The sequence below is a fragment of the Lepisosteus oculatus genome, chromosome 14, assembly GCF_040954835.1.
Source record: "Lepisosteus oculatus isolate fLepOcu1 chromosome 14, fLepOcu1.hap2, whole genome shotgun sequence".
NCBI lineage: Eukaryota > Metazoa > Chordata > Actinopteri > Semionotiformes > Lepisosteidae > Lepisosteus > Lepisosteus oculatus.
In genome coordinates this window covers 22,097,991-22,241,331 of record NC_090709.1, presented here as the reverse complement: position 1 = coordinate 22,241,331, position 143,341 = coordinate 22,097,991, and the positions used below count along the sequence as shown (strand labels likewise).

General features: G+C 44.7%; 1 protein-coding gene, 21 non-coding genes and 2 pseudogenes across 22 annotated transcripts; 9 read left to right on the top strand and 15 right to left on the bottom strand.

Annotated features, from left to right (window-relative positions):
- Positions 1–2,372: 2,372 nt before the first annotated feature.
- LOC138219210 (5S ribosomal RNA) lies at positions 2,373–2,481 on the bottom strand (annotated as a pseudogene).
- A 37,826-nt stretch (positions 2,482–40,307) lies between these two features.
- Positions 40,308–40,379, top strand: trnaa-ugc (transfer RNA alanine (anticodon UGC)). Its single transcript has one exon. It is a non-coding gene; the product is annotated as a tRNA-Ala (tRNA).
- A 1,246-nt stretch (positions 40,380–41,625) lies between these two features.
- On the top strand, positions 41,626–41,698 carry trnak-uuu (transfer RNA lysine (anticodon UUU)). The gene has a single exon. It is a non-coding gene; the product is annotated as a tRNA-Lys (tRNA).
- Positions 41,699–49,807: 8,109 nt separating this feature from the next.
- On the top strand, positions 49,808–49,901 carry trnai-uau (transfer RNA isoleucine (anticodon UAU)). The gene is made up of 2 exons: positions 49,808–49,845; positions 49,866–49,901. It is a non-coding gene; the product is annotated as a tRNA-Ile (tRNA).
- A 9,129-nt stretch (positions 49,902–59,030) lies between these two features.
- trnar-ucu (transfer RNA arginine (anticodon UCU)) lies at positions 59,031–59,123 on the top strand. The gene is made up of 2 exons: positions 59,031–59,067; positions 59,088–59,123. It is a non-coding gene; the product is annotated as a tRNA-Arg (tRNA).
- A 5,567-nt stretch (positions 59,124–64,690) lies between these two features.
- Positions 64,691–64,778, top strand: trnay-gua (transfer RNA tyrosine (anticodon GUA)). The gene is given in 2 exon segments: positions 64,691–64,727; positions 64,743–64,778. It is a non-coding gene; the product is annotated as a tRNA-Tyr (tRNA).
- Positions 64,779–68,269: 3,491 nt separating this feature from the next.
- trnal-uag (transfer RNA leucine (anticodon UAG)) lies at positions 68,270–68,351 on the top strand. The gene has a single exon. It is a non-coding gene; the product is annotated as a tRNA-Leu (tRNA).
- Positions 68,352–71,801: 3,450 nt separating this feature from the next.
- trnaa-cgc (transfer RNA alanine (anticodon CGC)) lies at positions 71,802–71,874 on the top strand. The gene has a single exon. It is a non-coding gene; the product is annotated as a tRNA-Ala (tRNA).
- Positions 71,875–81,605: 9,731 nt separating this feature from the next.
- On the bottom strand, positions 81,606–81,724 carry LOC138217671 (5S ribosomal RNA). Its single transcript, XR_011181383.1, has one exon. It is a non-coding gene; the product is annotated as a 5S ribosomal RNA (ribosomal RNA).
- A 537-nt stretch (positions 81,725–82,261) lies between these two features.
- LOC138217407 (5S ribosomal RNA) lies at positions 82,262–82,380 on the bottom strand. Its single transcript, XR_011181119.1, has one exon. It is a non-coding gene; the product is annotated as a 5S ribosomal RNA (ribosomal RNA).
- Positions 82,381–82,916: 536 nt separating this feature from the next.
- Positions 82,917–83,035, bottom strand: LOC138217013 (5S ribosomal RNA). Its single transcript, XR_011180726.1, has one exon. It is a non-coding gene; the product is annotated as a 5S ribosomal RNA (ribosomal RNA).
- Positions 83,036–83,572: 537 nt separating this feature from the next.
- On the bottom strand, positions 83,573–83,691 carry LOC138244797 (5S ribosomal RNA). The gene has a single exon (XR_011193412.1). It is a non-coding gene; the product is annotated as a 5S ribosomal RNA (ribosomal RNA).
- Positions 83,692–84,228: 537 nt separating this feature from the next.
- On the bottom strand, positions 84,229–84,347 carry LOC138245195 (5S ribosomal RNA). Its single transcript, XR_011193808.1, has one exon. It is a non-coding gene; the product is annotated as a 5S ribosomal RNA (ribosomal RNA).
- Positions 84,348–84,884: 537 nt separating this feature from the next.
- Positions 84,885–85,003, bottom strand: LOC138245069 (5S ribosomal RNA). Its single transcript, XR_011193685.1, has one exon. It is a non-coding gene; the product is annotated as a 5S ribosomal RNA (ribosomal RNA).
- A 536-nt stretch (positions 85,004–85,539) lies between these two features.
- LOC138217453 (5S ribosomal RNA) lies at positions 85,540–85,658 on the bottom strand. Its single transcript, XR_011181165.1, has one exon. It is a non-coding gene; the product is annotated as a 5S ribosomal RNA (ribosomal RNA).
- A 537-nt stretch (positions 85,659–86,195) lies between these two features.
- Positions 86,196–86,314, bottom strand: LOC138217630 (5S ribosomal RNA). The gene has a single exon (XR_011181342.1). It is a non-coding gene; the product is annotated as a 5S ribosomal RNA (ribosomal RNA).
- Positions 86,315–86,850: 536 nt separating this feature from the next.
- Positions 86,851–86,969, bottom strand: LOC138217074 (5S ribosomal RNA). The gene has a single exon (XR_011180787.1). It is a non-coding gene; the product is annotated as a 5S ribosomal RNA (ribosomal RNA).
- Positions 86,970–87,505: 536 nt separating this feature from the next.
- On the bottom strand, positions 87,506–87,624 carry LOC138218511 (5S ribosomal RNA; annotated as a pseudogene).
- Positions 87,625–88,161: 537 nt separating this feature from the next.
- On the bottom strand, positions 88,162–88,280 carry LOC138216668 (5S ribosomal RNA). Its single transcript, XR_011180380.1, has one exon. It is a non-coding gene; the product is annotated as a 5S ribosomal RNA (ribosomal RNA).
- A 3,186-nt stretch (positions 88,281–91,466) lies between these two features.
- On the top strand, positions 91,467–91,631 carry LOC138243614 (U1 spliceosomal RNA). The gene has a single exon (XR_011192269.1). It is a non-coding gene; the product is annotated as a U1 spliceosomal RNA (small nuclear RNA).
- A 1,387-nt stretch (positions 91,632–93,018) lies between these two features.
- On the bottom strand, positions 93,019–93,091 carry trnav-aac (transfer RNA valine (anticodon AAC)). Its single transcript has one exon. It is a non-coding gene; the product is annotated as a tRNA-Val (tRNA).
- Positions 93,092–93,200: 109 nt separating this feature from the next.
- trnaf-gaa (transfer RNA phenylalanine (anticodon GAA)) lies at positions 93,201–93,273 on the bottom strand. The gene has a single exon. It is a non-coding gene; the product is annotated as a tRNA-Phe (tRNA).
- A 9,717-nt stretch (positions 93,274–102,990) lies between these two features.
- On the top strand, positions 102,991–103,062 carry trnav-uac (transfer RNA valine (anticodon UAC)). The gene has a single exon. It is a non-coding gene; the product is annotated as a tRNA-Val (tRNA).
- Positions 103,063–110,472: 7,410 nt separating this feature from the next.
- Positions 110,473–117,866, bottom strand: LOC138242527 (macrophage mannose receptor 1-like). Its single transcript, XM_069198061.1, has 6 exons — positions 117,818–117,866; positions 117,129–117,506; positions 116,317–116,667; positions 115,676–115,764; positions 114,263–114,365; positions 110,473–110,597 (listed from the first exon to the last, which is right to left on the bottom strand). The coding sequence occupies exons 1-6, from the start codon at positions 117,864–117,866 to the stop codon at positions 110,473–110,475; spliced, it is 1,095 nt and encodes a 364-aa protein (XP_069054162.1).
- Positions 117,867–143,341: the final 25,475 nt, after the last annotated feature.

Below are 143,341 nucleotides of genomic sequence, written 5' to 3'. Positions count from 1 at the left end.
TGACATAAAGAACTGGAGACCCCTCAGCCTGTTAGGCGTGGACACTAAGATCCTGTCCAAAGCCCTTTTCCTGCGCCTACAAAATGTAGTGGCCTCACTGGTAGGGAAAGAACAGACTTGTGGGATAGCAGGACGCCTGATGAGCGACAACCTGGTCTTGTTGAGGGATGTCTGTCTGTACTCAGAGGATCGCTCCCTCCCTCTGTGCATTTTAGGTGTAGACCTAGAAAAGGCCTTTGACCGCCTAAACCGGCAGTACTTAATATCGGTACTTGAGCACATGAAGTTTGGCCCCATCATGAGAAAGTGGATTAACCTGCTGTACACAGGTAGCAACAGCAGAGTAATGGTTAATGGCAATAGATCACGCCCCTTTGAAGTCTGTTCAGGGGTGAGGCAGGGCTGCCCATTATCCCCCTTGTTATTCGTTTTGGCTATGGAGCCCTTAGCCTGTGCCTTGCGCCAGGATCAGGCCATTAATGGGATACCAGTGCCTGGAAGTGGGGGAGGAGAGGTAAACACATCTCTATACATGGATGACGTCACCCTGATCCTCTCTGACAATGCCTCAATTAGCAGAGCTCTGCAGTGCTGTGATCGTTTCTCTTTGGCTTCCTCTGCAAAAATTAACAAATCTAAGAGTGAGATTTTTTATCAGAACTGGAGGGAGCCAAAAGAAGGACATGATCTCAGCCTGCAAGAGAACAGAATTAAGGTGTATTTTGGAGAAGAGATGGGAACAGTAAATTGGCAGAACAAATTGCCAATCTTAAACAAAAAACTGATGCAATGGAAGGACCGAGACCTCACCATGACAGGGAAGGTGCTGGTCATCAAAGCCGAGCTCTTGCCTGTCTTGAATTTTCTGGCTTCTACCTTCCCAATCCCACACCGTGTTGCGGCGGTGCTGAGGAGATTGATGTTTCAATTTCTATGGGGTGGGAAGCAGGAAAGACTCAGAAGAGAAATAATGTACAGGCCGCTACTCTCAGGGGGGAAGTCAGTCCCAGATATTGCTATGAAGCTGCTGTGCATTTTCCTGGCCTCTGTGCTGAGAGGCTTTGCAACAGCGCCTGGAGAGTACCTGGACTTATTTTGCCAGGCTCTGGGTAGGTAGGGAGGTGTTCAGAGTGTGGGGTGTCAGACCCAAGCTGGATGTCACACTCTCTGACACATGCCCTGCAATTTATGGGACAGTTAAAAGTTTTGTAAGATCTCACCCAATTGGCCATATTCCCCTCCGAGATGTCAGCGTCCAAAAACTGGAAGATTTCATTGCACCCCAGAAGAATAGGCAGACCCATGTGAGCATTTTAACATCAGCCCAAACAAGGAAGGTGTGGAAACACTTCTCTAAGTTTCTGTGCAACATTCACAGAGACGTAGCCTGAAATGTCATCCACCAGTGCTTACCGGTGCGAACTTTCTTGTACCGTAGGGCCTCACCCCCAGCCCTCGCTGCGTTTGGGTGGGCTGCGGTGAGGAGGAGACTGTGACCCATCTCCTGTGGTCCTGCTTTTTTGCTAAGACCTTCTGGGCCCAGTTTGAACACTGGTTGCAAGTTCTCTCGCCCCAATTTTCCCTGACCGCTGCTTTCGTTATATACGGCATCTCTCCTGACAAACTTCCTCCTGACGTGTTTGCACGAAAGCAGAAAATCTGTGGGAAATAGAGGGCATAGGACAGTATCTCAAGATGCTTGTGGTTGTGGGGGACTGCGTTCGCACTCTCCCCTGATGTGCTTGGTCCAACATCAGATACAGAAGATTTACGACACCACGAATCATGTGCTTGCTAAAGGGTCCCAGTTTGAAAGGAATCGATGACGCTACTAGTTCTCTGTTTCTTTTACTTATAGGTCCAGAGAAGCAATTCAAGCTGGTTACACTACTCCTTCCGGACATTCATTCCCTTTTCAAAGTGAGTCTTTTTGCTGTAGTTTGCATTATTTAGGATGATTATCGAGATTAGCCTTTATTTGGTCATGGGGGGCCTCGGTACTGTATGCTAATTCTAAAGACAGTTTCACCCGTTTTCTGATTGCTAGGTTCTGTACCAGTACAGACATGTCAAACAGTGAATGGCTGTACCTCTATTGCATCCGTGCTCAATTAATGAAATCAGTAATAAGTGAATATATGTATAGTTATACATAAACAAGTGGTTTATTGACTGATCTTCATTTGCAGATTTAGAGGCAGCTTCGATATTCGTTTTACAAACTTTTTTTTTATATGTATGAGTCACACACAAAACATCTCAAAAATGAGGCTATAGATCACTTTTCTTGTAAGTGTTAAATGTCCATACTTCAGGGTTTCCTCCCAAAGCCTACGGCACCAATGGCGACCTCTGCTGGCTGAGAGAGCAAGAGCTTACAGCACCTGGTATTCCCAGGTGGTCTCCCATCCAAGTACTAATCAGACCTGACCCTGCTTAGCTTCTAAGATCAGACATGTTCAGGGTGGTGTGGCCATAAGCTAAAGCAATGGCACCTGACACGCTACTTGAAGCTGTTTGGCGGGGGTTCCGTGTCCCCTGAGCGGGATCGTTCATTTGCAATTCTTTGGAAAGGAGCTTCTTTCGAAATCAATGCGTGGCTGGATGTTCACAAATGTGCTCCCTTGTGTTGGCTTGTCCTGCACTGGATAAGGACAAACAGGTATCAGCTTGTTCCCTTCTCCCGCCCCTCTCTGTTTACAGTAGAACCTCCTGTCCTGACTGGAGGACCTCATCCAGCTGTGTCTGAAGAGATGCCAAAGTACCAGCTTGATCCACACCCCGGTACTTCTCTGTGTACAGTAGAGCCTCCTGTCCTGAATAGAGGAGCCCATCCAGCTGCGTCTGGAAAGAAGCCAGGGTATCAGCTTGTTCCCTCCTACCACCCCCCTCTGTGTACAGCAGAGCCTCCTGTCCTGACTTGAGGAGCTCACCCAGCTGTGCCTGGAGAGAAGCCAGGGTATCGGCTTGTTTCCCCCTCCCACCCCTCTCTGTGTACAGAAGAGGTTCCTGTCCTTACTGGAGGAGCTCACACAGCTGTGTCTGGAGAGAAGCCAGGGTATCGGCTTAATCCACACCCCCAACCCTCTCTGTGTACAGTAGAGCCTACTGTCCTGACTGGAGGAACTTAAAAGGCATCCTCTCACGAGGCACCAATAAATGTAGGTGTCTTGTGCATTTACCAGGACAATTATTAATTGTAGCAGTAAGTCACAAAATGATTCTTTGATGGTTATTAGAAGACCGACCCAGCAGGATAACTCAGCAACGCACATACACATGGATACTAATACACGAGAGTACATTTATTATTACATAAAATGTGCATAGATCTTATAGTGAGGGTTAGCAGAATACAAAAGGTATGTATTCAATCACAAAGAGTTACAAACCAAGATGGACATACATTCCATATATCATTCATTTAGACCGTTTTGTAAATGAACTTTGTTACAACTTGTACATTAGATACTCAAAAGCAAGTACATGACTCATAGGAATTAAATTGATATCAACTCAGGTTGAGGTAACAATTGAATTCTCGAGCTGTAATGCAGAATGTTGAATACTCGTCTGCTCTGTGGGGGTTCAGATCTCCCGCAGACGCAAAGAAGCAGTAGCAGGCTGTTGCTGCGTCCAATCGGTGCTCTCTGGCCCTCTCTGGCTCGGCCGGTGCCAGGCAGTGCTGGTTCGACTTGAGAGAAGAAGAAGAAGAGAGATTTCTGCTGCTGTGCGCTGCTGATGCTCTCTGAAGACCGGCTAGTTAGTGTTGGCTGAAACAAAGGAGAGATTGCACACAGAAAAGTGACTACAGATCCGAGCAAGTCGCACTCTTTAGACAGGAAGAAGACCGGTTCGTTCCTGATGTAGCGCTAGTCCTGAATACTGATATTCAGCTGTCCACAGCTCCGACCGTAGTTCACTCGTTGATCAGGTGAGCGTTCGCGGTGGGTTCACGAGGCTTGCTGCTGGGCTAACCTCGGGTGGATCCTTTGGTTATGGGCGGGCAACCTCCGTTCTTGACTCTTAGAACAAGGAAAAGTCCTGACACTCGGACACATTGGCGTTTACGTGACTGTCTGAGCTGAGTCTGAGGATGTCCAGGAGGAGCTGGAGTTTTACCTGGAGGTACTATGGTCGCTCATTGGTTGAAAGCTCCATGGGCATTCGAGAATCATTTTGTGACTTACTGCAACAATTAACAATTGGCCCAGTAAATGCACAAACCCCTACATTTATTGGTGCCTCGTGAGAGGATGCCTACATTTATTGGTGCCCAGTGTGAGGATGAGTAACCATGCACTCATCCTTGGGTGTAAACCACTTGGGATGAGACTCTCCCTTGGAATCTCCCAGACAGTGAGGCACCAGAGATGACCATTAATTAGGGTGGTTGATGTGTCTCAGCTTTGGGAATTGTTCCTTATCAGAACACTCTATCAGCTAGAAAAACACCTTAAATGTGAACCAAATGGAATGGCCTCTCTGTGTCCAGCACCACTTGAGACGAGGGAGAGAGAGACTGGCAAAGGAGCAGCAAACTCAAGCTACAACGGTCTCTGTCCTGTGTGAATGCGCTGGTGGACTATTAAGCTACTTGAGTGACTAAAACTCTTCCCACATTGACTACAGCTGAAAGGTCTCTCTCCTGTGTGAATGCGCTGGTGTGACTGTAAGTGGCTTTTCAGACTAAAACTCTTCCCACACTGATTGCAGCTGAACGGTCTCTCTCCTGTGTGAATGCGCTGGTGGGTTTTTAAGTGACTTGACTTACTAAAACTCTTCCCACACTGATTGCAGCTGAACGGTCTCTCTCCTTTGTGAATGCGCTGGTGGGTTTTTAAGTGACTTGACTTACTAAAACTCTTCCCACACTGACTGCAGCTGAACGGTCTCTCTCCTGTGTGAATGCGCTGGTGGGTAATTAAGTTACTTGACTGACTAAAACTCTTCCCACACTCACTGCAGCTGAATGGTCTCTCTCCTGTGTGAATGTGCTGATGTCGTTTTAAGAGGTGCGAGTGACTAAAACTCTTCCCACACTGACTACAGCTGAAAGGTCTCTCTCCTGTGTGAATGCGCTGGTGGGTTTTTAAGTGGCTTGACTGACTAAAACTCTTCCCACACTGACTACAGCTGAACGGTCTCTCTCCTGTGTGAAGGTGCTGATAGGGTTTTGAAATGCTAGACTGACAGAAACGCTGCTTCTCCCTGTGCCATAATGGCAGTTTGTCCACTCCATCTGAGCAAGGCCTTGAGTGATTCTTCTTCATCCCCTGATCGTGCTGGGGTCTCTTATTCTGCAAATGCTCCATGGAATGGCCTTGCTCTGTGTGATGAAACTGAGATTTGTTTTCATCATTATGTCCCTCAGTGTGCTGCACAGCACTGTGAATCATCTGGGGCTCCTTCTACAGCTCTCTGAGGCTAAAACCGTCCAGTTCATTCAGTTGATCCTCTCTTTGCCCAAGAACAGACATACTCTCCAGTTCATTAAAACTTTCAACGATTTTCTCAGTAACCAGATTATTAAACCTGTGTGTAAAGTCATCAGATACTAAGGGATCATATGATTGTTTGAGACTCTGCAATGACAGTCTCTCCACTTGAACAGAACAAGGCCTAATTATTATCAAGCCCTGTAGGAGCTGCTGTTGCTCCTCCCTGTACTGACTCTTCTCAGTGTGCTGTGACTCAGTACTGTTCTCTTCACCAGGTACATCAGTCTGCTGCTCTGCAGGGTCAATCAACTTGGGCTCCATGTCCTGCTCTGTAAGATTTAAAACATCCAGTTTTTCACTGTGCTCTTGTATAGAGATGCAGCCCAGTTCATTACAGCCTTGTGTAATATTGATTGTGTCCAGATTATTAATATTCTCTGTAAAATCATCACATACTAAGAGCCCAGGTGTCTCACTCTCAGGCTCTGTCTTCATCATGGGCACAGAGTCCAGTGCCTCTTTCCCTTCTGCGGCAGTGACCTCTGTTTCCTGCATCAGCCTGTGCATCTCCACACTGTGCTGCAGTTCAAGAGGAGCCCTTTCCCCAGCTTCAATAAGAGCCTCTGAATCTGTAAACACAAGACAAGACCTTTATAAGAATAAACTTTATTTTATAGTTTTATACCTTTAGAGGTGGCTTCTCAAAGCATTTTACAGAATGCCAACAACAAAAAATACACAAACTTAGCATGACGAGAATACACAGTTAGAGGAGACAGTAGACAGTGGTACTAAGTAAAGTAGGAACAGAGGGGTACAGAACAGTTAAATAAAGGCTCTTCTGAAGAAAATGTTTTTGAGTCTGGATTTGGAGTTTAGAGAAGGTGACTCTCTGATATCCTTGGGGAGAGAGTTCCAGAGCTTGGGGCATAAAATTAGAAGGCCCTGTCACCCATACAATGTAGACAGCCTTGGGGGACAGATAGGAGAACAGAATTAGAAGAGCGAAGATTGCAAGGTAGGGAGTAGGGTGATAATATCAGACCAGCATGGAGGTGTCAAGCCAAGCCAAGACAAGACATGGAGAGTCTTATAGGTGAGCAGGAGGATTTTTAAGCCGATATGAAACTTGACAGGAAGCCAGTGCAAGGACTCCGGGATAGGAGTAATGTGATCATTTGTACTAGACCTGGTCAGGATTCTGGCTGCTGAATTTTAGACATACTGCAGTTTGTTCAATGTGGATTTAGAAACCCCAGAGAGTAGAGCGTTACAGTAGTCAATTTGGGAGAAGACAAAAATTTTCAGTCAAAGTTAGTGATAACACAGGGCATAGTCGAGCAATATTTATGAGGTGAATGAAAGATGTTCTGACAACATGCTGCACATGTGGGTCGAACGTCAAATATCATCCCCAAGTTTTTCAATTTAGACTGAAGCTCAAGTACAAGACCATCTACAGATAGGGTTACACATTGGTTGTACAAAGTTGATGGGTGGTGCCAATAAGCATGACTTCAGTCTTGTCACAGTTAAAGGAAGGAAATTTTGAGTCACCCAAGTTTTTATATCGGGGATGCAAATTAATAGAATAGAGACAGCCACATCAGCGTCAGGTTTGGTATGGATGTATGTTTGAGTATCATCAGCATAGTAGTGTTGTAACAGAAAGAATAAGGTTCTGGATCCCGAGATGAAGTAAAACAGATTAGTTTATTGCATGCAAGGAACAATAAAGCCGAAGTCTTGTTTCCCGCAAGAAACAACAAAACCGAAGTATTGTTCCATGTGCCGGTACAAACTTTTAGGTTATATAGTCCTTCCTTGCTGCTTCGGACGTCAATCGGTGTTATGGTAAGGGGGGGGGGGGGGGGGGGTCATGGTATTTGGCCAGTTAAGAGGTCCTGGCCAAATGGTCAGTTTAAGATTATGCCCCCAGGGGGTTCCTTGCTCGCATCTGGAATCCTTATCAGTTAACCCCCTTTCCTGCCATAAACCCCTGTTGCTTAGAAGTCTAATTTTCAGGCAGAACTGACTTAAGTTATTAACCCTTTTTACATCTTGTCTCTTTCTTCAGTAGTGAAAGCTGAGGCCATGTGATCTTTAAAGCCTTAAACTACACACACGTATACTAGTACACTCACAATCAATTTGGGTTGTTTTAACATAGTGGAATAAGTGGGTATAAGGGCGTGTTCTGATTTAGCTCTGTCAGAAACATAACTACCATGTAAAAAGTAAGTCTACTGTAATAATATCACAATTACATTACATTTACATTAACAGTGCACTGAGAGAGAGAGAGGGGTTAATACAGACACACTGACTGGACACTACAGCACATTAACACTGCACTGAGAGAGGGATTAATACAGACACACTGACTGGACATAACAGTACATTAACACTGCACTGAGAAAGAGGGGTTAATAGATACATACTGACTGGACACTACAGCACATTAACATTGCTCTTAGAGAGAGAGGGGTTAATAGATACATACTGCCTGGACACTACAGTACTTTAACACTGCACTGAGAGAGGGGGGTTAATACTGACACTGACTGGACACTACAGGACATTAACACTGTACTGAGAGAGAGAGGTGAATACAGACACATTGATTGACTGGACACTACAGTACATTAACACTAGACTGAGACAGGGGGCTTATACAGACATGGACAAACTGAAACTTAGATCATATTACCACTGCACGGAGAGAGGGGTTAATACAGACACTGACTGGACACTACAGGACATAAAGTCTGCACTGACAGAGAAGGGTGAATACAGACACATTAACACTGCATTGAGAGAGGGCTTAACACAGGCACTGCGACTGGATAATACAGCACATTAACACTGCAACCAGAGAGAAGGATTAATACAGACACTCTAAGTCTACACTCTAAGCTCTAAGTCCCACACCTGAAGAAGGCTCCACAGCCGAAATGTTGTGTTTTCTTTCTTCTTTTGTTCAGCATGAAATAAACCTATTACTTGTTCCTAAATTAAAAATGACTAGATGACTAGAAGGTGACTATGACAGACACTTGACTTGACTAAGACTATGACTAAATCAAAAACTGGAAACTAAATTAACACTGCAAACAAGTACACAGAAAAGTAACACTCAGAATTAACAACTTTTCTAAGCACACATTACATTTGTTGGTATCATACACCTCTATTGACAGCAACAATCAGCATCGACCAGCAAATTCTTAATAACCACGTCAAGGTTTAAATGTGAAAACAGCATGTTGATTGGTCAAAGCCCAAGCACAGTCCCCAGTGTGCTGTTTATGGTTGAACTCTAGAAGCAGTGAATGGTTTAGAAAGTGAATTCAGAGGGAGACAGTCTGATACAGAACTGTTTAATTACAGAGAGGCTCCCAGGTGGATCAGAAAGAGGTAAGATGGTGATTCAGAAAAAAAAAACCAAAGAGGGGAAAAAAGGCAAAAAGGCACAGAGATAACCAGTGGGAGAAAATGAGATCGGGGATGATTTTCCACTAATTCATTACTTGATATGATAAGAGGGGAAAAGGGTTGTTCTGAATACACTTTACTGAAGATAACGCTAACACGAGTGAGTGACACTTATTAACAACAGCGGATTGAATCATAATAATAAATAAAAAACTTTATTCTATATAGCACCTTTAAAAGGGGCTTTTCAAAGCTCTTTACAGAGGGAAAAAAAGCTACACAGTAGGAGGAGGCAGCAGAATTAGGTACAGTGTTCGGGTACAGTGAGGTTTCAGAAAGGGCAATAAGGAGTTTGATTAAACAGATTGAGATCTAGATTGAGATGCTCATTGAAAAACTGGCCATCTGATAGTCAGATCTGTTTGAGTGGCAGGGTGAGATGGTGAGATTGCTTATGTTGCTCCTTGCAACTGCAGGATACAGGTCGGACCCAGTCTGGACACGACAATAAAAAGGCAAGACCCCCAACAAAAGCAAAGACCCAAACACACAAATGATCTGAACCTGATTCTTTAGAAAGCAGAGAGCATAGATTCTAAAATAACCCACAAATATCAAATTTAGTAAAATAACATTGAGGTGAATTGGTTAGAAACACCTTCTCCTGATTAGTGGGTGGATTCTGAGAATAAGCAGATAAATTGCCATTAATCTGGTAACATCAGGGTTAAGCTTTGAAGAGAGATTTAACTGCAGGTAACATTTACAAACATTTACAGGCAGCAAGGCAGTTGATCTCTTCTTTAGGTCTTTGTAGGAGTTATTTAAGAGCTGAATACTTAGCAACACCTTCTTTATAGATTGGGTAACTTGCATGCTGTATGTTTATTGTGTGTGTAGATTAGTGTGTGTATTGTCACTGTTAATAAATATTTGTTAGCCCAGTGTCTTACTTCTGCCTCTTTCTGTGTCAGCACAAAGAACACAAGTGCTTCTCAATCTTATTATTGCTCAGTTATATAGGGGTTATAGTCATTTCGTTTAATTGTTGATTCACCCTCTGGGCCATTTCAGGTTGTTCCTCTAATTTCAAAACCCCCTATTCGTAACAGCTGGTGTCACCAATTTTCTGTGATAAACTGGTATCCCGTCCATGGTGTATCCCACACTGTGCCACTTGCATGCTGGGATAGGCTCCGGCTCTACTGTACCACTGTACTGGGTAGAGCAGTGAATTCAACTGAGAGGAAATGACTGTATCTCTAGAAGACTCATACACCTTCTGCTTTGTGCTTAATCCAAAGAGGTCAGGAAGAGAACAGTGGACCTTGCAGTGCTGGTACTCAACAGTAAGAGCAGACAACACTGGCCAGACATTCAGCACAAAAACACCATGAGAAAAACCCAGGGAACAGAGTTTGTACTTTTAATTCCTTCCAAATCCACAACACTCCTTCTCCTCCAAGATCAATCAACACAGAAGAATCCCCAAACTTCAAACACCCCAATACACTGCACCTCACCAGAGACAATCCAATATTCACTTGCTCCTGCACCTCAAACCCCTGACAGCTGGAAAACATAAGAATGCATACAGCCATCGACTGATCGACCATTTTTATCCTGTTTACAATTTCACGGTTATTTCCAGATTTTATTTGCGTATGTAAATCCTAAATCACTGGAAACACGTTTGGCCAAGAATGTTAAAAATAAGGAAGATGTTCCAAAAATTAAAAAAAAAACGAAACAAGTAAGATACGAACGTTTTTCCGTAATGATTATGTAAATACAGTAGCTCATCATTTTTTTTTATCTGAGTCATTGAATGATATGGAGTCAGTCTAAATTATGTGTTCTAAGCCCCGTTTCTGAAATAAAGATGTTTTCAGCACCATAATTAGAAAACAACAGTTCAGTACTGTACTGAGAGAGAGAGGGGTTTGTACAGACACACTGACTGGACACTCCAGTACATGAACACTGCACTGAGAGAGAGGGGGGTTCATACAGACACACTGACTGGACACTCCAGTACATGAACACTGCACAGAGAGAGAGAGAGAGAGAGAGAGAGAGAGAGAGAGAGGGGGGGGGGGGGGGGTTAATACAGACACACTGACTGGACATTGCAGTATATGAAAACTACACTGAGAGTGAGAAGGGTCAATACAGACAAAGTGACTGACATAATAGTCCAAAGGAGTTAGTACAGACAGACCCTGGTGGACTGGAATGTTTAAACCTATCTATATAAATATAAAATCTAAAGATATAACACAATAATTATAATACAAATACAACATTTGTATTTTCCCGAATGACGTCGGATTGTACACTGATTCGGTGAAAGAATTATATTATAATACAAATACAGTATTATATACCGTGATATATATATATATATCATAATAACGTCGGATTACACACTGATTTAGAGAAACAAATGCTGAATATGAACGAGTTATTTTTATAACCGGCCAACAGTTCAGTTTCCAGTAAAGAATCCCGTTGCTACATCACACAAGACTTTCCGACTTCACTCTGTATCTCTCCACTATATTCTCACCAGTGAGGAAGTTAAAGATACTGGTTTTAAACACAGACACTCTGACTACATACAAGTCACCACACTGACCAGACAGCTCCAGTTTCGTGTTCAATTCTTCTTTTATTTCTGCAGTGACTTCACAGGGAAGCGGGTGTCCAACACGATCTGTCCCTCCCTGATCTCCTCCTGCTCCCGACTCCTTCTCCCACAGCTGCAATCTCACCTTCAGGCTCTCGTTTTCCTTCTTCAGCTGCGCCATTTCACTCCCGACACTTTCTTCCATACACTGTGTGATTTTAAACACAGACCGTCTCGCCAGAGTCTGGGAGACGCTGCGGAGTTTGTTTTCAATCTCATCCTCAGAGTCAGACATCCTGTTTCGGAACACATGTGAAACTTCATACACGATCGATTTGAGCAAAACCTCCATGAAAGAGCGAAGTTCAGTTTCCAGATTGAACAGTAAAATTGCCATATTTAACCAAAGTTGATCACAAATACAGAGAGATTGCTGTGCTGATACTGAAATGACAAACACTAAAACTCCTACGCCCCTACGGGTCTATATTATTGCAAGGGTTTTAATTCACACCTGAAGCAGGAACTGGCGATCACTCCTACATCCTGCCACATGACGCACTTCATAGTGATTGTTGCTATGCACTTCACGTGAAGGACTTTCAGTATGTTGGATCTTGTTGAATATACAATGAAAAATAATGTAGCATTGTTTACAAATATATGTGCGTAAAATATACACATATATGTACACATACAAATATATATGTTGTATTTTCATATATTTCCAGATCCTTCGCCTGTATTGAAATAAATAACAGTACTTAAACGTGTATTGAAATAAAGAGATCAAACTTTGAATGTAATGGATTCATACAGTATCTAAACAATGTCTGCTAATAGACGGTAATGTGGACAATTCCTGTTGCCAATTGGTTGGATATCTCCAAGACATCCAAGAGATCAGGTATTGAAAATATTTTTTAAACAGAAAATGTGAAATGGAAAGTAGGTCAAAAGCCTTCTGATAACCTAAGTACACCATACTACATGTTCTGTGCATCCATTAGTTTTATGGGCTTTATGGGATTTAATTAATTAGACAAATTATATTTCTGATTACAATAGATAGTTTTATATCTCTATTCATAGTAAAGGTTGGTTTTATTATAATTTATAGTAATCCTTTGTTTCATTTTTTTTCAGAAAAAAAGACTGCAATGTTGATGGAATAAGAAAAAAAGGTCCCTAAAAGACTGATTTGAATGAAGCATTTTTTATCCAAATTTAACATTTTGCAGCTCTCTGACAAACCAGCAGCATTCTGACAGACAGAGGAGTTGTAAACTGTCATTGTCTCAGTTGTCCAGAGGAGCAGAGTGACTGAGAGGTCAGAGCTGTTAGCTGGTATTGTCAGTGTGAGAACAGCTCTCCAGCTGTCTCATTGACTTCACACCACCTGAGTGCTGATGCTCTTTCTCTCCTGCTCGTCTCCTCTCCACTACCGTCTTTTGTTCTTTTGTTTGATTTATCAGCTGCCCCTCATACATGAAGGAGGCACCAAAGCCAAAACATTGTGTCTCTTTTCTTTTCACTATGGAATAAACCTTTACCTGCTCCTGTCTCATTCACTCTCTTTCTCACCTTGTCTGCAGTCTCACCTCCTGCTGCTCCATTGTCTGCAGTTTCTGTCCAGAGTTTCACCTCCTGCTGCTCCATTGTCAGAATGAATGATGAGTCACAGGACTGTTCTCACCTGTTAACACCCAGTAACATTTCTGCCCAGGTGGCAATTTAAATACCTGATTCTGTATTTTAATGTGTCTGTTTTGTGTTTAATGTCTTCACCCTGCTCTTTTTTGTAATGAAATTTATGTGCTTGAAGTTGTAAAACTCAAACCTTGGTTTACTATGAGATTTTAACATGATTTCTTGCTGTAATGTTCATCTGCATTTGATATGTTTATATTTCACTATATTTAATCATAATCATATGTACTCATACATAATCCATGTAGATAATGTAAAATAAATCTCATGTCACAGTAAAGGCCCACACAGTGAGAATTCTTGAAGAATAAAATCACACTGCACAACTTTGGGACATCACGTCCAAGTTTAGTGACAGCAACATTAGAGATTTTAAGCTAAGACATTTCAGATCACCTTTTTATTAAAAGTTCAAGCAAAATTGAATAACTTTGCAAGGAACATTTCAAAATCTCAATCAAATCCAGTACAATCCCAATGGATTAATCTGAATTTACTCTCTGCGATCCCGACAAGTTGGGAAACAATTTTATGGTTCTTACGGTAAGAAAAATAGCACGAGACCACACAGATTCTTTAATGCTTACATCATAATGTTATTAGACTAGGACACCAATGTGAATATGTGTTTGGGTTTCGATGAGCTGATTCTTGTTGAAGAATTGGTGATTTAAGATTAAAGAATCAGTAGTGTCGGAAAGCAGGAGCTCTGTTTCTCAGCGATCTTGAAGGCATGTCTATGTAGAGCACAGTGTGAAGATCTGTACTAAAGAACACCAAGTGCTTAATATGACATCTTTTACCATTGCAACTTTTCATCTCAGGTATACTTTTAGAAGGCATAGAAAGAATAGTTGTGTTGACACTCTCATCACACAGCAGAGTGGCGCATCTGACGCGTGCTGGGCCCATAACCCAGAAGTTGATGCAGCAAAACCCTTCTCTTCTATGGACGTTTTATGGAAGACTTAAGCACACCATCGGGTCAATGTAGAATAAGAAAAAAAACATAAACAAAGTCTCTTCGTATAAGTCCTGTTCTAAGTTTCTTGCTTTTGTGAGCAAACTTACCCAGATCTGCAATATTTTAAAATATATGGAATAATTAATTGGAAATAACTAAATTATCGACAATATCCAGTTATATACTTGGACAGACAAAAAAATGATTATGATATTACATATAACCACATACTTCATATCCTACAGATTAACATACTGACCAGAATAATTGAAAAGCTTTGATTCTGAACCCCTGCAGTTAGTGTTAATTAGAAAAACAAGTGCTGAAACCTGAGCATAAATTCAGCTGCTCTCCAGGTTTGTTCCACATGGTTTTTCGTTGCAATTGAGCTCAGAGCTGGAGATGATCTCTAGATAGAACCGTGTTAACTAGTCTGCAGCTGTGTGCTCCTTTCGAAACTTTGTTGCAATTGACTCAATGTGTGGTTCAATAGTTCTCAGGTGCAGTGTTACAACCCACACAGAGGACATGTTTTGGGTTGTAAAACCCAAAACAGTAGCAGCAGTTAGAAGTTTGCTGTGCTTCCAGGATCATTTTCAGCCTTATAAACTGGTTATCACACTGCTGATCACTATATTAAGCAGTTAATAGCCTGGAGCTGTTTAGACTGCTCTTGTCATTTCTTTTAATAAGAAGCACCGAACAATTTTAGAAAGCTTTTCAAGTTCTGACATAAATTTGTTTATTTCTGGCTATCAAATGAGAGACTCCAGAATATTAAAAAGTGCTTCGACCTTTAAGTCGGGGTTTTACAAACTAGGGTACTGAGGGAGTGCCCATACATGCTCTGCAATGGGGAAGAAATCGAAATTCTCATCTGTGCTGTGAAGGAGATTCTCAAATGCTTCCATCATATTGCTTTCATGCTAGGATACAAGTGTGTATAAATGTTTGGTTTTCACTGATTCTTGTTGAAGAATTGGGGATTTACGGTGAAAGAATCAGTATCCTCGGAATGCAGAAGCTTTGTTTCTCAGCAATCGTAAGGATCCCGAAGACAGGTCTATGTAGAGCAGTGTGATGATTTGTATTAAAAAGACAATGTCAGCAATTCAAAGCATGTAGGCAGCATGAATAAAACAATGCAGAGCTCAGTAAAAACAATCTGAAGCCTTAATTCCCTTCATATCCCGAGCAGTGCATTCTGACACGGTGGCTGTGTAGAAGAAAATGAGAAATGCCAAACTTTACCCACCTCATTGCGGTTACTGCTACTCCTGCGTCAGTAGCTTTAAGATTCTCCTGACATCCGATTGTCTTGCATCTAACATTAAGAGGATTTCTCTGCTGGCCACGAGACACGAACTGGCAACTTTCCAGCCACAGGCACAGATCCCTACCCACCACACCACCCCATATACTATGGATGGTACTACTGCGCTGAGCTCACTCTGGTGCAGTTCAGCAATGTGAGAGGAAGGGCAGTAACGCAATGGATAACGCATATCAGAAGATTGTAGGTTCATCTCCTGCTTGACTCGTGTTGGCTCCTCAGTAATAAATGTCCTCTGTGTAAGTGAACTGCACCTGAGAGCTATAGAACCACACATTGGGTCAATTGCAACAAAGTTTCGAAAGGAGCACACAGCTGTGGACTAGTTAACACGGTTCTATCTAGAGATCATCTCCAGCTCTGAGCTCAATTTCAACGAAAAACCATGTGGAACAAACCTGGAGAGCAGCTGAATTTATGCTCAGGTTTCAGCACTGTTGTTTTTTCTAATTAACATTAACTGCAGGGATTCAGAATCAAAACTTTTCAATTATTCTGATCAATGTGTTAATATGTAGGTCATAATTGTTATTTTTTCTGTCTCGTTCAAGTATATAACTGGAAATCGATAATTTAATTTAGTTATTTCCAATTCAACAATGTTAAATATTTTAAAATATTGCAGATCTGGGTAAGTTTGCTCTCTAAAGCAGGAAAGATAGAACAGGACTTAACTTCCACATTCAATTTATTGGTGATTCTTTGTTACGCACTGAACCTTTTTATTTTTAGCTTAAACAGAGAAAGCTATAAAGGGTCCTGAATCAAGTGTTCAGAATCATGCGGATCAGAAAATTGTAGATCTGACTCCTGCCTGGCTTGTCAATCAGGCTCCTGTCACGATCGCTAACCCCTCCTCTTAAGGGAGCTCCAGCCCTTCCTCGTTCCTTCCCATTGTCTGCACCTGTTCCCTATTCCCGTTCCCCCTTAAAAGCCAGACGCTGACCTCACTCCTGGCTTCTCATTGATTTCCGTGTCGTGAGAGCCCGGGGTCCTGCTGCATCTGGCTCCGTTATGGTTTTAGTTTCCTGGTCCTGATTCCCTGCCCCGCCGGTCCCGACCCGGTTCTGGTTTTAACTACGGATGGATCCCCTGGTCTTGGACTAAACCTCTCGTCTTGGATTCCTCCTCTGGATTTACCCTTGGATTGTTCGCCCTGGATTCACTCCCCCCGGACACTAGCACTGCATGGACACGCCCCCCTGTCTCCCGACCGACTCCTGCATGATATTTTTCCCCTTGTGTCTTCACTATTCTGGATTGCGTCGTCCGCATAGGGCCCGGAAAGAACTGTTCGTGACAGAATGAGAAGCCAACACCCGGGCCCCGCGGACGGCGTATTGGTACCTGGACTCCATCCTTTTTATTTTTGTTTTGTTTAGGGCTTCGGAGCCGCCCTGGAAAGGAGGGGCGTACTGTCACGATCGCTAACCCCTCCTCTTAAGGGAGCTCCAGCCCTTCCTCGTTCCTTCCCATTGTCTGCACCTGTTCCCTATTCCCGTTCCCCCTTAAAAGCCAGACGCTGACCTCACTCCTGGCTTCTCATTGATTTCCGTGTCGTGAGAGCCCGGGGTCCTGCTGCGTCTGGCTCCGTTATGGTTTTAGTTTCCTGGTCCTGATTCCCTGCCCCGCCGGTCCCGACCCGGTTCTGGTTTTAACTACGGATGGATCCCCTGGTCTTGGACTAAACCTCTCGTCTTGGATTCCTCCTCTGGATTTACCCTTGGATTGTTCGCCCTGGATTCACTCCCCCCGGACACTAGCACTGCATGGACACGCCCCCCTGTCTCCTGACCGACTCCTGCATGATATTTTTCCCCTTGTGTCTTCACTATTCTGGATTGCGTCGTCCGCATAGGGCCCGGAAAGAACTGTTCGTGACATACGCATGCTGACGCAGCTACTCACCTGATATTTAACATTCCTATAATCACAACTATGAATGTCCACTGTGGGTATTTTTTCCATGATTATTTATTCTGTCATTGAAGCATATTTTACCTCATACCGAAGTGTCATAATCACTGAAAAAATAGAAAATGATAAATCACTATGAATTGCATTTAGCCTGTTCTGATCTAGATATTCTATATACTTTAACATGCCATGTTCACAATGTCAAAACTCAGAAATGCAACAGTGAAGTGTTGTAATTACAAATATACATAGTGTTGGAATATTGAGATGTTTTGGTAATGAGGAAGGAGAGACATGCCATGTTCACAGGGTCATATTTAAAAAAATGGTACAGTACAATTTCTTGTACTTCAGGATTAAGAGAGCCTGTTACATTGTGTCTCACACCTCAGTGTCAGAATTTTGAGATGTTTTTATAACCAGGGGGTAGGTTTATAGCAATAAACAGAAAGTGCCATCACCCTTTGCTCATCCTCGGTTAACTATATATTATCATATGCCATGTTCTAAATGTCCCATTTATATTAAAATTTCTTGTAAAATGCAAGATTTTAAGACTTTTTATGATCAGAAGGCAAGGTTGTGGTAAATATGCAGAAAGTGCCTGTGAACTTATGTTTTGCCTTTGTTTTTTTTACTTATTGTGTTTGTGTTATTGTGAGTTTTGAAAATTGGTTTACAATTTTCTGAAATGTGTTTCACACAAAAATGCTATTTGGATAGTCACAACTTACATATTCCCCTTTACTGAGAATAAGTATAGTAATCCATCCCGATTAGTACTTTTAAAAATTACTGTAGAGAGCCATCTACAGGCGAAAGGCGGCATAACATCACAGCAGCAGCATTTAAGGCAGAAGAAGAAGCTGGCGAATAAGAACCCATCTTCAGCCTCGTTAATGCAATACCATTGGGTGAAGTGGAAAAATATTTCTTGCTCTGAATCCTAACATTTTTATAGGAGGTGTTCTAGTACTTCTTGCCTCAGATAAAACTGCCAATACATCACTTATTTCTACTCCATCAATAGCAGCAGTGTTATCGGTACTGAGTCCTAAATGTATGTCCTGTCATCATATAAAATGTTGAAAGTTTCAACTGCATTCAACTGATCAAATTTCTCTTCGATGACTGTTATAATGTTATCCAAAATACATCCAAAACAAATTTGCACTGTTTTTTTTATCCAGAAGAGCATCATGAGACTCAAAACATACCTGTTTTTTCTTCTTTCCAGGAGGAAGGATTGTTCAGATGCAAGCATTGGTCCAAAATCAATGTGCTCTCCTATCGCTGTTGCTTCTTTAAATCCTTCATTTGAACGTCAATATTGAGGGATGATATCATACACATTTTGGTTTTCTTTTAAAGCAATTTTCTTAAAATATGAGCCTCTGTTATAGTTGTCTTGGAAGTTTCGCAAGGTATAATAGACCCCCTTGTGCCCTCAGCTAAAATATGATCAAATACAACAAAATTAATTTACACAGAACAGCATTTATGGTTGCATGTATATTAAAATTAAGATAAATATACAAAAGTATTAAAAAAAACAAATGTACAGTCCTAACATAATCATGCTGTCCAACTGTCTTTTTTGCTTGTCAAGTTCTCCAACAAATCTGTGTCGTAATTTTAAATATTCTAACTAAGGGTGCAACAAGAGCATACATGAATTCTTCTGCCAGCCGTTTGAAGATCAAAGTCCATGGCTGAATATGATGTCCTTGAATGTTGGTCATTATTGGCCATTCCCAGTGATATTGACTTATGTACTTCATTGTTTAACAAAAACATTCACATTTCCTGCAAATATCAAGTGGGTTAAGGTTTTGCTAAGAAATCCAAATAAGTAGAGATGAGGTTTACATTGCAATAATGAGAAGTGTATTTCTGGGAGGGCTCAAACCACTAACCTTTCAATTAACAGAGACTCATGTGTGTCCCTTTTCTCCATTTGCAAGCCTGCAATATACAAGGCAAGATTTGTATTTCATCATACACAAGCTGTATGAATTTCATGAAAAGAAAGTTGTTCCAGAAAGAAAATGAAAACTTGCATTAAACAAAATCAAGCTGCACGTAATCATCCATAGTGATACATTTTGTAAGACAAGACAGGAAGAAAGGCACTGCTGGGATTTGAACTCAGGATCTTTTGTTTAAAAGGAAAGCATGGTAACCAAATCAGCAAAAGTGCATCAACACCATGTCTGACTCAGTGATTGCAGCTGACTGTCGCTGGAGGACAGTTCATTGTGAACAAGTCAGCCTACATAACAAGGGGGAAGAGACTGACCTCTGTGATGCAGTATCGACAAATACTAACCTTCTGTCCAACTGTTCTCTGCTGCATTCTGGATTAGCAGGTAAATATTGGTTTCCATGAATGTGTAGGGTTTTGTGTATTTACTGGGACAATTATTAATTGTAGTAGTAAGTCACAAAATGATTCTTTGATGGCTATTAGAAAACTGACCTTGCGGGATAACTCAGCAACGCACACACACAGATACTAATACACTTATTAATACGTAAAATGTGCATATAAACATAACAGATCTTAAGAGTGTGGGTTAGCAGAATACAAAAGGTATATATTAAATCACGAAGAGTTCCAAACCAAGAGGGACATACATTCAGTATACCATTCTTTTAGACTGTTTCGTAAATGAACTGGGATTACAACTTCTACACTAGATACTCAAAAGCAAGTACATCACTCATAGGTATTAGATTGATATCAATGGTGGTTGAGGTAACAATTGAATTCTCGAGCTGTAATGCAGAATGTTTAATACTCATCCAATCTATGTGGATTCAGATCTCCCGCGGACACAAAGAAGCAGTGGCAGGCTGTTACTGTGTCCAATCGGCACTCTCTGGCTCGGTGCCAGGCAGTGGCCAGTGCGGCTGGCGAGAAGGAGAAGAGGGAGAAATTCCTGCTGAGATGCGCTGCTGATGCTCTTTGAAGACCGGCTAGTTAATGTTGGTTGAAACTAGCAGAGCTTGTGCATATGGAAAGTGACTGAGGGTCCAAGCAAGTCACACTCTTTAGATGGGAAGAAGACCAGTTCTGAATCCTGAGATTCAGCTGTCGACTGTTCCGACCATAGTTCACTCATTGATCAGCCGAGCTTTGGCGGTGGAGTACCGGCGGTTCATGAGGCTTGCTGCTGGGCTAACCTCGGGCCGATCCTTTTGTTATGTGCGGGCAACCTCCGTTCTCGACTCTTAGAACAAAGTAAAGTCCCGGCACTCGGACACACTGGCCATCACGTGATTGTCCGAGCTGAGTCTGAGAACGTCCTGGAGGGGCCTCTTCTGGGCGTTGTGTTTTATCTGGAGGAACTACGGTAGTTCATTGGTTTTAAGTTCCACGGGCATTCAAGACCCACGTTGGGTTACCCTGCCCTACCAGTTCCTGATTGCCTGATTGAGGTGGAGGATGAGTAACAATGCACTTTGACCTTAGGGTTGTAAACCTTGGGATGAGCCCCATAGAATCTCCCAGACAGTAAGGCGCCAGAGATGACCATTTATTAGGGTGCCTGGTGAATCTCAGCCTTGGGAGCTGTTCCTTATCAGGAAACTCTATCAGCTAGAAAAACACCTTAAATGTGAACTAGATGGAATGGCCTCTCTGTATCCAGCTCCACTGAGATGAGGGAGAGAGGGACTGGCAAGGGAGCAGCAAACTTAATTCCCGTATTTTAAATAAGCCTTGCCGCTACAGAAGTGTCCTTAGAAGAAAAACATCTTCTATGATAGTGGTACAGTCCATCCCGCCCCTCCTATAGCCTTTCAAAGAGAAAAAAAATTGAAAACAAAGTATGTCTATGTGTGGTAATCAACCAAGTCTTACAAACATTCTAAACCCTTCCACCTCCTTTCATTGCAAATGATTTGTACATGTTAGAAGGTTAATTTTGGCTTCTGATATTATGGTGGATTAAGAGTCCTGGAATCTTTGTAGAAGGACAAAGATGAAAGAAAGGGCAGTGTAATCATGGCCAAGAGAAGGCAAATGTTGGACTATCTGCTTGGATTGAATGGAGCAAAACGTAGGCAACTCCTTGAGCAGAACCTGCTTCATCCTTCAGACTGGGGTTTCTGAAGATCTGTACATTTGAACTTTCAAAGTGACTAAAGTAAAGGAGTCTTCCCTTTTTACCACATAATTCCCACAGATCAACACTAACAGAGAGTCTAATTCCAGCCAGGATTCAATCACTGTCTCTCAGGCATCCCAGCAGTGGATTTCATGACTTCAGAAAGCCATCTTCACCAGTGGAGAACTCAATGCTCTGAGGTTTACTGGCAGAGTCTCACACTGGGTAATGTTAGATGTTGATAAATAATGTCCTATGGAATTCTACTATTGATAAATCCTACCATGGAACTGTGATGTGTCCTGAAAAAAATATACTATGATAGTGGTACAGTCCAGCACAGCCTTTAAAATAGAAAAGAAAACCGGACAGCAACAAAGTAAGTCTGTGGTGTAATCAACTAGGTCTTGCAAACATACTTAACCTCTTCCAGCTACCAACATTACAAATGCTGTTTACACATTAGATGGTTATTTTTGGCTTCTGATATTATGGTGGAAAAAGAGCCCTGGAATCTTCGTAGAAGGACAAAAGACGGAAAGAAAGGGCAGTGTAACCATGGCCAAGAGAAGGGAAATGTTGGAGAGATCTCATTCACTTTTTATCATTGTTTTTCCAGCCCAACAAAGATCAACATATATGAGCAGGCGTCCTGTGTCAAATCCAATCTGCCTTCCTTACAAGCATACAGGAATGTCAGTGAATTAAATATTGACATATGAAAATACACAAAAATATGCAATCACAAATATCCAGTTTGAGCAAATATAAGACAATAACAAAGTACCACAAACTACCAGGCATCTAGTACATTACCAGTTCAGGTGGGGAGCTGCGTCAGCATGTGTAGGCTTCAAAGGAACAAGTAATAGCTCTATTCCATGCTTAAAAGAGAAGAAAGAAAACACAACATTTCAGCCGTGGAGCCCTCACACCTGAAGAAGGCTCAACAGCTGAAACGTTGTGTTTTCTTTCCTCTCTTTTCATATAGTGTCATTAGCCTTTTAACAGTTCCTGTCAAAATAAAATAGAAATGGATAACATTCTAGAGAGAGTTTGAAATACCAAGGTACAATTTAAACCATATTTCTTCCACTACAACCACAATATTTTGGAGAGATTGTTGAACCTCACTGTTCTGACATGTCCGTTAGCCTCCGTCCTGCTTCAGCAATGAATGTGGCGGGGCACATTCTGAGGGAGATGAGGTCAATCAGGTGGCAGGAAAACCACGCTATGCTTTTTTTTTGAAATCCTGAAAAGGACAGAGGGGCCATCTATATGTGTGCAGCTGGATATGTAATTGCAGTTGGCGTAGCAAATTCTGCTGAAGCCCCACTGCCTGGTGTGGACAGTAGCTGTGCATGTTGCAGCAGAATTGTGCATGCGAGATCAAGGGGGCATGTCATGTGTTAGAACACTTCACTCCCTTCAGTAGCGCATGATTCCCTGAGTTCTTTAGATAACCTGTGGACCGATCTTTCATGATGAAGAATTCCTTAAGAAGAATAGATCTCGGCCCACCATCCCAATGCCTCCATCTCACAACAACAACCTCCCACTGCCCTTAGTCTGCAAGGCAGTCCTTTCAAGTGTGATGACGATGCCCGGACCTTCGTTGCCTATTGTACGAGCTGAACTTTTGTGCTCATCAATTCAACGCTCTTTCCATCAACTCATCTTGTCTTTTGACGCTTCGTGTTTTGCGCTCCTTTGCCTATCGGCATATCGGGTGACTGCAAACACTGAAGTTTTTGCTTATGGAGTGTGGAACATTGTTTTGAAGTGATGGCTGTTCTGTCATGTTGACGCTGAGTGAATCTTTCTTTGGCAACATGGGCAGGCTGACAGCAGTGCGAGCGAAAGTAATGGCAAATTTCTTGACTTATTTCTGAATGTGAATGTTCTTTAGAAAAGGGATGTGGCGTTGCTTTTCCCCTTGGAAAGGTCACACATTCCAGACGTGGTTATGAGCGAACAGTTGCCGCAAGTGTTTGAAAAGAGCAAGAGAGGAAGCAGCCCTGCCCCGTGTGAGGATCAAACTCAGGACCTTCAGATGATGAGACTGACGCACTACCATTTACGCCAACAAGCCCAGCTGCAGTACATACACCGGAAAGTTTGCCTCACATGGATTTCAGTCGCCCGTTCCCTAATCTTTATAAGCCCTCTGCTGGATGTTGCATTTGCCTTTTGATCTCACCGATACTTTTTTGGTCTGTTTCTGTTGCGAGTCCGTCTTTCAGATCTCACCTAGCACAAGTCTCTCTGGCTGAAGTGGCCTCTCTGCTTCAGCATTGTGCCCTCACTCAGCCATTAAAAACGTCACTCGGACTTCTGACATGCTGACATGAAATGTCAAGAGAGAGTGGCGGAGACGCTTAAGGCAGAGAGAAGATGAAAAGGGGGCGTGGCTGCGAAACGCCTGACAGCTGCACGACGCTCTCCACGCAAGGCGTGACCACAGGCTAAAGGACACCTTTCGGCACATCAAGCTCTAAGCACACACCTGGAGGATGCGGGAATTGATCCCGCTACCTCTTGCATGCAAAGCAAGCACTGTACCATGCAAGCTAACCCCCCTCATGGGGGTTATGCCTCGGCGTCACCTAGTGCCACTTGTTCCCCTCTTACCGGGCACAGTTCACTGCCCTTCGTCTGCAAGGCAGTCGTGTAATTGCGGCTTTCTTGACTTATTGATGAAGGTCTGACTGGACAAGCGAATGACGCCTCTCCCCTGTCCTCAAGCTCGCTGACAGATTGAAATGGAAAGTGCTGCCATGGCTCATTGGTTTAGGGGTATGATTCTTGCTTAGGGTGTGGGAGGTCCCAGGTTCAACTCCCAGATGAGCCCTTGTGTGCTCTTTTTGTCCTCGTCCACAAGACTGGGAACTGATATCCACATCACCTTGCAGCGTCTGCTTATGGCAAACGATGGAATGTGACTAATGACTGAACGAGCCTGGTGAATACTCATCACGTGGCACAATGAGAGCGTGCAGTCAGCTGTCTGAGGCGGCAACCTCATTGCTCGTTCAAAAGAACACGTACTGAAAACTCATCACCACTATGTCGTAAATGAGCACTGCGATCGCTTGTTGTCATGCGTCCTAACTTGGGAAATGCAGAAGCAAAAGTTGCCCTCTCTCAGCCACCGAAACGTGTGCGGCTCGCCTTGCACGCTCTGCGCCTCGCATATTTATGGAGCTGTCTGCTCTTCTTTCTGTTGAAGTACGCAAGTTACGGGGCGTACTGCAGACTATGATGTGCTCACTGACCGCTTTCAAGATTTGAAAACTATGAGCTTGATGGCTCAAGTCGAACGGATGTGGTTGTTACGCAATCGATGATCAAACGCACGTATTCTAACGATTCGTGAGAGTATGTTCTAAAGGTCCCTGGATCGATCCCGGGTTTCGGCATTTTGTTTCATCGCTCCCTTTGTTCCTCTCTCCATCGCCCCCTGCCTAAAATGACACGTCCCTTTCTCAGCCCGAAACGCAATCGATACACCAGCAGCAACCCTTACAGGTTTCCGTAGTGTAGTGGTTATCACGTGCGCCTAACATCCGAAAGGTCCCAGGTTCGAGACCGGGTGAAAACAGCCTCTTCTTGCACGCTCCTGCACTTCACAGATGTCTTGAGCCACCGGTCATTTGTTCCCGATGTGTTTCCGGTGCCTTCATGCACCAAACGCACGTTCCTTCTGTACCTGGAGCCAATCATTTGCAATTGGGGCTGTGCTGACAGACCAAGACGAACTGTTGGCTCAAAAGCAGCGCAACACCTGCAAGAACAACAGAAAGATTAGCATCCAGCGGGGGCCTCTTAGTGAGCCCAAGATCTCATCAAGAATTGACTCCAGCAACAGGGCTGGGCGCATTGTTCCATACTATGACCACTCTCGGTGTAAACAGGTCCCTCCTGGTCTCTGCTTGAAATGCACTTTCCTGTTTGCTTTGGTGTAACTGGCTTCCCCTGCATGGGTGAATGTGAAGAAGATCCTTTGTAAGTCATTGAAGAAAATAGAGAAGAGGTCGGAGTGGCTTCTGTTGTTCATCAACGATCCAGTCAGGCAGTACTCCTCTGTAAAGCGCAGTTTGTTCACATCGATTGGCTTTTTTTGCCTTCATTCGTGCATGTAGTAAAAGCAGATGCCCCTATTCTGCAGTGACCCGGATTCAAAACGAGGTTGTTGCCACAACGCAAAATACTGACCACTATACGATCATGGCGAGTTACCGAGACACACACGGCTCCACCCTTTTCCACCCCTGAATAGCATTGGCGAGTTGAATAGCATTCAATTCACATCGAATAGCATTGGCCCCTGAATAGCATTCACTTTGTCGTTTTTATAACATTTTTTTTACCACGCTCGAATATTGTTTTGTCCATATCTTTGCAATGGAAGCACAGAACACCGTCAAATGCATTTTAAAGACCACGACTTGTGGATATTTCTACAGCCTTTACATCAAACTATCAGTGAGCTAATTATCTTTTTTTAAACCTCCGGTTTTTCATCGATGCGTAATTACGCACGAACTGGAACCCGGGGGACCGCTGTGTGCACACGTTCACAAAGCGAGAAATACTGTTCAATACGGCTTCATGCGAAAAACCCGTATATGACCATAGGAAGCAGAACAGCGCGGTCTCCAATTACCCAGACTGTAAGCACGGGAATAAAGCTTTGTTTGATTTCTGAAACCCTTCCTTTACGCCCTGTTTTCATTCAGGTAAGGGTCAACTATATTCACAATACTACTGACAGCAGGAAGATTAAAATATTCTTTACTCAGCAGCTTATTAAAAACAGCTCCCATGATGTTCAAACTGACTTTTTACACAGAACACTGACACAGCTTTGTGTTCTGAATCACTTTTTCTCGTGCTTTTATTTAATGTGGCACAATGCACTGGGATAGGGGTATTCTGTTCACAAACCAATAGCATTTAAACCACAGCACCCACAAAGCTGCAAGTAAGTGTTTTGCACACTAAGCAGGTCCTCTGACTTTTCCCAGCTTTGTTTTGGGCTGTGGAACCTTTCTTTATTTTTTAAATGATTTTCTGAAGATAACACTACAGGTAATACACTGGGATAGGTGGGTCTTCTTCGTGGCTCAATAGCATTTCAAGTACAACAGCCACACTGCTGAAACCAAGTGTTTTACACACCAGGCAGGGCCCCTAACCTTAGACAACCTTGCTGTGGCTGTGGCCCCTTTCTTTATTTTTTATGATTTTTTCAAAATGGCACCATTAGACAGGCGATAGGGCGGTGCTATTTACAAGTCAATAGATGTGGAGCACAGCGACAAGAACAACATTGAACTTTTTCTATAAGTGAAGGAAAATTCAAAAGAGCATGAAAAGAATGGATCGTATAAAATATCCATGGTAGAACTCGAGAAAAAAACTATACAAGGTATAATAGTCGCCGTGCATCCTCAGCTAAAATGTTTTAAAAAGTACGACAAAAGTACAATATGCTTAACAACATTTATGGTTATATCTATATCAAAATGAATGTAAATATACCAAGATATTAAAATACAATTTTAAAGTCCTAACCTAATAATGCTTGTGAAGTTTTCCAATAAATCCGAACTGTAATTTTGAAATATTATTGCTGAGAATGCAAAGAGAGTACAAATATCAAATTCAATGAGTGAAAATACAAAAGTAGTTCACTAAACTGAGTTTCTTCCCTGAAATGATTTGCTTGCGAAACACTAAGCAGCTTTGAATGGATCGCGGGAATCAAATATACAGATGGGTTCAGAGTGTGCTTTCCAACTTTTGAGTAACATTTTTCGTTGATAGGAGGGAGTTGTCTTCACAATCTGGGTTAAATAAAAAGGAGTGACGTCAGTACAAAACAGCTTTCCTTCTTGGGGAACAATGGTTGTGCTCCATATTTCTAAATATTTTGGTTTCAAGATCTCAATTTAGTGAGATAAAAAAAAGCCAGCTGGCTAAATGGTCTTTCAACTAATCGCCCGTGCAGGGATCAAACCCCAGTTGCTGGTACGAGTAGCATAAGGCTCTGCAACATGCAGATGAGGAACTAATCTCTGCTTCTTCATTATATACACAGTGAGCTATATTTGCGAGCCTACTGCCCCCTACGGGCTCTGTATTTCATTGCGGTACAAGACTGGTCGTGGAGACTTCTCGGTCTCTATGAAAGTGATACACTCCGTAAAATTTCCGGACATTTATTTAATCACCAACAGCGGCTGAGATCGAGTTTTTTTTTTTCATTCTGTACTGCGATTTCTGAAGGTTACCCTTTGAAAATACGAGTTTTGACGAGAAGGGATGGACATATGTGGTCAGCAGGCTTGGGGAATTGGACCTTATGGTGAAGGGTGAGGGCTCAGCAGCAGCAGAACCTGATCAGTATCGGTTGACTCCGATATTTACCTTAGTGTCGGTATATTAAGATGTATTGGTAACGAGGAAGGAGTGACAAAGCAAATTGGCAGAATCTCTGCTATTTTGTTGACTATAAATCCCCACATGCTGTGTTCAGAGGGTCATTATTAAAAAAAAACGTAACAGTAAAATCTCTTGTACTTCACAATTATGAGTGCCTGTTACATTGTGTCTCACACCTCAGTGTCAGAATTGTGAGACGATTTTGTAATCAGCAGAAATTGCATTCACCTTTTCCCAATGCATTCTCACATGCCATTTTCTCACATGCCATGTTCAGAGGGTCATATTTTTAAAATGGTACAGTAAAATGTCCTGAAGTTCAGGATTTTGATAGTCTTTTCCATTGTCTCTCACACATCTGTGTCAGAATTTTTAGACATTTTTATAACCAGGAGGTAGGTTCACAGCAATAAGCAGAAAGTGCGATCACGCCCTGCTCATCCTCAGTTAACCATATATTCTCATATGCCATGTTCTAAATGTCCCATTTAAAACTGCTATATTAAAATTTCTTGCAAAATGCAAGAGTTTGAGACTTTTTATGATCAGAAGCCAAGGTCGTGGAAAATATCCAGAAAGTGCCAGTGAACTTCTGTTTTGCCTTTGTCTTTTTTACTCGTTGTATAACATGCCAGATTGTTTTATTGTGAGTTGTGTTTCTGAAATGTGTTTCATACAAAAATGCAATTTGGACAGTCTCTACTTACATATTCCCCTTTACTGAGGATATGTTCAGTAATACATCCGGATAAGTATTTTTAAAAATGACTGTAGAGAGCCATCTACAGGCGAAAGGCGGCATAACATCACAACAGCAGCATTTAAGATGGAACGAAAAACGCGAAGAAGCCAACTTCAGCCTCGTTAATGCAATAACATTAGGTGAGGTGAGGTAAAAAATAAAAGCAAATTTTATGCTTCAAATTAAATTAATTTTATTTATTATGAATGTGCCTGAAATTTTTCAGTACTTTAGAGGGTTCTGCCATTTTAGATGTTATGCTGTTCCTGTCTGATTTGTCAAATGTGTCATTTAAATCTCTCGTCATTTCTATATCAGTCTGAAGGCCTTGAAGTAAAGATTGCAATTCATCCAAAAATACAATTCATCCAAAAAAAGTTTCCCACTGGTGATACATACAAGGAAATGAATGTACATTTTCCCCCAAAATCAACAAATTTAAAATCAAATAAATCCCTCATCTGCAGGTGGAGAGAATAATGTCAGAATAAATACAGGTTTAAAAGTCAGGAGCATTGATAGTCCTATTTTAAAATGACACTAAAATGCTCACAATATATTAAAAAGCTCTATTAAATAATGAAAAAATTAAAACAAGGTAAAAAGAAATAATACACAGTTATATAGCTCAGGAATTATCAATGGGAAGTTACAATGGGTTGATATGATTTAAAAAATAAAATGTTTGAAAAAAATCTGTAAAACTACAATATGCTAAAAATGGCATGAATACTTAAAACAGGTGTGTAAAATTAAAAAAAAATAAAACAAGTTAAAATAAATACTAAATGGGTTTAAAATTCAGGAAAGTGATTGGTCAGATGCTTACGATGAGTGTTGCTGGTGTTTCGTGTGATTTACTTAAATGAAAAAAATATTCAATTTAAAAACGGCAAGAGCTCGTATGAAAAAAAAGTTCTTAAGTATCTTTGTTGTAACAGCTGCGCCAGAACTAGTGTATTCATATACATCAGAAAAGTAGCTGAACGTGACTGGTTTATATTCAGTTATGTGCATTGGGGACGAAAAGGAGACTTACATGGATTTTATTAGGTTTTAGGAATCAGAAAATTTATTTGTATATGTTTATGCCTACGAGCAGAAATAACTTCCTGCTTTCAGCGCTTTTATTGTTTCTGCTTGTAACCTCGAACAGAGAAACCCAGTACTGACTCACAGAAACGCCCCAGAGTTTCTGTGTTTCTAGGATTTAAGAGGGATGTACTGTATGAAGACAGTAAAGGGAGTTTGATGAGTCTGGAGGGAGGAGATACGCATTCCGCACGGGGAGCGCAGAACAACGAGTTTCACCTGCAGCTCGCTGAGTCCTGTCCTATATAACTGCTGAGCCTGGGACACACTGAGTCTCTAACCAGTGTTGGAGATGTAAAGGGTTAAACCCAGAAGTTGGGAGTGGAGTTTTTGTATAAGTGTAAGATTAAGGGAATAGGGTTTCGGGGGCTTTGGTGCACAGAAGAGGTTTCGGTTTAGGTTTAGTTTGCTTTTGACACATTTGTAACGGCCATGGCGGCCTGTAGAGTCGGCATGCGCCGTTACTTTTGCGCACGTTTGGTGTATAAGGGTGGTGAGGTTTCGGCTCACTCGGGTGATATTTCACGGTTGGACTTCTCAAGGAAGGTGTTACAGAAAGGATTAAGGCATTAGATGTCAAATGCTTAATCACTTTGCTGAAGGGAATTGGTTTTGACATTAGTTTCAATCGGCAAAGTTACTGGAACAATTTTGGATGAAAATAGAGGAGAAAAAAAGATGTGGGCCTGATTAGAATGTTTGAATGGCAGAAGCTGATGGATCTTTCTAATGTGGTGTGAGCCTGGTCAGTACCTGGATGGGAGACCTCCTGGGAAAAACCAAGGTTGCTGCTGGAAGAGGTGTTAGTGGGGCCAGCAGGGGGCGCTCACCCTGTGGTCTGTGTGGGTCCTAATGCCCCAGTATAGTGACGGGGACACTATACTGTAAACAAGCGCCGTCCTTCGGATGAGATGTAAAACCGAGGTCCTGACTCTCTGTGGTCATTAAAAATCCCACGGCGTTTCTTGAAAAGAGTAGGGGTATAACCCCAGCATCCTGACCAAATTTCCCATTGGCCCTTACCAATCATGGCCTCCTAATAATCCCCCTCTATGAATTGGCTACATTACTCTGCTCTCCTCCCCACTGATAGCTGATGTGTGGTGAGCGTTCTGGTGCACTATGGCTGCCAACGCATCATCCAGGTGGATGCTGCACATTGGTGGTGGTGGAGGGGAGTCCCCATTACCTGTAAAGCGCTTTGAGTGGAGTGTCCAGAAAGCGCTATATAAGTGTAAGCAATTATTATTAATTAATAGGACTGTGATTGTTTGCATGTTTAATGAGATGGTGATGAAGGAAGATGTTGTGACATGGTTGTCTAAGTATTGTTTAGTGAAAGGTGAGCTTCAGAAAGTCTTGGATGATGATGGCATCTGGAACTGTGCATGGAGAGTACCTGTTTCATTGCATGAAGACAAAAAATGGTTATGGTGGATTTAAACACATTCCTTCTTTGATTGGATTAGGTGAAAATACAGGCCTTGTGTTCTACCAAGGGCAGCCAAAACCGTGCAGGAGATGTGGGGAGATGGGTCACTTTGTGGATGCCTGTACAAAGGTGGTGTGTGGTAAGTGCAAGGAAATTGGACATGCATATACTGAATGTACAAGCGTGAGGAAATGTAATCTCTGTGAGTGTGAAGGTCATGTGTTTAAAGACTGTCCAAATTCCTTTGCAAATAGAACAAAACTGGGAAGACCAATGCTCTTCCAATAGCCTGCCACCTGTGGAGACTGAAAGTGCTCAAATGAAATGTACAGAACAGAGGGTGCAGTCTAAAAGAGACATTGGATTTAGAAAATTATTGAACTCAGAGCAGAAGAGTGAGGGAAGATCATTTTCCAAGTCCTCAGGTAGGTTCTCCCATGGGTTTAGATGTCTCCAATATATGTGATCTTACTGACCAAGCTTTAGAACCAAAGACTCAAGGAGGGCAGGTGGTGAAATATCCTATGGATTGTGGGGGTGGTAGAGGAGGAGACAATTAAAGCAAAAGGGGGGGGGCTGTATAGTAGGTGTCACCTACTGAATGATTGTAGCCAGAGCTTTTAGTCTCCCCTGGTCCTACTTTAAGTATGGCTCTTAATATTGTGTCAATAAATGTGAGAAGCATTCGCTCTAAGTTAAGGGCAAGGACTATACTATCATTTGTGAGGAAGGTAAATGCTGATATTGTGTTGTTACAGGAGTGGGGGTTACCCTTTAAAAACTGCTATAAGGATACGGAAGAACTGTGGACATTGGGCCCATCAATCTGGAGTGGGTCCAAAGAAAATAAATCTGATGGTATAGCTGTTCTAATTAAAAATAAGATGATAGAGGTACGTCAACACCTTGTAATGAAACCAGGGAGAGCACTGGTGGTGTATCTGGGTTTCATGAATGTCTAATTTAAACTCTTAAATATATATTGTCTGAGTTGCTCACATGACAGATATGTCCTAATTCAGGAACTGAGTAAATTGATTGGGATGGGATTTGAATTCTCTTTTAGAAAGAGAAGGCAGAATGAGGGGCTAGAGACGGGTCCAATTTGATAAATCATCAATATTATTGCAAACATTATGTAAAGATTTTAAACTGAAAGATGGCTTCAAACTTCATAGTCAGGGGAGGGCAGGTTTCACATGGCACTAGTCTCATGGGACCCAAGCCTCACACATTTTGTTTTGATACGTGATTTTACTTGCAAGACCACAGGCCTAACTATCTATTCCAACAGCTGTTACTGTGGGGAAGGGTGTGTGGAAGCTCGATATTTTGCTTTTGGAAGGTGAGGAAGTGACGCAGAGGTTCAGGGAAAGATATAAGGAATGGCAGTCTTTGTATGACCTGTTTGGCACAAGAGCACAGTGGCTGACCCTGCGCTCTGACCCCCAGCTTCTCTCCCTGTCTGTGTGTCTCATGGAGTTAGAAAGGAGTTACAAGCTGGACAAACTTCCAAATCTGTAACATCATTTCAAGGGTGTATGATAGATCATTCACAAGATCAAATGGCTGTTTATTATTGTAAGATTGTAGTTCACTACTGTTCTTTTGACTCTTGAGCTTGCATTATACAGCCGTTGAGTGCATTTTGAATCTAAGAGATATCCAACTGATTCAACCTGTCTGATGAATGTCTGATGAATGTTAAATGGGTTGTGACTTTTGGCAAAGTTTTTTGCAATATTATTTGTTTCATGAATACCATTCATCTCTAAAACAATAAAACAACTTAAAACAACTTTCCTGTCCCCTGAACATATGTTTTACATTGCTTGATCCCATTGGGTGCAACCTTTCCATTGTACTCATAATGTGTTTGCATTAGGAGTGTGTTAAATAAGCAGAAAAGAGCCCTTTTCTTCAACTGCTTCTGATCTTATACAGTGGTCAGAATCTGTCATCCAAAAGCTGATGAGTGGGGGGGGGGGAATTAGTACAGATGCACAATCCATAAAAAAACATTAAAGAGCATAAGGGTTTTCATCACATGGACTTGTTTGACTGTTGAGGATTAATGTTTTGGTGGCAGATCAATTAAAGGACAATAACCAGAAACATTGGTTCTCACACTGAACGCATTCTCCTTCAATCTTTTTTAACAACAGGTGAGTGGAGTTGCCATGGGCACCAGAATGGGACCCAGCTATGCCAATCTCTTTGTTGGCTGGGTAGAAGAATGCTTATTCGCTTCCTACACTGGCTATGTCCCTGACCTCTACAAGCGATATATTGATGACTGCGTCGGTGCCGCCATATGCTCCGACGATCAGCTTAAGTGCTTCCTGCACCATTTCACCAACTTCCACCCGTCCCTCAAATATACGGTTAACATATATTCCACTACTCTTCCGATCTAGACATCAACTACCCCAGACTCTCCACTTCAGTTTATTGCAAACCCATGGATTCACACAGCTATCTCTTGTATAACTAATTTCACCCCAAACATACTAAAAACTCTCTCCCTTTTTCACAGTTCCTTCGGCTACAATGACTATGCAGGGACGACATTGACTTTGAGAACCAAGCCCTCAAAATGTACTCCCTTTTGATCAACAGAGGATACCCCAGCAATGTTATTGACGGGGCCCTTGTCCGAGCCAAAAACACCCCTCGGACCATCAACCGAATCAGGAACTCCTGCAGTAACAACCGCATTCCTTTGGTACCACCCTAACACACTTCCTATCCCCAGGACTGTAAATGACAACTTTTCCATCCTACACGATGATCCCTCCATTGGGGCCCTCTTTTCTGACCGCCCCATCATCTCATATCGCTGATCACCTAATCTGCGCAACCTTCTTGTTCACAGCTCCCTTGACCACCCTCAGCAACCATCCACACCAGCTACTTTCCCTTGCAACAGAGCTCACTGTATCACATGCAAGTACACATCCAACACCACACTCATTCAAGGCCCCTCAGGACAATTCTGGATCACCCAGATGGCATCTTGTACCTCCAGCAACCTTATTTACTGTATCTCTTGTAGTAAATACCCAGTTTCTCTCTACATTGGAGAAACATGAAGGAGACTTGGAGACCGCTTCAGAGAACATGTCAGGGCTGTGAAGATTAAAGATCTCTCCAAGCCCATTGTTTCTCATTTCACCTCTGATGGCCACGACCACTACAATCTCTCCATCTGTTTTCTCAAAAATGGTTTTCTAAACTCATACATTAGAAAGACTACCGAAACCAAACTTATCCTGCAGCTAGGATCACACCTCCCCCTTCTCTAAACGACAGACTGTTCTACTAAATTTTCTCCATTCATTGGTAGTTTCATTTCACACCTCTCAACACCTATTCTGACTTCACATCTCTTGATCGGCCTCTCTTTCTGTCCCCTGCTCCTCCCTCTCACCACTCCTCCCTCCCAGCCTTTGTTCTCCCACTATATTACCTTTGCCTACTGCCTTGTCTCTCTCACACCTGAAGAAGGCTCCACGGCTGAAACGTTTTCTCTCTTTTTTTCAGCATGGAATAAATCTATTACTTGATCCTTAACAACCGGAAACACTATCTTCGGTCTTTCCAGAGCTGTAAGTAGTCATTCCAAGTTTATTAACTTGTCTCTGTTTTGTATGTACTCTTCAATAGCCACTGATGTTATTTACAACAGCTATTTTTAAAAATAAATTTGCATTTTTTTGGACTTTTTAAAGAATTGGCACATTAGGTGGAGCGGTGGCTCTGTGGCTAAGGATCTGCAACTGTGCCTGGAAGGTTGCTGGTTTACATCCCACGGTCGGCAGAGGAGTCCTACTCCGTTGGGCTTCTGAACAAGGCCCTTAACCCCAACTGCTCCAGGGGTGCCGTATAAATGGCTGACCCTGCGCTCTGACCCCCAGCTTCACTCCCTGTCTGTGTGTTCATGGAGAGCAAGCTGAGGTATGCAAAATAGGAATTCCTAATGCAAGAAATTGTATATGGTCAATACAGTGATCATATCTTATTGGCAAATGGTAATCTCCAAGGAACACGTAATAGGTTTATTCCATGCTGAAAAAAGAAGAAAGAAAACACAATGTTTTGACCATGGAGCCTTCTTCAGTTATGATTTGATTTTTTACAATCATACCCACACAAACTTTGCAGTTTTTAAAAATCTTGCACACACAACCCAGATATGTTGACTTTTTTTAAATTTGGGGGTAAGTTTAAGAAACACATAGTTCTTTTCTAGTTTTGTTTACGTGGTGACTATCAGGAATCCTCAGTGAAAAGGTATGCAGATCCTGTGCAGATGCAGGAGCCAGTAGTTATTGAGACAGTCAAACAATCCAGAACGTCAGGTGAGGTCCAAGGTCGAGAGGCAAAAGGGAGTTCAGTAACCAGTAAGCGAGATTCAGAGTAAACGCAAGGTAGAGCTCTCAAAGAGAAGACTCAATACCGAGCAGCGGGAAGCGGGTTTGGATGGTTAAAAAAGTGCTGCAGAGCGTGTGCTGATGGATTAACACATGTTATTATTAACCCGCTGCTGGTACTGGTTAGTTCTTTTGTGAGTTGATCCCCGGTGGTTGTGACAGTGACAGAATGCTGTTTTGTGATTGATGCTATATCAAAATATAGGGCCCGTAAAATTAAGCACAGAAATAAAAACATTTAATGGACTTGTACATCTGTCGCACTCCTACACTATTAACATCCAGTGGGAGTTGAATTTCACTTATGTTTCCACTTCATTCAGCTGTGTTTCCTATTTTACAGATTGTTGCCAATGCCACATGTTAAAGAAGGACAGAGGTGTAGGAGGCCAGAAGTGTGGTCAAGGGTTGGAGGAGTAGGGAATGTGATCAAAGAATTTCTGAAGTTTTCTAAGATAGAAAAAAGAAATTAGGTGGCATGACAATATGTGGTCAACACTGTCAAACAGAGTCCTTGGAGAGGATTGCTCCAGCAACAGGAAATGGTTATCAGTGATTTGGCATGAAGATAGATAAAAAGTAAGAACCCAAGTGCTTAGGGCGCAGAAGGGGGTGAGTATTGGTAGGGATTCCAAACCAGATGACAGTACACAATCTATAGTCAATATTTCAAGTCAATGTGAGGGATGTAGTTTGGAAGGCGACACAGAGCTCAGAAGTTCATTAGAAGATACAGACGATGCACAGGCAGCACAGACAGTGGTGACATGTTAGAGGGAGACAAAATCTGTGTAGAATCAGAAAAAAGCCTGAAGAACACAGTGAATATTCCCAGGGGGCAAGCTCGTCTGGGACATCACCTCAGGATAAAAGGGGATTAAGAAAGATTATGTCTGTGCCTAAAACTTTCAAAGTATGTCTAAAGGCTGAACAATGGAGAAAATTACCACTTCTTAAAGGTACATCTAAACTAAGATAACCATGGACCCATATCTTATATAGCAAGTTCAGGAAGATAAATCCTTGCTGTCAATAGCCTTCAAATACCAATACATCAGGAAAGAGAATTCTAATGATTAAAGCAGTCTGTACTTTCAGTTCCTACCTTCAGTACCTTTTACATTACAGTTCCTGTAATGTAAAATACATAATGACAACAAGACACAAACCAATGGGCAATGATGACATCACAATTGATGTTGTAGGAGTAGGGCAAATACAACACAGTGAAAGGGAAACAAAATTTCGACAGGCACGCCAGCCTTATCGTTGAAAGATTGCCCGTGCCCTCACAAAAGGAATCAGCAATGTATACTACAGGCAGCTGAGCAGAACTCCGCTTGCTGAAATTGCAGCAGGCAATTTATCTAAGGCTCACAAGCAAGTATTAAACACTTCAGCATTTACTATTCGAATACCACACTATGTCAAAACACTGCCGCTTCTTAAGTTAATAAGTAAGGGTTTTTGAACACGCATTGTGTTGTTAATGCTTATATTAAAAAAGCATAAATTCAGATAATGTAATTTGGACTGAACAAAGTAGTCCAGCCCCTTTACAACACTACATACCACTGATTAAAGCTTAAAACTACAGAAGCAGGAGTAACAATAATGGCAACAACATGTTTGGAGTTCGGCATTTCATTTATTCTGCAGAAACATCGTACCGGAATGAACTGCCCGAGATAAAAGAGTAATTGCGGCTTCAGATCGTTTTTACAGAGCATTGCGTTGTTCTGTTCATGCTGACTACACGCTTTAAATTTGTCATTTACTGCAAGCGTTGCTTTTCCAGGTTTTTCTGAAATTCTTCGCATTTGAGCCAGCACTAAAATATTCGTTCCCGTCGCTGAATACATCGTGGAAACGGTATTTGCAACGGAATGCTGTCACACATGAAACCTCTTTGTTATTCGGTTCTGAAGTTTGAAAATGAAAATAAAACGGGGGTCACTTCATAGGCTTGAAAGAAGTCCAAGCAGCATAAAAACCCGCGTATTCTCACAAATTGCATTGTGCTGCACCTTTCTTCTGCTGCTTTTATAAATCAGCCTTAAATATTTGAATACATACAGGTACCTTACTGCTACTAATCACATTCACGTGTTTACAAAGCTTTTTTCTGTCCGTTATGTTCTTGCGAAGCAGTTTCTCCGTTTTCCTCGTACTGTGATTGTCAAGCGAACACAAGAAGACTGAAACAGTGTAAAGGCAGGTAAAAAAGACAGGGTAAAACGCCTAATTGTCGGGAGTGGGATTTGAACCCCTGCCTCTATTTGGAGAGCGAAACAAAGCTTAAAAGACACGAAACTGGGAATTTGCTGTTTTAAACTGCTTGACTATCCTGAAAAAATGTGTGCTGATTGCACCAGTCGTATGCGATTTTCCGTAACTTTAGAACAATTGATACGAATGGACGAACACAATTTGTGGCGTTAAGCATGACATGGAAAACGGTACCGGAGCATTCGGGTCCGGACTACCAGACTCAGAAACAGTTTTTACCCCCGCACTATCAAACTATTAAACTCCCAGCCTCTCTCACTCTCTCCTCACCTCTCACCTAGGATCTGAACCTCACAGTGCCTTCTTTCTTACCAAAAACCCAAACACACATTGAAAATCTACCTCTACCATACATGTCAAAAGCTCACTCCCCATCATTTCTATCCCTTTATTTCATTCTTTTGATGCATGTTTTTGCACATAACCTGTTACCTTTTTGTTGTTTTGCACACTGCCTGTTGTTGTTTTTTGCACATCGGCTGTTGTCTCTTTCTTTTGTTATACAATTGTATTGTTGTTGTGTTTTTTTCTTTGTACTACTTATGTCCGAAAGCTAGCTAAATACCATTTCGTTATTCCATATACCTGCGTATGAGTATAATGACTATAAACTTGAACTTGAACTTTTAACTTGAATTTGAACTTGAACTTGACATAGTCTTGCAGGCAGTATATTATTTTATCGTTTACTCGTATAAAAAAACATGGTCTTCTCGTTCCTAAGTCAGATTTTTAGTGCTTTCGAACGTTACTTCCAACCTGGACTGACAGCTCACCCGATCTGTTTGTTTAAGCCAGCTCCTTAGAGCGCTCGGCCGTGTTACTCTCAACAGCGGCTCTTCAGCTCTTGTTGTTTGACCTAGTGGTTTTATAACGCGTGGAAACGACCGCATCTTCATTTTCTGAGATGCTTTCTCTTATGTGGTGAAATCTCGACCTCTTTGGCATCTCTGGCTATAGTTTTTCCTGTAGAGCACCTCATAAATGTTGCTTATAGTGCCCTTGAAGTCATTTTATTTTTACAGGAAGACGCATTCTCTCCCGATCTCTCCTGTTTTAGAAATGCTTCATAAGGCATGTTTGATTCAATGGACAAACAGTATACTAATTGTACAATGCAGATCTATGCGGCATTTGTACTGGATTTGACTGGGATTCTGAAATACTTCTTGAAAAGGTATTCAGATTTTCTTGAACCTATAATAAAAACACAGACCCGAATCTCCCTAGCTTCCAGTCTCTTGCTGTCCTTAAACTCGGACGTGATGTTCTGCAGACGTGCAGTGTCCCTTTACTCTCGTTGTTTTCAAAACGACCTCCGTTGTCGGGCGCAGTTAAAGTGGAACTGGCCTGACCGCACAGGAAAGTACAGAATGATAAAATGTTTCTACGGCTCAAAATGTCCCTTTAGACCCTCGTCATGTCTCTGTGAGGAACGGGTAGGTAGAGAGGTTTAACAGATGCTCACGATGTTTCACACGGGGTGTTACCTGTTGTAGTGTTTCAAAAGATGTGTTAGCGGACCACAGATTATCTTGAAAAGATTTGGGTTTGCACTGGCTGGGATTCAAACCTGACTCAATTATTTGGAAGGCGCCTGTACCACCAACGCACTTCCGAGAAGCACCTACAAATTATCACAATCCTCTCTCTCACCTACAAAGTTATGGAGACACAGACGTCCAATGAAAGCTCAAGGCTCAAATCCTTTGTTGTGATATCATTTTAATTAATATTAGCTTTGATAAGGTGTCATTTTTGCCACTTAAAGGTAAAGTCTGCTCCTTTTCTCCTGGTATAGAAAGAACGTGTTCCATCTTTGTTTAAAAACACCACTAAAAGTAAATTATTCAGCTCTACCGCCTGTGAGCATTGACAAGACATCTCAAAAGGACATATTAAATAAGAACACGATCCTTCCTGTTACCATTCCTGTGGTTGGGGCGTTGTTTCACCCTTTTGCGTTAAATCATCAGTACTGCTGCTTTTCTATGGATAGTTTAATCAAGAGCACTTAAAAGATGCAAAAAGCTTTCAAATAAAATAGAATTGAAAGACAGTCGAGTAAGGAGGTAGAAAAAAAGCACTCCCCCGTCTGGGAATCAACCACCGTCGCCCATGTAACTGGATACAAAAATAACAGATTAATTTGTGCCCAGTCTCTTTAAGCTTCGATGCGATTATTTTTCCTTCCTTATTTCTTCATTCCTATGAATTTACTCTGTTGTAGAAGAAACGCGAAAGTGGGAAACTGCAGGCATTCTTCGTGAGTGGTGTGATCAGTGAGCATTTGCACATCTCTAAGTCTGTTCCATAAACTTTAGCATCGGGGATGTAGCTCAGTGGTAGAGCGCATGCTTTGCATGTATGAGGTCTCGGGTTCAATCCCTGGTATCTCCAGGTGCTTTTATATTAGAGTACTCGCATCGCAATCTTCTGTTGAGTGAGAACTCTTTGCTCGGGTTCAGAGAGAGCCAGGTTTACACAATTAAATGCAGTTTACACAATTAAACTCGACGTGCTGCAGGGTTGCGCTGCTATTTTAAATGTACCTCTTTTAGTTCTGTTAAATCCTAAATTATTTGAACTAATATTTTAGTTCAAAGTCAGGAAATCCAGAGATTGCTTCACACTTGTCGTGGCTGTTGCAGAAAACACCTGTTGAATCTCACCCGGGATTTCTTGATTTATCATTCAGCGAGCGAATCCTCCTTCTGAACTCAGCACTAAACTGAAAGCTTCACGAACTCCTCACTCCGTGTCCTGTACTGCTCTCGTGTAGATGTGAAGCACAGCCGTAAACACACCTTGAACTTTTTCCGTTTGTTAAGGAAAATGCAAAAGAGCATGACAAGTATTGATCGTATAAAATATCCATGGCACAACTCGAGAAAGTACTGAAGGACTACACATCGACTTTTGATGATTACAAGAGATTCAAGAAACACAATCGTCCGCACCTGGGTTTGGATCCTGAACGCTAGAGTTAAAAGAACATAAGCGACGGATATGACCTATAAACTCTTTTAATTGTCTTATAGTTTATGAAATAAAACAATTTCTAAATGAATTCTAACTGTTGATAGACGATTTATTGAATTTTAACAAAATCACAATTACAACCTTTTTCGGTTAAACTGTTATTCACATGCTCTAACGTAAATAAACGTTAGTGTCTTCCGGTGTGTGAGTCAATTTCTCCAAAAAAATATTTGTTAGTCTGGCGGGAGGCTGTGCAAGGTGTTAAGAAATAGAATTTCTAAAAGACAGGCTCCCTAAGCTTAACATCAAGGCTGTTTTCTCTACAGAAATGCTCTTTAAATTTCAGCACTGTTGCAACTCCCTTTATAAAGGGTGTGCACACGTATACAACCAAGGCATTGAAAGTTTTTTTTTTAATTATTGTTCCAAAAAATGTTCCATTTGTTTTCTTTTTAATGTTGTTGATTAAAAGATTTTATTAAATGTGAAAAAAATCTGAATGTGAAAAAAGGTCAAAATGCTATTGAAAAAAATCAGTAATGTGAGGAAAGATGGACTGTGGGAGCCCCTTAACTACCCATGTCATGCTGTATTTCTCACTCATTCTACTGGGAATGGTACACGTGACTTGCGAGGATCCCGACAGTGTTGACTTTCTTTCAGAGCCCGGATAGCTCAGTCGGTAGAGCATCAGACTTTTAATCTGAGGGCCCAGGGTTCAAGTCCCTGTTCGGGCGGATGTGCTGTTCTTAAGTCTATTGTGAATGTCATTCTAAATAGTCTTTTATCTTTCACTCTTCTAGCTGTACTGTGGTTATTTTAAATGTCCATTACTTGTATTTACAGTAGTGTATTTAGTGTTTCATTTCACAAACCGAAAATGTTCAAGTAGATCTTGTCACTCTACTCCACATCATTATCTAAATTAAACCACAGTAGAGTACAGGACACGCAGTGAGAGGCTCACACAGTGAGTACTCTTGAATACGACAAGAGGAAAGGCACACTGCACATCTGCAGAACATCACGTCCGAGTTTACAGTGACAGCAGAGGTTGGAAGCGAAGTAGTTTTTTATTACTCGCTCGCTGAACGATCTCTCAAGAAACCTCGGTTGAGATTTAACGGGTGTCTAATAATCACGTTCAAAAAGGTGACGATGTTTTTTTTTTAACTAGCCTTAATGGCATCGTGGTGTGAGTAGATCTTAAAGCAGCTGCAGACAGAGTACCCGTAATGGCAACACGTTTCTGCTTTGAGTTCGGCTTTTCTTATTTCTTCTGCAGAACCAGTGGTATCGGAATATACTGATCCGCATAAGAAGCGCTTTCGGGTTCTGATCATTTTTATTGAGCGCTGCTCTAAACTTTACATTTGCTCGGGCTAGTTTTCCCCATGAAAAAAAGACATATCCCTAATTACATGATTTCACTTTTTTTCTTATCAACGAGTAGAAAGAAATAAAATATATACTTCATTATAAGTACCACAGGCAAGATGCCGTTGCGTTCAGGTCGCAGTTACCCCTGGAGACGTTTGTTAAAATCTCACTTCTAATAAAGAGGTCTTTCTCGTTAGAGTAGGATCGATAGAAGCCTTAAGCGGGGGAAAAAATCACAACATCTCGCATTTCACGTGTTTAATGTTAACTGTCTCAGTGGTTGCTTTGGTGATTGATGGCTCTTCTCCCTCGCAGGGTGACGGCAAACGTCTTCAGGGAGGGAGTCTCCCACGCACGGCTTGTCTTTATCAAGAGCTGAGACAACAGAAACAGACTTCCACCTGACATTAATTACTTCTTGAGCGTTTATGACCGTCTTTAAAAGTTGAGAGCAGGTGAAAAAGTCTTTGGAAATGAGGAAATGACTGCCGACAGTAAACAGAGCTGACGCTCAGCTGCAGACAAGCGCTCCTCGTTAGTACAGTATAGTGCTGAGTACCCCCGCTTGTTGCGCGGGAGACTGGGGTACGTTTCTGTGACAGGGCGCTGGTTTAATTTTTTAACAACCTGACTTCACTTAAAAAGTGTGTACTGTGTACTACGTTTCGGACTAGTTAGTGCGGTAGAACATGGAGATCATCTCCAGCTTTGAGCTCAACTGCAACAAGAAGTCATGCTAAATGTAGTTTAGTGAGTAGACATCGCGAGATAACAGAACGAGAGTAGAAAGCAGGAATATAAGGTGTAAGGGCATGATCTGTGTAGTTAACAAAATAGTTAAAATAATATTAAAACGTCTCTTTATTAAGATACACAACATTTATGGCGACGAGAGATGAGTGCTTGACGGACTCAAAGCGAGCAGAACACTGCAGATTTTAGTTCTCTTGCTGGTAGAAACGAACTTTTGAATTTTCTGACTGTTCGTTTAGCTTGCCCATTGGAAGATATGGCAGCCGCGCCGAGAAGCTTTGCTTATGCCCGGCTTTTTTCACCGCTTCTACTGAACCTCGTAGCTCCGGATTTGTATACGGAATACAAGATATGGATGGAGTCGTACAGATATTTTTAAATAGCCGGTGGATCTACAGAAGCTCAGGATGCCGTGAGACGTGCTACATTACTGCACTGTATCGGGGCTCCCGTGCAGCGGATTTTCGCCAATCTCCCTGGAGAAAAAGGTACATATGAACAGACTGTAGCTGCCTTAGACGCTTACTTTACACCGCGGAGAAATGTGGTTTTGGAACGGCATAAATTTAGGCAGAGAACTTAGTCTCAGGACGAATCTGTTGATGCTTTTGTGACTGCACTAAGAGAATTGGCTAAATCTTGTGACTTTGGAGTATTGGAAACTGACATGTTAAGAGATCAACTTGTGGAAAAATGTGCACATAAGAGACTATAAATTGCTGCAGGAGGAAGGGCTGACTTTAAAAAGAGCTCTTACAGTCGCTAGAATTCATGAAGCAGCTCAAGCAGAATCAAGAATGCTTTCTGACCACAGTGACAAAGTGACACTGAACGGGGCGCTCGCTCAAACTTTACAAACAAAAGCCGAGCAGCAGGACACAGTCATGCTAGAGAAATAGAAGAACAGGGGACGGCTGACATTACATGTTACAGGTGCGGACTAACAACGCACAAAGCAGATGAATGCGGAGCGTGAACAGCAAAATGTCTACACTGCAAGAAAACAGGACATTGTGCACATGTCTGCAGAACATCACGTCCGAGTTTAAGGACAAGTATACCTTTTATTGTTGTTGCTGCATCCAGGCGATGTAAACCAGATTCAGAAAAAAATAATTTGAACAACCTTATTCCCATGCTTACTCAAAGGCGCGTTGGCCAAGTGGTAAGGCGTTGGCCTTGTAAACTGAAGAGCGTGGGTTCAAGCCCCACCTGTGCCTGTTTCATTTGTCACCACTTTCCTTTAGTTTCAAAGTCTTAAAAAAACTTGCAATGTAGGGATCTCAATAGTAAGAGAGCATAACTGTCGCCAGTGATTAGTATTCGTGCATATCCTGCCTTGTTTTTTAGTCGACAAAGCTTATCTCTCTTCACACCCATCTTCTGAATGATCACCTCAGCATTGGGAAGGAACGTGCGCTTGGTACAGCCCCAGACTCCATGGTCTGATCACAAACAGATCTGGTGAGCTGTCAGTCCAGGTTGGAAGTAACGTTCGAAAGCACTAAAAATCTGACTTAGGAACAAGAAGACCATGTTTTTTTATACGAGTAAACGATAAAATAATATACTGCCTGCAAGACTATGTCAAGTTCAAGTTCAAATTCAAGTTAAAAGTTCAAGTTTATTGTCATTATACTCATACGCAGGTATATGGAATAACGAAATGGTATTTAGCTAGCTCTCGGACATAAGTAGTACAAAGAAAAAAACACAACAACAATACAATTGTATAACAAAAGAAAGAGACAACAGCCGATGTGCAAAAAACAACAACAGGCAGTGTGCAAAACAACAAAAAGGTAACAGGTTATGTGCAAAAACATGCATCAAAAGAATGAAATAAAGGGATAGAAATGATGGGGAGTGAGCTTTTGACATGTATGGTAGAGGTAGATTTTCAATGTGTGTTTGGGTTTTTGGTAAGAAAGAAGGCACTGTGAGGCTCAGATCATAGGTGAGAGGTGAGGTGAGAGTGAGAGAGGCTGGGAGTTTGATAGTTTGATAGTGCGGGGGTAAAAACTGTTTCTGAGTCTGGTAGTCCGGACCCGAATGCTCTGGTACCGTTTTCCATGTCATGCTAAACGCCATAAATTGTGTTTGTCCAGTCATATCAATCGTTCTAAAGTTACGGAAAATCGGATGCGACTGGTACAATCAGCACACATTTTTCAGGCTAGCCAAGCGGTTTAAAACAGCAAATTCACAGCTTCATGTCTTTTAAGCTTTGTGTTTCGCTCTCCAAATAGAGGCACGGGTTCAAATCCCACTCCCGACAGTCAGGCGTTTTACCCTGACTTTTTTATCTCTTTACACGGTTTCAGTGTTGTTGTGCTCGCTCACAATCACAGTACGAGGAAAATGGAGAAACTGCTTAGCAAAAACATAACGGACAGAAAAAAGCTTCGTAAACACGTGAATGTGATTAGCAGCAGTAAGGTATGCATTCAAATGTTTAAGGCTGATTTAAAAAAGCAGCAGAAGAAAGGTGCAGCACAATGCAACACAATTTGTGAGAATTCGCGGGTTTTTATGCTGCTTGGACTTCTTTCAAGCCTATGAGGTGACCCCCGTTTTATTTTCATTTTCAAACTTCAGAACCGAAAAACAAAGAGGTTTCATGTGTGACAGCATTCCGTTGCAAATACCGTTTCCACGATGTATTCAGCGATGGGAATGAAATATTTTAGTGCTGGCTCTGCTTTAAAAAAAACACTATTGTTCCAACCCCCAAAAAGACAAAAGTGGCATGCCTGAATAATTACCGCCCAGTAGCATTAACATCTGTGGTGATAAAATGCCTGGAGAAGCTGGTGTTGTCACACATCAACTCCTCCATCACAGAGTCCCTGGACCCCCTGCAGTTCGCCTACCAGAGCAACAGATCAGTGGATGATGCTGTCTCCCTGGCTCTGCATACAGCCTTGGAACACCTGGACACTAAGAACTCGTATGTGAGAATGCTGTTTTTGGACTACAGTGCAGCATTCAATTCCATCATACCCAGTCAACTGGTGACAAAGCTCAGGGGATTAGGTCTGTGCAACTCTGTCTGCAACTGGCTGCTGGACTTTCTTATCGAGAGATCACAGGTGGTGCGGATAGGCAATAAAACATCAACACCACTCACCCTGAGCACTGGAACCCCACAAGGCTGCTGTCTGAGTCCAAGGTTGTACTCCCTATTTACTCACGACTGCACAGCAAGACACAGCAACAACCACATCATTAAGTTTGCCGATGACACCACTATAATAGGACTGATCAGTGATGATGACGAGTCCACTTACAGGGATGAAGTTGTACAGCTGCTTCGGTGGTGTCATAGCAATAACCTGGACTTGAACATAAAGAAAACGAAAGAGCTAATAGTGGACTTTCGGAGACACAGGCCACACACTCACAGCCCACTCAGTATTGATGGAACGGAAGTGGAAACAGTCACCAGCTTTAGGTTTTTGGGAATTCACATCTCTAAAGATTTAACCTGGACTGTGAACACTGACTCTATCATGAAGAAGGCTCAGCAGCTCCTTTATTTCTTGAGGTGCCTCAAGCGATGGGGGATGCCAATACATGTGTTGGTGAACTTCTACCGCTGCACTATCGAGAGCGTCCTCACCAACGGGATCACCGTGTGGTATGGCAACACCTCTTCGCGAGAAAGAAAGGCACTGCAGAGAATGGCCCAGAAGATCATCGGCTGCGGTCTCACCAAGATTAAACAGCTCTATGAGGACCGCTGCCGTGGTAGAATTCTGGCCATCACAGAGGACAGTCACCACCCCGGGCATGAGCTCTTCACCCCACTGCCCTCAGGCAAGAGATATAAGAGCATACGGACACTTACCACTAGATTCTTCAATAGCTTTTATCCACAAGCAGTGAGACTGGCGAACACATTTAGCCATCCCCCTCGGACCACACCTACACCATCACCATCTACCTCATTTTAATTTATTTATTGTACGTCTCCAGTCATTGTTTACACGTCTGTATTGTTTATATTCAAACTGTCTGCATGTTTACTTGCACATTGTCTATTGTTTGTTTGTACATTGTCTTGATGCACTGTTTGCACTTTGTTTTGTTTTTTTTACACTTGTTTTACAATCGAGAGACTTTCTGTAAGTAAGAATTCCATTGTACCAGCACCGGTTACATATGGCAATAAAGTTCAAGTCAAGTCAAATGCGAGGAATTTCAGAAAAATCTGGAAAAGCAACGCTTGCAGTAAATTACAAATTTAAAGCGTGTAGTCAGCATGAACAGAACAATGCAATGCTCTGGAAAATATGATCTGAAGCTGCAATTACTCTTTTATCTCGGGCAGTTCATTCCGATACGATGTTTCCGCAGAATAAATGAAATGCCGAACTCCAAACATGTTCTTGCCATTATTATTACTCCTGCTACTGTAGTTTTAAGCTTTAATCAGTGGGTATGTAATGTTGTAAAGGGGCTGGACTACTTTGTTCCGTCAAAATTCCATTATGTGAATTTATGCTTTTTTAATATAAGCATTAACAATACAATGCATGCTCAAAAACCGTTACTTATTAGCTTAAGAAGCGGCAGTGTTTTGACAAAGTGCAGTATTCAAACAGTAAATGCTGAAGTGTTTAATACTTGATTGAGAGCAGATCTCCCTCGATTTAGACAAACTTTTGTTCGGCCGATGATTTCAGATCAAAATCTGAATCAAGTGGAAAGAAAGCTGAATTACGCTGGGTACTGGGTATCACTGTTACACCATCAGGTCATGCTAGGAGGATTTGGGGGATCAAACTGACACAGAGGGACCCAATGTGGGGACTGAACCCACAGTTCTGAGATTAAGAGATTCATGCTCTATCAACTGCACCTATAACTCTTGTGCTACAGCAGTAATGTTTCTGGGTGTGGATGAACATGACATAATAGGCTGACAGCAGGAACACGTGGCCCACAGGCAGTGACAGTATCGCTATCACATTTGGCTGCAGTATATTGTGTTGAGAGCAGCAATAACTTTCCTGCAGAGATGGGAGTGCCTTTCATACAGCTCTTTCAATCGGACAGAGTAACAGGAACCGACCTAAAGTTTCGGCTGTGGATCCATCTCCGCATGGGGTAAAGAGACAGTAAAATAGCAATGAAGAAACAGAAAGAATTGTGCTCGCTGCAAAGTAGGAAAGAGGTGGTCAGATACATAAAACAGCTTGGTGATAATTTGCAGCGACAGTTTTATGTTATTTAGTACACGGATTTCTCTTCATGTTCCTTAAGATGTGTAATTTGTATGTTGGTTGTATGAGAACAGTTTCTTCTCAAGTCCTGTCAATTGACAGTGGAGAGCTAGCTGGTGCACATCTTCAAGAAGACTCTCTTTAAGGCAATTACAAGTTTCTCAAACAAATCTGTGTCATATTTTTAAAATAATTTAGCTAATGAGCAATGAGAGTATAAATTAATTCTCCCAATCTCCATACAAAGATAAAACTCCATGTGTGAGTCTAAGTTTCTTTGAGGCTACTGATGTACGTCATTATTGGACATTCCCAGTGATATTGACTAAGGAGCTCAATTTTTACATGTTGTAGTTCAACATGTGCAAAACATTCGTATCCCCTGCAAATATCGGCAAGGTCAGTGATATTCTCAACAATGCGTGACATTGCAATTCGTGCCATAATTTTTCCCAATGTATTCTGACATGCCAAGATCAGAGGGTCATATTTAAAAAACTGGTGCATTAAAATTGTTTGTACTTCAGGATTTTGATAGTCTGTTACATTGTCTTTCACACATCAGTGTCAGAACTGTGAGACATTTTCATAATCAGGGGGGAGGCCGTAGAAATAAGCAGAAAGTGCAATCACTTTTTCCCAGTGTAAGTCCGTGTTATGGTGAGTTTTTAAAATTGGTTTGCGATTTTCTGAAATATATTCCATACAAAAATATAGTTTGGACAGTCGCTATTTGGATATTCCCTTTCAGTGAAGATGTCTACAGTTTTCCAGCCGGATTAGTACTGATCGAAGAGAGCCATCTACAGGCGAAAGGCGACATAACATCACAGCAGCAGCATTTAAGGTGGAACGAAAAACACGCATAAGAAGCTGGCGAATAAGAAGCCAACTTCAGCCTCGTAGCAGACCCTGGGAGGCACGCTCAAAATAATCATCTTTCCCAGTACTTCAGAGTCTTATTTAGATCGCTTCACTGCAATTTTATTTGATTGATTGGAGATGTGAAGCCATCGAGCCTGAACTGCGCTTCACATTGAAATTGAACCCATTTCTCATGTTCTCTCAGTGTCGAGGAAGCAATTGAGTGTAAAGGAGGCGACTTGAAAATGAAACGTGTAATCACCTTACAGAGGGTCTTCACGACGGGGTGCGTCAGCTAGTTCTCCATTATTTTCAATTTACTGGACTTCTGAAGAAACCTATCTACAACGAAAATACAAACTGCACAGTTCAAGGCACATGAAGAGAAATCAGTGTGCCGATTGACTCAAAAATGTCGCTACAAACAATCTACCAGGCTGATTTACTTGTCCGACCACCTCCCTCCGTCCCCCTTTGCTGTTAGCACAATTCTTTCAGTTTCTTTTCTTGTATTCTCCTTGCTATTTCAGTGTTCCCCATGTATAGATGGATCCACAACCGAAACCGTTTTCACCCTGTGTTTCTGCACCGTCAGTCTGTATGAGGAGCACACTTTGCACAGCTCCAGTGGCGCAATCGGTCAGCGCGCGGTACTTATACAGCAGTGCACAGCGAAGTTATGCCAAGGTTGTGAGTTCGAGCCTCACCTGGAGCAGTGTCTTTAGCTACTGAAAGCAACTGTCAAGTTTAGATATTATTAGGTATCTGATGGAGATAAATTAACATCAAACGAAGAAGTAAAGGTTTACTTCGAGTCACAATCAAATAAGGCTCCACAGCTGAAACATTGTGTTTCCTTCTCTTTTCAGCATGGAATAAACCTTGACTTTTTCCTTTGAAGCCCATGCATTCTGACGCAGCTCCCTACTTAAATTACCATCAGCTGTGTACCTCCAGCTGACCTGTACACAAATATATGAGAGAGGTCTACTGAGACGAGAGGAGCACTGAAGACTTGAAAAAGCTCTCGAATTAGACTCTGTGTTTTTGTTGTTCCCTAGATTTGTTTTTAATGTTCTTTTTCTTTTGAAGTTGTTGCATTTGTTTTTTTTTTGTAGTTGTTAGACTACTACAGGGATTTACCTGGGTTCCTGGAAGACTTCTTGTTTTGTGTTTGTTGTGTTTTCGGGTTAAAATTGTTTTTCTTCTATTTATAGGACCCCACGCATTACTATGGGAGTAGATAACTTTAGTTCTTACATTGTACCTGAAATTACCACATAAACTACTACTCTGTTTCCCTTTTTTTAAAAGGCACAAGTGAAGTTTGTTTTTCCTTGCTGCTGATTGGTAGCTACAATGGGTCAATTGCAATAAACCCTTATACAATAAACTCCACTGAAATTTGTCAGCAGCTCTGTACTAAACCTGTTCTCAATTGCAACAAACCTAAAATAACAGCTGCTGCCCGTTAGATGTTACTGCATTAGGAGTCTAGCTTAAACCACCTCTTCATAGGTTTTAAGCTACTCAGTAGCAGACTAAGCAGAACAATCGATCACATTAGAACTGTCTTGAATGTAATGGAAATAATGTACTCATTAAGTAACAAGCTTATGCACCACTTGCTTGAAAATTATTATTATATTTAACTAAAATTGCTTTCCAGACACCACAAATATTCACAATGAATGTTATCATTACACGTATTTACTAATAAAAGTGTTATTTATTAATTATTATGTATATCTTCCATGTATATTTTTATTAGTAGCTGTATTACAAGTAATGCATATACAGTCTTTATTATAGTTAGTTTTCAGTTATCCTGGGGAGGGAAGAGAATGGAAATTAAGGAAATAAAAATTTAAAGGGCTTTTAAGTCTTCAATGTGTTCTGTCATAGCTGTGTGTTGTCACATCTGGGTGTTAGTTTAGTATATTTGTTGTATTATTTATTGTGATTTAACACTACACTTGTGTTTCTCAGGAGAAAGCAGTAAGATTTTGTTTTATTTGAGGGTACAGAAAATTGTATTGTACGCCCAAATGTAAGGTTACGTTAAGAAAACATTGTTGTTACCTTTTGCAACGTTATTTATTTAAGACGGTTCTTCAGAATAGTGTCCCTTACGTATCTGTGACTGTGGTCCAACAATAACGGTGCTGAAATAGCCGGAATGTGTGGGAAGAAGATGGAGATGGAACAGGAGGCTTATTCAGTCGATAGAAAGGTTGTGTAGGACTGAACACACTACGGTTATGGTACTGGGTTTAAGAGCATTACGATCCTACAGTCTCCTGATCCGTAATCAGATGCGTTATCCAATGTACCACTGGCCCTTGTACCGCATTCCTCAAGTGCACCACTGTGAGCTTGCGCCGCTACAATAATACATCGCCCCAGTCCAAATTTTCTAAAATTAAATGAACACTTCCATTAAATTTAATGTAGAAGGATGTTGCTTTCCATAATGATAAACTGTGTGGCAAGACAGGCACCACTGAGACTCAACCCCAGGATCTCCTGTTTACTAGGCAGGCACTCTAACCAACTAAGCCACAGCATTCTCACATCCTAGTGTTAATTCTGCATCAGCAGGGTCAGCTTGTCAGCACGCCTGTCTCCATTTGGTGGTTTGAGCTGACGTTGCCATGACGTTGCCATTAAATGCGACCGAGAATACTCCAACCGGCGCGCCGCTACGCCTGCCGTCGGAGAACTAAGCCATGGCACTGGCATCAGATATCCCTTTTACAGCCACTTGGACACATCTCAATTGCTCTGAGACACCTGCATTCAGTGTGCGCTGAGCCTGCTCGCTGAGCAAGTGACGAGAAATGGCTTATGTCCAAGGAGTTCAATATGCTTTTTATGTTCAATGGGGTGTCCACTACAGCTAACACTGAAGCGCAGCACAGGCTCTGTGGTTTGACATCTCACAAGGTAAATGTTGAAATTGTAGGTGGAAGAGGAAAATTACCCTTGAGTATGGGGAAAGAGGCAACTCATGTCCGGAGGGGGCTGAAGTGTGTATGGAGGTGGCCAAGTGGTTAAGGCAATCTCCTCTTAATACATGATACTCTGCACAAGTAGGTTTGAACCCCATTCTCCTCGAGGAAGGGCTTTGACACATTTTGACCTTTTTAAACTTGGTGTGCTTTCGTTTTGTTTCTTCGCTCCTGTATTACAGCAGTAATATTTCTATAGGTGTATTATCATGGTAGGCTGACAGCAGGAACACGTGGCCCACAAGCAGTGACAATATCAGAGGTGTCTGCAGTGTGTTGGTTTGTAAGCAACGATAAAATAACTTGACATGGAAGCAGGTGTGCCTGCATTAATACAGCTCCATCGAGAGGAAAAAGTAACACAAGAACCGACATAAATTCAACAGCACGTTTCTGCAGCTGAAAACAGAACATACTCCACGTGATGATTGAGCTCACAACCTCGGTATAACTCCACTATAAAAGCACCACAACCTGACCAATTGCGCTACTGGAGCAGCACAGCACAGTAGCACATTTTCCTCAGTGTACTCAAACAGTGCTTCTTCCCTAGCCTACCAGCTTCAAGACTTTTTTAAATTGATCAAAGATTCATTGGAAAAGGTTTGTTGATGGGTCAGGTGGGAATCACACCCAGATTCACTGCTTGCAAGGCAGCTATGTTCATCATTATACCCAGGACTGGCGCCAGGGGAATGATCTGTAGGGGGGGGGGGGGTCTGAAATCCTGAGGGGGGTAGTGATATTTCGGTTTAAATGGAGCCATTGCAACCATCCAAGTGAATTCTCGCAAGCATGCCACTGATTAGTATTTCATGTTAGAAGATAACGACAAGCAATCTGGTATTTAGTGATGAAGAACAGTTCCACGTTCATCAGAACTCACGTGATTATTTTTGCCTGGAGCATCAACCATATGTGTTCATTTTTGCAACAACATCAACGGTAACGAGGTTCTGAATCATTAAGAAATCATTGTAAAACCAACAGAAAGTAGAAACTTCTATAACTACAGTCCTAGTTATATAACGATTGTAAGTATAAGGATAAACTACTGCAAGGCATTGGTCCACCTGAGCAAATAAGGTCATAATAATGTTGACACCCCAAAACATAGACACTATGTAACGTGCTGTTCCTGGACAGATAGCCCTCCTGCACATTAAACAGTCTGATGTAGTAACTGTGAATTCGGGGTTAGTGTAGTTATCTGACCATTGACAATTTATCCAAAACTGAGGGGGGTGGGACTGTTCAGTTGAGGGGGCGATTTTGGCATGCCAGTAACATTTTGACAAAACGTCCAAGAGTTACGAAAACACTTACTTTGTGTATAAAGTACATTGTGTACACACTGTAAGTTCAGAACGCGAGAAATACTGCTCAATATGGGATCCTGTCCAGGAATATCAGGGCTGTAAGGGGGTCAGATCTATAGATGTAGTAAACACATTAGTGGAGACAGTGTGTCTGCCCTCTGTGTGAGAGCCAGACAGGAAAAATAATCTGTGGTCTGGGAAGAAGAGACCCTCGTTGGAAGAGCGGTGCTTCTCACAGGAGAGAATGAAAAAAAATATTTTTCTCCTTGGGGGAATTAAAAGCACTTATGGGGAGTGGTGTGATGGTAGTGCATCTGATACCACATCAAAAGGTTGTGTGTTCAAATCATGTTGAGATCGGATGATGTATGTTCAGGTTCAGCTGGTGCCGAACCCAGGAATTAGACCATGCCGTTTGGTTTTATCTGTACACCACATAGATAATCTAAATGAAATAACAGAGCAGTACAGGACACGCATTCAGGAAATTACACAGCAAGTCATTTTGAACATGACAAGAGAAAAGGCACACTGCACATCCGTGAAACATCACGTCCGACTTTAGAGACAGTTACATCACAGAATGGAAGTTTCAGGCCCCTTTTTCATTACAGGTTCAAACTAACCTGAAAGTTACAGAGTTTTAGGTCACTTTTGTATTAAAATGTGTCTGAAGCCTATAAATATAATTTGCCCTTTTTTAAATTGTGGATGAAATCCAATCCCATGTACCAAGACCTTACAGTATATTCATGTTAATTAAAATGACTAATGCTATTGGACATTAGCTGGTGCTTTTTGTAACGATTTGCTATTTCATGCTGGAAAGAAGGAAACCTGACCAACGTTTGCTTTCAGGTGCGGTTCATTCACATAATGGACTTCTATTTCTGAGTAGCCTGATTTAAAAACACACGAACCCGGTAGAAGTCGAACCTCCAATCTCATGATGCAAAATCAGACGCGTTATCCATGAAACCACTGGCCAATCATGTAACTGAATTGCACCATGGTGAGTTCAGCACTGCAACTAGTAATTACTAGTAATAGTAATAATCCCATCCTAAATTTCTAAGTGAGAAACGTGTTTTCTACATTTTTATCAGTTTTAAAATATCATCTCTTTAATACAGACAAAGGGTTTGTGTTTCACTTTGAAATTCTGATTGATTTAGAATTCAAAGAAAAAGATGCTTTCTTCAACAACGCAGTGCAATTATGACATCTTTCACTCTACTTCTCTCTTGTAGTAAAGCAGACCTTGCAGTGTGAGCATTTACTCTAGTAAATTAGGTCATGTATCATGTTAAATCACTTCTTCAAAACAAAACATTCCTGGTGCACGTTTTCTCCATGAAAAAAATACATTTTTCCCTTACATGATTTCTCTTTTTTTTTCCATCAGAGTACAGAAAGAAGAAAAAAGGGAAAAGCAGTGTCGCAAAAAAACTCCATCGCCCTTGGGAGATGTCAAGCTCATCGGATATGAAAAGTGCCCAATAAAAGCAATTTCTTTTCATTTATCTTAGCGTCAGGGCTGCTATTGTGTGTAGAGGAGGCAACTTGCTCAGCCAGCAGACTCACCGCTTACTGAATACAGGTATGTTTTGAGTGTCATGCTGATCGTCTTATAAATGCAAAAAAAACTTTTAAAGCTGATAAAGTTTTCCATTGTAATTTGCATGTAGCTACAACGTCCCTGGAAGAGAGATTTTATCAGTTGCATGTAATCAGTATTTTTTACTTTTTGTTTAGTACTGGAAATATATATTTTTTTAATTTTTCTAAAGAAGATCTCAAGAAGTATTGCCAGGACCTTCCTTAAGCATTCAATAGCGATATTAATGGATCAGAAATGTAAGGTAAATTGGTGATCTGAGCCAAAATAGTCCTTACACGCCTCCTGGAACAGTGTTCATATTCATAGCAAGTTATATTCTTTTTCAACCCCAAACGTTGCTATTGCATTAAGCTTTGTGTGACCATTAGAGGTTTCGGTAGCTTCTGGAGAGCGCACTTTTCCAAACTGAAACCTATAAGAACATTATTCAAGACGCACCATGTCCCAGAATCATTCATCGGGACTAGGATTAATATCAATGGAAAGTACTTCAAAATAAAAGATTTAACTGAAATATTAAAAGAGTAGGAAAGCATTTAAAGTAGAAAAAAATCAGTTCAGATGATATTTAATTTTTTGAGAAATGGGCACATACATCAGCTCAGTGAGCAGTGCGAGGTGCTCTTCTGGAGATGATGTTAAATTAGTTAAAATCATGTGATAGTTAAAAAAGCTTAATACTTAGTTAAACAGCCAGCACAAATGGTTGCGTTTGTGATTATGTCACTTCTCTACTACAGCAGCGTCGGTAAAAGACCCTCTGAAAGCAGTAAGGCTCTGCACAGCTGAATTCGTTGCTATTTGGAGAAATCCACAAACTCGTGTTTTTCATGTGCTTTAAAAGACAGCCATACTCACCGACAAAATAAAGACACTGCTGCTGATTTTTTCCGAAGCACAGTTGACCTTTCTGAGCCAATTGATGAAGCTCACCCAATGAATACTATAGCAGAAGGTGGAGGAAAGTGCAACTTTGTAACTATCACAACCACAGGAACAACTGCAAGAAGTAGAATCAATTTCCCATCGAATGGTGGTGTTGTCTGAGGTACGCGATGTGAGCGTGTGCAGAGAATCCCACAATCTCTTCAAAACTTGGACAAAGTATTTCTGATGGAGCGCTGTGCGCAAAGATTGAATAAGCTTTGCTCCTGCCGATGATTCTGCGTGAAAAAGCACAGCATTCAAGTTTCACAGACAAATGCACCATGCCTACTGTAGCGGCGAGGCTTATTAATAAGAAAGAATTAAGTGTTCTGAGCCTTCCCAAATGAGGCCCCATTTCTGTGTTCATCTCTGTGGTGCAGCCACAGAGAAACTATTCATGCAGGCTGATTTAAGGTTCCTGATAAGGACAGCTCCCAAAGGGGATGCACTTAGCTAAGCCTGGCTATCATGATCAATGGTCATCCATTGGTGCCTATCTGTCTAGGGAGTGCCAGTTGGACATCTGGACTGCATTCCTAAGTGTCAGGAGTAAGTGACTCATATTTCACCTTGATCAACCAATCAGGGGCTGGTAGGGCCGAGTAACCCACGTGGGACTCTGATGCCCATGGAACTTTCAGCCAATCAACGAGCTGAAGTTCCTCCAGGTAAAAACAGGCAACACAGAGAGCCTGAGAGATTCAGTAAGATTCAGGGAGATTCAGTAAGATTCTGGAGAGGATTCTGTGGACTGTTCTAAAGGGAATTCAAAGGAGAATTCCAGGGCAGGACGGCCCAGGAGCAGAAGGCTCCCAAGGGCAGGACATTCTCGCAGCGTGCCTCCTGACCATCCTGAGACTCAGCTCGGACAACCACGGAACGGCCAGTGTGTCCGAGTGCCAGAACTTTCCTTTGTTCTAAGAGTCTAGAGTGGAGGTTGCCAGAGAGTAACCAGCAGCAGGCCTCGTAAACAGGTCGGAACTGTGGACAGCTGAATCACTATTCAGAACTAGCTCTTCATCAGGAACGAACCGGTCCTCTTCCTGACTTTCTGGGACCCACAGTCATCTTTTCTCCTGTGCACAAACTTTGCTAGTTAAAGCCAACAGTGAGCATCAGCAGTGCACCGTCACAAGCCGCACAGCACAGCCTGGCACCGAGCCAGAGAGCGCGGATTGGACAGCAACAGCCTGCAACTGTTTGTTTGTGCCCGCAGGAGATCTGAATCCCCAGAAATTGGATGAGTATTCAACTTCACTGCATTACAGCTCGAGAATTCCATTGTTATCCAAACCAGTTGATATCAATTTAATTCCTAAGAGTTATGTACTTGTTTTGAGTATCTAATGTAGAAGTTGTAACCAAGTTCACTTTACGAAACGGTCTTAATGAATGATATACTGAACGTATGTCCTCTTGATATGTGTAACACTTTGTAACTGATTGAATATATATCTTTTGTATTCTGATAACCCTCTCGATAAGATCTGTTAGGTTTACATGCATATTCTATGTATTAATAAATGTATCCTCGTGTATTAGCACCTGTGTGTGTGCGTTGTTTGAGTTATGTCGCATGGTTGGACTCTAAAGCCATCAAAAGAATCAACTTTGTGATTTACTGCTACAATAAATAATTGTCTCAGTAAATGCCCAAACCCTACAGAACTGGTGCCTTCAGAGAGCCACTACAGTTACATATTTGGCGTCCCTGAACGGCCAGTTTTTCTTACACTACAGAACCAATTTTAAAAACAATTGCGGCACACTACGATTCACACTGACTCAAAAGTGATCACGGCAGATGTTGTTCCCTGCATAATGCTGAAGGGACCAAAGAGCATTGCTGTTGGGAACACAAAATGAGGTTTTTTTATGCCTTGATGTTAAGCTGACAAAGACTATCTTGAAACACCTAGTTCAGTCTCTCGACAGACTGCCAAGCAAAGCTTTTACCCATTGACGTCGCAATAGAAGGAAGGTCTTAACCCACCAACACTTAGCAGTGGCAAGATTCAAACCTAACCCAGTGAAGAAAATGGAGCACAAACCCAGCACTTAGACCACCCAGCCACACTCCTTACACCTTACTCTCTTGAGAACGTCGGGTGGGTTCAGCTCTTGTTGTGCGACGCGTGGAAATGACTGCATCTTCATTTTCCGAGATGTTTCCTATCACATCTTTGTCAGCTCTGAATAAAGTGCTTCTTTGGAGCAGGCTTCAGACCTTTTATTTTATTTATAAAGGAGGGCCATTCAGAAACATGTAATTCCTGTTTTAGAAATGCTTTGGGCGGTGTGTTTTATATAATGCACAAACAGTATTCTGATTGTATACTGTAGACCTGTGTAGCAATCATACTGGACGTGACTGGGATTCTGAAATGTTTCTTGAAAAGGTATTCAGGGCTGCTTGAATCTATAATAAAAAAGTGACCCGAAACTTCCAACCTTCCAATCACTGATGTCGCTCTCCCTAAACCTGTACGGGATGTTTTGCTGATGTGCAGTGTGCCTTTACTCCTGTATTAAAAACGACCTCTGTTGTTGGGCGGAGTTGAAGGAGAACTTACTGCACAGAAAAAGTACGTAACGATAAAATATTTCTGCGCGTGAAACACATCAATCGTTCAGCATTTCTAAAATGTTTAATTGAATTGACAAAGAAATCCTCTCCTTAAACTTCGAAAAGGATTATCTGTTGAGCCAGCAGGCGTAACACTGCAGTTGCCCGTTTCTCACAGGTGGTTGAAGTTGTGGATAACATTTAGCAGGTTTGGCACCATGGCTTAGCTGGTTAAGACGCCTCACTAAAAACCAGGAGACCCTGGGTGTGAATCCCAGCGGTATCTATTCGTAGACAACAGGCCACTCATTGTCAATATTTATGGAGCTTAATTTAAAGACAACGGGAGAAGCATGAGTTACAGCTTTCTGTAGCTGTTTTATATAGCAATGTATCGGTTGGCTCTGTGGCGCAATGGAGAGCGCATTGGACTTCTAGGCTTTGATAGAATGAAGTCATTCAAAGGTTGTGGGTTCGAGTCCCACCAGAGTCATGTATCATTTTGATTCAACCTTTCAAAATCCTCTAGGGATCAGTGTTGATCAAGTCAAATAAAGGACTTCTTAAGAGTCCACAGTTGAAAATGAACCAGCAGCCACAAGAAAGAAATTAGCACTGGACTGTGATCACATTACTCCTGTCCTGGACTCCTTGCACTGGCTTCCTGTCAACTTCAAAATCCTCATGCTCACCTATAAGGCTCTCCATGGCTTGACACCACAGTACCTGTCTGGGTTATCGCCCTACTCCCCACCTCACAACCTTCGCTCTTCTAATTCTGGTCTCCTATCTGTCCCCCAGTCCATCTACACTCTATGGGTGACAGGGCCTTCTCCTGTTTTGTACCAAAGCTCTGGATCTTTATTCCCAAGGATATCAGAGAGTCACCTTCTCTAAACTCCTTCAAATCCAGACTCAAAACCCTCTTCTTTAGAAGAGCCTTTAATGAACTATTCTTTACCCCTCTGTTCCTACTGTATTTAATACCACCATCTATTGTCTCCTCTAACTGTGTATTCTCATCCTGCTTATCTTGTGTATTTTTTAACTTTATTGGTTTCATTCTGTAAAGCACTTTGAAAAGCCACCTTTAAAGGCACTATATAATGTATAGATTATTATTATTAATAATAATAATGAACAGCGCATTTAACACTGAGCACATGCGGTCCTTCTTTGCAAAGGATTGCAAAAGCTGGGAATTAGCCTTTCACTCGTGTTGTTGAAGACCGTATCCTGGCTTTGTTGCAGGAAATGTCTGGATGCCATCACCGGATCAAGGAGAGGATCAGGGTTTTGGGAAGTCTTTTTGATGCCTGACACTGTGTGTTTCCTGGTTGTAACGGGTGTCATTCTGGACCTAAACAACAGAGAACACCGTTGAAATAGCTGAACTGCCTAGCGGACACTTTGTCGCCTTCTTCTGACCTGTATTTAATGCGATTCTCTGAAAACTTGGCACGTTATATCTGTGCTACCTTTATGGAGGGCACACTCATAAGAATCATAGATTCGATCACAAGCATCTAAAAATGAGCCTGAGAAAATGACATCACGCTATGAGGCTGAATGGCACAAATTCTCCTGTTACTTCTGCAGCAAATGTGTGTTTTTTGCTTCTTATTTGGCAGCAGTGGGATTCCAACTCACACCCCCAAAGAGACTAGAGCTTTAATCTAGCTCTAAATTAAAAACTAGGTGACTTGTAATGGCTGGTAGGAGAGGAAAGGTATAAATGCTTCTTTTTTGGACAAAGTCTTTATCTTTTTTTTCACCAGTTGTTTTGATCAAATTATTGTAACGCAGTGCCATATTAAGGTATAATATGTACATGAACGTCATGTCTGAGTCGATGATGGCAGCTGAGTATCGCTGGAGGACAGTTCATCATGAGTGGGTAAGCCTGCATAATGAGGGAGAAGAGATCGGCCTCTCTGATGCAGTGTCCAGTGACACTAACCTTCTGTCCTACTGTTCTCTGCTAATGTAGATGGTGAATGTTTATTTAGGTGAATGTAAGGTTTCATTCTTGTAAAATATTTCCGAGCACTTTTTTTGTTGCTGAAAATTAATCCTGAGCATTTGAATGAATTCCGATATTGTCACCTAATTCCATACATTGTTTCATCAAACTAGAACATTTAGAGGAGGTCAATTGCATTTATGAATTGCATAGTGATAGTATTTCTTTCCATTTAAATACTTCAGTCAAAAATGTAGAGAAGGTGCTCCTGTTTTCACCATTATAAGAACTGTGATGCACCAGTAATATTTACTCTCATAAAAGTATTGTAATTGTATTGTTCTGTTCTGTAACAATCTTGAGTGACACAAACCTTCTGTTTTACTGCACTACACTTCTCCAGAGGCCAGTTCAGCACACAAGGATCCTCAGTCAAACAAACACTGCAATCGCTTGATAAACGCTATTTCTCATCCTTTCTCTTAGTGTCGGTGCTACTATTGTATGCAAAGGAGGCGACTTGACAATGAAGAGAGTCTTCATGAAGGTGTGTGTCGGCAAGCTGTCCACTGTCAATTGACTGGGCTTGTGAAGAAATCAATCTCATTCAACAACCATACAAATTGCACAGCTTAAGGCACATGAAGCGAAATCTGTGAGCTGATTGACACAAAACAATGTCACTTCACATTATCTGCAAAGTTGTTTTGCTTGTCTGACCACCTCTTCCTACTTTACAGTGAGCACATATATTTCAGTTCCTTTCTCCCATGTGGAGATGTATCCACTGCCAAAACTGCTGTCTGATTATTTAAATTATCTGTAAAACTGTTACATGACTTCATCTAATTGTAAATTTATAAGACGGTCTGTGAGACATTTGTGAGAGTAGCTGAATCCCAGGGCTGGTATGGAATCACACACAGGCGGGTCTTCTGTGTGATCTGAGTCCCACTGCTCAGAGCTACAGACTGGTCAAATGGTCACTATTGTAGACACGACCATCGGACCATAGGCTACAAATAATCAATATACCGATCATAGTGTCACTACTGTTGTTTATTACATAAATACTGTATATAAATAATAAGATAATTCCACACTCATAAAACATTTATAAACATTTTGGGAGGCTGACATACAGTAAAGAAAGTAATACTGAAGAGTTTGGAAGTCCTGGAAAGCGTTAATAGATCCTTCTTGCTTTCGACCTGGAACAGAGCCCACAACTGCCAGATCAGTGACCCCTGAGCCCAGTTCACAGAGAGGAGAACCAGGAGCTCTTCTATGTCTCTAAGAGGGCTGGGAGGAAAGATAAAAGGGGGAAATGTGACATGAGTCCAGGCTGTTCTGTCTGATATTGTTCATGTAGCAGCACTGATTGTCTGAATATCTTCTGGTTCTGGATTGTGAGGATAGAGAGCAGTACGGAGTTGAGATCCTGTCTGAGTGTGAGTCTGAGCTGTGAATCTCACTGAGAAGAGAATAATGATTTTTTATTCTGCCTGAGAATTTTCCTGAGAATTTTTTTCTTTTCCAAGTGGTGTTACATCCCCTTCAGATACTCTACACAGACTGCCAGAGAGAAGAGGATAGAGAGATGGACAGATAAGAGCACACACAGCAAGAGACACCGACGTCTTGATTTACTTTGAAGCAAGTGTTAATTTCTTTTCTGGAACAAGTTGTTTCTGAACTTCAAGAAATTCATACAACTTCTGAAAGATAAAATACAAATCTTGCTTCTCAGGACAGAAGAAATGCTTCCAAAAAATGCCAGTGATTTTTTCTCCTTTTAACGAAAAGTGGAGAAAAACAACAGCAGTGCAACTCCGTCGGCTTGATTTAGCTTAATACAAGTATTCACTTCCTTTTCTGTAGATTACAGCCTGCGAAAGATGAAATGAACTTCTTGGTTACTCTTAGTCAGTGCAGAAGAAATACTGCCAGCTGGCAGGAAAATGACAGTATTTTATTTTCTTTAACTACAAACATGTGAGTTGTGAAAAGCAACGGGAATGTGTCCCTGTGCAGCTGTTAAACAAAGGGCTGGTGGGTCAAACGTACTCAGGGACGTGCTTCAGATTGTGATGATGTAAACAAAATCTCCGCTAAAAATTGAAGGGATTTCTTCGCAAACCCTCTTGAATGTGGCAGGAAATCTTTGTGTTTTACTCGTGTGCAACTACAACAAGTAAACAAATAAGTACCTAAGTCAATGTCCAAGAAAACCATCTTCACGTGTGGAATTTTTCTTTAACTGGCTGTTGGGAGAATTCATTTATACACCCGTTGTATCCTTAGCAAAAATATTTTAAAATTAGAACACAGATTTGTTGGAGAACTTGACAATCCTTGACAATCATTATTAAATGAGCATTATACAAATGTGCGTTGATATTTTTAATATGTACCTTAATTGTAATATATATATATACATAATTGCTTTGATATGGATGTTCATTTGAAGGAATTGAGGAAACTATGAAGGATCGCAGAACAACCAAAGATACATTTGGGCATCTGCTATTGGTAAAGATGAAAGAGTACCTTAAGTGTGAAGCTTTCATACACACGAGAGAAAAAAACAGTTTTAATGCACTTCATTAAACTGATGGTATGCTTATCAATCGTGCATAAAGTGTACATAGCAGAGGATGGTTTCGATCCATCGACCTCTGGGTTATGGGCCCAGCACGCTTCCGCTGCGCCACTCTGCTGACAGCTGTTATAATGTGATTCAACACAACTGCTCTATCTTTGCTTTCTAAAAGTGCGCCCGAGATGAAAAGTCTAAACGGTAAACGCAGACGTCACTTTGAGCACTTGGTCTTTTATAGCACAAATCATCACCCGCTGCTCTACATGGGCGTGTCTTCAATATCGTTGAGAACCAAACCTTCTGCTTTCCGAGGCAACTGATTCTTTCGTCGTTAATTCCCAAATCTTCAATGAGAATCAGTGAAACGAAAATCAAACACATGTACACACTCGCGTCCTAACCTGAAAGAAAAATCTACACCCACTTTATAATACTGAAAATGATTCAGGAAGTACAGCAAAGTTCTAAAACCAGCGAATGCATCTGCATACAGTACATAAAATGTCAATTTTTCAAAAGTAAAATCTTCAGCTTTGAAAGATTACCATCCATATATTTTCGTTTTTCTCTTTTTTTACATAACACGCTTTCGAGAAACAAACTGTCTTTTAATTAAGGTTTCATTAGAAAATGTGTATCTTGGTTTGCCAAGTTAAAATCGGCACATCCCAGTGGGCAAAATGATGTAGAATATACGACTATTGAACGCATACCAGACGTGTAACTGTGCTCCGTAACTGGTCTAGAATGAAATTGATTATATGTTTATTATACATAAATGGTTGTAGTTCTATTATACGGATAAATTTAGAAGACTACTATACATATATAGTTAAAGGTCTATTATACATCAAAGAAAGATTTTTATAGGTGTAGAAACTAGTAAATAAAGCCAATGATTTATTTTAGAAATTTATTCTTAAAATATACAACTATTCACACCTGAAAAATATGTAGTTCAAATTATACATTATATACAATATTGTAATCAACAAATGTCTAACCATCATAAAAAACACAACTAGTAAACTTCAGTTACAAATTCTAGTAACATGGCAATATATATATATAGTAATGACAAACACAAACTAATTACATGAACACGCTAATATTTAACTCAAAACCACATTTCGAAACTTCTTTATTTCCACGAAAATATTATTAATGTAGCACAAACGCTACTTTCTAATAAAGACAGAAAGAAACTATTTGTTTTGTGTCTCATGGTGATCCTCCTCTCGATACTAATGACATGTTTAATATGATCCCTCGAGAAAAAAAAGGAGTCAATTTCCGCCTGGAATGATTGATGCCCCATCAAACATTTTGTAATATCCCTGGAAGTTTATACAGTAGAATCCTGGTTCGTGGCTTAAATTCAAGGTAAACAAGACTAAGGAAACGAGTTGGAAACTTGATGTCGAAGTGGGATTTAAATCACCCGGAACATTTCACTACATTGGGCAGTATGTGCTAGGGAGCATTGCTCGACATCCCTTCGATAGCTCAGTTGGTAGAGCGGAGGACTGTAGTGGAGTCATTAGGGAATCCTAAGGTCGCTGGTTCGATTCCGGCTCGAAGGAAGGTGCTTTTTGTGTACTTTAATCAAAGAGTTAAAAAAGCGAATCTGTTTCATTCAGACATTTATCAAAAGTTCAATAAACGACGAAGTAGAGGTTCCTGTTCCGAATTCAGCCCACGTCTGATTGTCTTGTTTTGGCCAAGATCTGATCTTTGAATTAAGGGACTACTCTGTCTGCTTTGTAATTCAAAAATACATACAAATGTCAAGTTTTTTGTAGATATAAAGGTGTTCTCTGTTTTCAAAGGATAGGTACTTAATTGGCATAATGATTTGGTATTGATTTTGTATCGTTGTATTATGAAGTTTGTGCTTTCTGTGTTTTTATCGTATTGTGAACTTATTTTTTAAACAAATGCTTACAAAGGCAAACAGGGCACACATCTGTTTATACCAGTGGTGAATTGTACATTTGTACAAGCTACTGTGCACTTCTGGGAGTATAACAGGTTCGATATAAAGTGGCAAAAATATAAAAGGGGAATATACCCCAGACTGCGTATAAGCTCTCGTTGTGACTGTTGTTTTATTTTTAGATAAAAATGGCGTACTGTGCACGAAATGTTGCAGAAACACAATTTGATATTTTAATAATTATTATTTTAATAATTTGATCAAATTGAGGCCCAGGATCCAAATCTTCAGTTCTGATTTTTTTAAGTGATATCTTTCCTTCCTGTCGTGGAAGTCACACGATGTGAGCAATTGTTTTTTTTACGTTGCGATCCAAAGATCCTCAGGCGCACTGTAACCAAACCAGGATGGATTCTGCTCGGAGCCGGACTGAGCTCATTCTCACTCCCTGTGCTAAAAACAGAATTAGCTCTTCCCCGAACATCGTCTACAGCTGCTGGATGGTGCTCTGCGTCTTACTGCTCTGGCAATTACTTTGACGAAAGACAGATCACTTGTGCGCTTTTAACCTTCTCGCAGCTACAGCTATAGCCCTGAAAAAAGCATTAGCTTTATCAGTTTTTACATTAATCTATTTTGAATCAAAGTTTGATATTTTTTTTTATTGCATTTTACATTACAATTATAATAATAATAATCATTATTATTATTACGCACACTTATATAGCGCTGTTCTGGATACTCCACTCAATGCGCTTTACAGGTAATGGGGACTCCCCTCCACCACCACCATTCTCCTGAATGATCACAGAGAGTCAGGACCTCGGTTTTACGTCTCAGCCGAAGGACGGCACCTGTTTACAGTTTAGTGTCCCCTTCATTGTATTGGGGTATTAGGACCCGCATGGACCGCAGGGTGTGCGTCAAGCGACAGAAACCAGACGTGTGTCGGGCTCGGCTGCGAGCAGGACAATGACATCACAGGGACAAAGTAGAGGAAATCAAAAGGGTTCTATAAAAGACCTGTGTAAGCTGTTGGTTTGCAGTCTGGACTCTAAATCCTCCGATCCGATTTTAAATCTCTCTAATACCTGAGCTGCGGCTTCTTCCGAGTATTTATTCGTATACTTATTATGTGTAAGTGTATAGATGAAACCTTTCATATATTGTTCAGTTTAAATCAAAATGCTTTACTAATACAAGAGAGAAGTATAGTATGAAGGATGTGACAAATCTATGATTTCTTGGAACAAAACGGTTTTTATTTGCATTCGAAATGAAGCGGAATTTTAGCGGGACACACAAACCCTTTGTCCTTTTTAGAGTTTTTAGAGTGAACAGACATAAATGTAGAAAACGTGTTTTTTAGCACTACAATAGCAGGGTCAGTGGCATAATGAATAACGCGTCAGGCCTCGCGTCAGAAAATTATAAGTTGGACTGCCGTCTGGCTTGTTGCGTTTATACCACTTACGTTGTTTTATATAAATGAACTCCACCTGAAAGCTATAGAAAACACTTTGGGTAAGTTGTCTGCAGCCTCATGCGAATTTCGACAACTTACCCAAAACACTGTACTGTCTGGAGATCAGCTCCAGCTCTGAACTCAATTGCAATGAAAAACCATGCGTAACAAAACTGGAGAACAGCTGAACTTGTGTTCAGTTCGGTGATGAGGGACCAGAACTGTCCTTGTTGTAATTAGCACGAACTGCACAGGCTCTGAATCAGACCATGTCAATTAGTCTGATCAATGTAGGACACGTTAATGTAGAATTATTAAAAGGTTTATTAGTTAGTTAGTTCAGGTTTACCCACCTGAACTAATGTAGAATTATTACTTGGTCTGTCTCTTGTTTGTATATAAATGAATGTCTCTGACAACTTAATGTTAGTTTTACGATGTAGGTCAGGCATTGACATATGCACGAGTATACTAAATGTCTCACTCCTGATTCAACTCATGTTCTATAGGAGATTGGCGATTCCTCCTGTTTCTCATACAACCATATCAGAACAGAAGCCCATTTCACCCAGCTCTGATTCAAGATCGACTTGCATCTTTATCCCTTTTTTGTTCGTGATCATTATTTTCTTTAGTTATGATCAATATTGAACTTTTTCTAAGTGAAATGACAATAATCAAACATGCAGGCAGATTTTTGAAAAGTATTCGGAATTGACAGGGTGCCCCTTTGGAACAATCGTCAGAAATTGTGAGAAAATGAAAGTTATGTAAGCTCTCACACAAAGCATTGAAGATTGGAATCTGAGTGTAAAAAAGTTACCCGTCTCCCAATGATAGGCAGGGATACACACCATGACTCGAATAGACTCAGCGAACTTTAACACCTATGATATTACGAGTGCTTTGCACGTGTCGAATTTCAAGAAGGAACTACTACAACAGTTGTGGACATAATTCAATACCACCGGCAAAGTCCAATGCCGGCAACATCTGAGAAAATAATGTTCACTCATGGAATTTGGTCTTTGAATGGCTGGCGGGAAAATTCATTTATACTCCTGTTGCACCCTCAGCTGAAACATGTTAAAATAACAACGCAGATTTGTTGCAGAACCTGACAAGAATTATTGGGTTAGCACTGTATGTATTCTTGTATATTTACTTTAATTTTAATATAAATGTAAACATGCATGCTGTATAAGCTATTGTAATTTTAAAATATGTTAGCTGAGGATGCGAAGGGGGCTATTATACCTTGTGAAACACGCAAGGAACTGTAAAAAAGGCTGTTATTTGAATAAAATTGGCGATCACAAGAAAACCACAATTTATGTGGTATTATCATCAATATCCTTCAAAATCTACGTTCAAATGAAGGATTTGAAGAAACTATGAAAAAAGCAACAGTAATAGCAGAGGATTTTGATTTTTGCTCTTCAAGTCAGCAGATCACCGTAGAGTTACACCCCTACAAACAGCACAAAGGATGAATCCCACCACCTTCATTATTGCTGTGTTTGTGCCAGTGAAAGTAGCGTTTGTGTTATTGAAAGCATCTCGGAAGATGAAGGTGCAGTCACTTCCACATGTCATGATATCATTAGATCTGACGACAAGAGCTGAAGCCCCCCCTAGTCCAAGCCAGCAATGTGAAGATGGGTATGGAGGAAGGTAGCGTGGCTGAGTGGTCTAAGGTACTGGATTTAGGCTCCAGTCTCTCTGGGGGTGTGGGTTTGAATCCCACTGCTGCCAAATATTAATGTTTTAAGACCTGCAATACAATCAGTAAAAGCGCTTTTTGTTAGGCTGCGGGGGGTGTTTAGAGATAGACTTTCTAAAAGACAGGCTTAACATCAAGGCAGAAAAAATATTTTTTCTCAATAGAAATTCTCTTTGGCACGTTCAGCTTTATGTAGGGAACAACGTCTGCCGAGATCACTTTTGAGGCAGTGCACATGATAGTGTACCGGCAAGTACATTTAATATTGGCTGTGGTGGTGAGCTGCTTTTGTCTGTGAAACTTTTAATTCTTCACGCCGAATCGTTGGCAGGGGTAAAGCTTATTAAATCTTTGAACATAGCGCTCCATCAGAAATACTTTGTTCGTGATCAAAAGAGATCAGAGGATTAACTTCATGGATTCACATAGCATACCTTACAGGAAAGATTTAAAAGGGGAATTGATTGTGCTTCCTGATGTTGTTCCTGTCGTTTCTTTGGATACAAAGGTGAATGTTCTTTGACGTTCTGCTAGAGTATCCACTGGGTGGGCTTTATCAATCAGCTCGGAGAGGTCATCAGTGCTCTGTCTCTGGAAAATAATCAGCACTGTCGTTTTTCCCTGTGCTGTCTTTTAAAACATATAAGATCACGAGTTTACAGATTTCTCCAAATAACAACTATACATTTTAACCCAGCGGTTAGCATTCCTTCAATCCAATAGTTTTACTCCGGGTAAAAAGCAGCGAAATATATAGAGAGATGATATTCAAATATTTAAACGTTCTTATTGGATTACCTGTATGGAGATATCGCTCAGAATTCCTAATATGATTTTGAGTTCAGTTTTGCTTTACTACTTTCAGAGTCTTTTATTGACCTTGCTGAAGCAGAGAAGTGACATAATCACAAATGCGACTTACCTGTGCTGCTGTTTTTGGTTAATAATGATTATTGCAAGGAAAAAAAACAGCTCCTTGCATTAAGAGCAAGAGCAACCAACACGCTCGCTTGTTGAGTTGGGTTTTTTTTCCGTGGTGCTCTTCCTCAGATGTAAAGTTATTTGGCGAGCAAGGACCTCTGAGAAGGAGCCTGAATCCATCAAGAACTCAGAAATTCTAATATCGCACTACTGTCTTGTGTACAGAGATCTGCTTCTTCCTTTTTGAGTGTTTTGGTGTTTAAGAGCACGCTTCCTACCTCGAATGTTAGTTTCAGGAGATGTGCTACCGGATAAATGATTATCTTGAAAAGGTTTGGGGATGCACTGGCCGGGATTAAAACCCGGCTCAATTATTTGGAAGTCACCTGTACTACCAACACACTTCTAAGAAGCACCCGCACATTTTCGCAATCCTCTCTCTCACCTACAAAGTTATGAAGACACAGACGACCAATGAAAACTAATTTGATTCACCCAAGGCTTCACTCTTCTGTTGTGATGTTGTTTTAATTAGTGTTAGCTGTGATGAGGTATTGTTTCTGTCTCTTAAAGTTTAAGAGTCTGCTCCTTTCTTCCTGGTATAGAAAAAAACATGTTCCATCTTTGTTTACAAACACCACTGTAAATTATTTGTCCATCTCTAAAGCCTGTGTGTATTGACAAGGCAATTCAAAAGCACATATTAAATAAGAACACGATCCTTCTTGTTACCATTCCCGTGGTTGGAGCGTTGTTTCGCCCTTTAACGTTCTTCTACAATATTTACAGACAGGGCTTTATCACTGGAGTTGTGTGCATCGGTCCATGAACATCAACTGTACTGCTGTTTTTCTATGCGTAATTTAATCGCAAGCACTTAAAAGATGCAAAAAGATTTCAAGGAAAACATAATTGAAAGACAGTCGAGTAAGGAGGTAGAAAAACGCTCTCCCCCATTGAAGAATCAACCACCGTCGCCCATGTGACTGGATATAAAAATAAATTATTCATTTCAATTATTCATGAAGGGTGGATTGTGGTCAGTGAACATATGCACATCTTTAAGTCAGTTCCACCATCTGTGCCATAGGGGATGTAGTTCAATGGTTTTCATGTATGAAGTTCCGAGTTCAATCCCTGGCATCACCAGATGTCTTACATTATTGTGCTCACATCGCAATCTTCTGTTGAGTGAGAACTCTTTGCTCGTGTTCATAGAGAGACAGGTTTACACAATTAAACTCAGTCACACACGAAGTGCTACAGTGTTGCTCTGCTGTTTTAAATGTACCTCCAAAGCATTTTGTTCTGTTAACTACCAAATGATTTGAACTAATTTTACATCATATTCAGGAAATCCAGAGAAGGTCATCAGACTTTTAGTGGCTGTTGAAGAAAACACCTGTTGAATCTCACCAGGGATTTCTTGAGAGATCATTCAGCAAGCGAGTTAACAGGGGTTAACGTAGAGAGTGGCGGAGGTGGGATGTCAGGGCTTGACGTCACTGCTTTATGCAAAGAATGGAGGGGTGGTCGTCAGGGCTATATGACTGTGCTTCACGCAGAGAGTGGTGGGGGTGTGATGTCAGGGCCATACGACAGTGCTTTACACAGAGAGTGGCGGAGGTGGGATGTCAGGGCCTGACAACACAGCTTAACGCAGAGAGTGGATGGGTGGGTGTCAGGGCCATATGACACTTCTTTACGTAGAGAATGGCGGGGGTGGGATGTCAGGGCTTGACGACACTGCTTTATTCAAAGAGTGGAGGGGTGGGTGTCAGGGCTATATGACAGTGCTTTCCGCAGAGAGTGGTGGGGGTGGGATGTCAGGGCCATATGACACTGCTTTACACAGAGAATGGAGGAGGTGGGATGTCAGGGCCTGAAAACACAGCTTAACGCAGAGAGTGGAGGGGTGGTGTCAGGGCCATACGACACTTCTTTACACAGAGAGTGGTGGGGGTGGGATGTCAGGGCCATATGACACTGCTTTATACAGAGAGTGGCGGGGGTGGGATGTCAGGGCCTGAAGATACTGCTTTACGCAGAGAGTGGCGGAGGTGGGATGTCAGGGCCTGACAACACAGCTTAACGCAGAGAGTGGAGGGGTGGGCGTCAGGGCCATACAACACTTCTTTATGCAGAGAGTGGTGGGGGTGGGATGTCATGGTTATACGACAGTGCTTTCCATTGAGAGTGGTGGGGGTGGGATGTTATGGCCATAAGACACTGCTTTATGCAGAGAGTTGAGGGATTGATGTCAGGGCCATACGACAGTGCTCCACTCAGGCCTCTGCTTGAATTTGTACTCCTCCTCTCTCCCTACCTCTACCTCTATGATATTTGCACTTTCTGGAGAGGCGATTTTCTCCACTTCAGTAGCCCGATTGCGTGGAGAGGGCTGTAGAATGTGGCACCGCCTTTCCTGCTCCGTCCATGACAGGCGTGCTGGTCTCTGGAGAGAGAGCACGGTCCATCAGCGCACTCCAATAAAGGCACTGGAAGCAGCTGAAACGCATTGGCGAAGCTCAGCACTGGGCCGCTGGGCACATCTTACCACTGTTTCCGTAGTGTAGTGGTTATCATGTTCGCCTCGCATGCGAAAGGCCCTCGGTTCGAAACCGGGCGGAAACAGACTGGCTTCTTTTGTCGCATACAAATGGGTTGTACAACTTTTAACTAGCAAATGGAAGAGGGCTGAAGTAAGAGACAAGATGTAAATAGGGTTAACTTAAGTCAGTTCTGCCTGAAAATTAGACTTCTAAGCAACAGGGGTTTATGGCAGGAAAGGGGGTTAACTGATAAGGATTCCAGATGCGAGGGGGCATAATCTTAAACTGACCATTTGGCCAGGGTCTCTTAACTGGCCAAATACCACGACCCCCCCCTTACCATAACACCGAATGACGTCTGAAGCAGCAAGGAAGGACTATATAACCTAAAAGTTTGTACCGGCACATCGAACAATACTTCGGTTTTGTTGTTTCTTGTGGGAAACAAGACTTCGGCTTTATTGTTCCTTATGTCCGTCATGGCAGTGAACAGGTCCTGGTTACAGGATCTCTAAAAAAGGAAATAAAGACTGAAATCAGATCCGACCCACCATGCTGCCACGGTGACGGTGCACTGCCCAGTGAAAGTGGCAGCCTGTCCCTGGACTGTGGGAAACTGGAGCACCTGGAGGAAACCCCCACAGACCAGGGAGAGAACATGCAAACTCCACACAGACAGCACCCACACCCCAGGTCCAGCACTGTGAAGCATGCCCGACGATGCGGAAGGGCTTTTACAAATGACTGTGTAACTCACACTGGTGCCCAGGATGGCCTGCTATCGGAACGCAACCTAATTTTCTTAATGCAGTTTGTTCGAAGCGGTTTGCAGGAGCTGGAGGTGAGGACTGAGCTGGGGTCCAGTGTGCGAGAGTGACTACTGATGTCGTGTGTGTGTGTGTGTGTGTGTGTGTGTGTGTGTGTGTGTGTGTGTGTGTGTGTGTGTGTGTGTCTGGATCATTGTGAGCGCCGTCAGGTTTGTGTATTTGTTTAAACAAGAGGATGTGTCTGTGCGGGTCTGACTCTGTGTGAGGGTGCAGCTCTAACTGTGCGCGCGGGCGTGTCTATCTCTCTACAATGCATGAGGGGCTAAATCTGCCTCTGAGAAACTGACTTTTCAGAAGAAAAATCTATGAAAAGGCACGGCCTGGCCCTCTTCTCTTGCTCCCGACGTATAACACACTGGGGGATGAAGCTGGTGTCTTCAGCTGTAACCCTAGCTATTTATGCAAACAGCTCTTTTATGAAAAGCAGCTCTAGGCCTAGACAAGAGGAACAGATAAAACAAATCTTAGATTTATGGCTTATTCAAAGCAGACTGAGCGCTGCTATACTGTATGTAGGAGCCAGAGATGAAGAATGAGCTATTTAAGGAAATCAGGAGTGTGAGAGAGGGAGTGTGTGTTTTTCCTCCCAATAGAGAAGGCTTGTGGTTCTTTCTGCTTTTCTGCACAGGCTGCCAACATAAGTACGTGTTGGGTTCTTGGTTTGAATGCTCGAGTTGTCAGGCTGGCGTTTTTTGTTCCTATTGGAGCCCATAATTGTGAACAAGGCGCTTGAGGACGTCTCTGTGCAGGTGTGCGTTTGTAATGACGTGTGTGCGCATCTCTGTAGCGGATGTTTCAGTAAAAAAACGCATTTAAAACATTCAACCTTTTCATGTTCCTAATATTCTTTCATTCTTCACAATAATAACTAAGGTTGCTGCTGGAAGAGGTGTTAGTGGGGCCAGCAGGGGGAACTCTCACCCTGTGGCCCATGTGGGTCCTAATGCCCCAGTATAGTGACGGGGACACTGGAAAAACTGTAAACAGGTGCCGTCCTTCAGATGAGACGTAAAACCGAGGTCCTGACTCTCTGTGGTCATTAAAAATCCCGGGGTGTTTCTCGAAAAGAGTAGGGGTTTTACCCCAGTGTCCTGGCCAAATTTCCCATTGACCCTTACCAATCATGGCCTCCTAATAACCCCCATTTATGAATTGGCTTCATTACTCTGCTCTCCTCCCCACTCATAGCTGGTGTGTGGGGAGCGTTCTGGTGCACTATGGCTGCCGTCCCATCATCCAGGTGGATGCTGCACATTTGTGGTGGTGGAGGGGAGTCCCCATGTCCTGCAAAGCGCTTTGAGTGGAGTGTCCAGAAAAGCACTATATAAGTGTAAGCAATTATTATTCATTATAATGTAATAAGTCCATTATTTCTCACCCCTCCATTGCAAGGCATACACAACACAAACACCAGGAACAATTATCTCAGAAGTGAATTGCAAATGTATTGAGTTGTGATGCAACTGTAACTTGAACCTAACATGACTGTGGCGTGCATTTTTGAAATTGCATTTTCACAGCTGAAATACAAAATGAAGCTGATCGCAGTCCAAACTCAAGGTATTGTTGTAAAACTAAATATTCAACATGTTTCTACCTGTCCCTTTTCAGCTCACTCAGAAGTCCACAGCCTGCAGCCTGGTGCCTCTCTGTCTCCCCCCTCCACACTGCTGGTCCAGTGGAGGTGCTGTTTGATCCTGCACGATCTGTCCGGAATCGTATAGTCTTACTGAGCAGCACAGGGCTCCCTGGCCCCAGGTACGAACAGTGAGTGTCAGTGCAGAACAGCTCTCTGACACTCCGCTCCCTCACTCCAGCTGATCAGGGCAACTACACAGTGAGGGACCTTAATGGAAGCAGTATCAGCACTGTGATCGTCACTGTGGGTGGTGAGCAGGTCTACAGTAGGATCACTAGAGGGCTCTATATTCTTGACAGAGTGTGTTCTTATATCATCCTCTGTCCTGATTGTCTTTCAGCTCACAGAGACAATGTCACCCTGCAGCCTGAAGCCTCTCTGTCTGTCCCTCTGTTCACTGGAGAGCCAGTGGAGGTGCTGTTTGATCCTGCAGGAGGTGGAAACTGGACCTCAGTGTGTTCTGTCCAGAACAGCACAGCCAGCTGTGTCCCCCAGTACAGTTTTTTTTATTTTTGATGATTAGCCATATGTTGATTACAATATTGTACATAATGTATAATTTGAACTCGATATTTTTCAGGAGTGAATGATTGTATATTTTCAGAATAAATTTCGAAACCAAATTATTGTCCCTCGATCTCTGTCTCTCTCTCGTCCTGCTGTCTGTCTGTCCCTGCCTCTCTGTCTCTCTCTCTTTCAGCCCCGTCTGTCAGTCTGTCTGTCCTTCTCTCTCCTTCCTCTCTCTCTCTCCTTCCGCTCTCTCTCTCGGTTTGTTTGTCCCTCAATCTCAATCTTTCTCTTTGCCTGCTGTCTTTCTGTGCCTTCATCTTTGTGTCTCTCTCTCCTTCCTTTCTGTCTGTCTCTCTGTCTGTCCTGCGTTGTCCCAGCTGGGCCTGTCTCCCCGGCTCTCTGCCTTCAGCTCTGTTCGCCGATGTCCCACCAGCCCGTCTCTCTCTCAGCCTGTCTCTTGACTTGCAGGAGGAAGAGGAGGTGGAGACAGCTCCTCCAACAGGAGAGAGGAAGAAGGTCAGTGCTGGTCCCACCCTGCCTCCTGTCCTGTCTGTGGTGGAGTTTCGCCATCTTGTCTGTCTTGTCAGCTCTGTCTGTCACTGTCTCTCTCCTCCTCCTCTCTGTGCTGTGGTGTCCAGTCAGTGTGTCTCTCTCCTCCTCTTCTCTGTCCTATGGTGTACAGTGGGTCAGTATTAGTGGGCTACACCCAGGCTCACTCACTGCGAGTGTGATCTCAGCAGAGTCTCTGTACTCTTGGGACACTTGACTCACCTGTCTCTCTCTTTCTCTCCCTGTGCTGTCCCTCTCCTGCCCCCTCTCTCCCTACTCGGACTCCAGCTGGAGGAGGTCCAATCACCACCTCCTGTGAGACAGAAGAAAAAGAAAGTGGGTAATGCTCTGATTCTCTCTTTACTCCTGTCCAGTGTCCAGTCAGTGTGTGTGTATGAACCCCTCTCTCTCTCAGTGCAGTGTTCATGTACTGGAGTGTCCAGTCAGTGTGTGTGTATGAACCCCTCTCTCTCTCAGTGCAGTGTTCATGTCCTGGAGTGTCCAGTCCGACTCTTAACGTGACTCTCCTGTCTCTGCTTCAGAAGTGCTGGTGCGTCTTTTTAAAGTCCCTGAGCTGCATGTCGGTGGAGACAGATGATAAGGACGAGCCGATGGAGGCGTCGGAGACCGTGTGTCAGGAGAGGAAGAGCGAGGGAGAGGAGGAGCAGGCTGCCGGGAAGGACAAGAAGAAGAAGAGGAGGTGCAGGTGAGCAGACAGGGGGACGCCGCCCGGTCGTGTCTGTGATTCAAGAAGGAGTCTCCTCTTGCTGTTTGATGTCATGGTGATGTCCGTGTCTGTGTCCCTCACACCTGCAATAACAATATTCTTTCCAGGTTCCTTTCCTGGTTCTGTGCCAGCTAAGATCGGAGTCGCCTTCCCCACCAAGGACTGGACTGGACTGGACTGGACTGGAGCTGAGGGACCCCAGACTGTGCTGGACCGAAGCTGAGGGACCCCAGTCTGTGCTGGACCGAAGCTGAGGGACCCCAGTCTGTGCTGGGCCAAAGCTGAGGGACCCCAGTCTGTGCTGGACCGAAGCTGAGGGACTCCAGACTGTGCTGGACCAAAGCTGAGGGGCCCCAGACTGGACTGGACTGGAGCTGAGGGGCCCCAGGCTGTGCTGGACCGAAGCTGAGGGACCCCAGACTGGACTGGACCAAAGCTAAGGGACCCCAGACTGTGCTGGACTGAAGCTGAGGGACCCCAGTCTGGACCGAAGCTGAGAGACCCCAGTCTGTGCTGGACCGAAGCTGAGGGACCCCAGTCTGGACTGCACTGGAGCTGAGGGACCCCAGTCTGGACCGAAGCTGAGGGACCCCAGTCTGTGCTGGGCCGAAGCTGAGGGACACCAGTCTGGACTGAAGCTGAGGGACCCCAGACTGTGCTGGACCGAAGCTGAGGGACCCCAGTCTGTGCTGGACCGAAGCTGAGGGACCCCAGACTGTGCTGGACCGAAGCTGAGGGACCCCAGACTGGGCTGCACTGGAGCTGAGGGACACCAGACTGGACTGGACTGCACTGGAGCTGAGGGGCCCCATACTGGACTGGACCAGAGCTGAGGGGCCCCAGACTGGACTGGACCGGAGCTGAGGGACCCCAGATCCCAGTCTGGACTGAAGCTGAGGGACCCCAGTCTGGACTGAAGCTGAGGGACCCCAGACCCCAGTCTGGACTGAAGCTGAGGGACCCCAGACTGGACTGTGGAAAACTTTCACATTATCTCCACCTGAGTCCTCAGATCGTCTGCATGACCTTGTATTATTAAGTATTATTTTAAGGTCCTGTGATGATCGTAAGATGGGGGGGGGGGGTGTGTCCCTTGACATTAATCTGTATTGTAATTTTTGTTCTTTTGTTAAGCATCATTAAAATGTTTTTTAAAAAAAGCTTTTGGTTTTTTCCCTCCCCCCCCGAAACGAACGAACAGAGTCTGTCTTTCTCTTTCATCCCGGAGAGTTTGTGGTTGATGGATTGAGGCCGAGAGCCCTCGTTGTCGGCGTGCCACCAGTTAGCGGGGCTAAAGCAGGGGGGGCATCGTGTCCAATACTCCTTGAAACGAGACAGATTTCAAGCCACATCCGTCTGAAGAGAAGGAAGTTGACCACAAACTCCAGGGTGTCCTAGGAAGCTCTTTAGCCATCGTTTGCCCAGCAGCCATCTCACCCTGCAGCTCCCAGCTAGCAGCCCCCTCCCCACTGGAGCCCAGCAGGTAGAAGCCTGGTCAGTACCTGGAGGGGAGACTCCTGGGAAAAACTGAGGTTGCTGCTGGGAGAGGTGTGAGTGGGGCCAGCAGGGGGCGCTTTCACCCTGCGGTCTGTGTGGGTCCTGATGCCCCAGTATAGTGACGGGGGACACTGGACTGTAAACAGGCGCCGTCCTTCGGATAAGACGTCAAACCGAGGTCCTGACTCTCTGTGCTCATTAACAATCCCGGGGTGTTTCTGGAGAGGAGTAGGGGTGTTACCCCAGTGTCCTGGCCTGATTCCCCCCCTGGTCTTGACCCATCATGGCCTCCTTATCACCCCCCCTCTCTGAACTGGCTCCATCCCTCTGCTCTCCTCCCCACTGAGAGCTGCTGTGTGCTGAGCGGACTGGAGCATCATCCACGTGGGGGCTGCACACTGGGGGGGCTGGAGGGGATCCCCCTGACCTGGGAAGAGCTCTGAGTGGAGAGTCCAGATGGATTAATTATTATTATTATTATTCGTGCTGCACTGGGCTTCAGTCCTGGTAGTGAGAGGGGGATCTGTGATCAGTACAGATACTTATGACTGTATAATAATACACGATAGAAATGGAAAACAGGGTAGCGCTGTAGTCTCTTCGAAACGTTTTGAACTGCCAGAAGAAGTTTTCACAACCCGGACTCGTGAAGGTACAGGTCTTCTCCCTTCGTCCGGAGTAAGGTGAGAGGTTATCCCCTCGGGGCGCAGTATCCCCGATGCACCCCCCCACCACCACCCAAAATGACACACACTTCTGTGACGATTGGGAGACCCCGGTTCGATCAGCCCCTGCGGTGTAGGAAACGACCCGCTGGAGAGAACACGCAGACTCCACACAGAAGGGTCACCTCGGCATTTATTCCAACAGCAAAACACCAGAGAGAAACGGGTCTCCGAAAGATGAGCGCACACCGGGAAAAACACTACGGGGTCATTACAAATGGGAATAGGAGTTCTTTTTTTCTTTTCCGGACGTCAGTTGTATCGTGTCCTGGTGATTTCTCCTGTTTCGAACGGAGTTCAATGTCACGTTTCTACTTTATTAGAGAGAGGCACTGAACTTTGGGGAACGTGACATCCACCCAGTATTACTAGTAGGTTGATAAATATAAATGTTCTTTTTCCCCCCGTATGATACCTCGCGAAATATAACGATGGCCAACTCCTTAAGTCGAAATTTAAACCCTTCTCACGCTACAAGACAGTCCGTCAACATCGCCGCGGCCCGAAGCGCGACCTTCGGTATGACGTTGGCGGAAGGGGGTAGGGTAAGTACGTCACAGCCGGGGGAAGCCCCTATCACGTGAGAGGGGTGCGGCGGGCGACGAGCCCCCGGGGGCGAAGAGAAGTTGATTTGCGTGGGGTGTTTTTTTTATATAGCGCCTTTCACAACAAGAATGCCCCAAGGCCCCGAACAAAGGAGTTGTTCCACACCCCCGCCACCCTCTGTGTACAGTAGAGCCCCCTGTACTGACTGGAGGAGCTCACCCAGCTGTGTCTGGAGAGAAGCCGGGGTATCGGCTTCAACCACAGGGCTGGGCGGCTTGTTCCCCACCCCCATCCCCTTCTGTGTACAGAAGAGCCTCCTGTCCTGACTCCAGTAGGAAATGTCACCTGGAGGCAACACACCGGCTTCTTTTAACAGATCACCTCGGGAATCGGGAACAACGGAGCTGTGTGCGGCCGTCTGTACGGAGGGGTTCAGCGCGGGGGGGCTCCGGGCTCGGGTCTGGACCCGGGGGCTGTCTGTGTGGAGTCTGCATGTTCTCCCTGTGTTCTTCGGGTCCAAAGACAGGCTTTTGGGCTAATTGGCTTCTGGGAAAACTGGCCCTGGTGTGTGTGTGTCCTATGATGGAGTGCTGTCCTGTCCAGGGTGTGTGAGTGAATGTGTGTTTGTCATGTGATGGACTGGTTCCTGTCCAGGGTGTGTGAGTGTGTGTGTCTGAGTGTCCTGTGAGGGACTGGTGTCCTATCCAGGTTGTGTGTGTGTCCTGTGAGGGACTGGTGTCCTGTTCAGGGTGTGTGAGTGTGTGTGTGTATCCTGTGAGTGACTGGTGTCCTATCTAGGGTGTGTGTATGTCCTGTGATGGACTGGTGTCCTGTCCAGGGTGTGTGAGTGAGTGTGTGTGTGTCCTGTGATGGACTGGTGTCCTGTCCAGGGTGTGTGAGTGTGTGTGTCTGTGTGTCCTGTGATGGACAGATGGTACCAAGCCTGGACACCCATGAGACACTGGCTTCCTCAGAAGACTCTCACGGAGGGCACACTGTCCCTAACCCGGGTCCAGAAGAAACTACAGTGATCTATAATTCCTGCGCCTCGGAAGGGTTTATGACGTCTATGTCCGGCGCCCGCGCCCGTGGACTGGCGGTTTGGCGTCGCGCTCCGCAGCTCGAGCTTCGGTGCGAGGCAGGGCGGGAGGGAGCCGATGTGGCCTCGGCGCCATCTTTGCTGGTGAGTCAATTGTGACCGTTGCGGTACAATAAACCATCAATAAACCTTTTCCCACCCCGTCCAGTATTTCTGTCGCGGCCCACGTCCCTTACAATCGACAAACTATAAAAAAAACAGTAGCCCTTCGCAACATTACACGCCATTTTTTTTATTTTAAACGTCCGCTAGATACGCAGGTGGTTCGATACCTGTCTTATCCTCGCCGGCGTCTTTATACCGGCAAGTGAATTTTATTTGGGGTCCCTCAGAATTGTGACAGAAATGTCAGTGAACCACAATAAAAAACGAAACTTTTTTTTTAAAGGCGGTGAATGGATTTTTTGAGTAACCGTGTAGCGACTAACGTAAGGAAAAAAAGTTGTCTTTCCCTACGAAGACGTTTTGGTACAGGACTTTCTTTAAATATCAGTTGGGCATAGCGTTTTACAAAAAGTTGATGATGATCTTGGAGATAATTGCAAAGGAAAATTGAGATAACTACCAAAACATTACGTGTGAAACGACAGGACAGAACTTTGAACCCACAAAGAAACAAAGGTATGAAATATTGCCTCGTCATGGGGGGTTGATAATTGTAGTAAGTGTTCCTAATTTTCGTAAAGAAATGTATATTATGGGAGTCACACGTGAGATTTAGTGTATATACGTTTCATATTGTGCATATATACGGGGTTAAAAAGTGGAATGAGTATGATTATAAACTCGTGTGTCCTATAATCAGATAATTTTTGAACAAGCTTTGATTAGACAGGTGAAAAACAACATCAGATCCTTTATTTTAATATATTCTCACGTCTGAATATCAGCTTCTCCCCTCTGGCCAACATTTCAGGGCTCCCAGGTGTAGATCCCAAATTGAAACAAATATTAATTTGTTACCCAGTTAAACAGTTAATAGAAGTGAGTGACCAGGGTAAATAAAGGTGGGTCAGTGTAAACTGTTTATTCTGGACCAGACTTCGTCATGTGTGATATGTCATGACTTCTTATATTAAGTTTTATCTTTATATTTAGTTCTACATGTGTAATAGATGCGATGTGTGTCCATAAAAAGGTTTCTCCAGGGGAAAATCAAGTTCGTTTTAAAACCGTGTTTCCTTTTTAGGGTAGGTTTGCATTCCAAGTGTGGGGTTTTTGCCTTTTTGTATTTTTGCTGAGACAAGTTGCCTTTCTTATACGCGGAGGGATCTGCTCGTGAGATGTCCGCTTGGTCCATTTCTGAGCTCAGTATAAGGTGTAGAAAGCATGACTGTCATCATAACCCGCATCTCACCCAGGTGTGGAATAATGTTGTGACTATTGCTTCAGCAATAACATGCTGATTGCATGTTTCTAGATGGGAATAACAGAGATCTCAACTACTGAGGGGCCTTATTAATAAAGTCTCCACAGCCGAAGCGCTGTGTCTCTTTTCAGCTGGCGATAAACCTTTCCTCGATCCTTTGCGGACTTGTTAAACTGTTCATGATCAGAATAAAAAACGCTCACGCTAATACACAAGCACCCGTGTCTCGCCAAAGCTGACAAATAAACAGACGGACAAGCCGCACTGCACGTGTGAACAGGGGAATGAGCGAGCGCGCGGGGATAGGGCGCCTCCTGCGCTTAAAAGCTTACAGCACCTGGTATTCCCAGGCGGTCTCCCATCCAAGTACTAACCAGGTCCATCCCTGTTTAACTTCCGACATCAGACGAGATCAGGCGTGCTCAAGGGGGTGTGGCCGTAAGCGAGAGCAAGACTCGCTGGCACCCTTCTTATTGAGAGGACAGCTCCGTCACCTCTTTTACGACGCTGCTTTTTTTCCCTTGCGTTTTTCTCTTCTTCCCACGTTCTCTCTCTTCACTGTCTTCGTCCCCGCTCTATTTCACTTCAGCCTTTCACTCTTGCTTCCTTCCAATGAGGACGGAGCTGCGGGAGAAAGGGCGCTATAGAGGATCGCTGTGGAGAGCTGATGCTGTGCTTTGACATCTGAGCTCTGTGGAAAACGATCTCAATACAATTCTGAAAAACGCGACTCTCCGAACGCCAGCCGAACAAGTCTCCACAGCCGAAGCGCTGTGTCTCTTTTCAGCTGGCGATAAACCTTTCCTCGATTCTTTGCGGACTTGTTAAACTGTTCCTGATCAGAATAAAAAACGCTCACGCTAATACACAAGCACACGTGTCTCGCCAAAGCTGACAAATAAACAGACGGACAAGCCGCACTGCACGTGTGAACAGGGGAATGAGCGAGCGAGCGGGGATAGGGCGCCTCCTGCGCTTAAAAGCTTACAGCACCTGGTATTCCCAGGCGGTCTCCCATCCAAGTACTAACCAGGCCCATCCCTGTTTAGCTTCCGACATCAGACGAGATCAGGCGTGCTCAAGGGGGTGTGGCCGTAAGCGAGAGCAAGGCTCGCTGGCACCCTTCTTATTGAGAGGACAGCTCCGTCACCTCTTTTACGACGCTGCTTTTTTTCCCTTGCGTTTTTCTCTTCTTCCCACGTTCTCTCTCTTCACTGCCTTCGTCCCCGCTCTATTTCACTTCAGCCTTTCACTCTTGCTTCCTTCCAATGAGGACGGAGCTGCGGGAGAAAGGGCGCTATAGAGGATCGCTGTGGAGAGCTGCTGCTGTGCTTTGACATCTGAGCTCTGTGGAAAACGATCTCAATACAATTCTGAAAAACGCGACTCTCCGAACGCCAGCCGAACAAGTCTCCACAGCCGAAGCGCTGTGTCTCTTTTCAGCTGGCGATAAACCTTTCCTCGATCCTTTGCGGACTTGTAAAACTGTTCCTGATCAGAATAAAAAACGCTCACGCTAATACACAAGCACCCGTGTCTGCCAAAGCTGACAAATAAACAGACGGACAAGCCGCACTGCACGTGTGAACAGGGGAATGAGCGAGCGAGCGGGGATAGGGCGCCTCCTGCGCTTAAAAGCTTACAGCACCTGGTATTCCCAGGCGGTCTCCCATCCAAGTACTAACCAGGCCCATCCCTGTTTAGTTTCCGAGATCAGACGAGATCAGGCGTGCTCAAGGGGGTGTGGCCGTAAGCGAGAACAAGGCTCGCTGACACCCTTCTTATTGAGAGGACAGCTCCGTCACCTCTTTTACGACGCTGCTTTTTTTCCCTTGCGTTTTTCTCTTCTTCCCACGTTCTCTCTCTTCACTGCCTTCGTCCCCGCTCTATTTCACTTCAGCCTTTCACTCTTGCTTCCTTCCAATGAGGACGGAGCTGCGGGAGAAAGGGCGCTATAGAGGATCGCTGTGGAGAGCTGCTGCTGTGCTTTGACATCTGAGCTCTGTGGAAAACGATCTCAATACAATTCTGAAAAACGCGACTCTCCGAACGCCAGCCGAACAAGTCTCCACAGCCGAAGCGCTGTGTCTCTTTTCAGCTGGCGATAAACCTTTCCTCGATCCTTTGCGGACTTGTAAAACTGTTCCTGATCAGAATAAAAAACGCTCACGCTAATACACAAGCACCCGTGTCTCGCCAAAGCTGACAAAAAAACAGACGGACAAGCCGCACTGCACGTGTGAACAGGGGAATGAGCGAGCGAGCGGGGATAGGGCGCCTCCTGCGCTTAAAAGCTTACAGCACCTGGTATTCCCAGGCGGTCTCCCATCCAAGTACTAACCAGGCCCATCCCTGTTTAGCTTCCGAGATCAGACGAGATCAGGCGTGCTCAAGGGGGTGTGGCTGTAAGCGAGAGCAAGGCTCGCTGGCACCCTTCTTCTTGAGAGGACAGCTCCGTCACCTCTTTTACGACGCTGCTTTTTTTCCCTTGCGTTTTTCTCTTCTTCCCACGTTCTCTCTCTTCACTGCCTTCGTCCCCGCTCTATTTCACTTCAGCCTTTCACTCTTGCTTCCTTCCAATGAGGACGGAGCTGCGGGAGAAAGGGCGCTATAGAGGATCGCTGTGGAGAGCTGCTGCTGTGCTTTGACATCTGAGCTCTGTGGAAAACGATCTCAATACAATTCTGAAAAACGCGACTCTCCGAACGCCAGCCGAACAAGTCTCCACAGCCGAAGCGCTGTGTCTCTTTTCAGCTGGCGATAAACCTTTCCTCGATCCTTTGCGGACTTGTAAAACTGTTCCTGATCAGAATAAAAAACGCTCACGCTAATACACAAGCACCCGCGTCTCGCCAAAGCTGACAAATAAACAGATGGACAAGCCGCACTGCACGTGTGAACAGGGGAATGAGCGAGCGAGCGGGGATAGTGCGCCTCCTGAGCTTAAAAGCTTACAGCACCTGGTATTCCCAGGCGGTCTCCCATCCAAGTACTAACCAGGCCCATCCCTGTTTAGCTTCCGAGATCAGACGAGATCAGGCGTGCTCAAGGGGGTGTGGCCATAAGCGAGAGCAAGGCTCGCTGGCACCCTTCTTATTGAGAGGACAGCTCCGTCACCTCTTTTACGACGCTGCTCTTTTTCTCTTGCGTTTTTCTCTTCTTCCCACGTTCTCTCTCTTCACTGCCTTCGTCCCCGCTCTATTTCACTTCAGCCTTTCACTCTTGCTTCCTTCCAATGAGGACGGAGCTGCGGGAGAAAGGGCGCTATAGAGGATCGCTGTGGAGAGCTGCTGCTGTGCTTTGACATCTGAGCTCTGTGGAAATCGATCTCAATACAATTCTGAAAAACGCGACTCTCCGAACGCCAGCCGAACAAGTCTCCACAGCCGAAGCGCTGTGTCTCTTTTCAGCTGGCGATAAACCTTTCCTCGATCCTTTGCGGACTTGTAAAACTGTTCCTGATCAGAATAAAAAACGCTCACGCTAATACACAAGCACCCGTGTCTCGCCAAAGCTGACAAATAAACAGACGGACAAGCCGCACTGCACGTGTGAACAGGGGAATGAGCGAGCGAGCGGGGATAGGGCGCCTCCTGCGCTTAAAAGCTTACAGCACCTGGTATTCCCAGGCGGTCTCCCATCCAAGTACTAACCAGGCCCATCCCTGTTTAGCTTCCGAGATCAGACGAGATCAGGCGTGCTCAAGGGGGTGTGGCCGTAAACGAGAACAAGGCTCGCTGACACCCTTCTTATTGAGAGGACAGCTCCGTCACCTCTTTTACGACGCTGCTTTTTTTCCCTTGCGTTTTTCTCTTCTTCCCACGTTCTCTCTCTTCACTGCCTTCGTCCCCGCTCTATTTCACTTCAGCCTTTCACTCTTGCTTCCTTCCAATGAGGACGGAGCTGCGGGAGAAAGGGCGCTATAGAGGATTGCTGTGGAGAGCTGCTGCTGTGCTTTGACATCTGAGCTCTGTGGAAAACGATCTCAATACAATTCTGAAAAACACGACTCTCCGAACGCCAGCCGAACAAGTCTCCACAGCCGAAGCGCTGTGTCTCTTTTCAGCTGGCGATAAACCTTTCCTCGATCCTTTGCGGACTTGTAAAACTGTTCCTGATTAGAATAAAAAACGCTCACGCTAATACACAAGCACCCGTGTCTCGCCAAAGCTGAGAAATAAACAGACGGACAAGCCGCACTGCACGTGTGAACAGGGAATGAGCGAGCGAGCGAGGATAGGGCGCCTCCTGCGCTTAAAAGCTTACAGCACCTGGTAATCCCAGGCGGTCTCCCATCCAAGTACTAACCAGGCCCATCCCTGTTTAGCTTCCGAGATCAGACGAGATCAGGCGTGCTCAAGGGGGTGTGGCCGTAAGCGAGAGCAATGCTCGCTGGCACCCTTCTTAATGAGAGGACAGCTCCGTCACCTCTTTTACGACGCTGCTTTTTTTCCCTTGCGTTTTTCTCTTCTTCCCACGTTCTCTCTCTTCACTGCCTTCGTCCCCGCTCTATTTCACTTCAGCCTTTCACTCTTGCTTCCTTCCAATGAGGACGGAGCTGCGGGAGAAAGGGCGCTATAGAGGATTGCTGTGGAGAGCTGCTGCTGTGCTTTGACATCTGAGCTCTGTGGAAAACGATCTAAATACAATTCTGAAAAACACGACTCTCCGAACGCCAGCCGAACAAGTCTCCACAGCTGAAGCGCAGTGTCTCTTTTCAGCTGGCGATAAACCTTTCCTCGATCCTTTGCGGACTTGTTAAACTGTTCATGATCAGAATAAAAAACGCTCACGCTAATACACAAGCACCCGTGTCCCGCCAAAGCTGACAAATAAACAGACGGACAAGCCGCACTGCACGTGTGAACAGGGGAATGAGCGAGCGAGCGGGGATAGAGCGCCTCCTGCGCTTAAAAGCTTACAGCACCTGGTATTCCCAGGCGGTCTCCCATCCAAGTACTAACCAGGCCCATCCCTGTTTAGCTTCCGAGATCAGATGACATCAGGCGTGCTCAAGGGGGTGTGGCCGTAAGCGAGAGCAAGGCTCGCTGGCACCCTTCTTATTGAGAGGACAGCTCCGTCACCTCTTTTACGACGCTGCTTTTTTTCCCTTGCGTTTTTCTCTTTTTCCCACGTTCTCTCTCTTCACTGTCTTCGTCCCGCTCTATTTCACTTCAGCCTTTCACTTTTGCTTCCTTCCAATGAGGACGGAGCTGCGGGAGAAAGGGCGCTATAGAGGATCGCTGTGGAGAGCTGCTGCTGTGCTTTGACATCTGAGCTCTGTGGAAAACGATCTCAATACAATTCTGAAAAACGCGACTCTCCGAACGCCAGCCGAACAAGTCTCCACAGCCGAAGCGCTGTGTCTCTTTTCAGCTGGCGATAAACCTTTCCTCGATCCTTTGCGGACTTGTTAAACTGTTCCTGATCAGAATAAAAAACGCTCACGCTAATACACAAGCACCCGCGTCTCGCCAAAGCTGACAAATAAACAGACGGACAAGCCGCACTGCACGTGTGAACAGGGGAATGAGCGAGCGAGCGGGGATAGGGCGCCTCCTGAGCTTAAAAGCTTACAGCACCTGGTATCCCCAGGCGGTCTCCCATCCAAGTACTAACCAGGCCCATCCCTGTTTAGCTTCCGAGATCAGACGAGATCAGGCGTGCTCAAGGGGGTGTGGCCGTAAGCGAGAGCAAGGCTCGCTGGCACCCTTCTTATTGAGAGGACAGCTCCGTCACCTCTTTTACGACGCTGCTCTTTTTCCCTTGCGTTTTTCTCTTCTTCCCACGTTCTCTCTCTTCACTGCCTTCGTCCCCGCTCTATTTCACTTCAGCCTTTCACTCTTGCTTCCTTCCAATGAGGACGGAGCTGCGGGAGAAAGGGCGCTATAGAGGATCGCTGTGGAGAGCTGCTGCTGTGCTTTGACATCTGAGCTCTGTGGAAAACGATCTCAATACAATTCTGAAAAACGCGACTCTCCGAACGCCAGCCGAACAAGTCTCCACAGCCGAAGCGCTGTGTCTCTTTTCAGCTGGCGATAAACCTTTCCTCGATCCTTTGCGGACTTGTTAAACTGTTCATGATCAGAATAAAAAACGCTCACGCTAATACACAAGCACCCGTGTCTCGCCAAAGCTGAGAAATAAACAGACGGACAAGCCGCACTGCACGTGTGAACAGGGAATGAGCGAGCGAGCGAGGATAGGGCGCCTCCTGCGCTTAAAAGCTTACAGCACCTGGTAATCCCAGGCGGTCTCCCATCCAAGTACTAACCAGGCCCATCCCTGTTTAGCTTCCGCGATCAGACGAGATCAGGCGTGCTCAAGGGGGTGTGGCCGTAAGCGAGAGCAATGCTCGCTGGCACCCTTCTTAATGAGAGGACAGCTCCGTCACCTCTTTTACGACGCTGCTTTTTTTCCCTTGCGTTTTTCTCTTCTTCCCACGTTCTCTCTCTTCACTGCCTTCGTCCCCGCTCTATTTCACTTCAGCCTTTCACTCTTGCTTCCTTCCAATGAGGACGGAGCTGCGGGAGAAAGGGCGCTATAGAGGATCGCTGTGGAGAGCTGCTGCTGTGCTTTGACATCTGAGCTCTGTGGAAAACGATCTCAATACAATTCTGAAAAACGCGACTCTCCGAACGCCAGCCGAACAAGTCTCCACAGCCGAAGCGCTGTGTCTCTTTTCAGCTGGCGATAAACCTTTCCTCGATCCTTTGCGGACTTGTTAAACTGTTCATGATCAGAATAAAAAACGCTCACGCTAATACACAAGCACCCGTGTCTCGCCAAAGCTGACAAATAAACAGACGGACAAGCCGCACTGCACGTGTGAACAGGGGAATGAGCGAGCGAGCGGGGATAGGGCGCCTCCTGCGCTTAAAAGCTTACAGCACCTGGTATTCCCAGGCGGTCTCCCATCCAAGTACTAACCAGGCCCATCCCTGTTTAGCTTCCGAAATCAGACGAGATCAGGCGTGCTCAAGGGGGTGTGGCCGTAAGCAAGAGCAATGCTCGCTGGCACCCTTCTTATTGAGAGGACAGCTCCGTCACCTCTTTTACGACGCTGCTTTTTTTCCCTTGCGTTTTTCTCTTCTTCCCACGTTCTCTCTCTTCACTGCCTTCGTCCCCGCTCTATTTCACTTCAGCTTTTCACTCTTGCTTCCTTCCAATGAGGACGGAGCTGCGGGAGAAAGGGCGCTATAGAGGATCGCTGTGGAGAGCTGCTGCTGTGCTTTGACATCTGAGCTCTGTGGAAAACGATCTCAATACAATTCTGAAAAACGCGACTCCCCGAACGCCAGCCGAACAAGTCTTTAAGTGGAAATCTAATAAGTAAATTGATTCTTAAAATGTAGAGAGCTTTGCAAAGAAATATATTGGGGCTTTTAGATAATATATTTCAAGGATGTAATTGCTGTGCTACAGTACGTGCAGAATTTTAGAAAACAGTGCGTCAACAAAGTACACTGTTTAGGTTACTTTAGAAGACAATGTACCAAAACAATATATGCTGTCTGGATCGTTAGATTTAGCTGAAAGTAACTGATAAGCTTTGAATAACATATCTAGTGCTTCTTCTTTCGCTTTTTGATGTAATCTGTTTTCTCTTAGGGAAAGTGGAAGTTTTAGAATGGACAAAGCGCTGAGCTTTTTTACAGCGCAACGTCTTATGAAAACCCTGTACTGCTTGTAACAAATTGAGTCTCTGGTTGCTCCCAATATTGAAATAAAGACCTTACTCAGGTGAGAACTCTCTCTTGTGGCTTCCTTGATAGTTATATTTCCATGACACCGGTTTTAATGTCTGTAGATTGTATCTTATTTTTATTTTTTGTTTTGTTTCATGTTCATATTATGTGTTTTCACCCAGTTGACTCCAGTTAATAACAGTTTACCCAGTTAATAGCCACTTTTTATGCGCGAAAAACGGGTGATCTTTCTATCTCGTGATCAGCTTAGTATCTTTCTGTAAGTTTTTTTCTTCTTAATTAAACGTTTAAAATACATGAATTTCATAAAGACAACACACGTTTCGAACAGAAAAAAATCATATTCTGTTCTCTTCCTGGTATGTATAACAGATCAGCAGGTCTTATTTTCCCAATTGCTTTTTTCCACTGTATTTATCATAATGGCTAGCCAATGTCCTCTCTTAGCTAGGTAATGTTACTTGTGGATGTGCTTCTGCATTGCGTAGAAGCACATGTATCCATAGAAAGTGTATTATACTACTATTTGAGCTACAGTACATAAAAATAATTATATCGTTATTAATTTCTTTAGGTACGTGATTCCATATTATATTCCCTATTAATCAAATTCTAAAAGTATGCTTTTGTTTACTCCGATAACGAGCACATTCACAGAAAATGTGAATATCTTATGACTTTTCACAAAGTATATAAAGTTAAGATGGTCAGAAGGAGCATGTAAAAACGTTTCCGAAACCTGGTAAAATCTTACTACATGTAAGACTTTGATGCTTAAAATGTTTAGGAAGAAAGTGGAATACTGGTGTGTATTTTTTCTTTAAACTACCAATACCAGCCATATACAGTTTACACTATATGTTTATGTTCCTAAATTAATATAGTTTATGGTGGTGTATCGTGGTTGTAGAGGTTTGATGGGTTTACTGAGACAATTATTAATTGTAGCAGTAATCACGAGGTTGTTCGTTGTGGCTTTTAGAAAATCAATCGTCAGAACAACTAACAACGCACACACACGGGTTCAATACACGAGATACATTTATTCATATAAATTGTGCACCAAACATATACTAGTCTGCCTGGATACGAGCGGCAGACCTTACTGTGAGGGTTATCAATATACAAGGTATATAATCTCGAAGAGATGCCAACACAAAGAGATACACAACAGAGAATATATGTCAATATATATCGTTCGGTTACCAAATCGCTAATCAGTGTTATTACCCACTGTTACTCTAAACTCGGAAGTAAATACATTACTCATGAATTAAATTGATAACAACTTGTGTTGAGGTACAATTGAATTCTCGAGACACAATGTAGAACATGGGGTTTACTTATCCACTGTGTATGGATTTGGAATCTCCCGGCACGAACACCAAGTCACTCTTTTGCCTGGGAAGAAGCTGGTTCGTTCCTGGTCCAGCGCTGCTTCTGAATAAGCTATTCAGGTTGTCGATGAGGGTCCAACTGTAGGCTGCCGTTGATCAAGCGGATCATTCACGTTGGTAGAATTCTGAGTACGTATGGGATCCTCGGCCTCGCGCTTAGAACAAAGTCCAAGTCCCTTTGCAGACAACAGCAGTTGTCACGTGATTGTCTCTGAGGATGCGCGAAAATGGCCAAGGAGAGCCCCGATCTGAGCTTGCGCTCCCTTTTTGACCAAGACATAGATGTGTGCTGATTGGTTGAGAGTTTGGCGGGCATTAGAGACCCACGTGGTATTACCACGCCCTGCCAGTCCCTGATTGGTTGGTCAAGGTGAGATATGAGTCACTTACTCTTGACACTTAGGAATGCAGTCCAGATGTCCATTCGGCACTCCCTAGACAGATAGGCACCAATGGATGACCATTGATCATGATAGCCAGGCTAAGCTAAGTGCATCCCCATCTGGGAGCTGTCCATTATCAAAAGAAAACATCTTAAATCAACCTGCATGAATACTTTCTTTGTGGCTGCACCACAAAGATGGAGGGTGAGATGGGGCCTCATTTAGGACAGAATACCACGGCCTAATTCTGTCTTATTAACAAGCATTGCCGCTACAACGGCATCTCTCCTGTCAAACTTCCTCCTGACATGTTTGACAGGATCTGGGCCGTGGTGAACAGTGGGAAAGACGCCCTGTGGAGAGTGAGGAACATGGGGCTGTTCAAAGGCATCGAGGTCCCAGTCAAGGCAGCAGGTAGCCTGGCCCTGTTCATCACCCGAGAGAACTATTACCTCAGAGATCTGTGGAGAGAAGGGAGGGAGGAAGCAGAAAATCTGTGGGAAATTGAGAGCATAGGTCAATATCTCAAGAAACTGTGAAAAACATTATCATGTTTAAGTAAAGAATGTGATTTGCACCAGAAAAAAATAAATTGTTGCTATATAACTGGTACCGTGTCAAAATGTAATGAGATGGGATTATATATACTGTTTTAAGTATGTATATTAATGTAAAGCTTTCTAATTTGTGATGTCCTGTATTTTTTTGTGAAAAGAAAATAAAGTTCTTAAAAAATCGATTCACCCAGGGCGAGGCTCGGCCATTGCACTCCGGCTGTGCTGACCCCTGCGAATTCCCCAAATGTGGGAATCTCGACTGCATAATTTCTGGTAGTGGGGGACTGCGTTCGCGCTCTCTCCTGATGTGCTTGGTCAAATATCAGATACGGGAGAGTTAGGACACCATGAGCTGCGATAGGATCCCAGTTCGAAAGGAGTCGATGCCACTGCTGGTTCCCGGTTTCTTTTAGTTAGAGGTCCGGAGAAGCATTTCAAGCTGGTTACACTACTCCTTCCGGACATTCATTCCCTTTTCAAAGTCAGTCGTTTTGCTGTTGTCTGCATTATTTAGGCTGATTATCGAGGTTAGCCTTTATTTGGTCATGGGGGCCTCGGTACTGTATGCTAATTCTCAAGACAGTTTCACCCGTTTTCTGATTGCTAGGTTCTGTACCAGTGCAGACATGTCAAACAGTGAATAGCTGTACCTCTATTGTATCCGTGCTCAATGAATGAAATCAGTATTAAATGAATATATGTATAGTTATACGAAAAACAAGTGGTTTATTGACTCATCTTCATTTGCAGATTTAGAGGCAGCTTCGATATTCGGGGGAGGCATAAAACATGGTGCTGATCTTTGGAAAGCAGGAGGCAAAACTGACACGTTCTCATACAAGGAGCTGAAACCAGGCCACCTGGGTGAAGATCAGGTATCGTAACCGCTAGACCATATGGGAGCATACAGCCATGTTGTGCGTGCGTCATGTAAGCAAACTGTAATTGCTGCCTTCATGACCTGCTTGATGGAGAAAACACACAAGAGAGTTGGCACTCAGAGTGTCGAAGGGTTGATGTATACTAGGGCTCAGTTGAAATGCAGCGTCAGGACTTTTCCGACTAGTGTCACACAAAGAGAGTACATCCTTTCCTACTGGCTGTGTATGTCTCGGTAACTCGCTGTGATCGTATAGTGCTCAGAATTTGTGTTGTGGCCGCAACAACCCCGGTTCGAATCCACATACTGGCAGAATAGGAGGAGTACTGCCTGACTGGATCGTTGATGAACGACAGAGGCCACTCCGACCTCTTCTTGGTTTTCTTCAATGACTTACTAAGGATCTTCTTCACATTCGCCCATGCAGGGGAAGCCAGTTACACCAAAGCAAACGCAGGAAAGTGCATTTCAAGCAGAGACCAGGAGGGACTTGTTTACACCGAGAGTGGTCGGAGAATGGAACAATGCGCCCAGCCCTGTTGCTGGAGCCGATTCTTGATGAGATCTTGGGCTCACTAAGAGGCCCCCGCTGGATGCTAATCTTTCTGTTGTTCTTGCAGGTCCTGCGCTGCTTTTGAGCCGACAGAGCTCGTCCTGGTCTGTCGGCACAGCCCAATTGCAAATGATCGGCTCCACGTACAGAAGGAACGTGCGTTTGGTACAAGAGTGCACGAAGGCACCGGAAATACATTGGGAACAAATGACCGGTCGTTCAAGACCTCTGTGAAGTACAGGAGCGTGCAAAACGAGTCTGCTTCCACCCGGTCTCGAACCAGGGACCTTTCGCGTGTTAGGCGAACGTGATAGCCGCTACACTATGGAAACCTGCAGGGACCGCTGCTGGTGTCTTGCTTGCATTTCGGGCTGAGAAAGGGACGCGTCACTTTAGGCAGGGTGCGCTGGAGAGAGGAACAAAGGGCGCGATGAAACAAAATACCAAAACCCGGGATCAAACCAGGGACCTTTAGATCTTCAGTCTAACGCTCTCCCAACTGAGCTATTTTGGCGGTGCGCAGAGCCCACAGCCACCTGCTCCAGCCTTCCTGTGTTGCGGCATGAGCGCACCAAGAGTAGCGGGAGAGTGTTGCAGGAACGTCACTCTGAAGGAAAGCCACCCAGGTGCGCCCTCTGAGCTCTGTCCAGCGCATCTTCCTCGCATGGACTCCTGCCTGCGACGGGCAGGAAACAATTAGCAAGAACAGAACGACACCCCATGGGTGTCTCATGACCACACCTTAGGTTGTGACACGTGCAGGTGTGAGGGGTTGCCGGGCTACTTTGGAGCAGAGCTTGGGCGGAGGGGGGGCGGGAAAGCAGACAAAGAGGTGACACCTCAAGGTCTGCACGATCACAGCTCTCCGCTGCCCCAGGCTTCCGCTCGATAAGCTACTGGACACACCGGCCCCTCCTCACACAGACCGTGGAAAAGCCCCCGAGTGTGAGGGCTCTCTCTTCCTCCCAGGAGCTCTTGGACACGACGCACAGACAGGGCGCGGGGAGCCGCCGCCTGCAAACACGGCTCCAGGCAGGAATCCACTCCGCAGGAACCGCAGAGCAGAGGAGATGGGGGCAGCTTAGCTCCTGTGCAGAGACCTGAGCTGTTGTTGCTGCGGACGCTGTCTTTTCTGCACTCGGGGTAGGAGTGAATGTTGAGTTGCCCTTAGAAATGAAGCAGAGCACTTCAACGGCACGGTTGTGTGTGTGTGTGTGCGCCCTGGTGATTCTGGGAGACAGATCGAACCTGGGCTGTGGTTTAAATGTTTGTGAACAGAATACCCTTATCCCAGTGCATTGTGCCACATTAAATAAACGCACGAGAAAAAGAGATTCAGAACGCAAAGCTGTGTCAGTGTTCTGTGTAAAAAATCGGTTTGAACATCACAGGAGCTGTTTTTAATAAGCTGCTGAGTAAAGAATATTGTAGCATTTACAGGTTCTTTTCAGAACAAAGGACGAGTGGAGACGCGATTAACAAACAAGCGCTTTGTTATTAATACTCACACTTTGTTATGAACACTACCATTAAAACTACCAGTTGTACTCTCACTAATGTTAAAATGAATACACTAGTAGTAGTATTAGTTGCTGCCCGTGACGTCACATACACTCTCTGTGACGAATGCGAGACACCTAGACACATACAGTGACGTGCCGGCTGTTGCCGTGGTTACCATACTTATGATTTATAAACACTGGAAAAATGTATTTAAACTGTTACTTACATACATTTATCAACTTGGAATATAATTTTCTAGCTCTAGGATAGAGTTACCTAAATAATAATATGAATAATCATTGTTTAATTTCGGATTGAACATTATTAACACTAAACGCACTATGGTAATTGATCGATACAGTCTTTATTGACTGTTTTCTAGATATTTAAACAGGGTCAAGAAAAGAATCAGTACTCACCAATCAGTGAAGTTAATCGATTATTCTATGGTCCTTCAGCTGAATAAATTGGTTGTCGATACATAAGTGATCAATAATTCTCCTCCGTTCCCTCCGCGCATCTCCCGCGGTCTCGCTCTCTGATCCCAGCACTCTGGCTGGTGTCTGTGACGTCACAGCGCTCTTTCTGACAAAGCAGAGCTGGAGGAGACTCCTGTCCGGAGCCCGGGGGGCTTTTCTTACAGATATAAAATCTCCCCCCCCAAAAAAAACACACCGGACTGTGAAGAGAAGCGAATCATCACAGTTGGAGAAGGAGAGCGACAAACCTAGGAATAAAATTCATTAAACAGAAAAAAAAGTTTACATCGCAGATTATTGCGTTACAAAGCGTACCCATGTGGAGCAGTAGAGGACAAGCACGAGTCCCTGAAATAAGCGCTTTTAAGAGTTTTACACAAATCTTCAGAGTAAAGAAGCCAGGAGGATCAGACTCCTGATCCTGGAGGTTAAAATGTGTATCCTGGTTTTATTTCCACCCAGCTCTCAGTTCCATTAGTGGTCTGATGATTTAAATTAACTGTATAACTGTTACCAGACTTAATCTAAATTGTAAATTTATAAGACTGGCTACTAATAATAAATATACTGATCAAAGTGTCAATACTGGTGTTTATAAAATAAATACTGTAGCATTTGCAGGTTCTTTTCAGAACAAAGGACGAGTGAAGACGCGATTAACAAACAAGCATTAACACAAAACCAAACACAGGATATACACACACATGAGGAGACTGAGGGAACAAGTACACATAGTTAGGGTGGTAATTACCTAACAACACACTATACTTTTACAAGACTACACAGGGCACTAGAACTACTAGGACATTATTTACACAGGTAGGGTCAGCCGCTGGTCATCGTGCTGACCCTCAGACTCTCCCCGGCTACCACTCCCAGCATGCCCAGCGGTACTACGAGCGCCTAGGGGCACTTTCTCCTCACCACCAGGCGAGGGCATTACACTGCCCCCACCTGAAGCGTCTGGCGTCTGGCGTCTGGCGTCTGGCGTCTCGCCGACGTCGAACACCCCCCTCAGGCTGTACTCGTACTGGGCTAACTGCTGTGGAACCCTGCGCCGCAGTGACGGCTGGCGACCCACGGACGCCCCACTATCGTCCGGCTCCAGCCCCGGCTGCTCCTGTAGAGCCTCCCCACACGGCTCCTCCTCCCGGGCCCGGTAGGGGGCCAGGCGGTCTCGGTGCAGGACCACCACTCTCCCCCGTGTTCGCAACCGGACACGGTAGCAGACTTCACCCACCACCCCGAGTACCTCAGCGGGACCCTCCCACGACGGCGCCAGCTTAGGGCTGAGGCCTTTGCAGCGGCGCGGGTTGTACACCCAAACCGAGTCCCCGGGCTGGAAGGCAGGCCCCCTGCAGCGCAGGTCGTAGTGCCACTTCTGCCGGACCCCCGCCTGTGTCAGGTGGGTCCATGCAAAGCTGTGCACCTGCTGCATCCGCTGCCGCAGGTCCCACTCGTAGTCCGGTCCAGCCGGCGGTGCCGACCCGTCTCCGGGCGGCGGGCCGAAGACCAGGTCCACCAGGGTTCGCATTTCCCGGCCCAGCATGAGCGAGGCCGGGGTGCACCCGGTGGATTCCTGGACCGCGGTCCTGTACGCCCAGAGCGCAAGGGGGAGGTGGCAGTCCCAGTCCCGTTGGTGCCGGGACACCAGGGTGGCCAGCTGGGTGGCGAGCGTCCGATTAAACCGCTCCACCAACCCGTCGCTCTGGGGATGCAGCGGTGTGGTCCGCGTCTTAGTGATCCCCAGGCGCTGGCACACTCTGGCGAAGACCTCGAAGTTACGCCCCTGGTCACTGTGTAACTCCTCCGGCACCCCCAGCCTGGCAAATATCCCCTCCAGCAGTGCATCGGCCACCGTGGGGGCACTCTGGTCCGGGAGGGCGTAGGCCTCCGGCCACTTCGTAAAATAATCCATGGCCACCAAGACGTAGCGGTTCCCAGCCTCGGTGCGCGGAAACGGGCCCAAAACGTCCACCCCCACCCGCTCCATAGGAGCCCCCACCTGGTGTTGTTGGAGGGGGGCCCGAGAGTGCTCGGGGGGACCCTTCTGCGCCACGCACACCGCACACGTTTGGCAGTACCTCTGCACGTCCCAGTGGCAAAGACCCCAATAAAAATGGCCTCGGAGACGCTGCAGGGTTTTCTTACCGCCGAAGTGCCCCATGCCCGGCTGGCCGTGCACCGCCCCGCGGAGCGACCGAGGCACCACCAGCTGCCACCGTACCTCACCACTGGAGGGTACCCGCCACCCCCGGTGCAGCACCCCATCCTTTACCTCCAAGGCCTCCCACAGGGCGCAGAGGGCCTTGACGGACTTTGGGTGCGGGGCGAGCTCCTCTCGCGTAGGCCGCACTCCAGCTGCCCTCCAGCGGAGCACCGGCCCCACGTCAGGATCAGCTGCCTGACGCTGCGCCAGGTCTGGCAGGCCCACCCCCAGCGGCCCCTCCCGGGCCGTGGCCGCGGTGCCCACCCCCGCCACGGTGCGGACAGCCACCTCACGCTGCTCCCGCCGGGCGCAGTGATGGCAGTCCGCGGCCTCGCAGGGGCGCCGCGAGAGAGCGTCGGCATTGAGATGGCGAGACCCCGCACGGTGCACGACAGTGAAGTCGTACTCCTGCAGGATCTCTATCCATCGCGCCATCTGCCCCTCCGGCTCCTTTTAGTGGAGCAGCCAGGTGAGGGACGCATGGTCGGTCCTCAGCCGGAACCGGGTCCCGAACAGGTACGGCCTGAAGTGGTGGACCACCGCCATCACCGCCAGCAGCTCGCGACGGGTCACGCAGTAGTTCCGTTCAGCCCTAGTCAAAGCCCGACTATAGTAGGCCACTACGCGCTCCCCATCCGGCCCCTCCTGCGCCAACACCGCGCCCACCCCCGAGTCACTCGCGTCGGTATCGAGAACATACGGCAACCGCGGGTCGGGGTAGGCCAGCACGGGGGCCCCCACCAGAGCTTCACGCAACCGGCCGAAGGCAGTCTCACAGCCCGAGTCCCAGTCGAAACGGCGGCCCTTGTCGGTGAGGGGTTGAGCCTCAGGCCAGCACGGCGGATGCAGTCCAGCACCGCCTGGAGGTTCGTCAAGGCCTGGTCGAAGCCCCGGGCATGAACCAGCAGATCGTCCAGATACAGCACACACTGGTTCCGCGGGACAGATGCCAGCACCCTCTCCATCAGCCTCTCGAACGTCGCCGGGGCATTGCACAGGCCAAAAGGAATGACAGTAAACTGCCAGAGGCCCTGGCCGATAGAAAAGGCTGTCTTCGGGCGAGCATCGGGAGCAAGCGGTACCTGCCAGTAGCCGCAGCGGAGGTCCAGGGAGCTGAACCAGGTCGACCCGGTGATGTAGTCTAGGGCGTCATCTATCCTCGGCAGGGGGTAGGAATCTTTCCGGGTGACCTCGTTCAGCTTGCGGTAGTTGACGCAGAACCTCCACGAGCCGTCTTTTTTTTTTACCAGTACAGCTGGCGCCGACCACGGGCTCGCGGAGGGCTCAATCACCCCCGCTGCGGCCATCTCCCGGATCTTTTCCTCGGCGGCGGTCCGCTTGGCGTGAACCATGCGTCCCGGTGGGATGCGGATGGGCCGAGCGTCGCCGGTGTTGATCTCGTGTTGGACCAGGGCAGTGCGGGTGCAGTCCTCATCTATCGCCGCAAAGAGATCCTCGTTCTGGGCGAGTAGCGCCTGGAGCCGCTGCCGCTGGTCCTGATCGAGGCCCTCGCAGCTCTGCTGGTAGATCCTCAACGGCGCGCCTCGCTTCCATGCAACGCTCGGCTCCCGCCGCCGCCGCCTTGTCTGGCCCCCCGGCTGACTCGGGAGCAGGATCCAGCACGCTCGCTCCCCGGCTCACAGGCCTGGTCTGCCCCGGCGACTGCCGCCGCCGCCGCCGCCACTGCCTCTTTTTCTCCCAGCTCCGGCAAGCCCGCGTCCCTCGGCCTTCGCCGGGCCTGCCCTCCACCAGGTGAAGTCGCTCCCCCTGCCACACCAACTCCTGCCGGCTCAAGTCCAAACTGGCCCCCACTCGCTGCAGTACGTCCAGCCCCAGAATGCAGTCCTCCTGGATGGGTGCAAGGTAGCAGGGGTGGCACACCGTCGCTGCACCTAGACGGAAGGCAAGCACCCGTTTCCCCCGGACTGCGGCGAGCTGTCCCGTCACGGTCCTTAGCCGCAGGCCGGAGGCCTCCCATCCTGGGGGGTTGGTGTCCTCGGTGTCGGGGAGGACGCCCGGCCGGAGTAAGGTTACCGATGAACCGGCGTCGAGTAGGGCCAGGCAGGGTTGGTCCTCGATTCGGCAGTGGAGGTACAGGCCCCGGCTACAGCCGACTCGCCCCACGGTGGCGTGAGGGGCGCCGGTCTTAACAGCGCTCTCCGGAGCGGGGGGTGAGGTGTTCGAGTGGCAGCCTTCCACACGCTGAGTCGCCCCGTTCCCGTTTCCCGACGCCGATCGAGGAGTGCGAGGTTCGGGTGCCCGGCAGAACCGGGCTCAGAGTTCCCTCTTCCTGCAGCGGTCGCAAAGCAGCGTGTGGGGCTGTTCCGCAGGGGTCGCTGCAAGGTCTGGCTCCTCTTCCCCCTCGCTGGACTCCTCCGTCGCCGCCTCGGTCAGCCAGCAGTGTCTGCTGGCGCTTCCAGCCACCCTGAACACGGCCTCAGCCAAGGCCTGCTCCAGCGATGCACTTGGTGCCGCAGCTCCTCGGGTGAGAGGGCCTTGAGAAAGGCCTGGAGAGCCATCTCCCCCTGCGCCTCCCGGGGAAAAGTTGGGTATCCTCGGCGGGCGAGGAACGCGACATCAGCGGCAACCGGGCCCAGTCGCTCTCCTGGTCGGCGCCGCCGCAGGGCCAGCCTCTCCCGCATCAAGTCCGGCGCCTCCTCCACACCGAAACGCAGCTGGAGAGCCGCCGCCAGCGCCGTGTATTCGCCTCTGTCCTCCTCCGGGACGTCCAGGAGCACCTGGCAGGCCACTCCTTCCATCTCTGCCCGGCACCAGCCATTCGTCCAGGCCGCGAGCTGGAACTGCGCCTTGTAGGTTTCCCAAGGCGCTTCCCCGTCGTAGCGACCGGGTTGCACCTGCACTGATGGGTGTGGGAATCGCTGGTCAGCTCCAGCAGGGAGGGTATCTTCTCTTTGGGGCATCCACTGGGCGGGAGTAGCGGGCAGTCGCCCCAATTCTACCGGCAGGACCACTACTGGATAGCCCTGGTAAGGGCTGTGGCCACCTGTCACACCCAGGAGTTGCTCAGGCTCCCTATGTGCGCTGCCGATGGGTTCTGTCTCTTTTAGAGTCAGACAGCACTTGACAGAATCAGCTAATGTCTGCCAAGATTTGTCCATCCTGCCCGCTTCTGACACCAATGTAGCATTTAGAGGTTCTTCTCAGAACAAAGGCCCAGTGGAGACGCGATTAACAAACCAAGCAATAGCTTTATTCTTTTACAACCACAAAACCAAACACAGGATATACATGCACATGAGGAGACTGACAGAACACGTACACATCTTTAGGGTGGTAATTACTTAACAACACGCTATACACTTATAAGACTACACAGGGCACTAGAACTACTAGGACATTATTTACACAGGTAGGGTCAGCCGCTGGAAAGCAGGGATAATAAGGAAATGGGTGGCACCCAAGCACATGTTAAAGAAAAAAAACTTGGCTTCTTAAAAGTGATTATGATAGCCACAGGACAGAAGAGACAGTGCACTGTGGTCCAATAATGACTGTGTTGAAACAGCCAGAGTGTGCTGCATGCCATGGAGATGGAAAAGGTAGCTCATCCCAGTCAATCGCAAGGTTGTGTAGGACTGCACATGACCTGATGATGATGGTGCTGGCTCTTGATGGACTGGTATACAAACCAAATGACAGCCAAGCAAAGCGTTAGTTGTTTTACAATTCCGAAAGATTGTTCAAAGTGGCTTCTTGCATTTTTATGACTCCTGTTATAGTGCTTCTCTTGTAATGTTGTAGGATTGTGCACAGGTGTCAGAAGATATAGTCATAAAGAATAACCACAGGCAAAACAACATGCCAGCTTGCTCTTCCCTACTTTGAAAGGAAGATATTGGAACTGATTAAAGAACTTAATTTGAAATGTAAGCTCCTACTGACACAGGAGAGAGAGTTCTGAAAAGTAAGCACAAGGCACACCATGGATAAATAAATGTATTAATTTAAAAAAAGAAATACTGAGAAGGTCAGAGGAACAATAATTGTTGTATTTATTTGCTCAGGTAGTTTTATAAGTTTAACTTTCAGTAAAGTTCTGTTAAAAATAAAACTGGTCATTAGTTGGCGTCTTTTGTAACGATTTAGCAATAGTGACATGTCGGCTTGTTCGACTGGAGTGTTAAACAAAAAAAATACAGTAGCGTCCTGTCTCAAGTGTACAGCTGCAGTTCTCGTTTGTTTCGTGACAAATTGCAATTGCATTAGTCTGTGTAAAAAAAGACTTCTGCAGCTCCAGTGGTGCGATCGAACTCATGCTGAGATTGAGTTCAAGCCTCACCTGGAGCAGTGTGGCCTATATCTTCAACTATTTAAACTAACTGACCAGTTTAGGTCCTGTTAAGTATTTGCTGGAGATCAGGTCTAAATTAACATCAAAGGAACAAGTAAAGGTTTGTTCCTTGTCAGACCTGAAGAAGGCTCCAAAGCTCAAACGTTGTTTGCTTCTCTTTTCTGCATGAAATAAAATTTTACTTGTTCTTATGCAGTCCACACATGCTGACACAGCTCCCTACTTAAATTACCATCAGCAATGGACCTCCAGCAGACCTATACACAAATATATGAGAGAGGTCTACTGAAATGAGAGGAGCACGATGGAGTACCGAAGACTTGAAAAAGCACTCACTTTTCTGTGTTTTTGTTGTTACCAAGATTTGTTTTTAATGTTCTTTTTCTCTTTGTTTTGAAGTTGTTCTGTTTTTTTTTTCTTTTTTGTAGTTGTTAGACTACTACAGGGATTTACCTAGGTTCTATTAAGACTTCTTTTATCAAAACATATTTTATTAATAAAAGTGTGATTTCTTAATAATCAACTTTAATGTTATCTTTATTAGTAGCTGTATTACAGGTAATGCATGCACAGCCTTTATTATGCTATAGTGAATTTTCAGGTATCCCATGGAGGGAAGAGAACTGAAATTAAGGAAATACTTATTTAAAGGGGTATAAGTCTTAAAAGTGTTCTGTCACATCTGGGTGTTAATTGAATAGATTTGTTGTATTATTTCATATGATTTGACTCTACACTTGTGTTTCTCAGGAGACAGCAGTAATATTGGGGATTTGCAGGTACAGATAATAAATTATACTATACAAGTGTAGAGGTTTGATGGGTTTACTGAGACAATTATTAATTGTAGCAGTAATCACGAGGTTGTTCGTTGTGGCTTTTAGAAAATCAATCGTCAGAACAACTAACAACGCACACACACGGGTTCAATACACGAGATACATTTATTAACATAAATTGTGCACCAAACATATACTAGTCTGCCTGGATACGAGCGGCAGACCTTACTGTGAGGGTTATCAATATACAAGGTATATAATCTCGAAGAGATGCAAACACAAAGATACACAACAGAGAATATATGTCAATATATATCGTTCGGTTACCAAATCGCTAATCAGTGTTATTACCCACTGTTACTCTAAACTCGGAAGTAAATACATTACTCATGAATTAAATTGATAACAACTTTTTTTGAGGTACAACTGAATTCTCGAGACAGAATGTAGAACATGGGGTTTACTTATCCACTGTGTATGGATTTGGAATCTCCCGGCACGAACACCAAACCAGCTGACAAGCTCTGTTGCAGCCTCTGTTCCAGCAGTTGTCCAATGGGCGTTGTCCCGGCGTCCTCTGGCTACCAGTCTGAATCCATCAAGAAGACAGGAATTTTAATATCGCACTGCCGTCTTGTGTACAAAATATTTGTTCAGCTCTAACGTCTGTGTCCGTTGACAAGGCATCTCAAAAGGAGGTATTAAATAAGAAAATGATCCTTTCTGTTACCATTCCTGTGGTTGGAGCGTTGTTTCACCCTTTTACGTTCTACAATATTTACAGACAAGGTTTTATCACTGGAGTTGTACAGAACAAGTGTGCATCAGTCCATGAAAATCATCAGTACTGCTGTTTTTCTATGCATAGTTTAATCAAGAGCACTTAAAAGATGCAAAAGATTGATTGTGGTCTGTGAGCACCTGCACATCTTCGAAAGTTCTCTATGTCGGGGGTGTAGCTTAGTGGTAGAGCGCTTGTCTTACATGTATGAGGTCCCAGGTTCAATCCCTAGCATCTTCAAGTGCTTTATGTTACTGTGCTCACATCGCAGTCTTCTGTCGAGTGAGAACTCTTTGCTCGTGTTCATAGAGAGCCAGGTTTACACAATTAAACTCGAAGTGCTACAGTGTTCTCTGCAGTTTTAGATGTACCTCCAAAGCATTTAGTTCTGTTAACTACCAAAGAATGTGAACTAATTTAAAGTCACATTCAGGAAATCCAGAGAACGTCTTCACACTTGTCGTGGCTGTTGCAGAAAAACCTCACCCGGGATTTCCTGAGAGATCATTCACCGAGCGAGTCCTCCCTCTGGATTCCGCACTGAGCTGAAAGCTGCGCGAATTCCTCACTGCGTGTCCTCTACTGTGTAGCACAGTGACAAGAACGCCTTGAGTTTTTTTCCGTATGTGAAGGAAAATGCAAAAGAGCATGAAAAGTGTTGATGGTATAAAATATCCATGGTACAACTCGAGAAAGAACTGACGGACAAAACAATGACATTTGATGATTACAAGAGAAACACAACCATCCGAACATGGGCTTGGATCCTGAACGCTTGTGTTAAAAGACAAAGCAAAGGATATAACCTGTAAATGTCTTCATGTCTTACAGTTTATGAAATAACACAATTTCTTCCTTTCTTAATAATTTCTTACTATTGATAGATGCTTTTTTGAATTTTAACAGAATCACAATTACAGACATTTGGGGTTAAACTGTTATTCACATATTCTAACGAAGAGAAACGTTAGTGTCTTCCGGTATGTGAGCCCATTTCTCAAATAAGAAAAGAATAAGTTATATAAATTGAATTATTCTATTTTGTAGGCTTGCATAGTCTTATTCATATTTCAGTTAAACCTTTTCTTCTGTAGTAATTTCACTTGATATTATATTAGTCCTGATTTACAATTTTTGGACATGGTTCATCTTAAATAATTTGTAATTAGTTTCAGTTTTGGAAAATCGCGCCCAGAAGCTACTAAAACTGGTAATGTTTGCATAATGTGTAATGCAATAGTAGCATTTTGGGTGGGAAAACAAAAGGTATTTCTTGGTATGAATCCCAACACTTCATAAGCGGTGTTCGAGGATTTCTCGCTTCAGATAAAGCTGTCAATACATCACAGATTTTTACTCAATCAATATCAGCAGTGTTATCGCTACCGAACACTAAATATAGATCCTGGCAATACTTCGTGAGATCTTCGTAAGAAAATCCAAAAAAGTACAGAAGCAATAAACGCTTTTTTTGGATCAAGAAGAGGATAATTATGAGACTCAAAATATCCCTGTCTTTTCTTTTTTCGAGGACAAATGGATTATTGAGGTGTAAAGATGGGTTCAAAACCAAAATCATCTGCTATTGCTGCTGTTTCTTTGATAGTTTCTTCAAATCCTTCAATTGATCATTGATTTAGAGGAATAATATTATACAAATTGTGGTTTTCTGTGAATTGCCAATTTTATTGTAATTACATCTTCGTTTACAGATGTCTTGCATGTATCACAAGGTACTGTATAATAGTCGCCGTGTGTCCTCAGCTAAAATGTTTTAAAAAGTACGACAAAAGTACAATATGCTTAACAACATTTATGGTTATATCTATATTAAAATGAAGGTAAATATACCAAGATATTAAAAAACAATTGTACAGTCCTAATCTCATAATGCTTGTGAAGTTTTCCAATAAATCCGAACTGTAATTTTGAAATATTATTGCTGAGAATGCGAAGAGAATACAAAGATCAAAATCAATGAGTGAAAATACAAAAGTAGTTCATTAAACTGAGTTTCTTCCCTGAAATGATTTGATTTGCTTGCAAAGTACTAAGCAGCTTTGAACGGATCACGGGAATCAAATATACAGATGGGTTCAGAGTGTGCTTTCCAACTTTTGTGTAACATTTTCCTTTGATAGGGCAGAGTTGTCTTCACAATCTGGGTTACATAAAAAGGAGTGACGTCAGTACAAAACAGCTTTCCTTCTTGGGGAACAACGGTTGTGTTCCATATTTCTAACTATTTTGGTTTCAAGATCTCAATTTAGTGTGAAACATAAAACCACCCTTTTGGTTAACAACCGAGCCACAAAGACTCATGTACATCTTAACACTCCTCGGTCTCAGTGAAAGTAATACACTCCGTAAAATTTCCAGAGATTCATTTATTTTTAAAGGAAAATCACCAACAGCGGCCGAGATCTACTGGAGTTTTTCATTCTATACTGCGATTTCTGAAGGGTACCCTGTGAAAATATGAGTTTTGACGAGAAGGGATGGACATATAAGGCTTGGGGAATTAAACTTTAAGGTGAAGACTGCGGGTTCAGCAGCAGCAGAACCTGATCAGTATCAGTTGACTCCGATATACTTTGAAAATTAACTTCGGGATTTAGAGTCAGACATGCTACCGTTGCACCATGGGGTACTTAATTAAAAAAAAATAGAAAAACAGTCAGTGTTCCTGGATCTGTTATCAAGAACAACACCTGCACAAGAGCTGCGCAGGAAGAATAAAATATAATCTGAGATGAAGAGACTCTCTTCGGAAGAGCGGCGCTCTTCACAGGAGAATTTTTTGTGAAGCTGATTTGTCTCCTTTGGGGAATTCAAAACAGCTGAGAGCTGTGACCTTGTGGCACAAAGGTAGCATGTCTGACTCCACATCAGAAGGCTGTGTGTTCAAATTATGTCGAGGTCTGCTTTTAGTTTTTCAGGTTCTGCTCGTCCTGAACACGGAATTCACACCATGTAGTTGAGTTCTATCTGTACACCACATAGATAATCTAAACAAAATAGAGCCCTACTGGACATACAGTTAGGATCTCCCACAGCGAATACCCTTGAACACAAGAGAGAAGGCACAGTTCACATCTGCGAAACATCACATCCGTCTTTAGAGACAGCTACATCAGAGAATGGAATCCCGGAAGTTTCAAATAATTTCTTTTAATACAGGTTCAAGCAAACCTGAAAGTTAGGGAGTTTCTGGACACTTTTGTTTTATTAAAAAGTGTCTGAAGCCTGAAAATGTAATTTGAAAAAAAAAAACGCTATTGGACATTAGCAGGTACTTTTTGTAACGATTTGCTATTTCATGCTGGAAAACAAAGGAAACAGACCCAATGTTTGCTTTCAGGTGCGGTTCATTACATAATAGACATCTATTACTGAGGAGCTTGAATAAAATTTACATGAGCCAGGTAGAAGTCAAACCTACAATCTTATGATCCAACATCAGATGCGTTATTTATTAAACTGCTGGTATTTCACATAACCTGAATTCCCCAATAGTGTGCTCAGCGTTGCTACTAGTAATATACCGCCCCGTCTAAAATTTCAAAGTGAGAAACGTGTGTTTTCTGATTTTTTATGAGTTTTAAAATATAATCTCTTTAAATCAGACAAAGGCTTTATGTTCCGCACTGAAATTCCAATTGATTGAGAATTCAAAGAAAGACTGTTTTCTTCCACAACACCGTATAATTATCACATCCACCAGACTCTCCAACTTCTCCAGACCTTGCTGGGTGAGCATTCGCTCCGATAAATTAGGTCACGTATCATGTTAAATCACTTCTTCTCAACACAACATTTCCTGGTACACGTTTTCTCTATGAAAAAAAGACATTTTTCCCTTGCATGATTTCTCGTTTTTTATCAAAGCGTACAGAAAGAAAAAAGAAGAAGAAATAGTGTTGCAAAAGAACTCTGTCGCCCTTGGGAAATGTCAAACGCATTGGACATGAAAAATGCCCAATAAAAGCCATTTCTCTTCGTTTCTTAGTGTCGGGGCTGCTACTGTATGTAAAAGAGGCAATTTGCTCTGAGAGCAGGTTCAACACTTTCTGAACGCAGATGTCTCAGAGCAGTGTGTCCAAGTAGCTGTAAAAGGTGACAGTCATCCCGTCACCGTAGCTTAGTTGGTTAAAGCGCTTCTCAATTAGACAAAAGAACCTATGCTCAAATCCCAGCTGTGTATTTCTTCTTATCTTGTAGTACAGAACGTACCATTTTGGGCAATCACAAAGGGCTTGACTTCGTTAAATGCATGTGTTCATTTCCTTTCTGGAAAACTTGTTTTTGATTAAATTCACACAGCTTGCGAAACATGAAATTCAGTTTTTGGTTATCAGTGCAGAAGAAATATTACCGGCTGGCAAAAAGAACGGTAAGATATTTTTTTTTTGATTCGAGAAAATATTCCACCAGTCAGTCTCTGTGGCACAATCGGTTAGCGTGTTCGGCTGTTATCCAAAAGGTTGGTGGTTCAAGTCCACCCAGGGTCGGGTTTCTTTTGCGATGTAAACATTGTTTTCGCATCGGTCGATTGGATTTCTCAGCTAAATCACAGCCATTTTAATATTTGTAGGAAATGCGATTGTTCAACACGTGTCAAAAATGTCCAATAATGCCCAACATCGCAACTCCCCAGAAAACCATATTCACCCAAGAAAAATGATCGTCGAATCGTCATTTATACTCCCGTCACATCCTCTGCTGAAATATTTTAAAAATACAATGCAGATTTGTTTGAGAACTTGACAAGCATTGTTTTGTTAGCACTGTGCAGTTGGATTTTGATATTTTGACATATTTACCTTAATTTTAAACTGTAAATACTGTACAATCTATTGTAATTGTGTTGTAATATTAAAATATGTTAGCTGAGGATGCAAAGGGGTGAAAGGGAAAGGTCAGAGGGTACAGTAACAACAAGGTTAGGATTGGTGGAGGTGGTAGGGGTGTTGATGGTTTTTCTCTGTAGAGGATGATTGAGTTTTTTATCGTTCTCTGAAGTGAGAAACTGGAAGAGTTGGGAGTTGAGAGATCTGATGAGGTTAGTTATAAAAGGAAGTTGATGTGGAGCTGTTAGCTGTAAGAATTCCTTAATGTCTTTGATGTTGTCATCAAAGATAAACTGCAGTAAGCAAAGATAAAAAGAAAATTATCTTTGCATACTGCCCTGTCTTTCTAACAACTGAAGAAGGCATGGAATAACCTTTTACTTGTTCCTTTGCAGCCTACGCATGCCGAGGCAGCTACAGTATAGTTCTGCAAGTCCATCTAAAATAACTTTGTTAATATATGCAGGTGATAAATTAACGTGTCTGAGTATCTTTTCCAGCTTTACTGAATTACATCAACTTGCCCACCGAGGATAAGCGTACCTCCGTTGCCCGAGTAACGTGACGCCTGTGAATGACGTGTAAAGAGCGCATTCTATACCTAGTGGAGACGGACAACGTTTCCAGCGCTGGGTTTCAGGGGCTTTCCCAACCTCTCCTCGACCTTTAAACGCCTTACATAGTAAATTTACATTATCCTGTAATATGAATTTCCCTAACAGAAAAAAAAAATGTAACAGAAGAAACTCTCGTAAGGTTAAATCCCCCCCCCCCCCCCACGATTACAACCTCCGATTAAACTGCTGCCTGGCCGGTGTACGCGTCGCCAGTCCGCTCCGGCTCCGCAGGAGACGGGCTGTCAAACCCGAGACGGGAATCCGGGTCCGGGCTGCCCCACGGGTGAGTGAACCGCCGTCCTCTCCGGGCTTAGTCCGGACGGAAGCTCAGTAGTACCTAGTGCCCTGTTCACTAACTGCTGTAGGGTACGAGAGGTCGGCGGTGACTAAACACTCCGCCTGCAGGGAGAGGGACGGGACGGAGACGGTTATTCTCTTCTGGCAGTTTATTTTAACTGTCACATTTCCACCGTCTCTCTCTCTCTTTCATTTTCGTCCTGCTCTCTCCCGTTTCCTCGTCACATGGCCGCCGCATGGCCAGTCAGAGAACAAGGAAACGCGTGTATCATCATCGTAAACCTGTTCAGAGACGGAAGTAGAGAGCTCTTTTTAACTTAAAAATATTTTAAACTGCATAACCGAATAAAACAATGACAACGGCCCAGGGCATAAACGCGCACCAGTTTCTGACGCGTAGGCGGACTTCAGAGGCGCCTGACTCCTTTTGTCGTTGAACCGACTTCTGTCTTCATTACTTCGGAGTTTCACTCCTACTTCGTATCAGAAATAAATAACTTTCCACACGACTTTACAGGAAGCTGGAAACAACAGGTTCGAGAAGTGATATTTACATGTCTCTATATATAATACTTTCCGTACAAATAAAAGGTATAGATGTCTGGGGGAGGCTCAGTGGTTGTTATTCCTGCCCTGGGATCAGTTCAGAACCTGGGGTGCTGTCTGTGTGGAGTTCTGAACTGTGTTTGTGGGGGTTTCCTCCTGGTGCTCCAGTTTCCTCCCAGTCCAGAGACAGGCTGGGGGGTTAATTGACTTCTTGGTGTGTGTGTATATGTGTGTGTCCTGTGATGGACTGGTGCCCCGTCCAGGGTGTGTGTGTGTCCTGTGATGGACTGGTGCCCTGTCCAGGGTGAACCCTGCCTTGTGCCTGTTGCTTGCTGGGATAGACTCCAGCTCCCCCCTGTGACCCTGGACTGGATACAGCTGTTAGAAAATGGATGTCACTGTCCCCGGTCTCTTTGTGTGTGTGTCACTGTCCTTGGTCTCTCTGTGTGTGTCACTGTCCCTGGTCTCTCTGTCTGTGTCAGTGTCCTCGGTCTCTCTCTCCAGATGCGCTCCAGAGGTGGCAAGGCTGTAGACTGGAGGATGATGGGAGTGTGGCTCTGTTGGATCACTACAGCTTCAATGGACAAGACTTCCTGTCCTTTGAGGTGGACAACATGACCTGGAGAGCAAGTTCCCTGGAGGCAGAGGGCACTCAAAGGGACTGGAACCAGAACAAGATTAAAAACCAGTATACCAGATTCTTCCTGGAGACTGACTGTATGGAAACACTGAAGAGATTCCTGCAGTACAGAAAGAAACACAAAAACCACACAAAGGTGAGACAGAGAGATATCAGATACAATATGAGACAAATGCACCTAGAAGCTCTACACAAGAAGTTCCCCCATGTGCAGAGGAGTGGGTGGCACAGTGCAGTTTCTGGGGTGCTGTCTGTGTGGAGTTTGCATGTTCACCTCATGTTTGTGTGGGTTTCCTCCCACTTGCTGGTGGGTAAATTGGCTTATGGGAAATTGGCTCGTGTGTGAGTGTGTGTCTGTGTCTGTGTGAATGTGAAGCTTGTGTGATCCTGTGTGAATAGGACGTGTCTGCAGTGCTCCAGTTCTACTGTGATCTCCTTTCTTAGCCTGAGGAACAGACAAAGAGAAAATGTGTTTGATTTGTATAATTGTCTAATACTGACATGTTTTGGTTGTAAAGGTTTGCAGAAAGGAGCCACACAATATTTTGTCTGTGCAGCGATGTCGCCTCACCTTGCACAGTGTCCACACTAATTCTCAGTGTGTTAACATTGCTTCCGGTCTCCCTCTCAGTCTCTCCTCAGGTGTTTGTCTCTTCCGAGCATCTGGGAGACACACAGAGCTGTTCCCTGTCCTGTCTGGTCACCGGGGCTTCAGTCCTAGAGTCATAGAGGTCAGTTTGTCCAGGCCTGGAGAGACCGAGGGAGAGGACGTGTGGTCCAGTGGGCTCAGACCCAATGGAGACAGCTGAGGAAGAGTGTGGAGATCTGAGAGAGTAAGATCGAGGAATACAGCTGTACTGTCACTCATCACAGCTCCAACCACAGCGTCACGCTGAGTTGGGGTAAGTGTCTGGAGCAGATCAGTGTGTGTTATACTATATCACACACGGGGGTGAGAGTGGAGCAGATCAGTGTGTATTATACTGTATCACATACAGGGGTGAGTCTGGAGCAGATCAGTGTGTATTATACTGTATCACATACAGGGGTGATACAGGAGCAGATCAGTGTGTATTATACTATATCACACACGGGTGAGTCTGGAGCAGATCAGTGTGTATTATACTGTATCACACACTGGGGTGAGTCTGGAGCAGATCAGTGTGTATTATACTGTATCACACACAGGTGAGTCTGGAGCAGATCAGTGTGTATTATACTGTATCACACACTAGGGTGATAACAGAGTCACATTATTTTTGTTATGCAGCAGGTAACGTCTGAAACTTTTCTTGTCTCTATAGCAGATTATGCCGCATGTCTGAACTCTATCCACCTGGATTCCAGACTGCATGTCAGGGTGATTCTGGCACTTCTGTGTGTGATGGCAGCAGGGGCTGTAGTCATCTTGCACCAGAAGAAGCTGTGCTGTGTGCCATTTTTACCACTGTCTTCACAAAGTCTTTTCACAGACCCCAGCTTGCTCTCCATGAGACACACAGACAGGGAGAGAAGCTGGGGGTCAAAGTGCAGGGTCAGCCATTGTACAGCACCCCTGGAGCAGTTGGGGTTAAGGGCCTTGCTCAGGGGCCCAAAGGAGTAGGATTCCTCTGCCGGCCGCAGATTTTTAAAAAAGATTTTAAGATTTTTGAAGTACGCAGGCTGGATAGCCAGTAGCCATATCACCCTGCAACTCGCAACTGGTCAGTACTTGGATGGGAGACCTCCTGGGAAAGCTGAGGTACTGCTGGGAGAGGTGTTAGTGTGGCCAGCAGGGGGCGCTCACCCTGCAGTCTGTGTGGGTCCTAATGCCCCAGTATAGTGATGGGGACACTAGACTGTAAACAGGCGCCGTCCTTCGGATGAGACGTAAAACCGAGGTCCTGACTCTCTGTGGTCATCAACAATCCCAGGGTGTTTCTCGAAAAGAGTAGGGGTGTTTCCCCAGTGTCCTGGTCTAATCCCCCCCTGGTCTTTACCAGTCACAGCCTCCTAATTATCCCCATCTCTGAACTGGCTTCATCCCTCTGCTCTCCTTCCCACTGAGAGCTGCTGTGTGCTGAGCGGACTGGAGCATCATCCAGGTGGGGCTGGAGGGGATCCCCATTAACCTGTAAAGTGCTTTGAGTGGAGTGTCCAGAAAAGCACTATATAAATGTAAGGGATTATTATTAATTTTTATTATTAAGCTGTTTAAGATGGCAACACACTTCAGGCGCATGGAACATGAATGCTGGACACGAATATTAATAAGCTTCCAATGACAACACCACAGAGCAAGAACACGTTTGAGCTGAAAGATGTATATTTCACATTGAAACCGCAGGAAGTCTGATTACAGAGTAATTATGTGGTGAATGTTTCTACCACCCTGGGGGTGTCAAAGCATGGTGTTGTAGTCCTAGATGCATTTTTTAAAACTCTGTTTGCTTTTGGACATCCACTTTGTAGGAAGAGATTTAGTTCGAGTTTGCTTTTTATTTTATTTTATAGAAATTGGCCTGTCTCATTATTGTCCAGTGCTTCAGGTTAAGGAGCTAGAATTGTGTTAAGGAGCCTCTGAGACTCCTTATTTGATATATATGGAGTACCTGGGGGACAGCTCTGTGGCTCAGTGGTTTTGCTTGGCTGCCTCGTACTGCAGAGGCCCCGGGTTCAATTCCAGACCCAGAGTGCTGTCGGGGTGGAGTCTGCATATTCTTCCGTGTGTGTGTGTCCCTTATTGGACTAGCAGGGTACACCACTATCCATCCTGGATGCATGTACATGATCTCACAAAAGACTTGAACGCGGGTGCCTTGTGCTTCCATTGGATGACAGAGGAGCTACGACCACGATGATTACACAGTACCTAGTTTGGATGATGTCTTACGCTCATGAAAGTCGACTGCAGTTCCAGATATTGAGCAGGTATATTCAAGATTTATACAACCCTGACAGCCTCGATCCTTTCTTGACAGCCTTGTTAGGAGCAAAGGCAATTACTGCTATGTTTAATTACTCTGGTGACCGACACCAAGCTGCATGGTCACTATAATCCACTATTTATTCCATACATGCCAGCGTGATTAAGTAGCACTATAACCCTGAGTATGCACAGATATATACAGTATGTCTCCTTCAAGAAGTTCCTTGAAGTATGTTCCTTTTAAATCATTAATACTACACTTTCTTATATTGATTAAATGAAATGGTCTGAGACACATGTTTGAAAAGTTTAAAATAGGCATGAGGGCGTTATCTACAATACAGTATTTCTAAATGTAAGAATGTGAGAGTTGTGTGGACCTTATCTTTTTTTTACCTTGTTTAGTCTTTTTTTTGGTCAAGTGCAATTGTATTACAGTATGTAGCCCCTGACGGTGTTATTGGTGTTATATGTTATATGTACTCTTGTTTGTACGGTATAAATTTTTGCTGTTGCAATAAAAAAAAAACGAAAGTCGTGCATAGCAACGGTCACTAAGGAAGTGCGGCTTAATCCTGGAATTCCGGTGTCCGTGCAGTAGAGGGAGACACTCCCTCCGCTCTCACAGTGGATCAGCTGTCACCCTGCTCACAAGGGGGTGGAGGGGATCCCCATTAACCTGTAAAGAGCTTTGAGTGGAGAGTCCACAAAAGCGCTATATAAGTGTAAGCAATTATTATTATTTATAACAAATCAAATTACTTAAGAACATATGAAACGTTAATGATACCAATAGACAATTCAGCTTATTAGAGCTCAGTGTTTGTTCTGTACACATGTACTTATAATACATGGAATAATTTACAAAGATCCCACTACGTCCCCCTGTGTAGAATAGATGTTCATAATCTGTTTAGTCTATTGTTAGTCTCTAAACTGTCAAAATTGAAAATCTGACGTTTAATCATATTCCACTTACTGTAAGTCCACCTGTTCTGATCTGTGGTTTCAATGTCATCAACCATCAACTAACCAACCATTTTTATTCTCCTTAAAACTTTTGAAATCCAACTTTTGAGCAGCTGGTCAGAAAGTCAAGTTGCCCAGTAAGGCTGATCGAATGTTCCCTTCCAAACATACGTGAGAGGAAAAATACACCAGTGATTGCCAAAGCAAACAATTCTCAAAAAGTATTTCCTTGGACCTGAATACTACTACTACATTTAAATGTGATAATATATATATATATTCATTAAACAACTCTCAATGCATTTTCACTGTACTGAGACCAGACCTTGATGTTTAAACAGAGAACCACTCATAGAGAAAATATTATACTATATCCATATATATTGAACCTTAATATAAATGCTACGGTATTTGAAGCTTGCATTATTCTTAGACGTCGGTCTGTTGCCAGTGGCCAGTCGCCAGTGTTTCACAGAGGAATCCTGTGCAGACTGATCCTCCGACACTCAGTCTCCCATAGGGTGGCACTGCCCTGTGGAGCAAAGACATCACCGATGAAGTTCCTGGCGTTCAGAATGCGCGTCGCCAAGGCTGTGCTGCTTAAGCATCTCACCATCTTCCTCCTTGTCTTTCGAGAACACCACGCCGTTGTCCTCCTGGCCCCAGCGCAGGCTGGTGTTGCCCAGCTCGGTGTGCCTGGACAGCTCTCTCGTCACCTGTGGAGGGGACAGTACCACAGCAGCCCGGGTCAGAAATCAGGGCCCGGTACGTCTTCCTGAACGAGAGCCGCGGTCTTGTCGCGGCAGGGAGGACGCGATCGCCGGGCGAAACAGGGAAGCAGCAGCAGACAGCGCCTGTGGTGGGTGATAGTGGTCTGTAGTGGGAGGTGGCAGCTGGAGTGAGTGCTCTGGAAAACGTGGGACGTAGTGGGATTCAAAGTTGCAGAACGAAGCAGGGAGGCAGCCAGATAGGTGATGTCGAAAGCAAGCAAAGCCCGGAGCCGATAGATACCCAAGCGAAGCAGCTAAGAGACGAGGTCGAGGCGAGAAATCTTCGACGCCAAGGAGCAAACACAAGGGCAATCCAAGAGCAAGGTCGAGGGAAATGGGGTCAAAGAATCAAGGAAAACTTGACTAAGGAACACCAAGGCTCAAGCCTGAACTCCCTAACACTGAGCGAGCGGAGGGCTGACTGTGAGCAGGTGGAACTGATCTTCCACCCAATTGCACTGTCACGGCAACCAGGTGACTGACAGGTGGCCACGTCGGTTGCTGTGGTTACTCGGAAGGGTCTTTGAGCAATCCAACGTGAGCAGGCATGATAAAATAAACAAAGCCAGCAAGGGAAAGGTCAGCGCTTCGATATAACTGCAACTATGATCTCCAGTATTCTCTCTCTTATATTCTAGTTTAAAGCCCTTATTAACTCTATAACTCTACCCTGCACTTTTGGGCCTATTCATATGCTCCCTTAATTCAAAATGCCAAAAGGAAGATAATAGTAATTTCTTCTGTTTGTTTTGTATTGTGTTTATTAATCACTTCCACTCCCCAGTTTATAAATACTCCCAGTCTGTCCACAGCTCTGCGCTAATCTTCTCTTGCTCCCCTCCCTCCATCCTATCTTGACCCTTGCAACTGCCTCCCTGGCTCATTCTTCACAAATGATTTCCCCAGCCAGGTGAGGTAACACTACAATAATAAGTACACTATCCCTTTATATTCATCTGATTGTTTCCTGAATTCCTAAAATGCTGCTTTTTAACCAAAGAAAATCCCCAATAATGATTCATATTGGTAGGAACCCACTGCGTGCAATGTGTGACAACCATTATGATTGAGTGTATTTCTGATTTCTGTATAACAAAGCAATGTGTGGCTCATTATGCATAGCATTGACTGGATGATCTTTTTTGTCTACTGCAGCTCCAACAGTATGATTTGCTTAGTTTCTTCTTTACGAGGAGCCTGGAATATCGCAAGCCACCTATGCACACTGACACAATCTAGTAGTCGATTTCCTATACCTGGACCAGAAGCCACTCTTTAACATCTGGGTCATTAGGATTCACTTCCGAGTCCATTAATATCCTTACTCTCAGCACCACTCTCTTCCCTGTGGAGGAAAGGATGAAAACAGCATAGAAGACAAAAAAAGAGGCAAACCCCATTCTGAAGTAGCATTAAGTGATTCACCCTGCCTGGTCTGAGGGACAGTTATATGGTCAAGGACGTCAAAACATCACTTACAATATTACAAAAGACTGGTGCTCTGAAGGTGGCTCCAGAGTCTATCCCAGCAAGCAACAGGTGCAAGGCAGGGTTAACCCTGGCAGTAATGCCAGTCCGTCACAGGGCACACACCACAGCTCATTTTCCCAGGAGCCGATTCAAAACCTACCAGCATGTCTTTGTACTGCAGGAGAAAACCCACGCAAAGACAAGGAGAACATTCAAACTCCATGCAGACAACAGCCCAGATACTGAACCCAGAGCTCAGGCACTACGAGGCAGCAATGCTAACCACTGCACCCAGTGCACCCTGGGACCGACTCTGGGCCACCACAAGTGCGAACTGGACAAGCGGTCGTGGAATAGCAAAGTGAAGGCGACGTTCCCCGCAAGGTTACCCCCATAAGGCTGTCGAAGTGGCACCGCGATAACTTACCACTGTAGCAGAAGAAAGCGTAGGTGGTATTGCAATTATAGTCATTCCAGGAGCCTCTCGCACTCCCCTGAAGATTCACGGCGCCACAGCTCTCGATGCCGCCATAATTGTTGGGCTCGCCCACGTGCCAGGGGCGGAAAGTGGAGACGTCCCCATCGGACCACTTCCAGGGCTCGGTGAACAGTCCGATCCAGACCTCCCTGCCTCCGGCCGTAACTCTTACTAACTCATTCTCGCTCTGGCTCCTCACCCGGGTCAGGTCGGTGTAATGTTCTCTGCAAAACGTCAGGGCTTCTGTCCAGTTCTTGGCCTCAGCCACCAGGAAGTATTGATCGGCTGCGCCTTCCCCCCCTGAAGAAGTGAACCCCAGTCAGTAGTCGGGTTGAGGGTCGCGGAGCAGCCTCGGCAAGCAACAGGCAGGATACCACCTGGATGGGACGCCAGTCCACTGCACGGAGGCACAAGCACCGCATACAGTCACACCAGGGCCAAACATTCCCAGCAGCCAATTCACTCACCAGAGCGTCTTTGGACTGTGGGAGGACACTGGAGCACCTGGAGGAAACCCCCACGCACAAGGGGAGAACATGCAAACTCCACCTCGCCACCCCAGGATTTGAACCCAGGGCCCCGGTGCCGCCATCCCATCAGCCCAAGAGCCACTCAAAGGATTCAATTCCGAGAACAATGGGGAATTTCATAAGGAGGAATTACTCGTACTCCCAAGCCCCCCCCTCCCTCCACCACCTTCACATGCAGTAGTCGCGTGAGAAAGACCGTAAAAGGCCGTAAAAGACTCAGGGGCCATTTACCTTGATAGCAAACGGAATAGCTCGTGAAACTGCAAGGGCGATCTGCCCACAACCCGCCGCCGACCATCGCCACGCAGTTCTCCTTGCCGCCGTAGTTGTTTGGTTCTCCCGCACGCCAGCTGGTAAAAGCAGACCTCCCCACGCCGTAGAGGTAGCCCCCCCCGAGGGACCACTGCCACAGGTCCCAGACATAGTACAGGCCGGTCCAGGCGCAGCCCTTGACCGGCTCGGTGGTGGCAAGGAGCTGCTCCAGGTCGGCTGGCCCACTCACGGTAGCCATGTCCGTGTACTGGCCCCTGCAGTACGCCCGAGCCCCCGCCCACGTCCTGCGCTTGCTCACGAAGTGGTAGCGGTGAGGTGAGACCAACTCCCAGAGGCCTGAAACACAGGAGGCAGGGTTGAGGCTTAGGAGCAGGGGTGACCAGCTCGCGATGCCTGGCCAAGCCTGCGCACGACGTGCCAACGCGTCGGAGAAGCAAATCCGGTCGGGGAATGGCCCGGCACTTCTCAACCCGACATTTGTGGCTGTCGTTTTGAGTGGTTTTGTCTTCCCTGGGGGAGGATTTCAAATGGGTCTGCCAATGCACTGTGAAGTGGCACAGGGGCTTTAGGACTGCAGTTTCTCAGCGTTGGGACGCTGGGTTCAGCTCTGCTTCTGGTCTGGTTTGTATATTCGACACTGTGCTCACGCTGGGTTTCCTCTAGGGTGCTCCAGTCTGCTCCCCAGTCGAAAGGCATGCTGGTATGTTCACTGACGTCTGGGAGAGTTAGTGCCAGTGTGATGGAGTACCACTCCTTGTGCCTGCTGTTTACTGGAATAAGCTCTGGCTGTCCCACCACCCTGAACTGCATGAGGTGGAACAGGTGGGAGGATGGAATATCATATAATCAAGAGCACCGCTGATATCAAAGTCAGGCGGAACGATTAATTGGCAAAAAGCAACGGCATCAACAAGACCAGATGATAATCAGTCTAAGATGGCGCCGTGTTAGTGGCAGCCTGCTACAGCAGGTCTGTGTCTTTTTGTTGTCTTTTTGTTTCTTTCAGTTAGTTAATGCTAGTGTGTTAGTGTTTTTTCTTCATACCTTTGCCGGCAACTAGATTTGCGATCACAACATGATGGATACTAGAAAGCTGACATGCTTTTTCTTGTTTTTTCTGATACTCAGACCTCTGTTTCTATCGGGTTGCAATGCCGATAGCTACAGAGGCATTGTCTACACGCATGACCAGCTGATCGCGCTAGCGCGTCCGGCTCTACTCACTGGAGAGAAGCCATTGGTGCCGGAGGAGCTGAGGAGGAGAAGCCGAGGCTGTAGGGCTGGTGCGACGCAAAAGGCGAAGAGAAGGAGATTTAAACCCTACCTTCCTTTGATCATCATGGGAAATGTGCGGTCCTTAGTGAACAAGATGGACGAACTGGGAGCATTGGTGAGAAGCCAGAGGGAGTATCGTGAATGCAGTATCATGTGTTTCACCGAGACGTGGCTGCAGGAACTTATTCCGGACTCGAACGTTACCATCGGCGGCTTTCAGACGGTGCGGGCGGACAGAAACACCGAGAGTGGTAAGAGGAAAGGAGGGGGGCTCGCGGTGCTTGTCAACAACAGATGGTGGACATACTCATTTTAAGGAGCGCGTCTGTAACCCGGACACCGCGGGAGTTTACATGCGCCATCTTTGTTGTTGTTTACATTCCACCTACGGCAAACGCAGAGGTAGCGTGTGACGTCATAAACACAGTCACAGCCAGTCTACAAACAAAGCACCCTAGCGCTTTTATAGCTATTTCAGGGGACTTTAACCACGTATCTATTTCCACCACTTTGCCTACTTTCCACCAATTTGTTAAGTGCCCGACCAGAGAAAACAAAAAACTGGACTTATTATATGCCAATGCTAAGGATGCATATAGTTCCACAGCCCTTCCCCCCCTTGGCAGATCAGATCACAACCTTGTCTTGCTTACACCACTATACAAGCCTATTGTCCAGCGTCAACCTGCAACCATGAGGACTGTGAGGAGATGGTCTCAAGAGGCTATGGAGGATCTACGTGGTGCTTTGGAGGCCACCGACTGGGATGTGCTGTGCGAACCACATGGGGACGACATAGACAGCATGGTGGACTGTGTCACTGACTACATTAACTTCTGCGTAGACAAAACCATCCCCACCAAAGACGTACACTGCTTTTCCAATAACAAACCCTGGATCACCAGCGACTTGAAGGCTCTTCTGAATGACAAGAAGAGAGCCTTTAGGAGGGGGGATAAGGAAGAGGTCAAGCGTGTACAGAGGGAGCTAAAGCAGAAGTTAAGAGAGAGCAAGGACGCCTACAGGAGGAAAGTAGAGGACAAGCTGCAAAGGAATAGGGTAAGGGATGTATGGATCAGCATGAGAGAGATCACTGGCTTCAAACAGGCTGGGGGTGCAACAGAGGGGAACCTGGAGATGGCCAACGAGTTGAACCAGTTCTTTAACAGGTTTGATTCTGGGTGCTCTGTGGCTCAACACCCATCCCCCCACAGCCACACGCTCCCTAACCCTTCACAGCTGCGACTGCCTAACACCTCCTCCATCCCCCCACAAACATGGCCGCCTACAGCTACAACCCCCGACAGCTACTCACCCACCCATCCCCCACAGCTGCCACTCCAACACCTCCGCCATTAACACCTGCAGCACTGAAAGCCCTATGAGCACCATCCCCCAGGCCAGGCTGACCATCACAGCTGACCAGGTGAAGAAGGAGCTGAAGAGGCTGCACCAGGGTAAGGCCACAGGGCCAGATAACATCTGTCCCAGAGTTCTGAGGGCCTGTGTTGATCAGCTGAGCGGAGTGCTCCAGCGACTATTCAACCTGACCCTGCGCTTGGAGAGTGTCCCGGTGCTCTGGAAGACATGCCTGGTCCCGGTACCAAAGAAAGGGCGCCCCTCTGTCCTCAACGACTACAGACCAGTTGAACTGACTTCTCACGTCATGAAGACACTGGAGAGGTTGGTCTTATCCCACCTGAGACCCCTTGGTCAGCTCATCACTGGACACCCTACAGTTCGCCTACCAGCCGAGTGTTGGTGTGGAGGATGTGATCATCTACATGCTGCAAAGGGCCTACTCACACCTGGACAGGGCTGGCAACACTGTAAGGATCATGTTTTTAGACTTCTCCAGTGCCTTCAATACCATCCAGCCCTTACTTCTAAGGAGGAAGCTGGAGGATATGCAAGTCGATGCCTCCATGACCTCGTGGATCACTGACTACCTGACAGGCAGACCACAGTCTGTGAGACTTCAGAACTGTGTGTCTGAACAGGTAGTGAGTAACACAGGGGCACCTCAAGGGACAGTTCTTTCTCCATTCCTCTTCACTCTCTATACTTCGGACTTTGAACTTCGGGTTGAACCACTTGGAACTAAATGTAACAAAGACAAAGGAACTGGTGGTAGATTTCAGGAGGAAAAAGGTCAAACCTACTCCTATCTACATCCATGGGAGTGGCGTGGAGATGGTGGACTCGTACAAGTACCTGGGAGTGCACATTGACGATAGACTGGAATGGTCTAAGAACATCGAGGCCATCTATAAGAAGGGACAGAGCCGGCTTTACTTCTTGAGGAGGCTCAGGTCCTTCAATGTATGTAGTAAGATGCTACATTTGTTCTATCAGTCGGTGGTGGCGAGCGCCATTTTCTACGCAGTGGTATGCTTGGGCCCTGGGATTAGAGCTGTGGATTCTAAAAGGCAGAACAAGCTCATCAGGAGAGCAAGCTCTGTCATTGGGTCTGACCTGGACCCCTTGGAGGTAGTAGCTGAGAGGAGAATGGTGTCCAAACTAGAGGCCATCATGGACAACATCTCCCATCCCCTCTATGACAGGCTTGTAGAAATGAAGAGCATGTTCAGCAATAGACTGATTCATCCACGGTGCGACAGGGAGCGCTACAGGAGGTCATTCTTGCCTTCTGCCATAAGACTGTACAACGCATCCACCTTGCGTCTGGGCAGAGGCAACATTGACAGTGACCTGTTTCTGGACTGAACGCATCTACACATCTACTGCTACATCTGTCCTCTTCTTTTCTTTTCCCGTTTTTTGTGCAATATATGCCAGGGACCCGTGCAATACATTTATATTTATATCTATATCTATATTTAGATCTATATTTATTTTCATATGTGTGCTACGATTTTTCTGCGTACTGTTCTGTTCTAGTTTGTTCTTTGTGTGTCCGGACTGTGAGTAACTCTTTTAGTGCACCCCTCACTGTACTGATTGTATTGTATGTATTGTATTATTATTTTTATTATTATTGTATCATTCGTTACACTGTGGCTGTGTTGTCTGTGTAAAGCTGCTGTTGCGCTGCACTTTCCCTCACGGGATCAATAAAGTATCTATCTAAGGAGGTACAACCTCCGAGTTGGTAGGCTGGTGGCCACAGGTTCTTTGATGAGCAATCGGCCCCCTGGTCATTTCTGTACTTTGCTCAGATCCAGATGAGCGGACCAGTCCAGACTGCAGACGATCGCAGGTGATACAGCGGGATTAGCGGAGGCCGAGAAGCGGGCAGCAACTGAAATTAAAATGATTTAAACCAAAAACACCTGACAGATCATGTCTAAGTGTGGGGTTCTGGCGTGCCGGCAGGAAAAACAAACTTTCAATGCAAAACTCAGGGAGGATACTCGGGGAAAAGACAGGTGTTTATGCTGATGCGTCGTTTGCATCCTCGAAACAATGTGAGCGAGCCATAAGCCACAGGCACAAGGCAGGACAGATGAATGACTATGTTAACACAGGGACACCAGCCTATTGCAGGGCACAGATATGCCCACACTCACACCAGGGCCAATTTTCCCAGAAGCCAATTAACCCACCAGCATGGCTTTGGACTATGGGAAGAAACCGGGGCAAACCTATAAGAAACACACATGAACTGGAGGCACATACCAACTCCAGACAGCAGACAGCAGAACTGAATCCAGGGTGCAACCACTCCAGTCATTGGTGAGCCAAGTGCTTATGAGACTTTAGCCATCTTGATCCTGCAGAAAGAGACTGTGTCCCCAACAGAAAAAAGTCTTGAACAGTCTCCTCACAAAGCACATAAGTAAAGGAAAGGCTGTGGAAATATGAAGATAACATGGAATGAAGGGCCAATCCTGGCCCCAGAGCTCTGATATTCACTTTTGAGACTATAAGACTGTTATTCACTGTTGAGACTTTATAATAATAATAATAATAATAAACTTTATTTTATATAGCGCCTTTAAAGGTGGCTTCTCAAAGTGCTTTACAGGATGACAATAACAATAAGAAGACTACAACAATAAATAAGAAAATTTCACAAGACAGGACACAATTATAATTACAACAATACAACAATAACAATAGAGGAGACCGTGGAAGATGGTATTAAGAAGAGCAGAGGGGTGAAGAATGGAACCAGTTAAGTAGACTGGTTTAGACTGCTAAATAGCCAACCTGCAGCTCCTTTAGCAAATCACCTGTAATGGCTACATGGACACACAGTTTTCACTGTATTCAGCATAACTGCACTACTTGTATATATTGCATACACCATGGACACATAGCAGCTCTACTCATATTGAGTTTTATTCCATTTAAAAAAATGTAACCTCAATTTTGTGATTTTGTGAATTTTGTGATTTCTGTGATTCTTGTGGTTTTTGTGAGCTCGCAGAAAAAGACAATTCATTGCCAGCAACTACTGCTGCTGCATGCCATTTTGTTGTGCATCTGATAAATAAACTTTGATTTGATTTGATTTGATTTCTGAGCCTGGAGGGCTTTTGTATCTTTTAATCTTTATTCCATCCTAGGCTCTTAATACCTGGATTTGGACCAGGACTGAGACCTCCAGATTTAGAAGCATCTTGAACCTTTCCCAGTGGGTTTTAAAGGGAGCCTGCAAATAATCAAAGGGCATATTGATGTCCTTTCCTGGACTCTTAATGGTTTGAATACACTCTAAATGCAATTAGACTCAATTGGCACTGTTATAAGGCTCTCACTCATAAATTTACCTGTCACACTCCAGGACCAGGAGTAAATAACAGTGCTTTGATCAATTAATAAAGGCCTGGATCACCTGGACTATGATCGATTAAACAGGTGGTCTGTTCAATAAAGTAACTAAGGGATCATTGGGAGCAAACATCAATAAAACTGGCGATTCAGGGTGACCTGTAAGATTTACTAGACCTGAGCTCTCCCTGGGTCAGGATCAGAGAGCCCTGCACTGACTGGACCAGAGTCATAGAGCCCTGGACTAACTGGACTGGTGGCACAGATCCCTGGAATGACTGGACCAGAGTCACAGACCCCTGGACTGACTGGACCAGAGACACAGACTCCTAGACTAACTGAAACAGAGTCACAGACCCCTGGACTGACTGGACCAGAGTCACAGACCCCTGGACTGACTGGACCAGAGACACAGACTCCTAGACTAACTGGAACAGAGTCACAGACCCCTGGACTGACTGGACCGGGGACACAGACCCCTGAACTAACTGGACCAGAGTCACAGATCCCTGGACTAATTGGACCGGGGTCACGGACCTCCTTGACTGACTGGACCAGAGGTCACAGACCGCCTGGACTAACTGGACCGGGGACACAGACCCCTGGACTGACTGTATTGGGACTGATTGTAAGCTCCAGCCCTTTCAACACCGAAGTTCAGAGGTCTTTTCATCTTCCATCTCTGCCGGTCCATTTTGGAAAGGAGAGAAAAAGCCCACATGAGGAGATTACAATACATATACTGTATATAATCATTTTTTTAAAACCAGCCATAAATTAACCTTGGCAAATTGTCTATAACCGTTCACTGTTTTTTTTTTCCCTATGACACTATATAAATTTGTGACCAATTCTAAATAAAATTAACAAGTAGGCAGGAGCAAACGGTGTATTTGAATGAAGCTGCACACATATTTCTTTGCCTCTTTACTGGAGAACTCCGAAAAGGTCGATCGTGCGCCCCAGGAAAAACCTTACAGGCCATCATGGACATCTCCCATCTTTCCCTCTAAGACATGCTTGGGAGAATGAAGAGCACATTCAGCGACAGGCTGATTCACCCGCGGTGGGACAGGGGGTGCTACAGGTGGTCATTCGTGCCTTCTGCCATCAGACTGTACCACTCATCCACTGTGTGTCTGGGCAGGAGCAGCACTGACACTGACCTGGTTTTGGACTAAACAGTAAACTCTCTGCTTCCCTCAGTTTTTTTTTTCCCCGTTTACAACTGTTTTTTGTGCAATACATGCCAGGGACAATATATTTATATTGTGCAATACAACTTTTTTGTGTACTGTTCCGGCTTGCTCTTTGTATATTCTGGACTGTGAGCGACTCTTCTTAGCGCACTTCTCACTGACTGGACTGATTGGATTGTGTTTTTGTATTGTTGTATCATTTCATTACACTGTTGCTGTGATGACTGTGCTGCTGTCGCACTGCAATTTCCCCTCACGGGATCAATAAAGTATCTGTCGATAAGTAACCGTCGTTGTGTTTCAGATAGTTACAGAGAGCTGGTGACACAGTTCTGTTCACATACTGGGGCTGCCCTCCCATCTATACAGGACATTGATGACAGATGGTGCCTGAGGAAAGCTCTAAGCATCATCAAAGACCCCCACAGACCCCAGCTACAGACTGTATGACCCTCTACCATCTGGAAAACTGTACCGGAGCATTTGGCCCCAGGCTACCAGACTCAGAAACAGTTTTTACCCCTGCACTATCAAACTATTAAACTCCCAGCCTCTCTCACTCTCACCTCACCTCTCACCTATGATCTGAACCTCACAGTGCCTTCTTTCTTACCAAAAACTCAAACACACATTGAAATCTACCTCTACCTTACATGTCAAAAAGCTCACTCCCCATCATTTCTATCCTTTTATTTCATTCTGTTGATGCATGTTTTTGCACATCTGATGTTGTTTTGCACATTACCTGTTACCTTTTGTTGTTTTGCACACTGCCTGTTGTTGTTTTTGCACACTGCCTGTTGTCTCTGTCTTTCTTTTATTATACAATTGATTTGTTGTTTTTTTGTACTACGTATCGTCTGAGAGCTCGCTAAATAGCATTTCGTTATACCATATACCTGTATATGAGTATAGTGACAATGAACTTGAACTTGAATACTGTGCAGTAAAGCAACATCATCTTTCCAAACAGAGGTTCGGGGTTAGTCCACACAAATGAAAAAAGGACTCACTAACCTGAGACGATTAAGGTGAGGCATATCTTCTTAGCCATCACTGTGGGTCGGCGAATCTGCAATCAGAGAAACACTTAAGAGCTCCTTTCAGATTTCTTCGATTTTCATTTAGATGTAGTTTCCAATTAGGTTCCAGCCTTTAGTGGCCCAGATGGGAACTTGACTTTGCCGGACAAACACAACACATACATAATAAAGACATAATACATGATCAATTTACCAAGACCTGTGATGGAGTGGCGTCCTGTCCAGAGTGTAGCCCGCCTAGTGCCCTTTGCTTGCCAGAATAGGTCCTGTGGCCCTGAATTGGTAAGATCAGATCACTTTTATTAGCCATATTCAATTTCTTGCATTAGGAATTTGTCTTTTCACAGACCCCAGCTTGCTCTCCATGAGACACACAGGCAGGGAGAGAGAAGCTGGGGGTCAGAGCACAGGGTCAGCCATTTATACGACACCCCTGGAGCAGCTGGGGTTCAGGGTCTTGCTCAGGGGCCCAACAGAGTAGGATTCCTCTGCCAGCCGCGGGACTTGAACCAGCAAACCCTTCCAGCCACAGGCACAGAGCCTTAGCCACAGAGACACCGATTTGTTTTTAACTGGAGAAGCAGTTACTTAAAGCAAGGTGATGTCATGAAAATAAAGGAGAAGCTGATCGTTTTTCATCTTTCTCATCAGGTTCTCCCTGGGTCAACATCGCTTGACCTGTACAGTTTCACTTAAGGCAGAGCCTGGCTTTGGAGTCGCCACTTACTCCAATAAAGCAACCAACCACTCCCTCTTCAAAACAGGTCACATTGCGGGCTTACAGTGAAATAAACGCTCTTTTTGAGCCCTGTCGGTTCGCTTGGTACTTAAAAAAAAAACCTACCCGCTTAAAAGTTCCCAGACTCTCAAACGAACCAAGCTTACATTTCTCGCAGGTTTGGACATTGATAATCTTTAAAATGTCCTGAAATTTCCCTATAATCCTCAAAATCTTCCTCCACACCTCGAAACAGTAACATCGGGATTTCCTAATAGGTCACTCATTACACAGCGTTTCTGAAACTTTGCACTTTTTCTGAAAATTTGCTCCTCGATATTTTTTTCCCCTCTAATTTAGTCACCACTCACCCTTCTTCTCCCCTCTGGATTCGGGGAGTGTCTCCGACGTCCCGGGATGCTGCTAGACGCGGACTGTTACCAGGCCTGTACAGCCCTCTGATCACCTAGCTGCGGTCCCCATGGAAACCATTTGGGCTTAGCTAGGCCCTATCTAATTGATTCTCTGCAGGGACAATATTCAAATCGGACTCCTCCCCCCACCCCGTGCCAGGTGCCTAGGCAAATCAGTCTCTCTGCTTTACTTTGGGCTCATTTAAATTTTAATCCCTGGCAAATCAGGTTTGGATTTATATCTATTGGGGTGGGGGGATAAATTTGTTTTTTTACGGCCAAGGTCCAGCAAAACCAATACGACAAAGACAAAACACTGTCAACAAAGAAGGTGGCGCAACAAAGTTTCAGCAGATTATTTCAGAAAATTAGTTTACACTGTTCAGAAGTGGCACAGTTCTGGTATAGTGGTTAGCATCCTTTGACGGACTGGCACCCTGTCCATCAAAGGTACACTGACAGGCTGAAAGAAGTCTTTAGTCTGAAGGGAATGTCCCACACTGACAGGTCTGAAGGAGCTGAGTATCTTTAGTCTGAAGGGTAGTGTTCTACACTGACAGAATCTCTTGAGTCTTGAACATAGATCAAAGTCAACCCATCTGATTTCTTCGGAATGAACCATGAAACTCCAACCACAAGTGGAAACTACCCTAAATTGAGAAGAAGAGGCACCAACATTATATGCACTATTCTAAATGAGATCCTCCTACTCCTACTGTGCGATACAATCTTAACACAACATAGTTTCATCTCTGCTGGCAGCTTTTCCCATATATATTCTAATCTATTTACTTCAGTACCACTTCCCATGTGTCTGCAAGTGTCTTGTTTAGCCAGCAAATACTCGTCTTTTTCAAAAACAGCTTCAACCTCAGTGGGTCCCCTTTTGTAATGGCATTTAGTACCAGCATGCAAAAACTCTTAACAACCTAGGTTGAAGGTGCAGGATCGTGGCCATAAACCCTGCTATTTACTTTGCAAATCACGGCAGTGAAGTGGCGTTTCATGTCCTGCTTGTCCCGTGATCACCACAGGGTTAGATCAGCTTGTCCTGAGCGTAAGACTAAGCCCACCCAAGAAAAGTTCGATTTCTTAAAAATAAGTTATTGGCGATAAAAAAATCTTGGGTTCCCCTGAAATTGTTCCTTTCTTGATCACGTACATTACGTTGTCATTATGCGACGCGTTACTTCTGGTGCGATAGCACAATCCCCGGTTGCCATCTTATAGTACAGATCGGCACTGGAATCAGTCTTCAAGAGAGCTGCAAACGCCTTACACTCACAGGCTGTGAGCCTGAGCCTTTTTTTGAGCACCGAAAACTCTGAAATCTACGAGGGAAGATTCTCCAAAGCACGGAGAAAGTTAACACAGTTGGGGGATGTAGCCAGATTTGGGGGGGGGGGCAAATCAGCTGCCCCCGCCACCGTTTTAGGCGTTACCCCCAAACCCCCTATTGTCTTACATGTACCAACACAAGCACAAGAAAATGTAGAAACGTTTCAACAATTGTGATGTGTCTTCATGTGGGTCCGGCAGTCCCAATTTCTCATACCAGTGATTAAGCCCCAGTAACAAAATAAATCCATGGACAATTTAGAAAAATTGGAAAAAGTCTGAATTAAGCACAAAATCATAAGCTTTGTGAAGTGCCGTAAAGCACTGTGTTGTTGCAAATCCCTCGTCTCTCCACAGGCGAGGGCAAGAGTTCCCACAAAAAGCATGTTGTGATGTAGCCCTTCCTGCTCACGAGATCACTGTGATGACGGATGTAATGCGATGGACGAGTGAACAAGCGCAGGTGGTGCAGCAGACATTTCACTGCAGAAAACACGACCTGCATGCAGAGTTAACAAGTAAGCTCCACGTATCAGCACAACAGCCTGGAGGTTGACAGCAATATTTCTGTTAGATCAAAAGACATGTATCCGCAAGCCTGCTTGTTTACAGTGTAATAAAGGCCGCTTCACCTCAGCCCAAGTCTTGTTGCCTCACTGAATCTATTTTGTGATGCAAATTGGAGGTTTTACAAGTTACTGTTGTAGCGGTGAGGCTTAATAATAATGCAGAATTAAGTGTTTCTGAGCTTTCCCAAATTAGGCCTCATTTCTCTGTTCATCTCTGTGGTGCAGCCACAGAGAAACCATTCATGCAAGGTGATTTAAGGTCCAAGGACAGCTCCCAAAGGGGGATGCACTTAGCTAAGCCTGGCTATCATGATCAATGGTCATCCATTGGTGCCTATCTGTCTAGGGAGTGCGAGTTGGACATCTGGATTGCATTCCTAAGTGTCAGGACTAAGTGACTCATATCTCACCTTGATCAACCAATCAGGGACTGGTAGGGCCGAGTAACCCACGTGGGACTCTGATGCCCATGGAACTTTCAGCCAATCAATGAGCTGAAGTTCCTCCAGGTAAAAACAGGCAACACAGAGAGCCTGAGAGATTCAACAAGATTCAGATTCAGATTCAACAATTCTAAAGGGAATTCAAAGGAGAATCCCAAGGGCAGGACATTCTCGCAGCGCGCCTCCTGACCATCCTGAGATTCAGCCCGGACAACCACGGAACGGCCAGTGTGTCCGAGTGCCAGAACTTTCCTTTGTTCTAAGAGTCTAGAGTGGAGGTTGCCAGAGAGTAACCAGCAGCAGGCCTCATCAACAGGTCAGAACTGTGGACAGCTGAATCACTATTCAGAACTAGCTCTTCATCAGGAATGAACCGGTCCTCTTCCTGACTTGCTGGGACCCACAGTCATCTTTTCTCCTGTGCACAAACTTTGCTAGTTAAAGCCAATACTAACTAGCCGGTCAGTGAGCATCAGCAGCGCACCGTCGCAAGCCGCACAGCACAGCCTGGCACGGAGCCAGAGAGCGCGGATTGGACAGCAACAGCCTGCAACTGTTTCTTTGTGCCCGCAGGAGATCTGAATCCCCAAAGATTGGATGAGTATTCAACTTCAATGCATTACAGCTCGAGAATTCAATTGTTATCCCAACCAGTTGATATCAATTTAATTCCTAAGAGTTATGTACTTGTTTGAGTATCTAATGTAGAAGTTGTAACCAAGTTCACTTTACGAAACGGTCTTAATGAATGATATACTGAACGTATTTCCTCTTGATGTGTAACTCTTTGTAACTGACCGAATATACCTTTTGTATTCTGATAACCCTCTCGATAAGATCTGTTAGGTATTAATGCATATTCTATGTATTAATAAATGTATCCTCGTGTATTAGTACCTGTGTGTGCGCGTTGTTTGAGTTATGTCGCATGGTTGGATTCTAAAGCCACCAAAAGAATCAACTTTGTGATTTACTGCTACAATTAATAATTGTCTCAGTACATGCCCAAACCCTACAGAACTGGTGCCTTCAGAGAGCCACTATAATCTACGTTATTTGGCGTCCCTGAACCGGTATTCTCTACATTTATTTGGCGTCCCTGGCACGGGCGTGGCAAGACTGAAATGAGTCAACCAAGCGGAATAATTCAATATAAAACGCCGCGGGTTTCATACACGACAATACAGTGTGCTGAAAGCCGAAAGAAAAAGTTCCCCTTGCTCTTTAAGCAGTGCTTGATTGTTTTGTGATCTTTTGCGATCTACCGGGTTGATTGCATACTTGATCTTGTGGTTTTCTGTGGTAAAACTGTGATTTCGTACTTAAAAGTAATACTCTTTAAGTTTAACGATGGTTGCTAAAAGGTCTGAATTCGAGTCGCTATTAAGCACTCTCTCTAGCAGCGACAGGTCTGACCACGATCTCTTCCATATCTCCGTCAGCGGAGAAGCTAGGAGAATAAACCTCCATTCTCTGAGAGAGCTAGCGAAGGACATAGAGAGATTTGACCCCGCAGTGTCAGAGAATAATATCGAGAGTTATATTCAAGACCTCAGGTATTACCTGCAGTACCTGCCAAACGCCACAGAACAGGAGAAAGTTTTTCTGGTTAGAAAAACTACCAGCAGAGCTGTACATGAGTGGATGGCTAGGCAGATGAAAGAAGTCTGTAATGACTTTGAGCAGCTATGTCAAGCACTTATCGAAGAATACAGTGCGTTTATTGACCCGACTGCTGCGATAGCCGCCGCTCTTAACATTAAGCACGAGAGAGCAGAGTCCCCTCGCGAATATTACGAGAGACTTAGACGAACTTATTTTGCAGGGCGAAATGATGAGGGTTGCGAAGAGAACACACATTTCAAGGGTTTATTCATTGCGAATCTCCACCCGTCAGTCAGAAAGATGATCTTAATGCATACAGATGCACAGACCATGAAAATGACTGATATTAAGAGATTCGTGCAGAAAGCCTGGGAGTATGATGTCCAAAGTCGCTCTGAGCAAAAAGTTGCTAAAGCGACTGCGTTCGCCGTCAGAGCCAGCAGGGTTAATTCCCCCCTGCTCGAAGGAGCACAGGCTCCTGAGCTGGCTAAGCCCCGTTCCAAAGCACTCACACAGGACCGCACCCAGCGTCCTAAGTGCCATGAGAACACCGGGGGAGGGAAAGGGCTAGAAAAGGCTGAACAAAAGGATTCAGTAGCCGCCCGCCTGGCCAGGCTTGAACAAGCTTTATTAGGACAGGGACAACCGTTCCCCAAGGCTGCCGGAAGCGTGAATGAGCTGATACTCTCCACTGGAGGAGGCGGAGACCCGCCCCCTCTCCCTCCCTCAGTCTATCTGATTGAGCGGAATGGTTCCTGCCTGGATAAGGTCAGCCACTCCCAAGTGAGTGCTGACTCCACCCCTGAAGTCACAGAGCAGGCAGTAAAACGCAGAGGAAAAGCAAGAAGCTTTTACTTCAAGGCTGCCATGGGAGATGTCTTACCCAGTGAGACACTGATTGACACTGAGGTTGAAAGGTGTTTGATGTCACACGGCAAGCTCAAACGGGTAGAAAAAGAAAAGGGCATGCGACTCAGAGAGGAACCTTTGGTGGATCACCAGAAAGGCAAAGTGTGGAAACAGGTCAAGGCTCCTAAGCCTTCTGTACAGAAGGAAAGGGGGGCCAAGAGGCCGACTGTGCTCACACAGTGCCCACCGAACACAGAAGCCTATGCGGAGATTCCTTCTGTTCCCTCTGGACAAGAAATAAAAATATTTCCTTGTTCCCCAGATATACAGGGAAGTCGTGTCCCGGCTGAGGTCCCAACAGCCTCCCTGCCACAGAAGCGGTGCTCCAAGCAGCCGCCTGATCCACCAGGTAAAGCACACACCTTTTACGTCCCTAAAGAGGAGCAGATCTCCCCACCTGGCGATGAAAAGGAGCTTTCCCTGTACACCCTGGCACCCAAGAGGGGTCAGGACCACCACCCTGCAGTGGTGGAAGGGATCCAGATGGCAGGAGAGCAGGTTGGTGATGTAGCCCTCACCCTTAGCCCTGAGAGGTCCTCTATTAGTGAGGATCTGCTTGAGCAGCTGTCGCAGGGCCACCGCCAGGTGCCCCTGGTGCAACATTCACAGGTTAGACAGGAGGTCCAGCTGGACGCTGAGACTACTGCGCTGTGGACACACCTGTTCCCAGATGCCGATTCCCTCTGCTTTGACCCAGGGAACCTGCAGTCAGGTAACATTATTTCTCACAACTACCAGGTAGTGAGTGAGACTGACCTGATTGTTCCTGCCTCAACGGCAGGGTTGCCAACACACCCAGTCCCCCAGAAGGGACAGGGAATGAAAGCCGAGACGGTTTTCTTACAGCCACCAGCTCAGTCTGTCAGTCTGAGTCTGACCAACAGTGGTTCAGCCAGACTGGAGCTGGATGGTAAAGTCACCCGCCTGCCAGTGCAGGACATCGCAAAGAGAGGTGTCAGAATCCCCGCCTGCACTGACATGGGCCTGGTGAGTGATAGTAAGTTCAAAGACAGTGAACTAGCTATCCCAGTGCTGGGGCAGCTCCCTGAACCCCTAGCGAGGGAAGGGGGGAGCGAGCAGGTGTCCTACACCTACCCCCAGCGAACGATTGTAAACATGCCGATAGAGGGATTCCTCAATCAGGAAGTGTGCAGGGTGGACCTGAACAGTGAGAATCGGGTAACAATCCCAGATCACTCAGGTGCTCCAGATGACCACTCAGCCGAGGGTCAGGCATGCTCCACCACTGAACCGCCCCCTGCAGGGTTCCTAGAGCACAGGCATGAACAAATCGAAAAAGCAGATGCCCTGGAAAAGGAGGAGCAGCATCAGCCGCTGCGTCAGATCTCCCCAGATTTCCAGGATGTTGGTGCCCAAGATGCCACAGGGCATACTGAGAAAGACACCATGTACATGCTGCGCCAGCTTAGAAAGGCAACAGTCACTCAGAAGGAGATGACTGGGATCAGCCAGCAGAAAAGACTTTTGGGAGGACTGATTGCTGCCACCACTGTTGTGCATTTGCTATTTCTGGTAGGTTTGTGTGCTACTGGCACTCTCACCCTGACTGCCCCAAGAAGGCAGGGGTCAGAGATGCCAGAGGGTAGTGACAGACTGTATCGACAGCAGCAAAAGTTGGAAAGCTTAGGGAAAACCCTACAGGCAATTTCCTATGCAACAGGGTTAAATCTTATTCCCCAACCAGTGGACATGATTGTTGGTGTTATACAGTGGGTTTATGCTTGTGTGCAACAGGCCAGAATGTTGACACAAGACCTGTTAAGGGAGTTTAGTGCCACTGTAGCCAGTCTAACCACGGCACAAATCCCAACCCACTTGATTCCACTCTTCTCAGTAGAGGAGTGTGTGACATTAACCCCATCGCTCATAGCTCACCCAGAAGGCAATCCAAGATTGAATTCGGTTCCAAATCTTGAGATGGGTATGGCTACCAAAGCTATCCATTGGCTGTGTCTAAACGATTCACCAATGAAGGGTGTAAAGCTACTAATGAGCAGAGGGAGGTTAATGAACCCCATGAAGAGCAGGTGGGAAGTAAATGGCTGGTCAGCACACCACATTTAACTGACACTATGACTTGTGACGGGCATGATACAGCTACCACAATGCAGCTATCTAACCAATAGTTTTCCTGTAAGTTCCCGAGGAGGCCATAGTACAGCATGGTAACTTAACACTGTACGGTCTGGAACCAGACAATATAAGACCAAACTTGTGGTCTAAGATGCCTTCAGGTGCCACACTATTCAATTGGATAGAAATCCAAGAAACAGTAAGCCCTGAAGAGGTACAGGTAGTTAGTTTGCTTTAATGGAACAAACCTCCAAACCATCCTAGCAGATACCCAACACAGGTGTTGTGGTTTATCGGGGGCTGGGAACAGGAACTGTTGTTATTGTAACACTGTTGCTGGGTAGCTGGATCATGACTGACAGTGTACTCTGAATGATGTACTCTCACATCAAGATGTACTCTGGGTAGCATGAATGAGTCAAAGGTAGCATGTCAAAAGAAAGGAAGTGACTTCTCCCCAAATATCTACCACAGAGGTATCAGATATTGACAGTGAACTTCCTGATGTGTAATTCCTAGACTGAGATAATGTCTCCTACCGTGTTTATACATACTCCAGATGTTATTCATCCTGTTTGTATCCAATGCTGGTTCCGGTATGAATTCTCGAGGAGTAATGTAGACATTTAAGATTAATGTTCTAATGGCAAGGGACATCACTTAACTCTGTTTTGTTTTGAAGGCAACAACGCCTCAGGACCTCGTGACCTTCAAAAAGGGGGGATATGTAGCGGTGAGGCTTAATAATAATGCAGAATTAAGTGTTTCTGAGCTTTCCCAAATTAGGCCTCATTTCTCTGTTCATCTCTGTGGTGCAGCCACAGAGAAACCATTCATGCAAGGTGATTTAAGGTCCAAGGACAGCTCCCAAAGGGGGATGCACTTAGCTAAGCCTGGCTATCATGATCAATGGTCATCCATTGGTGCCTATCTGTCTAGGGAGTGCGAGTTGGACATCTGGATTGCATTCCTAAGTGTCAGGACTAAGTGACTCATATCTCACCTTGATCAACCAATCAGGGACTGGTAGGGCCGAGTAACCCACGTGGGACTCTGATGCCCATGGAACTTTCAGCCAATCAATGAGCTGAAGTTCCTCCAGGTAAAAACAGGCAACACAGAGAGCCTGAGAGATTCAACAAGATTCAGATTCAGATTCAACAATTCTAAAGGGAATTCAAAGGAGAATCCCAAGGGCAGGACATTCTCGCAGCGCGCCTCCTGACCATCCTGAGATTCAGCCCGGACAACCACGGAACGGCCAGTGTGTCCGAGTGCCAGAACTTTCCTTTGTTCTAAGAGTCTAGAGTGGAGGTTGCCAGAGAGTAACCAGCAGCAGGCCTCATCAACAGGTCAGAACTGTGGACAGCTGAATCACTATTCAGAACTAGCTCTTCATCAGGAATGAACCGGTCCTCTTCCTGACTTGCTGGGACCCACAGTCATCTTTTCTCCTGTGCACAAACTTTGCTAGTTAAAGCCAATACTAACTAGCCGGTCAGTGAGCATCAGCAGCGCACCGTCGCAAGCCGCACAGCACAGCCTGGCACGGAGCCAGAGAGCGCGGATTGGACAGCAACAGCCTGCAACTGTTTCTTTGTGCCCGCAGGAGATCTGAATCCCCAAAGATTGGATGAGTATTCAACTTCAATGCATTACAGCTCGAGAATTCAATTGTTATCCCAACCAGTTGATATCAATTTAATTCCTAAGAGTTATGTACTTGTTTGAGTATCTAATGTAGAAGTTGTAACCAAGTTCACTTTACGAAACGGTCTTAATGAATGATATACTGAACGTATTTCCTCTTGATGTGTAACTCTTTGTAACTGACCGAATATACCTTTTGTATTCTGATAACCCTCTCGATAAGATCTGTTAGGTATTAATGCATATTCTATGTATTAATAAATGTATCCTCGTGTATTAGTACCTGTGTGTGCGCGTTGTTTGAGTTATGTCGCATGGTTGGATTCTAAAGCCACCAAAAGAATCAACTTTGTGATTTACTGCTACAATTAATAATTGTCTCAGTACATGCCCAAACCCTACAGAACTGGTGCCTTCAGAGAGCCACTATAATCTACGTTATTTGGCGTCCCTGAACCGGTATTCTCTACACTGTGTACATTTTACTTTTATTGTGGTTTGAAGTGCGCTCATCAATGGCGATTCTCTCTAACCCAAAACTATAAAAATAGCCGTGCAGCTCCCCTTTGTTTTAAGAGTGCATGTGCAGCCTATATCAGCACCTTGCAAATATGCAGGAGATCACTGCAGATCCCATAAACAGAAACTGTCACCAGGACCTTGTGTTATATTGCAAATAGGGAGTTTTTATTTAAAAAGCTCTTGAACTGTATGACAAAATATAGTGACAAATTACGCGGCCCACATGTCTCTCCTTGCACAGAACGCATGTCCATTCCAGGAGATATCCCTGGTTTTTCGACCCTGAATCGGATAAAGGGGTCGGAAAATGGAAGGATGGAATGAGATTAAAACGTGTGTGTGTTGCTGTAAGGTTGAACCGGCTGCTGTTGACAGTTGGGTGGAGTGGGGGGGGGGGTATATATTCCCTGCCATATTCCCTCTGCTTGCCTGGACACTCCACTCTTTTTTCTCTACCCCTCGGAAGACATATTTTCCCTTTCCAGGGCCTTTTCAATAGCGGATCCTAAATTTCAGCCCTGCTAAAGATTTTTTCTGCCGACTCCTTTTTCCAGGCATTTTCAAAAGCTGGCCTATATGAAGTGAAATGTATTAAAAAATCAACATCAAGAGTTTAGCCCCCCCCATAGCCAGTTAAATCTGCCAGCTTGAGTTTGTGATTTGCTAAAATGGTCTACCCCTCAGCCAGGAATCCAGAAGTAAATTGGATCGACCTCTTTTGCCCTTGAGGGAACTTGTCTTGCACATCAAAAGCTCATGAACACATAACATTTTCGACAATAATAATGCGGTACAAGAACACTGCAATAACATAATACAAAACATTCAATTGCACTGCTCAATCAGAACTCCAGTACCATTAATAATAATAATAATTGCTTACACTTATATAGTGCTTTTCTGGACACTCCATAACTCTTCACAGTAATGGGGAATCCCACTTCACCACCAATGTGCAGCCCCCACCTGGATGATGTAACAGCAGCCATAGTGCGCCAGAATGCTCCCCACACACCAGCTCTCAGTGGGGAGGAGAGCAGAGTGATGAAGCCAGTTCATTGATGGGGATTATTAGGAGGGCATGATTGGTAAGGGCCAATGGGAAATTTGGCCAGGACACCGGGGTTACACCCCTACTCTTTTCGAGAAACACCCTAGGATTTTTAAAGACCACAGAGAGTCAGGACCTCGGTTTTACATCTCATCCAAAGCACCTGTTTACAGTCCAGTGTCCCCATCACTATACTGGGGCATTAGGGCCCACACAGACCGCAGTTTGAGCGCCCCCCGCTGGCCCCACTAACATCTCTCCCAGCAGCAGCCTCAGCTTTCCCAGGAGTCTCCCCTCCGGGTACTGACCAGGCTCACACCTGCTGAGCTCCAGTGGGGGCTGCCAGTGGTGAGCTGCAAAGTGATATGGCTGCTGGCATTAGATTTGAATCAAACAATTAGCTTGTAAAGAGTCTAAAAACAACAGTAGTAATAAGAGGCCTGCCTCTTTTTATTTTAGTGTTCAACAATAGAGTGCTTTTAGTTAGAAAGAAAGTTAATGCTCTTTTAGTCTTGATACAGGGGATCTGGAACAGTGCCTCCTCCCAGAGTGTAGGAGAGCACATTCTAAAAGAAGGCACGGATAGAGAAGATATATTTTTGTTAAGTACTCTTTGTGATAAACATGTCTTACTTGCCAACCGTGAAGATTGTGGTTGCTATGGTGACATTGAGGGGCTTGTAGATCCTGTCGATGATCAAGGGGTCAAAGGTCCCATCTCAGACGATGGGAGCCAGCCAGGGGGTGATGGTCAGCACGTCTCTCCTCCTGGGACACAAGAGAGGCGATCAGAACTCTGGAGACCCCAATTCCGGCTGGCGCCTTATTTTTACTTATGATTGCAGGGATTGAAACCCTGGGGGTGACAGTGTTATGACACAGACCAGCCAGCAGAGGGCAGCAGCTCAGACGCGTTGTCTTTATTTCCAGGCAAAGCCAACAGAAAGTGTAAATACATTTCCTTCACTTATCAAATTTATTACATTTAAGGCCTGTCGAAAACATCTAGTAAAAAAAGAAACGCTTCAGTTTGACCATGTTAACAGCAAGGCAGTCAGACCCAACATGAGAAATATGAGGATTTGAATACTCACGGGGGCTCCAGGACCTTAGTCTGTTTGAAAGCTAACCTGAAAGAAGGAAGACGGGGGTTTTCATTTGACATTTGTAGGGAGCAGATCATCGCTTGGCAACTATGGGATTAATTCTGATACTGAATTATCAAAGGATCATTAAGTATTATGCCAGCAGCCATATCACTCTGTAGCTCACCACTGGCAGCCCCACTGGAGCTCAGCAGGTGTGAGCCTGGTCAGTACCTGGATGGGAGACCTCCTGGGAAAAACTAAGGTTGCTGCTGGAAGAGGTGTTAGTGGGGCCAGCAGGGGGCGCTCACCCTGCGGTCCATGTGGGTCCTAATGCCCCAGTATAGCGACGAGGACACTATACTGTAAACAGGTGGCATCCTTCCGAAGAAACATAAAACCAAGGTCCTGACTCTCTGTGCTCATTAAAAATCCCAGGGCATTTCTCGAGAAGAGTAGGGGTGTAATCTCGGTGTCCTGGCCAAATTTCCCATTGGCCCTTACCAATCATGGCCTCCTAATAATCCCCATCTCTGAACTGGCTTCATCACTCTGAAAGCTGCTGTGTGCTGGAGCAGACTGGAGCATCATCCAGGGGGCTGCACACTGGTGACGGTAGTGGGATCCCCATGACCTGTGAAGAGCTCTGAGTGGAGTGTCCAGAAAAGAGTTTTGTTGCCTTGTTCTGAATCGCAGAACACGGCACTGCGCAGACCTGATGATTCAGTCTGCTTTGGAATGTAAATGGGAGATTTTCCAAGTTACTGTGTACATTTTGCTTTCACTGTGGTTGTCAATGCTGATTCTCTCTAAGCCAGAAACTAGCATTGTAGTCCCCCTTTAAACCAAAGACAGCTTTATCATGTATTAACAAACCTCCTAATAAAGGGGAACTCAACAGATACCAGCGATAACTCTTACGCCTTTGGTTAGGTAGTAACATGTAGTGTGCGCAATGTGTCTGAGATGAAATGGGCAAAAACTGTGTTGCATTGTTCAAGTTCAAGTTTATTGTCATTATACTCATATACAGGTATCTGGTATAACAAAATGCTATTTAGATAGCTCTCGGACATAAGTAGTACAAGAAAAAAAAACAACCACAACAATACAATTGTATAACAAAAGAAAGACAGAGACAACAGGCAGTGTGCAACAAACAACAACAGGCAATGTGCAAAAACAGCAACAGACAATGTGCAAAAACAACAACAGGCAATGTGCAAAAAAAACAACAACAGGCAATGTGCAAAACAACAAAAGCGTAACAGGTTATGTACAAAAATATGCATCAACAGAATGAAATAAAGGGATAGAAATTATGGGGAGTGAGCTTTTGACATGTATGGTAGAGGTAGATTTTCAATGTGTGTTTGGGTTTTTGGTAAGAAAGAAGGCACTGTGAGGTTCAGATCATAGGTGAGAGGTGAGGTGAGAGTGAGAGAGGCTGGGAGTTTAATAGTTTGATAGTACGGGGGTAAAAACTATCTTTGAGTCTGGTAGTCCGGGCCCGAATGCTCCAGTACCGTTTTCCAGATGATAGCAGATCATAAAGTCTGTAACTGGTGTGTGTGGGGTCTTTGATGATGCTTAGAGCTTTCCTCAAGCACCATCTGTCATAAATGTCCTGGATAGATGGGAGGGCAACCCCAGTGATGGACTGGGCAGTTTTCACCACCCACTGTAGGGCTTTGCGGTCAGCAGCACTGCAGTTGCCATACCACACTGTGATGCAGGCTGTCAGTGTGCTTTCTGTAGTGCATCTGTAAAAGCTAGTGAGGATCTGGGGACATATCTTAGCCTTCTTCAACCGTATTACGATGTACAGGCGCTGTTGTGCTTTCTTGATCAGACAGGTGGTGTTGAGAGACCATGTGAGCTCCTCGGTGATATGGACGCCAAGGAATTTAAAGTTACTGATCCTTTCCACTTCAGTCCCATTGATGTGGATAGGGGCATGTCTGGTTTGCAGTTTCCTGAAATCAACGATCAGCTCCTTGGTTTTGCTGACGTTGAGGGTGAGGTTGTTGTCATCACACCACATTGTAAGGAGATTGACCTCCTCCCTGTAGGCCCTCTCATCATTGTCTGTGATCAGACCTACAACTGTGGTGTCATCGGCAATCTTGATGATGAAGTTGGTGTTGTTTGGCCTTACAGTCGTGGGTGTAGAGGGAGTAGAGCAATGGACTAAGCACACACCCCTGGGGGACCCCAGTGTTCAGAGTTAGTGTGCCGGAGGTGTGGTTTCCAAGCCTGCCAGCCTGAGGTCTGCCTGTCAGGAAGTCCAGAATCCAGTTGCAGAGGGTGGTGTCAAGACCCAGTGCACTGAGTTTCATGACTAGTTTCTCTAGAATGATAGTGTTAAAAGCTGAGCTGAAGTCGATGAATAGTAGTTTTGCGTATGTGTTCTTTTTATCAGCAGAGTGTATGGCAATGGACATTGCATCATCTGTGGATCTGGTGGGCTGGTAGGCAAATTGGAATAGGTCCACTGTGTCTGGAATTGTGTCCTCAATGTGCCCCATGACCAGCCTCTTAAAGCACTTCATGATAACAGGGGTTAGTGCCACTGGGCAGTAGATGATGGTGGTTGTCTTGAAGCAAGTGGCGACTACAGCTTGGGGCAGGGACATGTTGAAAATGTTTGTGAATACACCTGCCAGTTGATTGGTGCCGGCTCTGAGGACGTGACTGGGTATGCTGTCAGATCCTGCAGCCTTGCGTGTGTTCACTTTTAGCAGAGATCTCCTCACCTCATCTGCAGACAGCGAGAGCACCTGGTCAGCTGCGGAGGTTGCAGCTCTGTTGACTGGTTCTGTGTTGCTCGCTTTAAACTGAGCATGAAAGGTGTTGAGCTTGTTAGGCAGGGAGGCATCATGCGCAGGTGCACAGATGTTCTTCCTTTTGTAGTTTGCGAGGGCCTGTATATCTTGCCACATGCACCGTGGGCCATTAGTGGTGAAGTGTCCCTCTAATTCCCGTTTGAGTGTGTTTTTGCAATACTCTTCTTTAGATTGATCCTGGCTGACTGTCACTTTAAACACATCACAGTCAGTGCATTAAAAACAGTCCTGCAGGACTGATTCAGATCCTTCATGCCAGACTCACCATCCTGAAGGCTGGTTTCACTCGCCTGTGCAGCTGTCTGTATGCCGGGAGGAGAAACAGAGTGAAGTGGTCTGAGTTTCCACAGTGGGGGAGGGGTACGGCCTTGTAAGCATTCTGAATCGTATTGTAAACGTGGTCCAGGGTGTTTTCTCCTCTCATTAGGAAGGTGACATGGTATTTCGGGAGACCGGAGTTGAGATTTGTATGATTAAAGTCACCCACGATGATAAAGGCTGTGTCTGTCAGGGAAGCCGGTTCTGACTCCCGTGAAAATGCGTTGTTTAAAGACCCTATACGAGATGGTATAATCCGGTAGTGACTTGAGGAGGACATCAGGGAAGACACAGCAGGATCGGGTCGGGTAGAAACACTGGGGGTAATGACAGCAGTGAACTGCTGCATGGGGGGAGCGCAGACGAACGAGTCCAAAGGAAGTCCAATAGGGAAAATCAGGGCGCAGTCCAAGGTCCAAGTGCCAGGAGATCCATCCAAGATGAACTCTGGAACAGGGAACTAGGAACACCGATAATTAAAAGTTTGATGGGATAAAGCACTCCGAGCCACGGACTCAGTAGGTTAGGGGGCCGTGGTGAAGCCTTTGCCCTTGGGCCACTTCTGTGCCTGGTGGTAGGGTCTTCCAAAGCTGAGCCTAGAACTATGGAGATGCCAGGCTCAATAGGGAAAAGGGGAAGGACATAGCTGGGGCAAATAAAGCTGGGAACACAACAAAAAATGGTAGGAGCACCCTCTAGAGGAGGGATGATGATCGTGACAACGTCGGGATTTGCAGATTCCTATTTGTTTATTGCAGTACAGTACCTCTACATCGGGGGATGTAGACGGCGGTGATGATAATAATTGTAAATTCTCTCATCTGGGCACAACTGGGGTATAAAAGGAGACCCCCTCCTTAATGACTGTTTTCACACTGCCTGTCTGACTGTCCTCTTATCTTCAATCATAAGTACCAGGGTGTATCTTACTGGGCTGTGGGGGTGGGACTGTAGTGGAGGTCTGCTCAGGGATTAGTCTGTTCTGCCTGTGTGTCCTTTTCTCACCAATCAGATTGCTGTCAGCTCACACTGAATCACTGCATCCCAAGTTTGTGGTGCTCTGGTTCCAGCTGCTCCTTCTGTCACAATAATAAGTAAACTGTAGTAATTGTCATTCGATCCCCCAGAAAAGGAGTGAATGTGAATCACAGGGCTGGAAACCTGTTGTTTTGTAGCATCTCTGGATACACAGTGACCTTCCTGCACAGTCCAGACCTCATTCACTGAGTCCCTTGTTAATTTACACCCTGACCTGAATCCAAATAAAATCGTTCAGTGTTTCAGTCTTTTCTAGACAGCGCATCCCTGGGATGACCCATGCTTGTCATCACCAACCCTGTCTGATCTGATTAACATGACAGCCTCATGTCTGTCTGGAGCTTCTAAAACACACAGTTTTTGCCGTCAGCTGTCAGAGAGATCTGTCAAGATGAAGGAGAGACAGACTCAGGAGTTTGAGACAGAAACACAAGATGGTAAAAAACAGCTCTTCAGAGGGAAACAGGGAAGAGATCTCTCTCCACACTGAGGCAGCCAGACCAACTACAAGAGGCAGATGTTGAGATCTCATCACAGGCTGTTAGGAATGTGGAGAAGGAGTGGAGCTCAAGAGAGAAGCAGGAGTGAATCAGGGTGAAACAGGGGCTGTGACTGTCAAGAAGCGCTAATTGTCAGAACACTCTGAGTGGTGCTGATTATGCGGTGGCCAGTCAGAATCGGTTTACTGGTTGCTTCCTTGTATATAAGGTTGATTAACCCTGTATTCGGGGCTCAGCATTGTCAGATCTCCAGTGTCAGCTTGTACAGCCGGACCTGCTCCAGCACTTAAGCTTTCGGTTTCTTGGTTCTGGATCTTCGGCATAGACTCCTGGGTTTTCCTGGTTCAGACGTCTTCATGAATCCTATTCCATGTTCCTGGGTTGCGAAGTTCTTGGTTTTCTGGGTCCTGGTTTTCCCAGTGTGAATGGCCTTGTATCCGGTTCCTGGTGACAGGTGCCTTCGTATGGAGAAGCTTGGAATGTGGGACTCTGTATTTGGATTACATCGTAATCGCACAAGTCTGGTTTGGAGGGACCCAGTGTTTTGTCTTATGCCTGTATTTCAACTTGTAAATCCTGATATCCTGTTCGCCTGATATCCATGACCTTAGACTGTGTTATAGACAATGTTATATTGTAATTTCCCATGGGTTTGTTATAAAAACTTTGTATTCAAATGTATGTTCAGACTGTTGTTTTGGTACTTGCCCTTTAAAGGCTTCTGCTGTGCTGCGCAGGGTCTGTTTAAGTTCTTTAGTGGTTTCTAATAATTTGGAAACCGTAACAGTGACACTGCCAGCACAGCTCAATCAGAGCCA

Bases quoted from the DNA above. Each gene is read 5' to 3' on its own strand.
- LOC138242527 (XM_069198061.1), bottom strand. From the start codon at position 117,866: ATGCCTTTCGACTGGGGAGCAGACTGGAGCACCCTAGAGGAAACCCAG. The intron at 115,765-116,316 runs GTAAGTTATCGC...TTTCCTCCACAG, and splicing joins CGCTTTCTTCTGCTACAGTG to GGAAGAGAGTGGTGCTGAGA. The intron at 114,366-115,675 runs GTATAGGAAATC...TCCCCTCCACAG, and splicing joins AAGAGTGGCTTCTGGTCCAG to GTGACGAGAGAGCTGTCCAG.